The sequence below is a fragment of the Betta splendens genome, chromosome 11, assembly GCF_900634795.4.
Source record: "Betta splendens chromosome 11, fBetSpl5.4, whole genome shotgun sequence".
Classification (NCBI taxonomy): domain Eukaryota; kingdom Metazoa; phylum Chordata; class Actinopteri; order Anabantiformes; family Osphronemidae; genus Betta; species Betta splendens.
Window position 1 is genome coordinate 2980871 of NC_040891.2, and position 144179 is coordinate 3125049.

The following is a 144179-nucleotide window of genomic DNA, read 5'->3' on the forward strand; positions in this document are numbered from 1 at the left end:
CATCGATGGTCTCCATTCTGTCTGTGTTTGGAGTCCTGGTATATTTGTTGAAACACTAAGTTTTTCTTTTTTGTAATGTACAAATATCTTGAACTGCATTGAAAGTTTTTTAAACCACTGCAACAGTCACTAGGGGATGACTGATCTCTTAAATACTTATTTCAGATTTGTTCTAAGCTGCAATCCTCGTGCTTACCAGGCAGAATTAACGAAGGGTAAAGGTAAGTTTCAGTCTATTCTGACTGACCATTCACTATAGGGCCATGTCATTGACTGAGCATGATGCTTTGAAGTGACTTGTAGCAGTATTTTTTTATCTAGTGTTCCTTAATTTTAGACTTCAAATTTAGTGCACGTGAGTCTCAAATGTTAGTAGAAAAAGAAATTCACCCACAGCAGTTGATTATATTCTAATGTTTAACCTAAGACAAAATTAACTGGTATAAACATAGCTTTCAGGTTATGAGGTGCTCATTTCAAGGTCAAACTAGCTTAGTTTTAGTGTTATGCATGCTTAACGATACTTTTTTTTTTTTTCTCCAGTGATGCCACAAAATTGACATTCCAGTGAGCCAATGAGTGGTAAGGGAGTTGTTTTTTTTGTACTGTTAATGACAGCGCTGCGGTATCTGCAGCCAGTTGGTTTGTCAGCTGGTTTGTTCAAAACTCAGTGCTAGACTAACTCTACAGTTGGCATCGTTGGTCTCCATTCTGTCTGTGTTTGGAGTCCTGGTATATTTGTTGAAACACTTGGATTGCAGTTTTATAGATGAAAATTTCTTTCATTGTACAAATATATTTACCTCAACCTTCACACTAGAGGCTGTTGAAGACTTTATGTAATCTTTTAAATACTTGCTGTATGTTCCTTCAGATTTGTCTGAAGTTGCAATCCTCTTGTCAGGCGCGGTCAACAAAGGTAAGTTAACTGAAAGGCTAAGTGATGTATCCTTGAAAAACTGAGGTCTATCCCGACTGACCTTTTGATTGTAGGGCCATGTCGTTGGAAATGCCTCAGAGAGCATGTCTGTAGTTTTGCTTTACCCACATGTTTGCTATAAACATGCTGGGGGATATTGCTGCAGAACACTTAAACTTTGACGTGACGGTTTGACTTGTAGTGCATAATGCTCAGTGCTTCATTAGACAATGAAAACGTGATTTTTGCTTTTTGCAGGTATCCTAATGTGGATGTGCTGGATTAGTGTCTACATCTTTTGACATGTTGTAAGTAATTGGTAAGTGTCCCCATGTTGTGGCGCTCGAGTTTGGTCATATACCAAGGCTGTCAGGACCCGGTTACCTGGCTCGCTGTGGACTTGACCAGAAAGCAAAAATCATACCAACAGGCTTCTTTAGCAGTCTGCTAAGAAGACCTGCTGGTAACATGACCTTGCTGTTGCAAACTACTCTAAACAATAATGACATTTAGATTACAAAAGTAGAACTTAAAATTTGATGGACTGATGAATCTTGAAGTGGCTTAATATTTGCTTTCTTCTCTTACAGTGTGATGCAGACTAGGCTGGAACAAGTTTTGTTGTCCATTTGGAATAGCTTTTGGTAGAAGGGGACTTCAACTTGCACTATTTCACTGGTTTAGGTTTTACTGTTGTGTATGAACTAAATCACCGCAGCAAATTCCTAGTACTGTGAAATCTTCACTGTACATGGCACTAAACAAGTTTCTCATTTTGTCAGTTTCTTTCCTGTTTTATGAAATAAAGTAAAATAACTGACTTCATCTGCTTTGTACACAGTGCAAAAATTAGGTTTGACAGTTTTTCAGTATGAAGGCAGAAAGTACAGGGATGAATGCATGCACCGAAACTACAAACTTTAGCTGCCGAAAGTCCCAATTGGCTGGAGTCTGTTGATCCCATGTTTCTGCTTCAGCAACGCATCTCCCCCTGTAGGGGTCAGAATCTTCTAAAAGACTGCCTAGTTCCTGTGGGTGGTGATCTTGCCACAGCAGTGTTCTTACTAAAACTGTTCGACTACCAAATTTAAAACTTTCAAATCTGTCTTTAGGATAAATGATCAATTAGTCTCCACCCTTTTAAAGTAAATTAAATAATTCACATTAGGATTCTGCAACATTTATACTTTCTATTTATTTTAACTTTATTTTTCTTGGTCACTACACATGTCCTGGTTCACCAATGTGTCTGTTATGGCTTTAAAATTGTTTAATAGATCACACTTAAAGGATTTAATGGTGGAAAAAGGTAATGGTGTCTAAACGAAGTAGGTGAAAGTTCACAAAGGAACAAAGTGATCTCATCACTCCCACACTAGTTTCAAGTCCCAGCCTCTAGCACAGCACTGGCCTATACATATCATGTGATGGCAGGTTACATGACCATGTGCAACCCTTAAAAAGGAAACTATTGTGGAACAAGGAAGCAAATGTCCTGTGGTTGATACACCCATGTACACTCACTTTAAAGTGCTCTGCATTGATTTGTGAATATACAACACTAAATTTAACTTCCTGGAACACAATGCGTATATTAAAGTTGGTGACCTTATGTTTACTGGTTGCACATTCCACATTAGAGTGCATGTTCGAAATTTTGGAGGAAGAAAATCTAGGGCACAATGTGGTAAACAGGTGACACACAGCAAGCTGAAGTTCAGATTCCTTTCTTAACAAGTTGAAATCTATCCCTGACATACCATAAGTACGTTAGTCATTAAGTTTCTGGTGTGTAAAATGTTTGCCTTTTACACTGCTAACCCACGTTAACTTCCCATAAAAGGCTTGTTACTGTGCCACCTGTTTCTGCTGCTCTTGTCTCTACAGTCGGTTAAAAAAGGAGGACAGGTCTACCTTTCTAATTGTGGTCTGCTTCATTGTATCATCTATTACAGAGATAATGTTCACATTATACTATGATTTTATAGATTCAGTGCTTCTGAGGCATAATTTCACAGGGATATTCATCCTGAAAGTACTTTTTCAAGCAGACCTGAAAATTTTTCATTTGCTGCCTGCCAAAATAGATAAATAAGTCTTATGACACCAAAGGTATTCAAATAAGTCTTGAGAAGAGGCCCAGAAAACAGGACTGGCGATAACGGGGTTGGAAAAAGCAGTTGAACTATTTTGCAACAACATAAATTAAAATGATCACTTAATGATAGTTTGAGTTTAACACCTACTCCCTGATTTGGCTGTTTATTTTGTATCTCAGTTGTAGGTTTCGATAAGTGGTACTTTCCAAGAGGACAGTTTTGTTGTATAACTACAACCTTCATTGCTTTGAACCACATTCATCTAATATTTTGTAAAGAAATGTAATGTAGACATTGCCTATGAAAATTGTTATTAATTCTATGGAGCTGCATACTGTACACACGAACTGTGGACAGTGAATGTATACAATAAGATGCATATAAAGTAAATGTGTTGATGCACTTTCTTGGTCTTGGTAAAACGTTAATTAGTGTGTAATAAACTAATTCAAGTCAGGTCAAGAACCTTTATGTCAATTCTCAACCAATTTAATCCTAATAAATATTTATCATACTTACAATTTTACAAAACTTGAATTCCTATCGATGACAACATTATATAATAATAATAATAATATATAATAATTATATAATATTACAGATGGGTCACCTGAACCCGACTTGCATTTATTGTGCTATACTCTCCCTTAAACCAACCATTTTGTATTTTCTACCTATAGTAATAATATTAAAATATATTTTCGCAATAGTACAGTTTATCAAGTGTCACGTGTATTATAAGCTGTACAAATGTAGCAGTGCTTCAGATGAAACCCTTCATGAGTCAGAGATGGCCGCGCTCACATCCACACTGATCTGGTTTTGTACTGTTTACTACAATGTACATTTCTGTCTGCCTCATACTTCCTGTCTTCGCATTTGCTCAGCATGCCCCGTATTTCCCAAGCCACGCGGTGTCCACGCGTCGACTTTCAACGACGATTGGCCAGAGCTGACGCGAACAAAGGTTTTCAACCAATGAGAGCAGTGTGCACGCGCTGAGCCACGCTGTTCATTCTGGATGTGCATGGCCAGCTGACAGTCGTCATATAAAACCACCCTCCAAGTCTTTGTTTACAGGGTTTGGAAGTCAAATGGAAGTTATGGTTCTCGGTATTTAGCCAAACGGCAATCTCCAGGTTCCAGCTCAACACAGCATAGTTTATTCTTGCCTTTCTGTTGGATATCCATAACAAGCAACCATGGTGGCTATGAAGAAAGTGAAAACCTTTCAGATTGTCTTTAACGATCCCAGCAAATCTTTTTACTGCGGCGGTGAGGAGGTGTGCGGACGGATAGAGGTAGAAGTGAACGAGGTGACGCGTGTGTCTGCAGTGAAGGTTGTTGTTCGGGGATGCGCCAAGGTGGAGTACTCGAAGGGCAAGCAGCGGTGCCGACAGGAGGCCGAGTACCTGCGGCACGAAGAAGTGCTGCAGCTGGACGGTCAGCCCACAGGTACACAGATTAGCATTTTTTGCTGTTAGCCTTATTATTTTCATGAACACCGTAGCACGTGGTAAATGGGTCAGTGTTACTTAAGTAAAAGACTTCCCGCTGGTTTATTTAGCCCTCGGCTTGTTTTGACTGCTCTGAATAGTTAGATTAGGCGACTTTTGGGTGTCTGCCAGAACCTACTACGTGCTTCAACTGGTGTTCCCTACTTCTGTCTACTGTTTGTAGCAAAGTATTTAACCCTATAAGAAATTCATTTGTTTCCTCTTTTCTAGATGCTAACGGATCCGTTGTTTTGAGGCCTGGCAACAAATACGAGTACTCCTTTGGATTGGAGCTTCCTCAGCAGGGGTAAAGAGTGTTCCTAATTCCAGTACATGATAAGTAAACACGCGGTTTCTCTTTCGGTTTTAATTTATTGTGTTGTTGTGTTATTTTATGTTTTTTTTTCACTTTTGTTTTGACAGAAAGCTGGTGTCGTCCTACAAGGGGAAGTTTGGCTATGTCCAATACTATGTGAAAGCCGTTATGGAGAGGCCACAGCAGCCCAACATGGAGTGCAAGAAATTCTTTGAGGTGGAGGAGCCTCTAGATGTGAACACACCAGACCTGCTGGTGAGTTTACCAGCATAAAACAACACAAGCATTTTATATCTTTCCTCATGCTGCAAGTGTCTGAGTCTATTTGCATCTCATCAGTCTCCAACAGGTGGCATGAAGGAAAAGAAAGTCACCTGCATGTTCATTCCTGATGGCCAAGTGTCACTCAATGCAAAGATAGATCGCTGTGGCTACTGTGAGGGTGAAGACATCTGTATCAACGCAAAATTTGAGAACACCTGCTCGCGTATTGTTGTGCCCAAGGCTGCCATCATTGCCAAACATACATATCAAGCAAACGGCCGGACCAAAGTCTTCCGTCAGAAACTGTCCTCAGTGCGTGGAAACCACATCATCTCTGGCATGGGGGACGCCTGGCAGGGAAAGACGATCAGGGTGCCAAAGATCAAGCCCTCCATGCTGGGCTGCAACATTATCCGTGTGGAGTATGCCCTGATGGTGAGTGCAGCTTCAGAACTAGGGTTCTTCTATGTTTTCTTTTTGTTCTTTAAAAACGAATCCTAATTAAAGCACTCATGATTCTTCCACCAGATTTACATCCACATCCCCGGCAGTGAGAAACTGATCCTGGAACTTCCTCTGGTTATTGGGACCGCTGGCCTGGGCAGCCGTACCAACAGTGTTAGCAGCACAGAGGGCTCGGTCAGCAATGCCTCCCAGAGCTGGGTTTCCCTCAGGATGCCTTCACAACCTCCCAGCTACTGTGACATCACTCGCGACTGCAGCCTAGAGCAGCCCCTCACGCCACTCCTGGATGACTTTGATGGTGACAGCAGCCCAATCTTCATGAACGTGCCAGCCTTCACATTCCCTCCGTCACCTCCAGCATACAACGAGGTGGGTGTCTCAGCCATTTTTGTTTCTGTAATTCAACACTGCTGAGTAATGACTTTTGTTAACAGCCCAGGTTATAATAAATGTAATTTTTCAGGCTGAAGAGGAATTCAATGGCAACGCACGAATGCTACCAGTGTGCTAAAGTCCAGCAAAGATTTTAGAACTGTGGTCCAGCTCTCAGTCACAATTCATTTAAGGCACTTGAAAAGGAGCAGAAGTTCCAAACTTCACAGGACATGTTTCTGATGGAGAAAAACGAGGACTGTGGAGATGGACAGAAAGTTTGCCTATTCAATCGGCTCTCTGATGCTTGATTGCCTATGTTGATTCCCAAGTCTTTCTCTTGTGTTGCCCTTCAGGTTGTGGATGTAGAGGTCAAGCCACAAATTCAGTGCTACTCTTCATTTCCGATTAAGCTATCCTTTCCAGAAGGTCTCATTGTTTGCTTCATGACTTACAATAGCCTTATTGGGGTCAAGCTTTGTGCTATTCAACACCAAGTCTGTTGGGACATCGTGATTATTTTATGGGAGGGATTTATGTCATTCCAGTCATACCCTGTTGTTTTAAGGGTTTTCACTAGAGGAACCATCCTTTTTAGTGAAGACCAGTCAGTGTGAGATGGTGTAAAGCACTGGTCAGAAATATCGGTGCCTTTTTAAAGTTACAGCATGGGGAATTGTTATCCTTTTGATGCTAATTGAATCATACAGCAACCAAATTTTATTATTTGGTGTTTGAGAACAATGTGGTTTATTCCTGGTTCCTTTTGCACTTTTTAATTGATGCAGTTTGCTCTTATTCTGCCTACATGTGTCAGTTTGGTTTGAACAGTGTGGTTTAGAGTGAGTCTTTTTCTGAAGTACAGCACTCATTTTAGACCTTCACATTTCATAATTTTTGGAGATGCCGATATACTTCATAGGCAAACATGTTTGAACCAGTAACGTGGAACACCATGTATTGTATCTGATGTGTTGTTACCCTGGACAACATTTCACCGTGACATCTCCACTCTTGTTTCACAATGTCTGTCTTTTCAGGGCTCTAGAAAATCACTGTTAGACTTTGTGAAAAAAATATTTTTAATGCATCCTTGATACTTCTAACAAGTATTTTTGTATGAAACCCCATGGGTTTTTTTGTAAATAAATGTTAAAAAAATACACAGTGTGTCTACTCATTGGTCCAGACTTTCTTTAGAAACAGTCTGTGCAGCACTACATAGGCCTGTGTAAAAATGTTTTCTAGTAAAGTAGGTAATTTGCTAATGAGCATAATCAGTACACATTTGGATTAAACTTATTAGTCAAAGCTGGGTCGCAGAGCGTTACCTAACTTGCAGAAATAGGAAATGCTAAACATTTAAAATTATATATTGCTGGTTTCTGTCTGAACACCATTCAGGACATAACATGTTAGGAATACACAAAAATATGCAGAGCGTAGGGAAGGAATCCATCTGGCCTGTGAGACATATTGGTTTGTGCAGTAAAGCTTTGCTAGACTGTGCTGACCAGTGTTGGCACTGCATATCAGCTGACTTCTCCATTTTCCTCCCACAGATGAGGTTAACTGGTGATTCAGTAGCATCAGCATTAATGAGATTTGCTGCTAGGCTTTGCGATAAGTCTCCATGTGTCACAGATTCTTGTAATTTCTAGTAAACAGCTGCTCCATTTATAATTTTTTACAGTATTCAGTGGTATATTTTTACAAGAAAAAACTGTCAGAAGGGGCCCTTAACATGATGCTAGTTTGCTTTAGTGGGGGAAATCAACATATGGTTATGTGTCAGTGTCCGCTGAATTGTGACTACATGGATGCAACATCTTCCTGAGACGAGGCACTAAAATCTTCCCTCTGTACTTCTGTATATTGCAGTACCACCACATTGGCTGCAGCCTGTGTTTACACTCAGGGCATGAAGGCAGAGTGTGGCACCATCTTCTAGGGCAACGGTAGTCCACTGTCTTGCTGGTTTTCCAACTCTGCTGATCACTTTGATCAGGTGTGTCAGTTGGCTTTTCCAGCTGTAAAACTACTTGATCAGTAATTATTAGTAGCTAGGAGGACAGAGTGGGATTCCCCTGCTCCAGGGGAAGGCACCAAACTGTTAAAACTTCTTCTAAGTCTGCTAAGTCACCTTCGATATTCTTGTGACTTTTACAAAATACAGGATGCCTGTGTGTCCCAATATATTGAGCTTCTCTGTTTTCCTATTTTCCCTCAACGCCCTTGTTGTTCTTTTCTCTGTCTCATCCCAAGCAGTCGAGGCAGATACATCAAGCAGCAGACAAGGCTTGCATCCTAAAAAACGTTTATTTTGATAAAAATAAATTCCAAGGAGCGTCTGTAAGTTTCACCACAGCCAGGGGGTGTTTGATATCACAAGCTGAGGTCGAAAGCCTGTATTGTAGAGGAAAAGACTTTCAAACAATGTTTCACAAGAATATCAAATTGAGGGTTGCATCATGGTCAGTATCCAGTATCCTTCCTGCCTTCAGCTATTGACTGAAAGCGTGAGCATGCCCAGACTGAGCAATGGCTATCAACTGGCAACTAAATCAACAGGGCAAAACCCAGCACCACCAGACACATAGGTGCTCCACCTGCTCCTGGACACGTAGTTCTCCACCCACCACCCCACAGAGTGTAAAGTAAACGAGGGATTATGGAATATCCTGGCTCCAAAACATGTTTCACCTCAAGGACAGGAGGACCTCCACCTGACCTTGAAATCCCTGCTCCTGAATGAACCATTAAAAACGTGTTAATTGTTTACCTAAAATGTATATTTATTTATTTGTGTTTATTTATACTTTGTTGTTTTGCATCATTTATTTATTTGTTTTCAGCTGCTGGTTATACTTATCCCCCCCCCAGTCAAGGGGAGTATGTATTATTCATATAAAACAAAACAAAAATTAACCATTACTGGGAAACAGGAGTATCTTGTGATAGGGAGAAGTAATAAGTAATTCAGGAACTGGCAGTGATGGCGTCTGCAACAGGGAGCTGATCTGCCTTGAAATATGTGCGGTCAAATGTTATTTTAGTGGCTGCAGATTTGAACTCGCACTTTAAAACTAAAGCAAAGGACACACATCAAAACCAGAACATGTGATCTCCACAGAAAGAACCACCACCAACAATAAGAATTTATTATTCTGCTGTATTTATTATCTGCTCTAAATGTTGCAGGTGTGGACACCACATTGTTGACCTTTTGAACAGCTGACCACTCACTGTTACCATGCAGTTTGCACTGATAACAGGGTTTGTGTACAACATTATCTGAAGCTCTAAATGTTGTCCTGATTCACAGTCCAGGTTTGTTGTGACTGAAAACTTAGTTGCTCTCACTGACAGAGAAAAATATTGCGACTAGAAGCATTCAGTTCTACTCTTAGCCCCTTCTTTAGCATGATTAGATAAAACCACACAAACATTAGAAGGATGCAATAGCTTTTTAAGGGACAATTTAAATGCATAATCCTTTTATTAAACCATGTGCTTCAGGTCAGATGCCCTTGATCAGATGATGTTTCCCCTGGCGATATCGTCTGAACTCAAGATGACATCATCTGAGCAGAAAGTTGTTTAAGCACAGGGAAGACAGAGAAAGACAGTCCCTTAAACAGTCCCTAAGGAAGCGCATAAACACATGGAGCTGAGTGTCTTTGCTGACTGAAGCCAATCATCATGTCCCGTCCCTCTGAGCTGTTTGGATTATTGTACAGATACATGAGCAGGTATGTAAACAGTCAGTGCAAAATTGAAGGAGAGGCTGCTTGTCTCACCCCCGAGGGAGCTGCTGACAAGACACAACTAGTAGTTTATTACTCTACTGTAAAATAGAGGGAGGTGTTTCACTTTTAGTACCCTACTATTGTAACAGTATAATTTCAAAGCTATGTTACAGATACAAATACAAACATTGATGAACCATCTGGTGGTTGAACTCAAATATAAAATGAGTCAATTATCAATATTTTATCTCTTTAAAACATTTTTCTCTCTGGTTTTTAGTTTCAACGTTTGCTTTCATTGCTAATTTTAAGATTTAGTGTTGTTAACCAGTTAAACCCCATTTTTATGTCTAAACTGGAGACTCCTCTTTTGGAGCATGCACTTGTTAGGTCATCTTGCGCAAACTATAACTACTTCTGCTTCTACGTCTGTACTTTCATTTTGAAAGGCCCATGTACTTGTACTTCAGAACAACCATTGTGTATTTCTACTACTTTACACAATATTTGTATCTCCAGTGAGACAAAAGGCCCGAGAGCTTGAGATGTTTTAGTATCATATTGTCACATATGCACAACAGAAAAGCTCTTAAGCCACAAGAATGGACGCTGCTGCAGCCTCATTTACACAATGTTATTGAACATACTTTACTTCAGGAAAGCTGTGAATGTTGTATGCTTCTGGGGCACTCCGCTCTCACATATTTCACACATGAGCCCGTGAACCTTCCAGTTACAACTATGCTGCAGTCTTTGACAAATAGCATCGCGCGTGCAAGTTGTTTCAGGTGTGTTGTATTGCACAACCACTGTGTCCTTGAGGCAGACCTGTGGGTAAACATTCAGAGAACTTCATGTTTCACACGTTTCACACGTCAGTATTCTGCTCTGAGTACCTCCCACCCACTGTCACATGATCTTATTTTCCTATTGGGCAGCGTGATAGAGTTGCAACTGTCTGTATTTCTGTTGGCCTGTAACAACTTCCTGGAGACCAACCAGGTGCAATGAGTGCAGCTTGTTTACCGTGTTAATTCTGATTTCATCTACAGGCTGAAAGGGTGGATGCATAATAGGAGCTCTTCTTAACTCAAATGTGGTATAAACAATTAACAACTTCAACAACTCCACAGACAGTAAAATGACAAATGACAACGACATTAAATGAATACACGCACTCTACAATATCCAGAAATAGGAACTTGGGTGTGAATAAAATACAGTGTTTTAAACCAAAACAAAGAGACACAAATTAACAGGGAACCTTTAACCAGAGACTAATTTAGTCATTTTCTCTTCATGATCTCCTGTTTGTTCTCTTCCTGCTTTTTAGCTTACTTATACGTAGTTTTTTACATTGGTAAGACAAAATAAAACAATAAAAAGTAGAATATATGTTGATTGGGGACACAGAAAGCCAAAAATATGTAATAATAAATTTGTTTTACACATAATCTCCTCTTGTCCATTTAGTAGTAGTAGTAGTGGAAACCATGTGAACCACTGATTCACTGAAAAGTGTTCAACACTGACACCTAGTGCAGTGTGCAGACACCTGCATGACGTGTGGTCCGTAAGCAGGATGAGAAAGAGACTACTTGTTTCTTATCAGGTCACGGGTCACCGCAGCAAATGTTTCGCATTGTAGATTTTGCAAGTTTTTACGCCGAATGTCCTTCCTGGCTTAACCCCTCACTGAGGGGATTGAATCCACAACCTGGGTGACAGGAAGACTAACACTAACTGTGCCACAATTAGGGCCAGGATGAGAAAGAGTCTAAACTAACAAAAAGTCAGGCTCTGCAATTCTTAGTACTTAGTATGCATCCAGTTCCTTTCAGCCCCTTTCATTACAGCTTGGTTAAGAACAAACACCATATAATATACATAAATGTAGGCATCTCATTTGATCTTTTCAAAAGAATATTCTGAAAATGTTTCAGAAATTTAGCTTTGGGACCATACATATGTTGTGTCTCACACTGTAGCACAGTCTGCACAACTAAATAACATGGAGGAAACGCTAGCTGTAGAAAATGTACAGACCAACACTGGTACCTAGTTGAATGGATGTAGAGGAACAGGAGGAACCCTTCGAACCAAAGATGCTCCATTGCCGTCTGTAACACAACCTGCACCCTCAGGACAGCACCATGTGTCAAAATGGGCGATAAAGAAACACTACCAGCGTCTACCAACAGCAGATGAGAAGTGACAAGTATGAAAAGAGTATGAAGATGCCACAGCTACCGTTGCTGTCTGCAATGGCAGTAAGATTGAGCGTAGCGAGTTTGGTTGTTAATAGTAATAATTCATGGTCAACTCTAGGGAGACATAACCTTTGTTGTGTTTATACAATGTTTGTCATTAATCTATTTAGGACAGTTTGTTTCTTTGATTGTTTCTGTGCCAATTAAAGTAAATTTTTCAGTTGATGACAAGGTTAATGAAGACATTTGTGAAAGCAAATTGTTTCAACCTTTATTAAACATAGCTTGCAAGAGATAAATATTACAAAGTTATTTCCTCCAAAATTAGCTTATTTTTTCAATCAATGCATAATTGTCAATCAACTGGCAGTATTCAAACAGCATTATTTTCTTTTACTTTTTTGAAGACTTAAATATCAACTATGTGCAAAAAGTCAGGATTAATGTAAGCAAAAAAAAGGGACTTTGATTAGCCTCTGGTCAATTTCACTACGTGTTTCTGCCTCCCCCCACGTGGCTGCTTCAACATTGTCAACAATATGCAAAAAGGAGAAAGCTTTTTCCAGGTACGTTAAGAAAAATGATTCAGCCATTAAATATTTCCCTGCATCAGCAACAACCAAAGAAGGGTAAAGTAGAGGAACATACAAGTTGTTTGCTGGTGTTGGCAGAAAAAGTGATCACTGATACTGACTGGGTCAGGCAGCAGCCATGACCCAGTCAGCATGGAACAAACAAACAGACATTCCACGGTTCCACACACTGATGACACAGAGTAACCTCAAAAAGCTAGCACCAAATGCCTAAACTAAAACTTAAATTAAAATTTAAATGTAATACTATTAGTGCTTCTTTTAGTAAAAGCTTCTGCCCGGTGAGTCAGGCTGCACCACAGAGAAAAGCTAAAAGTTTCTGAAAGCTCAGCTTTGGCTGATATTTACTAAATATTTATGTATGGAACAATTTCGAAAATCTACTTTGGCTGTATGTTCAGATTTTAAGATTAGTCTTTCATTTTTATTTAGAGCACATTATAAATGAATAATTAAGAAAGAAAAAACAACAAAAATAAACATTACCAAAAGTGAATGTGCACAGCTAATGTGGAAAATGTCTGTCTGAACCAATGAGCACTTTTCTGCAAACTAACTAGCCCAAAACCAAAGCATCAGGGGAGAACGCTTCAACGAGCAGAGAAGGAAGATGGGGGGAGAAAAAAAAATTCCCAACATTTTGCACATTTGTTACACAATAATACACAATGATCACAAAACGAAATGACAAGCTTCACAATATTCATGGCTTTTTGTTTGCTTTTCTACACAATATACAACCATTTAATTTCTTTTTTCAGTACAAGGGAGGAAAAATGTTTATGTACAATAAGTCATTATTACTTCAAACCTAACAAATATTGTGTCATTTATTTCATAGTCAATACATTTACTTTTTTAAAACTGCAATAGAAAGAAAACTCAATTGAGACTTATAAGAATGACTTATGAAATTGAAACATTGACATTTGAAAATAATCTGCAGTCCGAATACAAAGGTGTGTGGATGCATCTGTAAAAGAGAGACAGGACCTTTTTAATTCTTCTTCAACTTCAACTTCAACATGAAAGAAAAATAATAGAAATATTTTAGTAAGTTAAAACAACGAGACCAGATATTATAAATGGATGACAATACAGCACTACATCCAATTCCCACAGTTCCATATGAAAGACAATGGTTTGTGTGTAAATAAAAGCATAGGTAGTTTATTCATGACCCAAATGTCTCACTTTGCTTGACTATTTGTGATCGAAGATGTGATAGGCATGTCGGGATTCCTCAAGCACACCATTTTATCCACTATGGTTTATTCACCATATGTGCTGAATCTGAATGTGACCAAGCAACTGTGTGGCTGGAAAAACACCAGCAGCAACTCATGATTAGAGTGCAGCATTGAAGAAACGGCTGACCTGGATGTGAGAAGGCAGGAGCTGCATTGGTGGGTAGGAACCTTCTAAAATGTTCTAGGAGTATCTGAATAACGAAAACAAACTAACTGTGGTTAAGTCTTTCCTCACAGCTGGAAGGACCTGGATTAGAATCAACTCTCGCTCTGTGCCTTTCTGAGTGATGTTTGTAGTTCTCCCTGTTCCTACATGGAGTTCTCCAGGCTGATCCAATACCATGTAGCCAGATGAGTTGATTGAGTCCATGGGCTTTTCCTATGAAACAAACATGGTGGCACCAGTAACTTGAGTTGGCTGGTCAACTGAGATTAGACAGTGATTGTGACACTGAAGCAACGAGCTGTTGTTGCAGGGATAAAAATACTGATATAATTGAATATCACAAAATTGTGTATATTGTGATATAATTGTAACTGCTCTTGATATGTAGCAGCCTACTATTGAACAGAGGCTAGGAACAGTTTTACTGCATTAAGTGCCACCTTGGTTGGTCTTTTAGCTTAATTTGTAAATTACATTTACATGTCACCAACACTTTTCACCCAGTTCTAAGAATACTAAGTAGCAGGTGAGACATTAACTCTCACCATTTTATTCCAGCATGTTAACATGCTGGCTTCTGAACAGTATGCCAGGTACTGGTTCTAAAATAGCCGAAAATGTTGTACATAGGATTTAAAAAGCTGAAAAGCACGTTCATAATAAAGTACTAGAACCAAAAGTATGGTTACATATGCAAGAAGTGGATTTTATCCAACACAAACCTTCCATTCATACAGAGTGCAGAGACATCAGTTTTTTGTTACAGCATTGGCATCGGTTTTGCCACACGATTTGTTGAGCCACCTGTATGTACGTTTACCTGTCTCATATCAATGACGCTCCTGTGCCATATTGTTTAACAGCACTCCGCATGATCTCTAACAGCAGATTTTGTGCATATGAGCCAGCATGCCTGCAAACTGGGGAAATAGCTCTCTAGATATGATAAACACCCGAGAGATATTAACTCAATTTACATGAGTGCTCTAACAAAATGTGGGAATGATAGTAAAGGACAAGATCCATCCTCATCCCTGCCAATAAGATTAACCACTAGGTTTGCATGCTTGCATATAGCTACAGGAAGGTGTTGAGTGATGGATTTGTGAAATCTTCAACAGAAGACCCACATTCTTAAGACTTGACCCAATGCATAAAGATATATTTCAACCATCAGCAGCTGTTACTGTGTTTTGAGCAGAGTAAATGTAAAAACATGTGAACTGTGAGTGGGCTGGCCACACAGCTCATGTTCTAACTTGGAATGCTGCAGAGACTGCTTCTACATCTAACATCGACACAGCACATGGCAGATGGACCAGTTCAATTAATCAATGTGCAAATCAGAATACAAGGTTTTTCGTATAACCAGAGATGAGCATGCAGGGAAGTCAAATGGACCGTCAACTAGGAGTTTGTCCTTTGTGGAGAAGACTGCATGTCGGTCAGGGAGCCATAAATTCAAAAATAAGTTTCGGGAACAAGCTTCATTTTCTGGCTCAGCAATGCTGCTGAGATCTAATTATACAACACGAGCACAGTGAAAGTGCTATTGTCTTCAAACACAGTGGACATCTGTGACAGAAAAAAAAAACCTACAAATGTGGATGCATTAGGAACGTTGTAACTGAACGCTGTAGCAAAAGATAACTGCCTCTGCAGTCATCCTGACTACATAAAAGTGCAGGACATCTCCACAGAAGAGACAAGACTCTGTCTAAAATCTGATCCAGGACCCAGTCAGTCAGAATTGCTTTGAACAGGAGGATGACTTTTTAGGAAGTGATTTTTAGTCACTCAGGCTCAGTGAGACATACTATTGCCAGAAGCAGCTCATATACAAACTGTCATCAGTACACTGGGTATCAGGAACGTAATAACTGACACTAGTGCAATGTTTACAGAGCTCAACACTTGTGAAGCAACTTTGGATGTAACTATTCAAACACAGTTTGTTGACATGTCCCTTGAACTGTGATTGCCTGTCAGCCAGGATCCAGATCTCAGCCACTCCCATTTGTAACATCCTTTATCTCCTTTGAAACAAACAAAAACCTTTTTCCAATTGGAAACATGCAAAGTGCTCATCTGGTATGAGGCAACCAGTGTGCAAACCATGCACACAATGATTGATCCATGTCTCTCCCATAAAAGATATAATCCACATCCTTTTTTTCTTCTGAAGCTAGGCATTTATACATAATCCATACAGATATTTCAATAGTTTCTGTTTTAAGCTATGTTGACTATTATCGTCTCCAGGGGCTAACACCTCTCAGGCATGCCACCATTTTTATTAGGAGACGCCGCAAGAAAAGAAAGAAAAAAAAAGAAGAAAAAGGAGGCAGGGTATGAGGGATCAATCAGAAAACGACCTAAAAAACACAAACAGAAAAGGAACCCATATAGAACCCAGATCTGTACGTACATAATCTGTGGTTTAAACATATAAAATGTGGTCAGAGTACTTTCCATTTTTTCAAAGAATACATGATGCAAAGAGAAGCTCCTGGGTCAAAGGATTTAGGGTTCAGTCTGTGCATACTGGATAGTCAAAGGTACTGAGAGGGGCATGGAAGGGTCAGTGGCAGGTAGTGAGATGTGATGTATGCAGAAGGGAAAAAAACAACCTGCTGCTCTCTGAGCAAACACCATCACCCCGTCAACACTAGATGCCCTTGTAACTGATCTGACCTTCAGCCCGTCAGCTCCCTCCTCATTGAAGTCTATGTGGATCGCTGATCCTTTTGGGGTGCAGCGACGATGTCCTTGTATCTGCCACTCAGCATACATTTACAAGTACCGCATACATCCATCTGATAGCTATTCATGTCTGTGCTGGAAGGGACTGGCATCCGAAATGAGGAAACTGATGATGACCTTTAGGGTGAAAAACGGTAGGGGCCGAAGGAAAAGCTGAAGTGATCACGTCGCAATCTCATTTGTGCGCGTTTACCTGTTGTCAGTAACTTCCACTTCATCAGCTCTGATGATGTGCCATACCGAGCGGTAAGACTGCTTCTTTCAACCAGAACACACGTGTGGGCGCTCTGCTCTCCAATTCCACATCTCTCTTCACAGGCTCCTGTTTTAGAATGAGCTCTTTGTCCTCTTTTTAAGAGCAAGTGGAGAAATCTCTCATTGTTTAGTTCTCTTCTCAGTATTTTCCACCATGTTGCTTCAAGTTAGCGAACTAACACTTTTTACAAAGCTTTAAAGTTGTTAACTTTATGTTGCATAGCAACCAGAATGCACCCTGTTGATCTTCTGTTACTAGCAATAGTCATGTCTAAGCTTTATACTTGATTGGGAAAAAAAAAAAACCTATGATTGTGGCCCAGAGTGACCCTAGACTGATTCAAGAAAAAAGTATAATGAAAATAATAACTGAAGCAAAAATGGTAGTTGCAGGTATAATAATAGTGTTGCCAACAGCGATAATAATGGGAATTATAATTGTTAAACAACGCTAACAAGGAAGTTTACTATAATAAAGAACATTTGAAATGCACCGACAGTTTAGTGTCTTTGTTCGACTAGGTGGGTTTTCATGGATAGGCACACGGACAGGCACTGCATGCAATGCAGGGTGGGTTGGGGTTTGTTTGTTGATCTGCGAGTGCTTCAGAATGGGGACGTAACGTGGGGAAGGATGTGGGTGGCATCAAAAGGTTGGGATGGCTGATCAGGGCTCATTTCTGTCCAGTAATGGACTGCGATATGGATCGAGGCGGGATCATGTCCAACAGGTATTCTCTCTGTCGGTCTGCTAAGCTGGAGCTCTTATGGGCTCCAACTGCTGCTGGATTCAGATAGGCAACATTTAACCCTGTGAGGATGAGACAGACAATGAGGAAACCCAATATTACACATATGAAATCTTCAGTATTCAGTATTGGACTGATCTTTAACATCTGTAGCACACAGCAGTTATGATACCTGCGATATTGTAGATCTGACGATGGCTGTCATGCTGCAGTCTATTGCTGCTACTACTGCCTCCTCCGCTGCCACAATGCTTAGCACCAGTCATTCCCATGAGGCTGCTAGCCACTGACAGCTGGGAGGCCTGGGCAAAGTTGGACAGTACACCTCGTGCTGAGTTGGAGAGCCCTCGCTGCAGAGAGGCCTGAGGCTGAGGAGCCTGAGGAGTACAGTACACAAATCAAGTATGTGAAGATTAATTTTTTTCCCGTACCTGATGTGTTTGCTGCTGACACAAAGACAGATCTCTGGTACTGTTAATTGTTTTTCCAGTACCAGGCAAGAAACAGTTTTCTGAGTCTGATTCTAAAAACGCTTGTGCAGTGTGGACGATCAGATGGAGTTGCACTCATACCTGGCGGAGAGCATGATGTCGAATCATGGTGTCAGTCTTGGAGGCATTGGGGCCAGTTGGGGCTGAGCTGGGAGACAAGGCTGCCTGCTGCTGCAGCCTCTGTTCGATCTCCTGACATGGAAACACACAGAAACACACATTAAGACATCTATTGAATAACTGACCAAAAATCTATGTAATTAAATCAATCACTGCACTATGTAGACAACCAACCAGACCATGACAGGAAATGCCTGCAGTGCTCCTTGTTTTTATATTAGGTCAGAAATGATTCAGAACATTTTTCTCTAAACAATAAAAAGTTTTACAACATGATGATGCTGTTTAATCTGTTATGTAACTCTATATATTGATGTGAACCTAAGTTGGTGCAGAGATCAGTAATGCTGACCTGTTCCTGCTGCAGGGCCTTCACAAAGGCGTTCTTCAGCCTGTTGGTGTGCTCTGCCTTCAGAGCCTTCTTCTGATTGGACGTCATGCACTGCTCACAGAGGATTCGGCCGCTCTTCTCCTGCTTCCAATGAGGGGTGAAGTCGGTTCTGCACTGAGCGCAGAAAAATGGCTCCGTGCGGGCCAACGTCCCTCTGAGTTTACCTACAGAGAAGAGAACTTTATAGTGAAGGGATCTTTACATACTTATAAATGGAGAAGTCTTCACATTCTTCTTCTTCATTTCACTTTTTCCCTGCCTCTGTGTTAGCAGCTTACCCTGACTATCGAGCACACTCTGCACCACCTCCTCCAAGCCCACCATGTAGATGAACTCGCTGTTGGCAGCGGAGGGCAGGAAGTGAAGAAGTGGTGCAGGGGGTTTGGGTGGAGGAATCTCCAACAGGGTTTTCTCCAACTGCTTCCTCAGGGCCAGTTTAGCTGCTGCCTGGCTGCTGGCCTGGTCGGTGATGGAGCCCACGCCTCCGCTGGTTGAGTTGGACATGTTGGATGGGCTGATGGCTGATGCCCCACCCAGGCCGCCCCCTACTCCTCCAGCTACTGCTGCAGCAGCCTGCATGTGGGCCAGGTTCATGTACATGGCACTGGAGCCTGAACGTTGGGAAGCTGCCACCTGCTGACTGGCCTGTGGTGAAAAAAGCATTATGGAATGCTAAGAGAAAAGCCTTCTAGTTCTTTTACTAGAGTTTTACTAAATGTAGTGCTGTGCTGTGGGAAAGAAGGGGAAGGAAGCAGGGCTTTGTGTCCACACCTGCTGGTAGTTGACGGCATTCGCCATGCTGCTGGAGCTGGAACGAGGCATCCCAGGCTTAGAGGACACCCTCTGGCCCTGCAGCTGGGCAGGGTTGGGCGCTATCACTCGTTGGGACATCAGCATGGGCGGCAGGTTTGCATTAGCTGCTGACCTGATGACTGTGTGACCCTGAAGTGAGGACACAAGAGATGTTTCAAACTTACATTACTTAATTTAGACAATAATAATAATAATAATAATAATAATAATAATAATAATAATAATAATAATAATAATAATAATAATAAAGTTTATCAAAACAATATTACAAACTTAAATTTATAGCTATACATTTAGCTACAAATATAGTCTTATAGGTCCATATAAGACTGACGTATCATAACATTCCTTCCTATATTTTAATTGCTAGTCATTAAGAGCCACTTAAAAAAACGGAATCACATACAGACAACAGTTCCACATCAAACAAAACACTGAACACTCATTTTATCATCTTAGTTTTTTGTCTGTAAACATACTAGCAGGCTGGACTAAATATTAGAAACTAATGAAATAAAGTATTTGAAGACTAACAGAGAAATAATTAGACTTGTCAGATGAGCGTTGGCACATTTTTACACATTATGGTCAGCAGAGGGCAGCACGTGCTTGGTGCTGGCGCGCGCACGCACACACGCACGCACACGCACGCACACGCACACAGCCATCTATAAAACCAGAGATCTGGTGAATATTTAATACCATCTCAACTTGTAATGGAGGATCGGGCCTACGTCATGAAGAACAAAGCCTTCCAGCAGGAGGCTGTCTCATTATCAGAGGAGGACATTCTCCACCAACAGAGCAGACATGCAAAATCACACATGGGTCTAAGCAAAATCTCTATAAAACACACATTTTAAGATTTACACTTGACACATCCAAGACAAGTAATTGTCAAACTTAATTAAAATACAAGCATCTTAAAATTTTAAACAAAGACAAATGATTTTGCCTAATTTAAAAATTACATCTGAAAGGCATTTGTTTGGAACCTCAGAGGCAACAATAATGATTGCGGTATTATTTCCCACTATGGAATAATGTAGGTCAAGCTCCAAAAACAATAGTCTCCAACATCTCCACAATCCGATGTGAATGCTTCTCAGATACCCCTGAGCCCACTACCCCTTAGAGGTCAGTAGGCCAGATGAGCTTCATCTGACTAGCCACAAAACAAGCTAGACCAGTCTAAACTAGATAAGAATATATCCTAAACTGTGTCATCCACAGTACTGATTCCTAACAAGTATAGGTAGAAAACACAAACCTGTGCAGTGCGGAGGTTCTGGGGCTCTGGATTGTGCAGGCCAGGTCGTACAGGTAGCTTTCCAAGGCCAGGAGAGCTGTGGATGGGAGGAGGTTGCACAGAGGATGCAGCATTCTGGACAACAGGCACCTGCACAAAGTCAGTGACACAGTGTAAACAGCGAAACAGAAATAATGATGCAAACATGCCAAATGTGTTGCACTGGGCTTAAACTTAACATACTAACACCAATCTGAAATTTGATTTGTATTCATTTAGAAAGATTTTCAACCTTGCTACCTTTTATGACTAACGTTAGGAAACGAGTATATTAAAAGAACACAGGTACTAATTAGAATGTTAGAGACCAACAACACTCCAAAAACTGCCAAAAGGCAGACCCCCTGTTCCTGGTTGTTCTTCATTGATGTGGCTCATCTGACAGACTGATATTAACACACAGCCCACCCTCATCTTATCTGCTGCTGATACTGTCCGTGTTACAGTCTGTACATATGTGACTAAATAACCATGACCAGGATCCTGGTCAATGTGATATTAAATCTACACAGAAAACTGAAACGTTGCGTGACTCGTTTAAGCACTTGAAATAGTGGATATACTTTAGCCATAGCGTTTACCAATGCATACATGCATGTGTAGACCACTGTGGTCTACACATATTCAGACACTTACACTACTGTGGTTGTGAATTATAGCGATGCTCGAATGAAGCCATAATTGCGTACAGATATCACATTGATATACATATGTACATTTGTGGCCAAAAGTTTTGAGAATGACATAAAGTTTGCTGCTAAACTGCTTCTAGATCTTTGTTTCAGTTGTTTCTGTGATGTACTGAAATATAACATTATGGAGTATATGCAAATCGCTGTTATAAAAACTTAAGCAGCAATTATTCTAATTTCCAATTCCAATAGTCAAAACCTTTGGTCAAGACTGTACATTTCAAGGCCTTTATCTGATTATTGATATTAGGCCAGGATTTGTTTATTCTTTCTCTATCTTCCTCCCACAGTCCAAAGTCAAGTTAACCTTTGACTTTAAATTGCCTGTAGGTGTGAGTCGGAGTGGTTGTCCATGTATGGTCCAAGCGGTGCAGACGATGGACAACAGAAGGATTTGTTTATTAAATTCTACACTAATAATCTAAATGAGCAAACTGACCAGTAACTGCTACTCTCAGGTAAAGTTTAGTAGGGAAGGAAATTTTTGACTAAATTCATTTCTGGTTGTGGCTCTGTGTTTTAGGTGCTCAAACCTTCTGCACAACGTTCTCCTTCTGCATCTGACTCTGTCTGAGCTTTTTGAGCAGCACCAGGCGAGCCTCCTCCAGACGCAGCTCCTCTCTCAGCGCTTTGATCATCTGCTGTCTCTCTTCTCCCGTCTTACCCTGGGGATTAAAAAAATAAATACAATTTAGGATAACTTATTACACACGTTTGAGTCTGTTTTTACATAAAATAAAGATGTTCTAGTGACTAACAGCTGTTAAGTGATGTGACATAACACACCGTGTTAAAAATAAATTAATAAACACACCGTGTTGAGTCGAAGTGACTGCTGGTGTTAAGAGTACCTTGAACATGTCCAGGTTGGCTTGGTGCAAGCGCTCCTCGGGACGAGGTGTTGTCCTGGGACTGGATGCCTCATTGTCTGACAAAATGATGACATCTGGAGACGGAGTTCGTCTGTTGTGCTCCGTTTCACTTTATGGGGGAGAAAAGAAAGGAAGTTCTCTTGTAAGAACAGGCATCCAACTTCACACACTTCGACCTTATAAACGCCTGATCCAGGCATGACGTGTTGCTATTAGATTCAAGACACTGTAGTGCCACGGGATGTGAGGACCCCTGCAGCTTATAGAAACCAGTAGCGGAGCTCTCAAGGCATCTTGAAATTATTTTTAAACAAACACAGATGTTTAGCCTCAACTGGAGATTCAGTAAATTAGGGTCCCATAGATACAAAGATCTCATGAAAAACTGCTTTTATTCATTCAATAGAGTAAACTGCTCTTCAGTAAAGAGAATGAATTTATAATAAAACATCTAACATATTATTGTAGAGGAAAGAAGCCAGAATACCATAATCTCTAGATTCATATCCTAATAATGATTAATAATAATGATTAGCGTAAACATTCAAGCTAATATTTGGGTGTGTGTACACATACCTTGTCATAAGCAAAAGATCAGGATCTCACTCTCATGCATGCAACAAAGTCTCTGATAGAACAATGTCAGCTGCTAATGTGATCATGCAGCACATGAGCACACTTGGAATAGATGGGACTAATACAACTGAGGCTCATGTGAATCCTGGTCACAGTTTTAATATTATTTTCTATTATAACAAGTCAAAATGTAATCTTTGAAAAGGCACTACAGACGTGAGCACATTACACTGGTTTGATCTTAGAACTAACCCTTGGCTCAACAAGAAGTCTGGTCTTTTTTCTCATTTGGTGGACCCAAGAGTGGCTATAATGCTTTGATGTTATGGTCAAAGATTTGAGGGCCAAACATTTAGATGATTTAAAGTAACCAGCATAAAAATTAAAGAGTTTTCTTCCAACCCACAGACAAACATATCCATCCACCTTGAGACCATGTTAAGAGTCATAATGATTGTGAAAGGTTTATCCCATTTTGTGTGTGGAGACTCAATATGGTGGATTCAATTGGATGTGGTGTGAATAATGTTTTATTTCACTTAAATTAGACACCCAGTAAGTTTCTACTTATTTTAGGCTTTCGACCTAAAATCCCAATCAAGTTTAAGGACCGGAGCTTTTTGTTAAATGATTAGTTACTTACAGATACTTCCGTATTGACTGAGTTTTCATGCCATCTCAAAACTACCACCTCTATTAAAGGGTTTGGAGAAGGCAGTAGCTGCTCAGTTACTTGATGTTCTTCAGTAAATATAATGTAAAATGTTATTTAAGACATTTCAGTCTAGATTTGCAAATGACACAGTACTAACACTGCCTCCCTTACAGTAACAAATCACCTTTTAATTGCAGCTGATGGTCAGTCCTTGTACTTCTGGGACTGAACTCAGCCTCTGTTAATCACTACATTCTGCTGGACAGGTTGGAACACTGGATAAGAATCTCAGGTACTGCTGAAACAGTAGTATGTTATACCAGTATGATAAAGACATATTTGGGTTAATGAATATCCCAGGGATATCTTCCAAAGTTTGGTTCAAAGAAATGTAACTTATTAATTACACATATCTGCACATTCATCTTATGACACAAAATTTCCCTTTGATATCATGTTGTTAGAATGTTAGTTAATCTCAGAAATTTTGTCTCTTAAGTCACATTAACAGCAGCTGAAAGGTTAATTCTTATCTGTATTTAAAGGCTGTACTTTCTCTTTTCATCCTCACCATCTTCTCCCTGCGCTCATATCCACCGGCTCATCCAGCATGTTCTCCTTTCCATTCTTACTGGGTCCAACATGGCTGACATGACTTCCTAGCCTCAAACTTCCATTTAACTTCTCCTCAAAAGCAGCGCTCATTAGGCTCTGGTGGTGTAGAGTGCTGACTCCAGGGCCCTTTCCATCTCCCAGAGGCCCTGCAACTTCCAGTGCTGCCAGGTCAGCTAGATCCTTGCGTTTAAGAAGTGCCAGCATCTTGAGGCGTTCCATAGCCTCGTGGCCCTCCATTTTGAGGCGCTTGGCTAGCGCCTCTTCTCGCTCGCTGGTTGACTCCAGGCCTCGCTTTAGCAGGTTGAGTCTCAGCGCCTCCTCAGACATCCGCTCCATCCTGGAAATAGGAAGATACATACAGATCAGGAAAGATAACAAAGAGCCAGCAGAACTCAAAAAAAAAACTTCAGAAAATGTACTTTTCCTTTCTTGAAGAGGAAGAAGAAGAAGAAGAAGAAAAGTACAGGACAGATAACATAACTTGTATTGCAACAGCAGGGTCAAAGAACAACCAAATGAACACATTAGCTATGAAAAGTATAACTACGGGTTGCTTTTGTATTCAATTTAAATGCCTGGTGTTCAATTTGTGTAGCACAATTAAACCTTTCTAATAATTTGGATCTCAGTCTGGGGTGGCTGGTGCCTTTTTAGCCCACCCAAATTCTGCCAATACTTTGTTCTTAGTTAGCCATTTGTCTTGGCATAACTTGTTTTTCGGCTGTGACGATTTTGTATTAGTTATGGAATCATCCATCAATTAAAAAAACTAATCTTAACTACGTTTCACTGAAAGGATCACAGAAGTGCTGATGCAGTCAGCTGTAAGTGGGCAAAAAGCAAGGCATACTCTGGGCATGTGACCAGTCCATCACAAGGGTAAAGCATAGAAAGACATCTATCTGGAACAATGGACCAAGCCTAAAAGCTTAGAAGAGAGAAGGAATACTCCATACACTTATGGAGACTACAGTTATTACTAGTATAATAACATGTATCAATGTGTTTGTAGACTGTGTTTGTGAAAACTTTGACAAAAACAATTTGACAGTAGTAGGAACGGTAGTTCCTATGAAGTTATCCAAAAGTGGCTAATCAGAATACGGTGGAGAGAAAGGGAGCTATGTTTTTTTCCTAAGACCTGAGGAGTTGTTACATAAAGAATTGTTGAAGTTTTTGTCAGCAAAGTCCAAAAATAAAAGTCTTAAATTAAACATAATATGCCACTGTAACTGAGAATTGGTGCAGTGAAACACCAGAATGCAACCAGGGATAAATAAATCATAGAATCTGAGCAGCTGATGGTAAGCTCATTCAAATGGAAGTAGGTTAAACATAGCAGGCTAAGAATAGCCTGGATCTCTGTACTTGATGGTGACACATTTGAAAAATGTTTGTGTGTCTGTCTTTTTTAAGGATGACAACAGGCCAAGTCTGATGAGCGCATTAGTTCAATCGCATGATTGGCTTCAGAATGGGACTGATAGAACAGGGAACCAATATAATGGATGCAACAAAGCACAAGCTGGATGACGACAACTCATAAGTACCTGCTGCACACCTGTTCAAAAGTTTGTGCTTAGTGTTAACCTCGCAGCACAGCTCTGTCCAACATTAAGAGGAGAAAGTGAACCAGTACTCATGAAGTTTCTTCCAGGTGTTCTTGTTTCCACCCACTGTCTTGCAGTTAGTTTTATTTGTGACTAAATTGCTCATGGTACTTAGGCTTTGCTGCTGCTGTCAGGCGTATATCTAATTACTATCATTGATTACTTTCTTGCTTGGTAGTGGCTAATTTAAGAGTTGCAACAGATGTAACACTCAGGCAGCTTTCTGAAATGTCCTGCTAATGTTGACTTATCTGGTCTTGCTTCTCTCTCTCTTTCCCTCTGTTTGTTCTAAGTCTCCTTTAGCGATAGTGACATTTGCAATATTAAGTGTAAGATATTTGCAGCTATGGAGGTATAGTTGGCTGTATTGGAATCCCTGCTCTGCATCATAAAATTAGGTGTTCAGGCCCCTTAACTGGTGCCAAGCCACCTAGCACAAGTTGTAGTTGTCCCTCAGCAGGTTCCAAGCACAATTAGTAACAAATGCCCAGAGTTCATCACCAACCGCTTCAGAGTTTCTCCACTTAGTGACACACCCACTGACAAACCTTCTCTGGTCATTGGTGACTCCATAAGCATAAGTTAGAGACTCCATTGATCATAGTGTATTCCTGGGGCCAGCAATATAAAATTCTGTCTGAAAATAACCACAAGTCTAGTGATTCCTGGTAATGCCTATCGCAAGTCAGTCTTTTAGAAAGTTGCTTTAGAGGTTAACAAAAACTTCATTGGACTTTTTAGTGTTCTCTTAAGCCCTTCCCCAATCTGACCAATGATGACATGTTTAGTCACATGTAGTCAAATTCACTGCTGGTTGTCTACTATAAAATTAGTAAATTTAGTTGAAAATTAGATCTCTCTCTCTCTCTCTCTTAATAAATTACCAATGGATAGATTTATTTAGTCTTATACCACCAAGTCGCATCACTTAGAACCACAGGTTGAGGTGAAGAAATAGCAGCAATTTACACATACCTATGTATCAGTTACTCTCAGATGTAAACACTGTTATAATCCTTTTCACACAAATGTTGACAACCATTTCAACACTGCTTTGTAGACAGCGTATGAATGAACCCACTCATACCCTCGATGTTGGGGTTGAAATTGAGCGTTTAAAAGAAGAACAGCCATCTTAAGACAACTCATGAATAGGTAACTTGAAAAGACCATTCATAATACAATTGAAAAAATGGAACTTCTGATAGAATTACATAGTTTTGTCTTGAACAGCAGAAAATTAAACCAACCGATCTTCTCATAGCCTCAGACAACAGCCTAGTTCCTATACTTGTCTTCTTAGTGCTGCATTCAACACCATTGATCAGAACATCCTTATACAGAAATAGGAACATGGCATCTGGATTGAAAGCTACACCACTGGAATTGTTTGAATGTTATTAATGAACAATTTCCAGTGTGTTGTTATTAATGACATAAAACATAGCGTTGGAGTTCTGTTTCTGTGCTCACAACAATACATTTTAGCCTATATAAATATATATGTCTCTTTTTTTAATATTATTAGAAAACAAACTTTCATTGCCATGAAGATGACAGTAAATTTATCTGTGAAAGCATAAAAAACTAATCAATTAGGTAAACTCTGAAAAAAATAAATCTTGGATGCCTCTTTAACTTCTGGTAAATAGAGATCACAATTAAAAAATAAATAAATAATACTAAAATAATTATATATATATATTTTTTTATTATTTATGTTTTTTTTTTGTTTTTTTTGGACCTGTGAGGACCCTTGGCATCATCTTTGACCAATTTACCTACTTAACCTTCAATTTATTAATATAAATGTCTAGGCTCTCTGCTGGGAAAAAACTGCAACTTCCTACTCATAGGTTGTTCCAATTGTACTTTAAAAGATTTCCAAGTTACTTAAAAATACTGCATGCAGATTTCGGACTGGAAATATGAAGAAAGATCATATTTCGGCTCCCCTTAAAATCTAGGATAGAAATAAAAATTCTGCTCCTTATATACAAAGCCTTCTATATACAATATAAAAAGTCTTATTGTGGTTTATGGAATTTATAAATACTTCACTGTTCTATTGGTACCATGGGATTCAGAGCTGAATGTTGTGTGCAGTTACTTGCCCAAACAAACTGCCTGTGTTCTGTTGCTGCCTGTTTTCTTTTTTGTCAACTGTTCTTTTCTCTCTACTCCATCTCCTCATACCAACCAGTTGACACCTTGAGCATCGTAACTTTTAAATTAAAATGTATTGATCGACTTTTGAGGTTTGTAACAAGGCTCTATACAACTAACAATAAATAAAATTGAATCTTGTCTTTTGTATTATTTATGTATATTACTTCCCAAATTAATTTATCCATCAATTAAAAAAAATGAATCTTAACATTTCTTGCCCTTTTTTGCCATTTTCCGTCAGCCTAACGCCTCTCATTCCCTTGTCTGATGTTCTGTACTGTATCTTTGTCTGATAGAAGTAACTGGAACTAGTGGTGTCATAACAGATGGCACATCATGCGTGGTCTGGCAGCATGCAAATAGGTGCTTTCATTTCTAGCACTGCAATACTGGCAACACCTGGGCCGATAATGAACTTGGCAAAAATTGTCCTGTACAATGGCTTGTCAGTGACTTAATTATGACAGAGCAGAGACAGAGGATTAATTGACTGGTTATCTCTTCAACAGCTTCCTATTAGCATTGTTTCTGCTGGTGGTGTTTTATCGTTTTCCCTCATCTAGTGTATCGTGCTGCTCTAATCTCGTCATTCTGCCCTTCTCCAACGTCTCTGTTCCTCCTTTCATCTAAAGCACCTCTTTAACACAGGGAGGCATCTTAATGACTGTACAATACAGCCCTCCCCACCACTTCTTCTCTAATTAATTTGTGACGCAGTGGCAGAGCTCACTCGTCGCCTCCATTTGCTGAGAAAAAACACAAGAAGCTACCGCAACCCTTTTCTCTGCCAAGCCTCCACCTTTAATGAGCCACAGAGGAGAGAATGGTACGGGTTGGCCAATCACAACAGGCCGTGTGCTTGCGCGTCAGTAACTGGCACCCCACACCCTCCACCTCCCCCTGGTCACCATTGCAGACTGCCTTTACATAATGTAATGACTGTTTCAGTCAGCTGCTTCACAAGTCACACACTCCAACCCCCTCCTCCCATAATCCATCCTACTGCCACTCACCCTGCCCACCTCACCTCATCCCTCTCCTCTACCTTGGGTATTCTGCCAGGTCAATGCAATAACGTTAAAAAACAAACAAACATGGTGGACAGAGAAAAGCTGAAAAATTGTCCGAGGAAGACAAATGTCTCTACAACTAAGAAACTTCATTTCAGACAGATACCCATCATCATCATCATCATCAATACATTGCTTCTGATGGTAACAAAGCGTACAGCATACAGATGATGTCCAGAGATTCCCGTAAAGCATAGCGTTTCAACACAAGGCAGGAATTTGTAACCCACCTCTCCTGCTCCAGCTGTACTGTACCACAAAGGAAAACCTTCCTGCTCCTCTTCTACCCTCCCCCAATGCCCCCTTCTCTTCCACTGTAAAAATAAATACATGCTTACTTTAAGGGGCCCCTAAATGCAGCCTGAGCTAAGAGCTTCGTTTGTTCATAATATACCGGCCACTCCGTAGCAGAAATAAAGTCTGTAGGTATTTGTGCGCTAGTGCGTATGTATGCGTTTGTGTGCGTGGGTAATTAAGGACTGACAAAGCCAAGATACACAGAGAAATGAAGGAATTTTTTTTCTCATCTGCTACGGTCACATAAGTCTTTGTGCGTGTGTGTGTATAGAGCTAGAAAAGAGGCAAAGATGGCAGCTCTCTCCTGACATAATGCCAACTCTTAATTCTCTCCTCCCATCCCCCATCACACAGAAACACCATGCTCTTTATGCACAGAGCTGTCGATCAGATCACTGCTGTTCAAATGTCTTTCTTATAGTATTTCTCTATTAAACTGCCTGATTTCTAGAAACGTGTTTTGTGCATGAAGATAATGCTAAATTAAAATTAGACATGTGTCCACACCCAGTATCAGAGCTCTGCATAGTTTGTCTATCATTGGCAGAGAGGAACTAACAGGAAAAGTTTGGACTTTGGCTTTGTTAAAGAACAATAATGTAACAGTAATTGGGGGAGCGGAGTGTGTGTGGTGAGATCTTTTGTTTAGACAAAAAAATGAAGAGCAGAGAGAATCGTCCAGTCCTGGTCTGTTTTGCTCGGTTGTGTGTGGCTCAACAGCAATGCCAAATTGGCCCATTGCCAGGTGATTGAGTGTAATGGTAATAAGGCTATTTGCAACTGCACTGTGGAATCTGCTGCTCATTTCATGCATGAGCTACATCAAGACAATTTATTTGGCTGATGCAATCCCACTCCTCCCTGTAAAGCCTTCTGTCTCCCAGTCACCTCCACACATTCTCCTCTTGAACTCACACACACACGCACGCGCACACGCACATTTCAACTTGATTCATCACTGAATATCCAGCTTGTCGTCAAGGTGCAGGCTACATCCACATAAGAGAGGTGGCCCAAATCTATTATTTTTGGACTCAGAACACAGAAACAAAATATGATTTGATTCAGTGAAGTTAGAAAAAGCCACATCACATTTTCCCCCTTTTCAGATGTGGGATGATCACAACTTTAGGGCAGATTCACAACTAATCAGGGGGGCTTTGCACCAGACTGTGGTCTAGCAAATATAAACATTGAATATTACAATAATTATAGGGCATAATGGAGAAATTATGAAGTTTGACATTTGCTGATAATTTATGAAAAGATACAATACCGGCAAAAGTCAAGGCCCCTTCCCTCAATATATTAAATTCTGTGTCAGTACTCATCAGTAATGACTGGAGTAGGATCCCATTTTCACCCACATCACTTGGACATGCATGCCACGTGTCTTCATGCATGCAATTTTATTATAGCTTGCTCTTTGTCCCATCACATAATTGATTGTAAAATGCTAAACAGCTCAAGACTTGCTTAATAAAAACAGCAACAACTTGAATAAATGTATACATTTTTGTGCCAAATCTTACATTTATTTAAATTTTATATTTATATACACAGCCTGTGTAGGTATAATGTACACACCCGCGCTGTATGGCCTATATACAAACTGGTGCCTATAAGAAACGAAAGATGTACAGCAAATACCAAAACCACACTTTTGTCCAGCTAATGTTAAACAATCATTGACTACACTGAACTTCGACATAACTGTAAAAACCGACAACTAAGACATGAGAAGGGTGATACTGAGGTGAGCCTGGTTTGAGTGTAAATGGGGGACGTTTAGTCTGGACTAAGATCACTTCTGGATTACTTCACTTATTCAGTGCGCTCACTTCCTGTTAGCTTGTCGCATTCGTTAACATGTTTAGTCTTGTGTTGTACATAGCGTCCCTTCCCATTGAAACCAACAGGGCAACTGTCACTTTATATACCTGAAAGCATCGACCCTCACTGTCAGCAAAGAAGAGTTTGCAAGGATACAGGTGCTGCCACAATGTAACCTCGGAGTTGGCTTACAGGGACCAAGCATGGGAATTCAAAACCACTTATGAATTCAGTATAGGTCAGGTCATCATAAACTTGTAGCACAGCCTAATTCTTCAATGCTCCACCTTAGCTGTGACCTTGCATGTACTACTTCATACAGTAGTGCTTGAACACACCATTAGACTGGAATGTGAAATAATGCTGAGCAATATTCAATAGCGAGCATCTTCAATTTTATGTCAGAAAACTCCCTATTTTCCTTAAACAACATAAAATAATCCATACTGGTGTCTTTTGGAGGAAAAATTTATCAAACAATTTATTTGTTTCTTAGTTAGTTCAGACTAATCCTTACAAATTGAGGACCAGCATACAACCAGTAAAATTAAGAACTCACTCATACTGGTACGCACCAATTGCAATTCACATTTATGTAGTAAACTTCATATGTCATCAACATTTTCACACCGTAAGAGCTACCGTGTGGTGGAAACTCAGTCTACGATCATACCATCAGTCATCAGCTACCAGAGGCAGCAACCATCTGGTTTCTTTAGCCAGTGCTATGAAACTGTCACTGTGCCAACAGGAGGCGGTGGCTCAGCCCGATGGACCAACTGACACACTGGAGCAGCTTTTTGCTTTTTAGTGCACACGCACGCACGCACGCAGGCACGCACGCACGCACGCACGCAGGCACGCACGCAGGCACGCACGCAGGCACGCACGCACGCACGCACAAAATGAAAAGGATGTTGTTGACAGGACTGCTGAGAATATGAACACCATTTGCATATGGCTACTTTCTGACACTAATGAGGCCAATCAGAAGGGAGTCCATAGCAACAGAGTTGCAATTGGTTGTGTGGAGCAGCTCAGGAGTTAATGGTTGTGGGATGCAGACTCAGAGCCAATAGCAACTGAGAAGAGGATGCTGATGGTGTTTTGTTGTTGGTTGCAGCAATCAGTGTGTTGACTCCGTGCAAGAGTCCCTTCCAGCAGGAGCACAGTGTGATAATCACACACCTCCCCCTTGCTGTCTGTGAATACACAGCACTAAGGTAAAACACACACGCACACACCTTCCACCTAGTCCTCAGACAACGCTGCTCTTTATTAAACTAGACAACAGCTCATTGTGGGCGTTGCTATGACAACCAGTCGTCTATTTTTAAGCCGCGCCACTAATCAATTCCTGTTCTGCTGTCGCCTGAGGGGTGGGGGTGGGCATGCGCGTGTGAGGATGCTGTAGAGTACTGATGAGAGGGGAGGGGTGGCAGGGGGCGGGGGGGTTATGGGATGAGGAGGGGTACAGTTTGAGACAAAGAGCAGAGCAAGGGAAGTGAAAGTAAAAAACAATGTAGAAGATTCATCGCGCACGCACACTAAACAGTTTTTCGTCTGCGTACAGCGTGAACAGAAGAGTGGATTGTGTTACAATGGTAGGTGCATAGATAAAAAAGATACACAAAAAATACAAAATCCTTGCACCGGTTTTTACCATGTTGTTTTGGTGGACAATGACCTAAGGGGTGTTCCACAAAATCAAGATAAAGGATTAAGATGGAATTTTCCACATATCTTGGTTTGGATTAATTCTTGATTTGGTTACACAAAAGCAGTTTAATCTGCTGTGATTAAACACTTATCCCGGATTAATTTACCCCAGACTCAATTCATTTTCATTCACTCTGTATTCTAGAAACTAAGTTGCTATGGAGATTTAGTCTCTGAAGTTATCCTGGTTCAAAGCAGGTAAACATCAGCAAAAGTTAGTTCTAGTGACTTATCATGTAGTTTATCTGCCTGTTTATTTTTTCTTTCTCCTGTCAGTAGCCTTAAATTGGACAGCATAGTAGATGAAGAGAAGTTAATACGAAGATAAGCAATCAGGTGCGAAAAAGTTTCCAGAATAAGCCAGGCCCTTTGGCACACCCCCATGCCAGGTATTTGCTACAAGCCGTAATTACAATACAATATATCAGACATAAACATTTGTTAAAAGGATAGGTTGCGCTTAGAATCTCAGTGAATTCCAGGAACTGTGATAATTCTACTTGACATTGGACCGCTGCCAGGTTCTTGGTCTTGGTTTGTTCTTACAGGGGGACACATTAAAAAGATAGATACATTGATATAAAGTGATCCAATGATCATATTATAGATTTGGTAGAATAAATAACTTGCAGTATAGAAAACAACAAACATACTGTGGATTTAAAAGAAAATGGATATAAGGTAGACTGTGGGAGCCAATAAACTTGTAAAAGGCATTTATAGCAGAGGCAACAACTGTTTAGTGCAAATGTTCAGTAACTGTGCATTTTTAATATAACAATTTCTCTAAAACACTTCTTATTATCCATTTCTGGTTTACTCACGCATTCAATAGATTTTGCTATTGTGTGCCAATTTTGTGTGGTTGTGGTCACTTCTTGAATTTAAGGAAAGGAAATATTGGTGGATGTGTGCATAAATTATTATGCACTTCTTGAATTTAAGGAAAGGAAATATTGGTGGATGTGTGCATAAATTATTATGTATTTTGTGTGTGAGACTATGATGGCAAAGATTAATGGTGTATGTCGAATTGCATAGTTTTAGGTCTTCTTTGTCTTAAACTGATTTTAATTTTTAAAAAGTTATGTCACCTGATCTTTTTAGGCGTAAACAGAAAAAGTGTTTGGTTCTGGATGGTTAGATGTCAGAGAGGTTGATTATGTGGTATCATAAAATCATAATTTTCAGTAGAATGACCTGGTTGAGGTTCTTAGTAGGACCAACAAAGTATTACTTTAGTTTCTAAACTGGGATTTGAAATTCAGATGGCGTTCATCTATTTACTTGCTGCAAAATCTGACTCAAACAAGAGCCAGGAATGAAAGTTGATGGCATTGGTTTAATTTCATTTTATCAATCTCCACACCATCAATACACAAAGGAAATATACTGTATGTTTATACCAAACCACAGCTTGCATTATCAATAAATACATTTTAAAATACAGCAGAATAACAAACAAAATAAATCTGTGCAATTTCATCCTTATTCAACAGCAACAGGCAATAATTCAACCACAAATCAAAAAATTGACAATGATATTCCATGTGTTAAACAGATATATTTAAGTGTTCTCTTTCCCTCTCCCTATTGAAAAAACTGAACCTGTGTTTATTTTGTTTCTTCTTGATTATTAGTCTAATCTTCATTGTAACATAACAGAGGTGCATGGGCCACATTTGTCTTGTGTGACTTACAAAAAGAATAAAAAGACCGGGGCATAATTTTCTTCTTCTCGTTTTTTTTTAATGTATTTATTTTTGCCTAGGGAACAGAGTGCAGACAAAATGCACTGAGCCAGTCTGAGCCGGTTTGAAACCTCAGGGTATGGAATTATCTCTTAATATGTAGCCGTTAGTGGTCAAGACATCACACAGTAAGAGAGTAAGAGCGAGAGTGAGAGAGAAACAGGGTGGGAGGTGAGGAGGAGAAGGAACAGCTCTGGTGTTTTCAGAGCAGAACGAGGAAAATCTCTTCCCTTAGGAGCTGGCACTTGGACAAGAAAAGACGGAGAGCAGAACTTCAGACCACAGGGTGGGGCATTCACTGTTTCACAAGCCTAGCAAAAGAAAAATAAGAGGGAAAAAAAGCTGCAGGAACATGAGACATTTAGTCAAAGCAAGGTAGACATCTTAAAATGAGGCTGAATGTGGCAGCCAGCAGGAGTATCAACACTAACAAATATGCCACACACATTTGAGACAACTTAAAGACATGCATATGCATGCATACACACAATGGTAAACACTTGGACAGTTCTGACAGTGATATTAGTTATTAAAGCTAATCCCTGACAGGCATCATCACTGAATTATACAGGACCAGAGCATGGCTCACATGCTTCTCACATTATTTTGCATTCTGGGTATTTTAAAAGGCTAAAGCATTGTTGGATGCTGCTGTTGGGATATACATTATGTGAAGCAGATGTTAGAGAGATTACATTTAAGGACACACTGGTTCATATGACACTTACTACTTCAATTATACACAAACACAGTCTTAATAAAGGAATTTGAATTCACTTCATTCCCTTCTATATTTAATTTGTCAGATCAGTGTAAAACGAGGATTTTGCAGGGAGCTATGGGAGCATTTATGGAATTGAAAGCACTATGTTATGCTTCATTTGTCTGTGTTTGAAAAAGTTAGTAGCAGTTAATAACAAGTAGTTAGTATACTCAATACTGAATTCAGTTCAGAGTGACCTGATAGGTGGTAATGCAGGGTGATAAGCAGTTGTGACTAGCCATTTGATACAACTGTGAAAGCCACAGAAGTTAAATATCCAGTGTTAAACATGAAGGCCAGAATCAGAAAAAGAGGCAGGAATGATGTTTCTGCAGTTTCGTACAGTCAGTTTAATTGTGTGTCCTGTACCAATAATCACATGTAAAAGCATGCCCCCGTTTCTTGGGTCACTTTGAAGATGAAAAAAAAAAAAAAAAAAATAAAAAAAATATATAAAAATATATATATAATATATATATATATATATATATATATATATATATATATATATATATATATATATATATATATACATAAGATATTGCAAAGTTTGGTTAAGCATACAAAAGCCTGATGTTCAAATGTTCTGTAATTTGACCAGGGCATTAGAAACCTCATTTCAAAAGGTAGGCCATGTACACAAATAACAGAGTTTTAAAATTTTTATACAAAAGCACATTGCACAAAAGCAAAAAAGCTTATTACATGCAGTGATGCTATGTTTTTTCTTTCTAAAGAAAGCAATGTTTTACTGTGAATTCCTTTACCTCAGACAGTTTCCATTTCAACAAGCAACATTTTTTCAGTCTGCAAAACTCCAAAACTCTGCAGGTCACAGAAAAAAACAAAAGCATCCAAAACAGAAATTGACCTGAGAACCCTCCAATCAGCCATCTATTTTCAGCCACTTATCTGAGGTCAGGTCATGGGGCCAGCACTCTAAGCAAAGAACTCCTGGCTTCTCTCTACCTGAATACTTACTCTAGATCTGAGGGGGGGCTCCAAAGGTGTTTCCAGGCCAGTGAGAGAGCTCCTCATCCTATCCCTAAGAGTGAACCCCACTGCTATGTTAGGTAAACTGGTTGCATTTGTGATCCTATCTTTTGGGACTTGACCCTACATAGTAAAAGCACAAAACTGGCTCTCTCTTGGGAGAGAGCAGAACCTCTAGTAACATGATTTACCATAATGTCCGTATTACAGTTGGGAAAAACAGAGAGATTTGAAATTTTTATATCAGAAGCTTTCTGTTAATCTGTCCTCAAATGTCTTAAATTATCGGTCTACTTCATTACCTTAATATGTTGGTGCTGTATGCACACAGGTGTGTATACCATTTAGTTACAGTACATTTTTCCACCATCCCCTGAAATCCTGTTAAGAAATAATGATAAAATGATAAAACAAGATCAAATTTGCCACCTCACCAGTCAGTGAATCTCTACAGGCAACCAAAATATTTGATGGAAAACAAAGGTCAATGTTTGATTAAGAATCAGTACTGATTACTGTACTGCAATGGTTTTGATATTGTCCTTCACAAGTGGTTATGTATACTGTATTTGTGCAATACAAAGATAACTGATTGACAAAAAGACATCTTACAATAGAATGCTGTTCATAACAACTGTGACTTTAACAGTTACCTAAAAAAACGTTTTTTAACTTAAGGTATTATTTTTATTTAAAACTACACATATAGTATCCCACGTTGAGATAAACCAACTGAGGATTATCATTTAGCCACTTGTAGTACAAGTTCTACTTCCAGCTGAACTACAGGTACAAGATACAAATAGAATCATGTACATGTCATATCATCTAGTGGACATATGCAGTCACTAAACACTAGGCTAATAAGTTACGATATATGTTGTAAAGGAGAACAGTGAAGCAAAGTACATGCACACTAATTTTGAAGTGTTTTGAAGTTTTACTCAACAATCAGCTATAGTCTCTTTGCTAACAATTAGGGTGAGAAGATAAGAAAGTGTTAAATCTCACATACAAGTTTGAAACAGCAGCTGCGGTGAGCATTTATTTAAAAGTCGTGTACACTAGTTTCGCTCGTCTTTTGCTTTTTTGAGAGTTCCTAATTGTGGAACGGTGGCAGAACATTTAGCTACCAAGGTCTAACTGATCTGCCACAATTGCTCTTCATGTGACTAACTTTGTCTCTTTCTCCGGTAGTTGTGCTTCTGTCTCTCACTCTGTCCTCATCTACAGGTCAAACCCAGAGCTGAGAGTCTCCTGTGCTCAGTTACTGCTCCAACCATGTTCCTTCCTCTCTTCTCTATAACTATACCCCAACCAGACGAAGCAGATGGTTGCCCACATTGCGGCTAGTTCTGCTGGCGGTACACATATACAGTATATTTAAATTAAAATGTATTGATTGGCTTTTCAATTTAAAAAAAGGTGAGATTAAGGTTTTTGGTTGTGTATGATCATAACCCCTATCTTTTAACGCATCTTGAGTTGACTTTTGATCTGAAGGGGTGCCATATAATGAAAAAGCGAAATCAAGTACAATGTCAATATTCCAACACACAAAAATCAGCCAGGTTGAATGAAATAAGCCTATAACTGATGCCAGAGGAGCTCTACACGTTACGAAGTGAGGATCTAAACTAGACTAGTAGAACTAGTGTAGTTTTTATGACTCAACTATTAGACATTATCACCTGGAAGACTGAGAATCAACAGTTACAATAGTTTAAGTGATGATTGAAACATATTGCAAACACATGATCGATCAAAAGACCAATCCCATACTGTTTTACAATGTTGCTTACCGTGACTGTGCAGAAACTTTTGCATGCTCACAAAATAGTTTCTCTTACACACAAGAAGCAAAAAAAAAACTTTGCATATACTGTAATAAATAATAAAACCATATTATTTTCAACAAAAAGATATAGAAGGAGAACGGTTTCTTAGGGACACCACAGTAGAGGAGGAAAGAACCAGCTTTAGAACATGACCCTGAATTCTCAGTGTTCCAAACAATTTATTGTGTCAAAGGCACCTGCAAGATCCAAATGCACCATCAGAATGAAATCCCCAGTATCCCTGTGCAACAAAATATTAAAATATTTACTGTATGTAGACAAGACATAATATGGGTCAAATTAGGTCCAAGGGGGTCAAAAACACAATTTAAAAGCTTTGTTTGTACACAGTGATTTATGTCCATATCCTGGAAAGACCCAGGTTTAAATCTAATCTTATCTAAGACAGCTGAGCATACAGGGACATCAGTTGGGCCATGTGAGATGGCAGTTGAACATAATTCAGTCAATAAAGTAATGGAGAAAATATTCTCATGTTTCTATGTACGCTATAGGGTGGCAAGGGGTGGATGTGCATGGGTTAATAACAGAGTTGATGGTACTAAACAACACACAGGGTTTATGATGCTTACTGGAAACTATTTTGGAGAAACAATTAAATTTTATCAGTTGTTACTGTTGTCTGAGCCCATATATATTAAAAGAGAAACCAGAGGTTTATTCCATTATCCTTCATCTTAGTACTGTAACATTTTTGTCTAAAGTGTTCAAGATGAGTCATTTAGGCAAGGCCTCATTTCAGACCCAACACATTTATACTGAATCATGCAACAGAATGCAAAATGTCCTCACACATGAAAGTTAGGATCCATGTAGAAGTGTGATTGTGAAATAAGACCTGAGTTCTTAAAGAAGTTGCAAAATTGTTTTACTGTCAAAGTAATTTTATGTTTGTAACCAGGAATGACGTACAGTAGAGTGATACTAAGTAAAACAGGCAACTATTTAGAAAAGCGACATTCACATACACTGCCCGTCCAAGAAAAACAGTCACCACCTGGATTGAAGATCTGCTGTTGCTGCAGTTGGTTTTGTCTAGGTTGAGCGACAGAATGTGCTAAAAGAATGAGGTCAGCTGACAATCTGGATATCCTAAATGACCAGGTTTTTTCTTCCCTGATGACACGGGCATATTCCAAGATGACAATACCAAGATTCATAGAGCTCAAATTGTGAAAGTGTGGTTCAGGGAGCATGAGACATCCTTTTTACACATGGATTGGCCACCACAGAGTGCAGACCTTGACCCCATTGAGAGGCTTTTGGATGTGCTGGAGAAGGCTTTGCGCAGCAGTTAGACTCTACTACCATCAATGAAAGATCTTGATGAAAAATTAGTGCAGTGGATGTAAACAAATCTTGTGACATCGCAGAAGCTTATCGAAACAATGCCACATGAATGCATGCTGTAGTCAAAGCTAAAGACGGTCCTACAAAATATTAGTGTGTGACCTTCTTTTTTTTGGTGGTGGCTTTTTTTTTTGGCTAGGCAGTCTATTTCTATACACTTTATTCCCAGCTGAACTTGCTTTTTCCTTTTTGACAAATATCATTTAGCAACAATAAAGAATTTTGTGGTTGAATTTATAATTTACAATATAAAATAGTTACAAAATTGTTATATCACCTTAGATTAAACAGAAAAAACAGTCTATTAGCGAGTCAACTGGGTTAGCGATAGTGTTCACTGCCACTAAACTCCTTATTATTCCACATTATTAGCTGGTGGTGGTTGTTGTTACAGATCAGGGTACACATTTTTTCAATGTTTATATTTATGCTCTTTCAAATAGTTTCTAACTTTTAACATCAATTCCATCACAGTATGTGTAGATGTATAAATGCTGACTGAAGCTTTGTCAACTCAGCAACGGTACACAATTATTTTACTCATCACAACAAAAGCATTAAAGTAATAACTGTTGTTATAGAATGTATCAAAAATAAGACGAAGAAAACTTAATATAGATGATATGGCATCACATGTGGCTCGAGCAACAGATTAAGATGACATATTTTGGCAAAAAACAAGACTAATATCAAATACCATTATAAATGAACAGGTGTCCTAAACAAATATATTTTCATAAAAAATATAGTACAAAATGTGTTTTCAGTAAGGAATATATCTCATTACAGATTTATTGCATGAAAAAACATCTATATATGTATATATCTACACTGATATCTGCCGCAATCCATTACCGGTCTACGTCAAGGTTTCGTGCCCAGCCAAATGGGAAAGCGATGCTTTAATGAAGTCCCAAACCATGTTAGAAGTGGGATGAAAATGGAATGGGCGGTCTCAAAAGCAGCAGCCAGCCAAGATATGTCCATGGAATGAATTAAAGCAATGGGACCTCTTCTTTCAACCAGGACCAACTAGATAACATCTTAAATACACTGTAAGTGACATTTGTGAGTTTTCTGTAGGTCCTGTATAACACTGCCATGACAGTGTTCTGTTTTAGGCCTCTGGGCCTGTCATGATACAATAAGACGCAGGACTACCATTGAAAATACTACAGCTCATTCACACCCAAAGGCAGGGACTCATTCATACATAGCGCCACTATCACTATGTGAGTAGAGGGTTGTGTGTATCAAGGTCTGGCAACTTTTTACAAAGTGAGCACTTGAGAAAAGTGAGAAAGGTGGAGGTTTCATAGCAAGAAGTGGCAAAGCCACTGCCCGCCAAAAGTTTTATTGCCCAGTCTTTACTCATTTAAGAGTTTTAAACTGTTCCAGTTCTCTGGACTGTCTTGTAAGCTTAGTAATTGACTATTGTAACAGTACTATGATTTAAATATACGCCTTCTGACTTCACATCTTATAATTCCTCGCCCACTGAAATGAGCTGAACCAGACACTACAATCAGAGTTAGTGATAATGGTCATACATGAATCAATCTACATGCGACCCATGTAACGCTAAATCCGGAGGTGCAGTGCAGCAGCATTCACGAAATGAGTTCCTGTGTACTGCAGAATAATAGGCAGCACACATTAAATATTGATTCCCGTTTCGTCTCTAACGTCATCTAGACGTCTGCCTCCGTTAATCTGCCGCTAAGGAAACAATCAACGGCTTGGCCTGAATAAACGCCGTGCCCTTACTGTAACGTGTTGGTTATACTGTCAGGCGCAAGGCAGCCATTTAGGTGCATATGGAGTCAGTTGAGACTCTACGTAAATGGCTGATGCATTTCTTGTTTTCTTCCTAATTGCCCAGAGCCATCAGCAGCTCCGGCCTCCCCTTAGCGCGTTTCGATCCGCCACTTCTCTCAGCTTTGACTCCAATAAACCCGTTAAAACGTCTCATCCCATCCACTGCTCTTTAAACGAGCGTTAACAAGAATTTGGGGGAGCCTGGTTCTTTCTCCAGTCTGAGTTAACCCCTAGAGACTCTGAATCGCACAATGAAACGGATTGGATGCAGTCCGCACGACGTTTCCCCCACACTGTAATTCCAGCATCTCCGTTAATCGTTCGATTATTACCGATATACAAAGCGCTCGGTTGGATATAAATCTTACATATTCATATATGTATATATATATATTTGACTACGACTCCTTTAACGTTCGTACTTAGATGCGACGGCTACTGGTCGCCAACATGTCAGTCCGCATCAATAAACAGCAAAGCAAAACTGCTCTATTGTCTATCAACACATCCACCGGCACCAAACGGCACAACAACTAGCCGTGCTACCGCTACACGAATCCCGACATTGCCATTTCAACACATCTACCGCCGGAGCCAGGCCTCGCACACATCCTCGGACTCACCTGTGTCTCCTTTCGCCTCAGTGTGTACCGTCTCCGGCTTCACGGTCCGGTCCTGACGCGCTGCAGCCGATTCACCACCAGTCCCCGGCACCGGTAGGCAGCACTAAACTGCTGATTGGGCTGAGGCAGACGCTCACCATCTCTGTGCAGCCAGGCAGGCAGCTTATTGGTCAAGCACTCACTCTGCGAATCCCAGACGGCCAACTGACTGGCTGTTCGTTTTTTTCAGTAGGCCCAAACAGACAGCTGATTCGCCCTCTAGGTCTAATTTCTGATGATACTGAAATGTCTGATTGGGTGCTAGTTTCCGCGGCGGAGACAGAGAGAAAATTGATTGGATGGTGCTAGTGTTGTCGTCTACGTCTGGATGGAGAGCCATGTTGACTAACGGTGCTAAAGAAACAATGTGTTGGTTTACATTACCAAATAACTGGTTATTAGAAGCGATCTACCTGCATTATTCAACCTAAACTCGGCGCTATATTTCTTTAATGGAACATGTGGTCAAGAATCGCTACATTTTTACCGGAAATAACATGCCACTGGCATGCTAGGTGTTAAACGTGGTTCCATAAATGACAAAGACCCAAACATAGCTGTGACAGCCGTGCGGGTGGGTCGTAGTAAGAAGCAGCGTTACTCCTGTCAAACCGGCGCAGCCCAAAGCAGCCCTCACCAGGCTCCAGTCTGCTGTCTGTTCGCTGTCTATCACAATATTGTGACAAAGCCAAGTCTTCACCTTGCAGCGTCAAGATCTTCAAATGTCCCTTCACACATAGAGACAGCAGAACAATGTGATAACTCATCATCTTAAATGCATCTGTAATTAGAAACGCCTTAACCCCCATTTTATCAGCAGAGGTTTCCTGAGACGTCGATACTGTGTACGTGGCTTTAAATGTATCACGTCAACGTGGGTATTATTGGCATGTGACAGGCAGTATAAGCTTTTGCCAGAGATAACTGGACTGTTAGACATTAAATTTTTGCACAGGGTCCACTCATGTAAGCTGGTGCAATTGCTGACCTACTTTGCATATTACAATTTTAAATAATTTATAGACAACCTAATTTAGAATATTCTGACTCCATTGACAAACTCGTGTGTGCGTCTATGTTTACTGTGGGAGCGAATTCAATTTCTCCAGTTAAGGTTTCCCCACTATGCAGTAAATCCACCGTAAGACCAACAGTTAAGCTGTCAATTGCGCAGCTGTACACGCTTCAAAAGCACCGGCTACTAGCTGGAGACAATGAATGAAGTTAGATGTTGCTGGTAGCAGCTGTTCGCGTTGAGTGCAATAGAAACTGCGCCCTCTAGTTGCTGCACATTTATCAACCTGACTTACCTCGCTTTAAAAAGGTCTGTGGAGCATCTCGCCCTAAATCATTATTTTAATACAATTTCTGTGCACTGTAATATTGTAATACTCTAATTACTTGACTGAGTAGACACTGCACGTCTTTGGACTGTGGGAGGAAGCCGGAGAACCCGGAGAGAACCCACGCAAACACGGGGAGAACGTGCAAACTCTACACAGAAAGGCACCAGGGGCCTCGGTGCTACCCACCGCACCACCGTGCGACGTGCTGAGTGAATGTCTCAGGCAGTGGAGAACAGAGGATGAGATGCTGGAAGAGGGACCATGATGGGAGTACAAGCCCTTACATAGGATTTACACTGTACCACCGGAACATAACTGAAGTGGCTGAGCTCAACAGATCCTACCAATGGCTTGAAAGGGCCGGGCTGAAGTACAGCACAGAGGCACTCATCCTGGCTGAGCAGGCACTGAGCACCAGAGCCGTAGAAGCCCCGATCTACCACACCAGACAAGACCCAAGGTGTAGACTGTGCAAAGAGGCCCCTGAGACAATCCAGCACATAACTGCAGGGTGTAAGATGCTGGCAGGGAAAGCATACATGGAACACCATAACCAAGTGGCTGGCATACTATACAGGAACATCTGCGCGGAGTATGGACTGGAAACCCCACAAAGAGCAGAGGAAAGCCGTAGTGTCGCATATGGCAATACCAAGCGATGGCAACATCAGGAAAAAGGACATGAGAAACACATGAGAAATTAGAGAAATACCAAGGGCTCAGAAAAGAACTGGAGAAGGCTTGGAAGGTGAAGGCCACAGTGGTGCCTGTGGTGAGTAGAGCACTGGGGGCAGTGACCCCCAAACTGGAGGAGTGGCTACAACAGATTCCTGGAAAAACATCCGACATCTCAGTCCAGAAAAGTGCAGTCCTAGGAACAGCAAGGATACTGCGCAGAATGTCTCATCTCCACTGTTTAATTGTCAAGAGAAGTCAGAATCCACAAGTCATTGTAAGAGGAATTTATAGTTTATACTACACAGCTCTAATGCTGATTTTATAATACAGAATTGATATTTACTTGAAAAAATGTGACTCATAAAACCACATTTTTTCTATTCAGTATTTTGATTTAGATGCACTAAAATTTAAGGTAAATTTTGCTAAAATTTACTTTAGAGATATATGTTTGTATTTTCTGTCAGAATCTTAATATTTTTTGCACTTGATTTGGTGAAAAGCATATAAAGAGACATGACAGGTCCCTATAAATTCACAAAGAGGGAATTTAAGGATTGTCTTTTTGCACCAACCTCTGCAGTGGGGAAGAGAAACATAGAAATCTCACAGCACATGATGAGTTCTGGCAGCAAGACCCACATCACTTAATTAGTGCACTACAAAGTTATTCAGTTTGCTGTTTTATTAACTAAATGCTAATGTGACACTGAAGTGACACGTGTCAGTGATAAATAAATGAAATACTGTACATATTCAGAGTTTTTACCCTTATTGGAAGCCTCATTCATGTTAAGTAGGCATCAAATATTATAAATTGTAAAATCATAATTACAATACAGTGATTGCTTCATGTGATAACATATTGTTATCTTCTAGCGACATTGGTTGAGCACTAAAGCATCAAACTTTACTTTCATCATTTCTTGATTGCTTAATTTCCAATTGTACTTGACTGATAGTATTTGAACTCCTTCACTTGCCAGTGCATAAACCAACATACCTACACATTTTGTAATGCCTTTTCTGTAAATACTGTTGTTTCTGTGACTTTAGTGAGGGGCTGAAACAGGAAGTGTTGTTTTTATGGATGAAAACGTATTTTAAAAATTATATTTTTTATATTATATTTTTTGTATAGGTTTTGTTACACTAGTAATGTTAAAAACAGAAAACCTATACTTCTAATAAATGATATCTGTATGGTATAAATGTGGTAATAGAATAGAATAGAGTAGAATAGAATAGAAAACCTTTATTTGTCCCGCGACGGGGAAATTGCCATTTTGCGACAGCACGAAAAAAACAAATATAGAGAAGATAATGAAAACACAATTGTTGAAAGAAAGATAGAAACAGCGCGCAATCTCCACAGGTTATCTATAATCAGCATTATGTTAAGTTGTTGATTATCTCTGATCATTTCACTACATATTTTTTCCATTCAACTTTGCAAGTTTATCTCCTGCTTGTGGCATAAATGGCTAAAATGATATTACGAAAATCCGTTTTCATTTTAAATAAAAATAATTAAATAAAAATGGCAGATGTCAGCGTTTTTAGATCTCTGCAGGCGGATCCAGTCTATACCATGCGTCTATATATAGCTTTCGGTAAAACGATGGGGGCTTTATCATTATTATTCTTAGAGTGTATTGTGTGGTCGTTGTATACATTAGTAATGTAAGAAATAGAGGGCATGGGATGCTTTACTGAGAATTTAAATTATACTTAATATTCTCCTTTTTCGCACCAGAAACACCCTGCGCTGTCTCTCAGATCGTATTGTGACAGACGGCACGCAGTAACAGTAACAAGATTCAGTGAGAGCAAGAAGGTAAAGATTGGCAGTGCAAAGACGATGAAAACTGGATTTGACTATAAAGTCTACCAACCCATCGCAGAGGTGATGTTCTCCTCAAATCTGCACAACAACCTCAGAGCTACACTGGAAATGTTTTTTCTTGTCACAGAGGTGACTACCTACCCCTGCGACACCTCTCACGTCACCCGCCTTAATTTAACCAATCGTCAGTGATCTTCTTCGTAGAAGAGTGCGTGTGTGCAAGCGAGCGACACGCGGCAGATGGATGTAATAAAACCCCTCAGTGATCGGTTAATTGGTTAATTTGAGATAGTAAAAAGTGCATTTGGAACACAGAGGAAAGTGATGCTTCAGCACGCTGGATAGCTCCCCTTTGGAACAGGATTACTTTATCGTTTCTCTGCATCTGCCCACCAGTAGACCAAGGTAGGATTATTGTGTGTGCTCTAAATGCTGAAGTCCAGTGACATGACGGTGAAGACACGAGGGCGCGTCTCCCCTCATTGTCGAAATAACACAGTATGATGTACAATGTGTGGAACTGCACATGTGGAAATAGTGAAAAGAGAGCTGAGTCAGACGTTCACTGTAAAGAGAACAGACGACATCTTTATTTGCGATAAAATTACCCTTATCAGGGTCCCTATATCTGTGAACGAGCTTAAAGGAGCTAGTCGTATTTTTGCGTGAGGTCTTTAATGCAAAAACGCGCGTATAGGTGCAGTTTAGCGCCAGCGGGGGCGCTGAGGTTTCGCCTGTGGCATTATGTACAATCACCTCACACAGGTTTCCGATTGCTGCAGAAAATAACATACTGTACAGTAGTCGTCTACAGGACCTGGAAGTGATCAGGCATTAAAGAACATTGGAGGTAAAGTAGAGAGAGATGAATACTGAGGTCACTCCCTAAGGCCACAGGCGGGTTATGATGAAGTCCCTGTTCCTCCAATAATGGACTCTGGACACACTAAGAAGGCTTCCAAGTCATGTATATCTGTCTCATTTTGCCGTTTTATGTCGCAGTGCGATCGTTTTGCCTCCTTTTTGCCCATATTTATTTTGGTCTTTAAATGTATTTGTCTTTTGTTTTTATTCTAATTTCCCGTTTTAATTCCGTTTTTTAATGTATATGTTTTCTCTTAAGTTTTATTTTTCATATTTTTTTTCTTCTTTGTGGTTTTTGGGGTAATTTCAAATCCATTCTTTATCTCTTTGTGATTATTTTGAACATCTTAAAATATAATATATATTAATCTTAATATAAAATATAAATATTAATGTTGCATTAATGTGTGTAACATGAAAGTATACAAAAGAGGGTAAATGTGTCTTGGTTAAGACTGAAATTGAATGTGGTTTAATTCTAGTTCAACATTGTGCATTCTTCTGGCATCATTTCTGTGACACAATGCATAAAAATCATCTTCAAAGGACACATAGCTTTGTTTTTATTATAACTACCAGTTGTTAAAACGTTTCAAATGAAGCTCAGCATTATCAACGTTGGATTCTTATATTTTTTCTACTTTGATTGTAGATGAGAAGCTATGTTTCTTACTGCTTTAATATTTTTTTGTTTTTAAACAAAAGTAAAACATACAAGCTAATATTTAAAACAGAAAAACCTTTAACTCCCTTAGCTCAGGAGACTGCATGCCCATCCTTGATTCTAGCAACCAAAGGAAGGGTAAATTAAAACTGAACTTAAAATCTTGAAAACACAAACAAATTCAAATTGTTTTAGCTTTGGATGACGATCCATCGAAATGACAATGAATTCATTTTGATTGTTGTTGACTATACTGTATGTCAACCCTGTGTTTAAGCTTAAGCTTTGGGTAGGAAAGTATCCTACAGTATGTTTTATTAGTAGCAGAAGTAAACAAAACAATTCGTACAGCACTGTAACTGTTTTTATCACTCATGATAGACAGTTGTTGTTACTCTGGAACCAGTTTCCTTTATAACCTCTAAATGAATCACTTTCTATGAATCGCCACTTGGCAAATTGCCATTCAAGGACTTCGGGGAAGTCTTGGATTGGCTGATGTTTTTACAAAATAACGTAAGCTTCATCTGCAAACAGATTAAACATACACAACCTGCCTACTGTAGTTACATCTGATTTACCTACTTAATGTCATAACAGTGACATATCCATTTGCACTCAACAGTATTAGAAAGATAATGTTTGTTTCTGTGTTTCACAGGATGAGTGGAAACCTGTCTGTTTGGGTGTCTACATCTGCTAAACCTTTACACAGTACGTACGTTTTCTACACACACAACGTGTCTGCTTCAGGATCGCCTCCACCCTGGGAGGCTCCATCGTTCACTGTGGCTGCCCGATGCAGGGTTGCAGCCACCCTGGTGCTATTCGTCTTTGCTGCCATTAGTAACCTGTCTGTCCTAATCAGCGTTTGCTGGGGGCGTGGCTATCGCCTAGCAGCTCACTTGCGCCCACTTATCGCCAGCTTGGCATCCGCTGATCTAATGATGACCTTTGTGGTGATGCCACTGGATGCCATCTGGAACATTACAGTGCAGTGGTATGCTGGCAGTTTCATGTGTAAGCTGTTGTGTTTTCTCAAGCTCTTTGCCATGCACGCAGCCGTGTTCATATTAGTGGTGGTGAGTCTGGACCGCTACCGGGCCATCCTGCAACCTCTGGATTCTCTTGATGCTGGCCTCAGGAACAAACGCATGGTGCTAGCGGCCTGGATACTGAGTCTGCTACTGGCTGCACCACAGGTAGCGTAAGATCTAGGTTTTCACTGGGCCCTGAGGTTCACCCTATGGTCTTCAGCACCTTTTAGTTTGGCAAGTGTACCATGTTTTTGGCTCACTTCTATTTCTCTTGATTCTACAGTGCTCAGTTTACCCTCATTGCCGTTTAAATCTTACAACAATTAATTGTCCTAATGTTATTCTGTAATTTCAATTTTCAATGAAAATAGTACATAGTATATAAAGTACATAGTACATAAGATGAAGCTGAAGATCCTCCTACATTGTGTGTGTTTTAATGCAGTTTGTTTGATATGCACAAATCAGAAATTTGTCCCATAAAAACAAACTGTGTATTTTTGTGGCTGCATGAAATTCATTGTGCCTTCATTGTTCACTCTCTCCATTCTCAGCTATTCATCTTTCGGGCCATCAAAGCTGATGGAGCGGACTTCACTCAATGTGTTACTCATGGAAGTTTCCCACATCGCTGGCAGGAGACAGCATACAACATGTTTCAATTTGTGACACTGTATGTCTTCCCCCTGCTTGTTATGATTTTCTGCTACACGCGCATCCTCACCAAGATCAATGGGCAGATGCAAAAGAGCAAAGGTGTGTGATCTTGAACAGACAGAAGATAATTTTTTAACCTTTTCCATCCTTTTTATTTAGCAATGATAATTGATGTGTTGAAAACACAGTTCTACCAGTACAAATAAGAAAAAAAGTTTAATGTTGTCACCGAGAGGTTCAGGATTAGCATCATAAATTTGTCAAAGACTATTGTAGTAATTTATTTATACAATGTCTGTTTATTTGTGTGTAATTGGACTTGTGTTTTCAGATGTTTCAGATTTTGCCAAGGGAGACACTATGTGGTCACTATTATTGGCTGGTTGCCACTCAGTGATCATGCAATCTTAGCTGGTTTCCTTCTTCATCTTTATTCTTAGGGTTAGAATCATCGTTTCATAGCTGCAAGTTAATGGATTGACTGTTTGTTGTGCTACACTGATGACGGTGTATCACACTTAAGGATAGACTTGATCCCACAGTGGGGCGATTCAATTGTTAAAAACAGCTACAAAATAGTGAGGTAGAAAAGTGTTAGAATAGAAACTGCAAAATGTTTGTGTAATAATAAAAACATTTAAACAAATTACAATTTTTACAATACTTCAAAATACCTACTTATGGCATAGTGATTTGTCAGACTTATAAGTGTTTTATTTTTGTTTTATTTCATGTTACAACATGTGTAATATCAGTACAGTACTGTAATACATGGACATTGAGAGGTCCAACAACATACAAGTGACATAGCAGCGTGTCTTCAAAGACCAAACCAGCTGTTCACTCAACAGATGAAGTAATGTGTATTTAATCAGATTCCTCTCCCTCAGTGTGGGCCAACTCTCACTAAATGCTGCCTTCAGGTGAAGAGCAGGTTGATCACACAAAAACAAACACAAAATGGTGTTATGTCTAGGCCGTAACCTAGTTTCAGTTCCAGTTAAACTACAACTCAGCAGGTGGATTTTATAGAGAGAAGGCTGCATGCAACCTTCCCTCCCTGGTCAGTTATCTGTTGTTGTTTATTTTACCCATAAGAAATATTAAAACAGATTTGATAGTGAAATAATAAATACATGTAAAATACAGTTCTAAGAAAAATGATGTTGCTTGCTTCACCAAAGTCCTTAAAATGCTTAAAGTGCAGAAATAATGGCGACTGAATGCAGCTAATATAGAGGCTGTCAGGGAATCAGCAAGGAAAAGGACCCAAATGCACAGCACTGTGTTTGGTGTGATTTAATGTAATCTTTGGCCAGACAGACAAAGGTCAGTACACAGGTTAGCAAGATCAAGGCAACACTACAGACAGGGAACAGGCAATGGCAGTTAGTCTCCAAGCAAGGTTAAAGCACATACATGTAGGCAGAATCCAAATCAGTACCAACAGGGAGCAGGCAAGACAAGGTCAAAAACACAATCCAAAACTGGTACACAACTGGACTTGACATCAACAGATGTGTCAGTGAAGTGGTCAGACAATCTGGCAAGGAGTGTGGTGGATGCTGGGGCTTAAATACCAAGGCTGATTACTGATGAGCTGCAGGTGGTGAATCACATGACTGAACCAAAAAACGCAAGACACTACACAGACAGGAACTGGTCAAAGTAAAACAGGAGAAACTAGGGCAGACCGAGATTAAACAGGAAGTTGTCAAAATAAAACCAGAAAAGAACATGAATACAGAACATGACACTGAAACCACGACAGAGGCTATTATGCCCCATCAGCCAGGCTGATTCAGAAAGTCTAGGCATGTCCTCCCTATATCTAATCCTGTTTTGAGGGAACAGGTCGACACTACAAGCAGAACTACGGCAACTCTTTGGGATGTAGGACAGCTCCTGTTCCCGTTCTTCTGTATGTGTGGCAGGAGGATTAAATCAGGAAGCTGATCTCTCAACGCATATCATAAGTTTTAGGTTGTCAAGAAAAACAAACAACAAACTGTATTATTGAGTATACTGTACTGTATTGCATTAGTCTAAGTGCATGTAATAAAGTCACCATGGCTATATACTGAATTATACTTTCCTGCTCATGCTGTGCTCCTGCAGATGGTGAGCACTGCTTGAGGCGCAGTGGAACAGACATCATACCCAAAGCCCGGATGAAGACCCTAAAGATGACCATTGTGATTGTTAGCTCCTTTGTCATTTGCTGGACGCCTTACTACCTCCTGGGGATTTGGTACTGGTTCCAACCATCCATTATCAAGCACACACCAGAGTATGTGCACCATATACTCTTTGTCTTTGGCAATCTGAACACGTGCTGTGATCCAGTTATCTATGGCTTCTACACAGCATCTTTCCGGGCTGATGTTGCTGATGTGGTCGTGTGCTGTCGTGGTCGCCAAACCCACAATGCCTTACGCTACTCTGTCGACCATCCCTCTGGTCACAGTCCTGGAGCTTCTGGGGAGATGGAGTCTGATCTGAGTTCAAACCAGCATAACCACAAAAACTGCTAATGTATGTGTGTTTTCTGTCAGGTCATCTGAACTTAGATAAAAAAGTTCTCTATCCTAAATGACTATATATACCTTGCATGTAGGTCCACAATCTCTCATATGATCCATGGAAGAAGACGTGTTACAATTCAGCTCTATAGCATCAATCAGGTGGTATCACTTCAAATAAATACACCTGTATAGGAAGATTCATGAAAGCAATCGCTATGGCACCATCGTAGTTTGGTCTACTTGATGAACAAAAACAACCCAGTTTGGTTTAGACACAAAAACTTCAAAATAATCATAGAGTTTTTATAGGGATACAGGGCCTCCATTATCATGATGATCTCATGATGTCAAGAAAAAAAAACACGATGCCACACATAAATATGTTACTGTTGGTTGGCTGCAAAGAAATTGCAATCAGTCAACAGTAACATATAGATAAACCTCTACATGGATCACGTGACATGCATAGGCCCAGTAGCATTTTTCCTACAGTATGCACTGCATTTTTTGCAAGGTGAGCAGCTATAAGGGATGAAAGCATTAGTTAGAAAGCAGCGTAGTGGTTAGCACTGCTGCCTCACCAGCTCCTGCATGGGTTTGCTCTGGGTCCTCCCACAGTCCAAGACATGCAGTTAAGTTGATTGGAGATTGAGAATTTCCCCTAAGTGAGACAGTGTGTGGACCTGGACTGACAGCAGGTACAGGATGTGCCCTAGCTATTGCATGAATTACATTCCCTGCAACTGATAGACACCGATAGACAATCAGTAGACATGTTTACCAACAGTAAGAAGTTGTGAGACGTTTCAGTAATCCATCTCACCGAACTGTGTCAATCTTCACCAGCATTAAGAGATATGCCTCTGATACGCATGCTCACATGCAATGCTCTAGTGTACGTTGTTTTACATGTAGAGAGATGAGGAACATTCTATGATCTGCGCACAAAAATTCACAATATAAATGTCTGTTGTATTTCTCTTGAGCTTAATGTATAGGGTTTTAGACAATGCTTGGTGCAGTACTCACCTTACCTGGGTGACCATGTAGTAGGAACAGAGTTAGAGCTGTTGCCCACTACTCATAGGATCAGTAGTTTGATTCCTGGCTCCATTGTGTTAACGTAACCCCTGTGTGTGAATGTGTTAGCTTGTGTGACCTAATGGGTGAATGTGGCGATGTGTCAAAGCGCTTTGAAATTAAAAGCACTATAAAGTGTTTTGAATTTAAGTGTCTGCATTAAGGCTACTTCTAACAGAAGGGCACAAATGCTGACTATAAAATTAGTACTGTATGTGCCTGCATGATTCTGAGAAATTCCATAAACAGTACAGTACCTATATACAAATATCTATTATACTGTAAATATCTAGAGAGTTAGAGAGTACTAACTCAGTAGTACCACTAGTACAGTAGTACCAATGTTTTCCCAATATTAAGATTGTCTATGTGCAAGGATGCATTATATAAAGTGTCAATCAGTGTCATGTATACTTAATAAAAGTGTACTGAATATAATAATCCTTAGCAGTTGTAAAGCTTTTACATGACTTTTTGTGTCTCATTGGTAAATGGCAGCTGTAACTATATGAATGAAGAATTAAATAAATAGGCAAACATGTAAAATGTCTTTATTTGGCTTCAGGCATTTGAGGCAAATGTGAGACAACTTGAGTTCGAACACATCTGATAGGGCAGACTGCTGTCACACAGAGATCAAGCTGTTTGATACAGTTAGTGTTAAAGAATTAAAAATTGCTGTTTTCTTAGCCCAGTATAATTAAATATTAATATAATCTGTTTAGATAATATATATTTAATGTATATGTAGTTGACCAAGTGGGTAAGAAGAGTGGCTTAAAAACCTTAGTGTTATGACAACACAACACAAATACACAGTACATTTCAGTTTTTATCAATTGTAAGTGCAGTTTTTGCTGTATATGTACCTTCATTACTTCAAGAGCTACTGTCAAGTCCTGTCATGGTAAATAAATAATGACATCAATGAATCAGATTACATAAACCCCCCAAAACACTACTAGTACACTTCTGTATACTAGCAGGTATACAAGTTATATAAAATAAAATGTGCCAGCTTGATCTCTGACTCCAGCTGCAGCCTTTCTCTAGTCACTTCTCCAAGCACCTTTATTTTGTCCTAAGACCAAGGCCAGGACCTCAGTCACGAGTTAAAGCTTTATGTTTGCAGTTGTGTTTGGAAAAGCACTTGTCATCATTAAAGCAATTGTTATTTGTTGCTACTAGCAGCCAGTTTCTATTAAACTACTTTTTTTCTCTGGTTGCTGGCACTTCAGGGCACAAGTTTGACTTCAAAACAATGTCCAGTCATACTTTTCCAGGTCAGGAAAACTCACTGCTTGAAGACCAACAAAGTAACAAGCTCTCATATTCTTACAAATGTCAAAAAATGGAAAACATTTGAAATCATCATAATTAAATTTCTCAGCTCTAATAACAATACTTTCAAAAAAAAGCAGACACTCATTTTGGCAACTTTTCCTGTGCACAGCAGGAAGAACAAAAGACTCCAAGTGAAAAGAAACACCGAAGCCGCGACTGCTTTCTATTTTAAAAGACTAGTTTAAAGCACTACACACATGTCACTACATAAACACGTCAATGTTTTAGGTCTTTCATTATAGTTACACTTTTTGGTATTGCATTGGTTCAACAGCTTTTAGTTGTGTAAAAACAAAAAGAGGAGAAAAGCTTTAGTCTAAGTGTAAAACAGTGGCACAAGAGGGTAAGCAGAACGTTAAGGAGCATGAAAGCTTCAAGAAACATTCAGTATATGAGTACTTGTAATTGCAACCAGTCAATTATTTCCAGTCAAAGATATATTGGACATGTTACTAGATATAAGACATCTTGATGGCTCATACAACATTTACCAGCTCTCTTTCATTTAGTTTCATATAATTTGCAGACTATGAACAATGTATGTTTTTATACTGTGTGTAACAATATGAACACATTGTTTTTCCATATGCTTTACAACAATTAGCACATAGTACTGTTGATTTTTGCAGGTTAATTCTAGCATGTTGCCACTACATACTGTACTTGGAGCATGGCCTTCACTCCTAAGGGCATTAATTTTGTTGTTAAAGGCAACATTTGGTATGATGTTTCATTAGATGGTTAAGAGAGCACTAGTGTTGTATGAGATATTACCACTATGGTTACCATTGAAATCTAGCTTATGTGTTTACTGACAGTTTGGTAGGGAGGTGCTCTGAATCTAAAATTCTGACTTGTTCCGAAAGCTTTTGCCCTCAAGGTCCTCCTATACTGTTAGCCATTCACACACATGAACAAACAATGTTTCTGTGCTTTGATTATGGTGGAATAAAAAAGGTAAACTATACAAATGTTAAAATGTAGAGGTATTTGGTTATGTAATTTCTTAAGACAGCTAAATATTTGGCGAAAGTTGTTCTACATTATAAAAGAAAGCAAGTACTCCTTATAGTATTGACATAAAAAAGTTTTCCAAAATATCTGATATCTTCATTTGGTTTCTCTTTAAAAGCTAAATGCTAGGATCAACAAAATAATACTGAAGGGGTGCACCTGAAAGGACTTCCAAACTAAAACAACATGAAAGATATTATTTAAAAAACATAATCAAATCATGAGCTAAATTCTTTTTGGTTTGGGTTCAGTTAAAGCACTTTACAGTCAGGCGACCCCTTTCAAACAGCTCTATTCAAATTAAAATTTTAAAAGAAAGAAAACCATCACACTTTTTATATCTTTGGGTATCACTCCGCTTGGTTTTCATAGAAGAACTTTTTTGGATAGGCTGACATTCCAGCAGGCATCACTCTTTTGCCACCATCTCGTGTCGTTGAGGTCCCAGGGTGACCTATTTGGTATTTGGAGAGTTAACTTGGCAGCACAATATCAGTTGTCTTTTGGTTTTTGTTCAGTATGCCATCTACTTTGTGCAGGTAAAACAAGAATGAATTAATTCAGACTTGTTTCCTCGGATAGGTGTCATAGGAAAAACTGAAAAGCGCCCAACGCACTCTTCAGTCCAGTTTTTCAACTGACTATGTCCTCTGCACAAGTGAGTCTTTGGAAGTCGACACTGGACATTTGAAAGTCACAGATACTGTAGTCATAAAAAGGAGCCACACATCTCTGATCTTGATATATTTCTAGGACTGCGAACAGAGGGTTGTTGAGGCTCATGTCATTCCCTCAGAAGCAGTAGTAGCAGGGCTTAAACCTTGTGGTGGTGGAATTCAGGTGTTGCCACAGCTTTGTTCTCCATGGTAGTCATCCTTGGGAGCACTCTATGGACTCATCTGGTTGACAGCCTGCATGGTACAGCACACTGGCACTGGTATTGGATGTTCCTTTGGACTGAGGTAGAACCTCAGTTACATTTCTCAGACATTTGTCTAAGAGGTAGATTTCTTTGGACGTGCACAGCTATAGGGTGTATAAGAGCTGAATATGAACGCTTGGTTTCTGTGGTTCTTCTAAATGGCTTGTACAATCATATATAAAAGATCTGTAAGGCGTAAAAAGGCTGCTATAATTCTTCCCTTACTTATTGCAGAGAAACTGAAGGCAAGTTCTGCCACAGCAGATTAAGTGGCATGTCATAGTCAGGAGACAATATTTGGTTTCATTTGGGGCCTTTAGTGCACATTCCCACACATCATTTTACCAGGGAAGATCTGAAAAATACAACATTTTGGTTACAGCCCAGACCCCCACTGGAAAATGAGCACGTGTGGTGTACACAAAAAGACAAAATGACATGGTTTAATCTGGAGTGGCACATTTTGTTGAAGGCTCTTTCTACATGCATATGGTAGGTACACATGCTATAAAGGCAATACACTTTGATTTGAGGTAGGTATGAAGGTGTGGGACTTCAATATGCATGGCCTAATAAAGGCCACAAGAGATGGTCATTAATAGGGGCTTGGGTTTTTAGCATGCAATGGGGGGAAAGGCAATGGAATGGATGGGCTGACCAGTGTTAGCTGTCCATGCTAGGCAAACCTGATGAGTGCTGCTCAATGACCACCTGGCACTGTCCTGGGCAGACAACCTGGTAGAGGACAAAGACAAGTAATCAGTTTTCATTCAGGGATGGAATGTGACTGTACTTGACCCTGACTACCACTATACTTTTATGCTATATAAATTAGACTCAAATTGAACTGTAAATTTTATTCCAAAAAACTGTTTAGTTGTGACAATGGGGAGATCAACGGTACAAGGAGCCTGTGCAGAGGGTCCTACTGTACAGGGCTACAGGCTGAGCTCCAGAAAAGTCTTGCATCAATACATTGTTTTCTTTACTTTATCATTAGATTAACACTTCACAACTGTCTAGCAAAGCCCTATGATGAAGATGCAAGAGTAAATATAAGATGACGTGATTGTGGATGAGTTCATTTTCCACCAGCCCATCTATTATGGACTTGGCGTGTAAAATACAACATGAATACCTGAGGCACTGAATCCCCCATTACACGATTCGTGCCATCTTTCAGGTTGCTAGTATGTCCTGTGTTGTTCCTCGGTACAGACCAGCTGTCCTGGGTCCCTTTACTGCAAAACAGACTGCAAACAAGTTCCACATACTGTATGAGAACAGGTTCTGCCCAACTCTGCATTATCATTACTGAATAAGTTGATGCAAGTATGTGTTACAGCAAATATAACACATACTGCCTGTTATGGATAATATACAATATGCTACAGTATGTACCTGCGTCGATATCCAAACATGAGGAAGAGCACACAGAAGATGATGCAGGCAGTACCAATGTGGATGCCAATGACTATGCTGCCCAGGGAGGCCTCTCCATCCTTGCACTGACATGGAGCATTGTCTCCTGAAAGAAAAGAAATGCAACTCTAGTAAAAGACAAGGAAACATAAAAGCAGACGTTGCTCAGTCTGGTGACAGTTGGTGGTATGTAGGTTTGACGGTAGCTCTTGGTTTGCTTAAATGATATTAGACTAAGGCTGATTATGGTTTAATTGTACGCATTTGAATTAAGAATTAACCACCTGTACTTTGCTCGACCACACCTTCCTCTGCCAGTGACACCAGTTTCTTAGAGCAGTCGCTTTCCCCATTTCCATTGTAGGCCACCAGCTTGACTTCATACACTCCTCCGTGTTCTGAAACAGGGAGCCCCGTACAGAATAAAGGTTAGCAGGCAGCATACAGGTGAATCTTTTTTTCACTGATGGATAAAGGAAGGAACAACCTCCTACATGCTGGTGCAACTATTTCAGACACCATAAATAAGCAAAGACAAAGACATACTGTAAAAGATGAAAACCAGTGTGTGTGAAGTCTCTCTCATTTATTCAAACTTACCCAGATTAGAAATAGTGTGGGCATTTGTGTGAGAGGACAGCTGGATGGGCCCCTGGAATTCACCATGAGGGACCCTGCGATACGACAGCCTGAAGCCCTCTGCCTTGCCTGCTTTACTAGGGAGCTCCCACAAGACCTGCATGGAGCTGGAGTTCATCACCTTGGTGAAGTAGGTGGGAGCAGCTGGCACTGAGTGGAGAGCAGAGGACAGATTTGAGTTCCCCTCTTAAAGAAATGACAAGCCATTAAACATTTAATGTGCAAGTTAATTGCAGAAACACTACAGGAGCATACACGTACACATACATATTTCATTTGTTGCTGTACTTTTCTTTCCTGTGCTTATGCTGTTGTGAGACAGAATTTCCCCACTGTGGGACTATTAAAGGCTTTCCTACATTATTCGTATTATTCTTACACAGGCATGTACTGTACATACTATAACTAATTTATTTTAATACTTAATTTAAATTATATATAATCTTCAAATTAAGTTCAAATCTCTGTGTGTGCTTTGTATTGTCTCCCAGTTGATGTGATCTCTTCTATCATCTCATAATCTGGAAAGTCAAACCAGCTGATGCATTATACAGGTTTGAAAGAAAGAAAGAATAAATAAATCTTTGATGAAATTGTTATTGAACTTTTTATAGTTATTTATAGATTCAAGTTTATATTTATTATGAAAAAAAGCATACAACTACTACAAATCCTAGCAACACATCCTGAATGAATTCAGTTGTGATAACTACTGTATAGGCATATACACTGTACTATGTTTTCATCCAGTGAGCTCTGTTTGCTACAGTATATAGTCCATGTACTGTATTTGACTCTGATACAATTTAGGAAATGAATGACATTGTTTGCTGGGAAATTACATGTTAATTATCAATTATCAGAATGGAACCTCCTGGCTGAGTCAGTGCGTCATGTTCTTACCGCCTCCTTGTGTTGTGGCCACTATAGTGCGTGACTGTTGGCTGGCCCCCAGTGGAGAGTAGGCCTTCAGGTACAAAGAGTAAGTGGTGGCTGGTTCCAGGTTGGTCACATCATGCTGGAAGGCACCTTTACTAATGGCTTCCTGCAGCTCCAGTCTGTCAGGCTCTGAATCACACATAGTTATTTAGATGTAGTCGTAGGTATTATCTCTAGAAAAAAAAACATTTCACTTCACTGTCCGAACACTCACCTCCTATTTTGCGGATGTGCAGGACATAACCAATGATGTTGTCAGTGATCTCGACAGGTGGCTGGCTCCATGTGATCTGCACAGTGCTGGTGGATAGAGCATTGGCTGCGAGGCCCTCAGGTGCTGCGGGCAGATCTTTGGGATGGGCCACAGCCAGGCGAGCACTGGCCTGGTTGGTGCCGGCGCTGTTCTCTGCGATGCACTGGTAGATGGCTTCATCATCTGAACTGATGCGGGTCAGAGCCAGAGTGCTGCACAAACAAGTGGAACAAGCATTGATTCACTCCTACCACAGACCACAATGTGGTGGGAATATTAAGAGGTAAAGTGCCAGTACTGTTTACAACTGAACTTGCATGTCACATCGTAGCATTACCTTCCAGCCTTATTTAAGGCTGACAAGGCTTTATTTTCAGGTGGACTCATTTGAAAAACAGTCATTTCTTTTTCTATTAGGTTTTATTTTTTCATAAGCTTTTAAATTTAAGGCTTTACTTTTCTTTTTCACACGACTGCTTTACTTTTCTATTTGCAAACAAACAGGCCACTGTCAGTCACGCATCAGTTTTTTTTAACCAAACGTGTATGCAGTTCTGACACAATTGACTCCCAGTTATTTGTTGTTTATTTGTCAAATAAATATTGAGTTTTCTCGATTTACAGTAGATTAGGTGTTTCACCAGTCACATACCTGTTGTTGTTGGTCAGCTTGATGTTTTGTCCAGGTGTCAGGACCTTGCCATTCTTTAGCCATATCAGGTGAGGCTCAGGAACGCCCTGGGCCACGCAGGTGAACACAGCACTGCCCCCTGCTGGTTTGGACACAGACTGTGGCCACTGCAGGAACTCGGGAGGTGCTAAGAAACAGCAAGGAAGACACGTGCAGAAACCGAATGAGTTATTATATAAGTATAAGTATTTTTAAAGGTCCAATAAATGTATGCACCTCTATCCAAACGATTATGAATCTAAAATGTATACTTTATGCCGTACATACTCTATGTTCCTGATGTACAATTTTATTGTCTTAGAAAACATAGAGTTGCTGACCATAAATTCAAGTTTTATTGTCAAAATTCTGTACAGATAACAATTTATTTGAAAACCTGAAGTAACAGTATTCAGTTAAAAAATAAACCCGGCAATGCAAATGCACAGTTCACTTCTCCTTCTGACACACGGTTCAATAACAGAGGCACAACCTGTACTGTATGTGTACACACATGGGCTCCTTAAGCAGTAAAGCATGTCCCTGTCTTAGCCCACGCTCAGAATCTCATTGATCTTTTGACCTTGAAAATCACTTTGACCCAACACCCCCAAACCAGCCACCTAGAGAGCCAAGGGGGAAGTGTCACCAAATAACCATTTCAATAAGGACACATTCATCACTGCAGCCTGAGATCTGTTTGGACACCATCAGGGACAATTTTAATATACTTTACACTTGAGACCTCCTGTGCATAAAACTGTCTTTTAAAATATAGGTTTTAAAAATATTATGCATTCATATTTTTTAAACATTAATGGAGTAAATATTTCTAACCAGTCATGATATCATGATGACTCATCCTATAGGAAAAGTGTACATGAAGCAGATTAAATTTGTTCCAGCATTGTTGGGTGCGAGCTGTTGGTTTGACTGCCCTAGATGCTTATTTCTCAAGGGACATAGTTGAGCTGCCCCCCCCCCCCCTCATCTGTTCTGCTGTTCTTCAACTGGGTGGAAAGTGTCAGGCGTTCCCAGCTGATCGATCCATACTCTGTATCGATCAGTGATTTTGTTGACCTTGAGTTTCACCTCATATGTCTTATTAGGTTTAGTTTCTTTAGCCTGCCGACTATGCAGGGTTACTGCTCACTTGTGCTCGCAGTACATACTCCTCAATTCTTCTGAGTAAACATTTAGTTGGGATGAATGCAGCATGATGCATCATTAGGACAACATGCACAATGTCACTGAAATATAAAATACAACTGCTGGACCCTGATATTAAATTTTGTACTTCAGTCCAGAAAGATTTGTGTGCAGGTGTGTGTCATGTCACATATAATACATGATCTTTTTATTCTGTGAAATCTGCATCATAATATTGTGCAGCTTATCACATGTGTGAACAAAACTGAGAATGGATGGAGCAATGGGCCTGTTTAAGGCCATTCACATAAATGGCTGACCATCTTTTGTGTTTTGTTCCACATGGTGACACCATGCCATTTATCTTCCAGGCCCAATTAACCATGAGACCACACTCCAACTGCTCAGACATATGCCCCTGGATCCTCCTGCCAAGGTCAGGGGTTAGAGGTTGCAGGTCATTCTTCACTCCCCATTTTCTTCCCCTTGCACAGTGCAGCCATTCTACACCCATTGTTTCCCTGTGTCCTTTTGTCCTGTGACCATGACTAAACGCTAAGTTCACATGTCTGCAAAGCTTCCCAGTAGCATTGGTGAAATGCAAAGATATTGAATGCAGCTACTGTAGTTCAATGAAACAGAAAAAAGAACAAATTTAAAACCCCCATTTAATTCTGAATCTAAAACACATTTAAAAAGGGGTTTTGAAATGCTATTCATAAATTATTTTAAAGCCTGTGCTTTATACCCCTCCTATATCTTTCAGATCCTTCTTTATAACCTAGAGGCATGAAATATGTGCTTGTGAATGAGTAGAGGAGTGTCTGGTTTTAGCTGAAGGTCTCAAAACATTTAAATATTAAAAGCTGTCACCTCACAAATGCAATATATATGAGCTAATTTTGAGAGACGTTGAATTATAATGTAATAACATATTACACATAATATGCAGTTTGGGACAAAAAAATCACCCAGTGTGAGTAAAGAAATGAAGCGCCTCACAACAAAATAATGACATTTAAATTACACTGTGACCAAAGCCTAAAGCTCTTTGTTCTCTTTCAATTTGAAAATACACCAAACTGATCAATAGCTTAATGAATATATTAGAGATGAACGCTATTCTCCTCTTCTACACCACAGGCCCTGCTGGGGGGATTGTGACAGGAGAAGGTATTGATTAATCAGGTCAAAGAATCGGATACAACATGAACAGAGGATTGAGTGATGACGGCAAAGCGGAATTATATGAATATAGATTTATGTCGGTGAGAGAACATGAAAGATAAAAAAAATAGCGTTAGATATAATATTCTAGTTTACGTTATTTAATAAATGTACAGAAATTCTTTTCCATTTGTACTTTGTATTCCCACAATTTCATTACAGCACCTCAGTTCAAAACCTACAGCTGGGATAGGCTCAGATACACTTACTGTAGAGTGCATTTATGTCCTGAAATGTTTATCTCCTTCTGAAATGCAGTATGTGTCTTATACCTACAGTATACACTGACTTGCTCCTATTCAACACACACCGTAACTGAGCTGGCCTCGGGTCTGCCATTTTAAATGCAGCTAATGAGAATGAGAGATATATAAATGACTTGGACACATGGACATCTGCAGAGTAATGAATGAGCCAGACCCTCATCCCACACCCCAATAGTGTCAGGCCACACCATTCAGCTGGCTCAAACTCGGAGTCTATACCCTCTACTACACACCCTGGGGCAGAGGTGAGACAAAAGGGTTGAGCTTTAGTATTGACCCTCTTTTTCACCACATATACACCCACCCTATGTGTATCCATGTAATAAAAGAAGAAATGTATTAGCTCTCTCTTGCTGTTTGCTGTGTGCCGTCTGTCTTAGCAGAAAATAATGTCATTCTCATATTCCTGCACTCACATGTTATATAATATAAGTCTCTGATAGATGTCACTTTTTGTGACCAGGTCATTTCTAGCCTATTCTAGCACATACAAACTGCTACTCTACATACAGTATACCTCACTCATAACAGAAGCATTAAAATCCTCTAGCTATCTTCACACTTGTTTATCCTCACTACTGACAGTAATGAGGATGAAGTACAGCTAGGCTACTGTATCTAACTGATATGTGTGCCACAGTCACATATAGCCCATGTTTTAGGTTAATACTGTGTCATTTGTGATGTTTTGTGACTTTGCAAAAAAATGACATGTAACTTTTAATAAAATAAAGAGTATCTAGCACAATTATATCCGTGACTGCATGCATGAAGATGGTTTAAGCCATAATACATGATTCACACTGGCAACTAAAGTCTTAGTAAATACAGTACTAGTCAGCTGATACTGAAGCTTGGTGGATTAATAGATAATAACAGACGACTAAATAGTTTGTTTAACAACACAGCAGCAGTTCCAAGCTGCCTTACCTTGTACCACTAGTCGTCCAAGGGCTGTACGTCTCATTCTGGTGCCAGGCCTGTTGGCAGCACACACATACACACCAGAGTGCTGCAGGGAAACATCTGAAATCATCAGATTTCCTGTTCCAAGAACCTGGATACCCTCCACTCCAATGGAGCGTCCATCTGATCACACACAGACACAGCAAAGATGGGTTGTGAAGTAAAATTACAGTAGAAATAAACGACTACTACTGCTACTGTCTTATAAATGTTTATGGTGTTTCTGTACCCAGCCTGCTCCAGGAAACAATGGGCTTTGGGTTTCCTGTGGCAATGCATTCCAGGATGGCTGTCTGATGAACAGTAATCGTCAGGTTTTGGGGTCCAGACAGGATGACTGGCTCCTTGTAGGTTCGGGGTGCTCCACCTATGACAATTATTAAAAATGTTTTGGTCTTTAGGTTAGGACTAAGTTGTTGGGCAGACTGATTTTGGAGAACAGCTCAAACATTATTGTCCACATACCGGTGATGTTGAGCACGGCCTCATGGCTGTAGCGAGTGTTAGCTGGGTTGGTAGCCACACATCTGTAAATGCCAGCATCCGCTCGCCTGACACCTGTCACCTGCAGAATACCCATTGGTAGAAGAGTGTATCTGGGCAGAGACAGAGGAGACAAAGATGCATTTTAATTACATTCAGTGGGCAGAAGATATTGACCCTTGTGTACTAAAACTCTGAACATACTGCACTTTTAAAGCAGTGAGTTTCTAAATAAAGTTCAATTTAATACATCTCACTGTGAAAGAGTAGCAGCAGTGTCACCTGTAGCTTATGCGTGTACTGTACCTGTTATCTGTGGTGTTCAGTGCTGTTCTGTCTCTCTCCCATGTAATGTTGGCCTCAGGGATTCCATTGATCTGACACTGAAAACGAGCGACGCTGCCCTCATCCACAGACATAGACATTGGGTGGGTGTGGAACTTTGGAAGAGCTGAGGAGCAAACCACAAAAACAACAGCTCAAGATGTTGATACTGTGTTGAAATACATGGAAAAGAAATAAAGACGAGTTACTGTACTTAGCTACAGTATGTGGAAGTCTAAACTTTGTACTGTACAAATTGTGGCTGTGGAACTTTAACTATAAATTGTACTGCATATATTTTGGGGATAATTTTTTATTTAATCCCAGCTTCAAGGTGTGTTTTTTATGTTTGTTTCTTTGTTTATAATTATATTATATGTAAAAACTCCATTTGAGAGTTTGATGGAGAATACTCTAGGTTCGTTCATAAGCCATGATTTAGAACAAGGAACTTCCTCCTTTTAGCAGTTATGTCCAACTTAAATTAATAGAATATATTTGGAAATATATTTTAGCAGCTACTTGGATTATAAATGCAGCCAAGCTGTTCCCCAAAATAGAAAGAACAGATCAATTTCTGATCCATGCCTCATTTATCAATCTGTGCTATTTGCTTTGCTTACTGTGTGAATCTAAGAGGCTCAGTCAACTGCATGATTAAATGAGCAGCATTTAATGAAAACATAAACCAATATTACATTGGGAAATCTTTGCTGTATTAATTCCCTTTTGTTTTATTTGGCTTCCATGCTTCTGGGATTTGGCTTGGAGATTTTGCTTTGAGTTCATTTTCACCCGAAGAAGCCATTGACTTTGGTAACTATGCAAGGTGCTTTAATAAGTAAGCTTCTCCTTGTCAATCTATTAGTTAGATCCAATAAAACATGGAGTGTGTGTGTGTGTGTGTGTGTGTGTGTGTGTGTGTGTGTGTGTGTGTGTGTGTGTGTGTGTGTGTGTGTGTGTGTGTGTGTGTGTGTGTGTGTGTGTGTCAGACACTTACATGCCAGCTGGACTCTGGCTTTGCGGCTGACCAGCATGCCATATCGATTTTGGGCAGCGCATTCGTACTCGCCCGTATCTGCGTCGCTGCCCTCTCTGCGTTTCTGAAAGCTCTGGATATGCAATGTTCCATTTGCCAACACCTGAACCCGTGGGCTGGCAGGTAAAGATGCCCCATTCTTTCGCCATGTCACCATGATGGGCTCCTCGCCCTGAACCTGACAGTCGAGCATTAATGGACGATCCCTCACTGCGATCACATCACTGGGCTCCAACAGAAACGCCAGCTCCGAGGCCAGGCTGCAACCTGCAGGCAGAAGGATGAGACACACACACGAGACTGAGAAAAGCCATATGGTAACTCAACTGCTTTCAGAGATGCTGTTTTGGTCAAAGTTGTGGAAAATGCCTGCATTTGGAATCTAATGTACCATAGAAACACTTCCTTACACTCTATGGAAATACAGAACTGGACTTGTAGGAAAGCAGCTTTACTGCTGACATTGTTTGTGTGTAGACACAAACAAAGAATGAAGAAATGAAAGGAAATTCAATCCATTTTCCTACTCACATTAACAAACCTCCCTTGATTCCAGACACAACAGGACATGAAGGCAACCATGTTGGAAACCAACCATGGCAAAACAAATTATTATTGATGACTAAAAGTGAGCCACAATGGAAGCTGAATGCCAGAGAGCCGTCTAGGCAAGAAGGGCAGCAACAATAGCTAAACTTGGGAGGAGAACACTGGGGAGGGTTGCTAGGGTCAAGTTTACAGACCCTCCATTGAAGCACGAACCATTTGCAACAATAGTGTTGTGACTATGCTTATTTGCACCCAACCCCCAGTAACCTCTGTAAAAACCTCTGTCAGCCACCCTGCACCCAAGGGCACCATCTGCCCCTTCTTATGCAGCCCTTCCACTCCTCCCAGCTCTTCTCATCCTTTCACATCCACCTCGGAGGTGACTTTCCCATGCTACGAAATGTCTGTCCGTCACACACGTCCCCTCTTCTCCATGACCTTGGTGACACTTCCAGGCCCCATTTTTCTCTAGTCTTTTTGATGTTAATGTCCTCATATGCAAATAGACTTGGACACTTGAATTTGCCACGTTTTTTTCACAGCTGTGAAGCGGTCACACTTGAACCTGCACAACGCCTTATCATCTGTGTCACCATGGAGTTCTGCATCTGTTCAACCAAATGCATCCACTTTTCTATGAGCTGAACAACAGACAGGGGTGTCCAGCCACCACTAAGCACTACATCCCCATACATAATGCCTTGCAACTGAACTTGGCTTTGAATTAGCTTTAGTAATTGGGCTATCTAGTAGTTGTGTTTCTGGTTAAGCAAGTTTTCACACTGAAGTTCACCTTTAATTTTCTAAGTTTGGCAATAACAGCACTTATCTTCGTTTTGGCTAAGATAGGCAGCTCTGAGTCAATGTCATGGACTGAAGCATGGCATAAATGCATACACACACAGTGTAGTCATATTTTTGGACAAATATACTTATTTTACCGTACAGTATATGTGTTGACATTCATGCTACAAACTGCTTTGAGATCTATATCTTGCCACATGAACTCTGGGAATGGCCTAACTGATCACATCACATTAAGAACATCTGCCATTTTTCTAATAACATGTCTCCCACCCAGCAGATGCAGCCAGCACACAGGGTTGTGGGTCTGTCTACTGGTCAGCTGTGTGATAGAGCCCTGCAATCCCCATGAGCCCTCGGGCCTGCTAATGAAATTCAGTGCTCCCAAGGTGGGGGGTGTTACTTTGCATTCTGCAAACACGGATATTGAGCAGACGTTGATGTAAACTGTAAGGTTGTAAAGCCAGTGTTGAGGCAGGAGATAACAGAGCAGAAGCTGGTGACATACTGTACACAAGGTTATGTCATAGTAAGACTTGGCTCCTAAAGACTATTTCAGAGTAACAGGGGATTTCTGCTTGATAATGAACCTAATGTCAAGCTTGACCACAAACTGCAAGATGACGTCTACAGACCAGTGGTTCAAAGAGAGCATATCATCATATGCTTAAATAGTATCTCAGATATTAGGTTAAATTATGGTAAGAGATAATATATGTGATGATGTAAGGTAATAATTAACTATACATATATCCTTTAAGGCTAGCAGTGGGGGAATGAGATGTAACTGAATACATTTAAAATTACACAAATATGTGAGACGCAACCTATTTTGTAATTATAGCAACCTCTCAAAATTAGATTAATGATCTGAAATCCAGTTTAACCGATAGATTTTACTGTTCTCTGGTGTGAAACAGACAAATTATGCAGTTTTCCTACATGGTGGTACTTAAAGTAAATAGTCAGAATACTTCATTCACCACTATATAAGGAAAATAAATCAATCAAGCAAATTGATACACTCAACTGTATTACAGCATATTGTATTTGTAGTGTTCGGTATTAACAGATTACATATAGATAGATATATCGTTTGGTCACAACTATACACAAGTATATTCTAAAAGTGAGCAGCACTGCTCCAATGTTTGAAAAGGACATTACAGTATATGTTTTTCAAAAAACTCTACTGTAGCCATAGTTTGTGACAACTTCATTAGTGACACCAATAACCTGCAATGCTGCAATTATTGTTATAAATATGACTATTATTATTACATTTATAAATCTTAAGAAACTACTTTATTGTCAGAGAACACTTGTTTTAGGTAAGTGTTTTTTTTAATGTCAGACACTTTTTAAAAGTCCTGTTACTCCTTTAAAACATTAGTCACGTTGTGCTATTGTGAGATAGTAATAATCATTGCTGATGCTGGGCCTCTATGCTGTACTGTATGTATAAACAGCCTTTTGCAGTTTTTTGGTCAATATTAGAAATAATCCTGTATTTTTGATGATGAACAATAATTTCTTCATCAAAGTGATTTTGTGAGAGATCCCAGATCTTAGCATTGGTGTAATAGAAGAAAAAGTTATGGAATTGGATTGTTTTCTTTAAAGGGAAAAGAAGTATAATGACATTTTTGTAATAAAAGAGGGTTGTCCAGAACCCCCACCCCAGCACCTTGTGCCCATAACCCTGAACCCCTTAGGGGTCAGGGGAGAGTCAGAGGTGAGGGGGGTGGATGTGTAGATGAGGGTGGAGGGGCAGCTTGTGTCCAGTCTAAGCTTCTATCCCAGACCTTCACTGCTATTGTTTAACAGGACTGCTGATCCTGAACTTTACAGATTTATGTCTACCCCCCCCCCCCAAAAAAAAAAATTTGCAGAGTTAGAAAAGGGGGTCTGGAGCAACATTTCTATATGTGAAAGGCAGTTTGGGGCTGTGTAAATATGACTGGCAATGACATTGAAACATATTTCTGATGAATTATTTTAGTATAATTTGCTTAAAGTCATTAGGTTGTTGTTTTGAATTTACTGACTACAGTAAATCTAGCACCACACAACTACAGCAAATATTTTGCTGTAAATAAATGCTCATTGAAATGTTAACAAATCAGGGCACATCAGATGTGCAATATTATAGGTTCATTTTCTTTACTCTCATTTTCCTTCTGTATCTATTTTACAAGAAGAGTCAGCATAAAGTTAATATAGCTGATAGCCTGGAGGCACAAACCCTTAAAATTACCTCAGGGCTTCCTCCTTTGCCCTAATGGAAGTAAAGCACTCCTTGCTCAGACATGGCTACTTCTCAGTGTGTCATATTTAATGTGTCTGTGATTAAACTAAGTAAAGCACATCGAGGATGGAGTTATTAGTTACAGTTTCTCATTTTGCATCCAAACAAATTATAATAGGCATACAAAAACAGTTTTGCCTTGTCTTGTAGAGTGTTTTTGACCACAAAAGAATTATAAAAGAACTAGAAGTTCCTTATCTAAGTGAAATTGTACTTTCTTCATTAATTATTGTGTTACACTGAGTAAGTAGATGATTTAATTAAAGAAATGAGTCATGGGCCAGAGCTCATTTGCTCTATACAGTATAAAATAAGTATGTATGTATGTAATATGGAGATGGAGAGTTTATTTGGTAGTTAAAACGGCCATTAGCTTTTCATATATCAGCACCCAGATCAGTTATTTCTGACAGTGTGTTGTCTTATACAGACTTTAAAATGCCTGATCCAGAACAGGGTCCCCACTAGTCACGTAGATCAATAAGCAATAATAGATAATGCGAATAGAGGCCGTTTTGTTTACTCTGCACATTTAACCAGTGAGGTTTTAGTTCATACAATTGGTGCAACAATGTGTGTTAGTGAAATACAAGTAAAAAGCCTGTTAGGACAGTCATTGGGAAAACATAAGATTTGGTGAGAAGAAAGTACAATGTATAAGAATCATCCTGGCTTCGGAGGAACACAGTCCTGTGTCATAAAGGTATTAAGTTCAGTTTAGGAAAAGCATATCTTTAAACTAAAAATACAAAACACCAGCAAACAAACTATAAAGTTGTCCTTTGACCAGCGAGATGCAGCTTTGATTTAATATAAAAATAATACTTTCATGAAAGTTCACAAAGTAATGTGTGGCCATTAGAATTAGATTCTTCTACACCAGGCTCATAATTGTTCTTTTACATGGTTTAAATCACGTTAGGATTAGCCTGAACTTTCCACAGATTGAGATGTTAGCCTTTTTGCTGTCACACTGCAGGAAACACCATTCACCACAGGCTTTTTGTGTTCCTGTCTGTCTGGTCAGAGGCTGCCTCTGTTGGCCTCCTCCATCATGGAACCTGAGCGAGTAGCCCTGATGAGTGGGTGGTTGTTGGGGACACGGTCATGGGCAGCTGTTGGAGGGATTACCTTATACCCACATATCTTTAATAAGGTCTCAATCCAAGCGCAGACGGAAGCTAGTGTTATGGAGATGAGGGTGTGAGGGTCAGGTCACCGAAGGCTGAGGGCTTGGGGAGGAGACCTATTGTGTCCATGGTATCCCCCAACACGGACTGCTACGTTGACAACCCAGAGCCCTACCCCCTCCTGAAGGTCAGAGGTTACTGACTCTAACCCCTTACTGTGGTCTGTGTGAAGCTGAGCCCAGAGCCCCTACACGGTCTGCACAGTTCCCCCTACTCATGAAAATCTGTTCACTTTTCTCTACTGCTGCAAACATCTTATAACCATGCCTGAAAAAAATGGACACATGACCAAAACAACAATTCAAATGTTCAAATAACATTAATAAATTATTAATTTTTGAAATCTAAAGTTTGCTTAAGTGGGATTAGTTTGGCTTTCTATGTACGTTTATGTGAAGTCCCTCAAGATGATTTGTTGTTGTAAATTGGTGCTATATTGTATAAATAAAGCTGAATTGAGTTTCCTTCAATAAGGCCACAAATATAGTTGAAAGCATCTTCTGGGATTGGTGCGACAGTATAGGAGCCTTGATGCTCTGCTCTATAATTACTATATATATAACCCTAATTAAATACTTGTTGGTAAAACCTGGATTAAATAATCTGTTACAATGATGGTGAGACACAGGTTTGGTTTTATGTGGAACAACTGAATCTTCAGCAAGGAACTAGTTATGCTGATGATTGTGAATTTCAGAAATGGATGATTAACAACTGATTCAAGTACCAGCTTTCTAGGAGTAGAATTCAACGCGTCCACAGAGCAAACCAGTACAGGAACATCCTCAAATTTCTGGATTTCTGACCCTCAACTTTTCAGAAGCTGAAGCTGCGCGACTGAATTCAAAAGACACAGTGTACTTACTCAGACAGAAGACAGCTGACAGGCAGGTGAGAAATATTCTTGGTTTCATTTTGGTTTCCTAAACTCTGGCCTCCTCAATGTTAAAGCTTGTTAACCTCAGATCACTCAAAAAAGATAAAAAAGTAATCCAAATGGAATTGTGTTTATCCTCTTGGTATATTTCTTCTTTGGTTAGAAAACTAATCTTTGTGTTCCTTTTAATTAAAGCATTGCTATTTTTTAGATTTCCTGGTCCAGAGTTTGGCCCGAGGAAGGCTGCTGGTCATGTCCAAAGCTACTCTGAGAATAAAGCAAGGAAGACACAACAGCTTGGCCAGAGCCCATTAGTTATTCAGCTCCATTGTTGTCAGTGAATGGACACTGATATAGTGGCTTTTACCGGCCACTGGCAGGTTGGTTTCCTGTGAGCCAATTGCAGACCCGAGGTGAGGAGGGGTAGTGGCTCAGCCTGTGAGTTGTGATTGATATTCAATTAAGCACAAAGCTGTTGGCCGGCCAGGCTGTGCTCCACCCCTCCTCAACGTCTGCTGGGCCAGCTGGGGTCTAAACTGGACACACAGTTCCCAGGGACACTGACCCAGAGCAGCTATGCAGGTTGGTGATAGCAGGTGTTATAAGACCAGCATAGTGTGTAGAACACCTGAGTTCACTGTCCAGCAGATTCATATAGTTTTAAAAAAGTGTGAAAAGTGCCCAAATGACCTGTGAAGGCTGCCTCTGTTAATCAAGTCAGCTGGACATAAACAAAGGCCAATGGCAGTTTAGTGGAACAAACTGCCTCATTAACTTCAGATTATTTAATAAAAACAACAACGAACTACAGTGATGACAGAGTGAATTTTCCTTCTCATCATTGACACTGTTGATTAGAACAGAACTGTAGTTTGATGAGAAATAATGCATCCTATGGTGTTCCAGTGATTATTATGTTCAGTTCATGGTGAGACCGTGCAAAGTCCATGACGTCACTGCATTACATAAATGCTGTTATAGCATCCTCCTGCTGTTATGCCAAGGATGATTCTATAATGTTACAATTTATACATATGTATAGATGTAGTATTCTAAACTTTTTAATTTGATTTATTGTGGCTTTTTTGACATGTTCCATCAAAAACAACCTCTACTGTCTTTTTTTCACAAGTGACATTGTTCATGCATCAACATCTGTCTCACCCTTTTGATAAATAATATTATGTTACAGCTTTTCTAACCTTGTAGTGGGACACACAACACCAAAACAGGCTTCCTAATCTCAGCTGTGTTACGATTGCTCACACGGACTGACTGGACCCCAAATGCAGAGAGACAATAGTCGTTTGTTTTTTCCAAAAACAAAAGGGTTTATTACAAAAATCGCTCCAACAAAAGACACTTGCAAAAGGCAAGGGAGGCAAAAAACAGAAACCACTGCTGCTAAGGCAAAAACACAAAAATAGACAAATGCTCTAAAAAGGCAGGACTATCAAGCAGACTTAAGTTTTCAAATGGCTGAACAGGCTCTATTACTGTAACTTTTCGCTTTGACCAACAATCAATCGTACACGATTCATGCGTCACAGTCCACTGTGACTCACCAGCAACCAGAGCCAGTGAAACCCTAGCTTAAATACACAGCTTGGTGATCAGACAACCAGCTGCAGGTGTGCCTAATTGCACCTGCGTAGAAACTGGAGGTGGCTCCGTCTAGCAGCCCTGGCAGCAATTCAACAAAATACAAACCACTGATCTCAGTATGAATCAGTGCTTTATTGATCATCATTGGAGCCTGTTGCTATTTGTTATCTTTGTAGTTTATGTCAAATTTACCTTTTATGCAAAGAATTGGATACAGATGAAGAAATGCTTTGATTTATTGAATCCATGAAATTCATTTTTCAAACTATGTCGCAGAAAACTGAAATATTATAAATATTACAGAAAATACATGTAAACTAAAATACAGTCAAACCTATTGGAGGATGAGACACAGCCACTGTTGATACTCAGTCTCTGCTTTAAACCTCCTCCATCCATGTCATTTTTATGGTTTTCCTTTATAGTCACAAAGCTAAAGAAGTTTAGACGGTTTGAATGACGTGTTACCTGTTTTGCAAAAGGGAGGAGATAGAAAATGTGTCAATGAGAAGGGGTTTACACATTTGCTAAATGTGTCTGATCCACTGCTGTAATATGATAATGAAAATGTTCTGTCAAAGTTAAACGCTGTTTCCGTTACAGTACCGTCATTACTGTGTCCTGTGAAAGAACTTACATTTTATTCAACATATTTAAGTGCCCATAGGGTTGAAGCCAATATAAGCCTTAAGGTAAATGTCCAACATGTTACATGTTTAGGGTGCAGAGTTGTCTTTTAATGTTTTGTTTCAGATTACCTTTAACAAATACAGAGCCATTGTGTCATATGTGAATATAAACAACACATGTACAGTACACTGGAAGCTTCTGGTGATAGCAGTGAGTGCTCATGCATAATTATCCTAAGCAACACCCTACACAGTAAATCCTTCTGTAAAGTAGCAAAACCTCCTGATTACTTTTCCACATAAGCATCAGAGCCACGGGTCCGTCCTAAGCAGACTCACAGAGACGTCTTTAGGTTGGATCTTAGATATTTAATAAAAAAGGTAGATGTTACACTCATAGTCAAACATAGGCAGTAGCACAAGCGGTCGACAATAGCAGAGGCTCCCGGCTCTTTGTTCCCAGTAACACCACACCACTGCGCACAGGTATGAAGGGGCCCGTTTCAAGAAGGAAGTTTAATAAACTCTGAGTTTAAACCTGAGCTGTGAGTTGACTTACACTGAGTTTGAAAACCTGGGGTTTTCGGTTTCAGAACAGCTGAGAAGAGTTGGTTTAATCAACTCCGAGTTGATTGACTCAGAGTTAGGCACGTGCACCGCGACTATAAAAAGCCCTGATCAATGGAGTAAAGACATTTATTTCACCATGGCAACAGCACAACAAAAGAGGTCCATAAATTGATATGATACCTGAAGCATATAGCAACTATGAGTCTATATTCCATAGAAAAAGCAACACGGCTGCAGCGGTGAAAGAGAGAGAATTAGCTTGGGAGAAAATAAAAAAAAAGAGGGTGACAAATGGAAGACCGCTTTAAACACCCCCAACAGACATATGTATATATATTATATATAGTGTATACAATATACACAATATACATATACAATATTTAGTAATGCCCTTCGGACTAACCAATGCTTCTGCTGTGTTCCAGGCCCTGGTCAACGATGTTCTTGGTTCTATGATTAACAAATTTGTGTTATATCTGTGTATATCTAGACGACATCTTTTCACACTCAAAACTGCTCGAGCATCGACTCTTCGTCAAGGCCAAGAAATGTGAGTTTCACGCTTCCACTGTTTATTTTCTAGGCTTTGTAATCACCCAGGGACAAGTACTCATGGATCTGACGAAGACTCATGTGGTGGAGAACTGGCCTGTCCCTCAGTAACGAGACGTCCAACAGTTTGCCAACTTTTATTGGAGGTTTATCTGTAGATTCAGTTCCATCACTTCACCCCTTCATGCTCTCACCTCTTCCAGGAGCAGGTTTCAGTAGTCAGCCGAAGCTGATGCCATCTTCCGCCTACTCAAGGCCAAGAGGAATTACAATATCGGGGACCCACAGCTGTTGGCTGTTAACCAAGTTTACCCACATACAAATGTTATTGTTGCTACTAAAACTGCACTTTGTCTGTAAACAAAAACCTTTTTAACTGTATTACTATTCAACATCTTTCCTTATTATTTGTCTATTAGATCATGTTCACTCTTGTGTTATCCTCTTACAACTTTTCTCAGTCGCTTTAGTACAATTCTCAGATTATATCGAAATTCTCAAAACTATTTGGTCAATTTTCACATCATGATGTCACTTGCCAAATGCTTTGGTACATCCATGCAAATGTTTATATAATGCCCTGCTCTTTGCTACATTATCAATTGTGTGGTGAAAATGTCCCATAAAACAACCAGATGAGAGAGTTGTCTTTGTGTGAGAGAGTTGTGTGATTTATTATAAATATAAAGGTAAATAAAAATAACGGGGAAAGCAAATCAAAAGCATGCACATCAACAAACCAAAAACCAATTGGGGAAATCAGTGCATACAGTACACGACAAAGGAGTGATGCAAAGAGCCCAAAATCCTCAAGTTGCTTCTGCCTTTTAACCCCTCTGTCCAACTACAGTGGAATGTCTGTGTAGCCCTATCAGACTGCATGCACCATCTCATCCCTGTCACCGTGTGTGAAGATGTTTACATTCTCACACCTGCAGATGAAGGAACGCTAAGTCTCAACAGACAGAGAGACACAACTCCCCAGCCTTGGGTTTGAGAACTAGAGTCCAGAGTCCATCAGGCAGAGAAAACCATTGAAAAATGTAGGTGAAATGTCAAATACATAAAACAGATGTAAAACAAAACATAAGATATTAATTGCAGAACATAAGGCATAAATCTAAAGAAACAATAACACCTATTACATTCCCCCCTTTTGATTACACATTAAACACTAAAAGAATAACAACTGTCAAACATCGCATTTTATAATAATAACAGCCCTTGCAAATGAAACTATGAGTGTATTAATTCAAGATTCAAAATGCACCTTCAAATAAAATGCAAGTAACATAGAGATAAAAGGTTTGGAGCTGTTTTTGCTGTGGCCTTCATGCCATCATGTGTAACATTATTGAAATGCTATTGATTGTGATAAAGACAATTAATGTATGTTAGCCATAAGTTTCCGGTGGGGTTGTTTCATATAATTTTGAGGTAGTTTTCATGTTTTCAGATCTTCAATTGTACATTTGAGTCTAGAGTGAGTAACCAGAATGATGATGCACATTGCTGCTTGTGTTGTCTTATAACCTCTATCATCTGTAGATGAAGGATATAAACTAATTGTAGCAGTGAATAAATTGATTGTGAGCATATTAAACACCAAATTAATTTTAGGATATTAAAACTCAGTGTTGTGACATTTTCTCCTTCAAAAGGCAGTGTGTAAAATTACATAGAATCATATAATTAAGGTAATTATCAGAGTAACATACAGTAAAATGAAGTTTAACACGACAGGGTTACAATTGATGTCTCGTAACAATCTGCTTCGTCCTGTTGAACAGTAGAATTAGATTGTTTCCAACCTGTTTGTTGACACGTTGACTGTTCGTTTGGGTCCTTCAGGCTGTGATCAGCTCATCACAGACACTTGGGATTTGTTATCACCACCAGGTTTCATTCCCAATGTCGCCTGAGTCACTGTCACTTCTGTGATGTGAAGAGTCTACATGTCGCTCTGCGTCGGCGGTTTTCTCAGTACGTATGTAGATGTATGGTCTGACAGTGTAATTCACCGGCGCATCTTCAGGCAGCACTTGGCTCGCACCTTTAACGGTCAACGCAGCCTAGCCTCAGTGCATGTGTGAGCACAGCAAGGGTCGCCCTTCTCACATCTCCAGAAACATTAACAGCTCAGTTCTAAAACTGGCAGACCTTGTTTATAAACAGAGTTCGGCACATTACACCATCCATTTATGTTCATATATGCACAGCTGTATCCATCTGATTAAGTTGGAAGACACAGAACAGGTTGAAACAGACTGTCACCAGGTCAGACCACAGGGGTCAATAGAAGAAGTATGGCCCGAATGTGTCTGTCAGAGTGGAGAATAAGTTCTGACTTTCTGCTGTGGATGCGACAAAGGTTATTCTACAGTCATGCATGTATTGTACAATCTTCAGAGTAATAATCTAAAGATTCTGGGTTGAGGCACAGTAGATCATTTGGGGATGACCTTCTATAACTTCTATAAGTGGTCCAGTGCACATACAGTAACTTTGGTCGCAAGGTCAAATATTGTAGTGGCCGTTTACCACATCCATAATCTTAAAGGCCACTTAGTTTGCAATGTGTTAAGTTTTTATTTGTTGTCCAAATACTTATTCACCTTGTTTGGCTCACCCGAGAAGCAGATCCAAAGACAGTCCTTAAGGTTGAAAGGAAAATTTATTGTCCATGATACAGCTCAGTCCAATATCGATACCAATAAATATTGCTATCCAATACACCATTCGATTCTGCTACCAGTTGTTACATGTTTCAGGTTTTATATCCAATTTCCGTACGGTCATAAACTTATATCGAAACACATCCATTTATGTGTTTATATGCACAGCTGTATCCATTTGAAGACACAGATGTTCAGGTGTGTGAACAGGTTTAAACAGACTGACACCAGGTCAGACCACATGGGTCAATAGAAAAAGTACGGCCTCCTTGTGTGTAACCTGCACCCGAAAAGACTCCCGCAGCAGGCTGCACAAATGAGGCCTCTATGATGCCTAAATGAAAGTAAGAAAACGAAGGTAAATTCTGTACTAATCTATGTACCCAATATGATTGATTTCACTGAGGTCAATCTGCTTGGCTATTAACTGTAGAGAATCCCTCTATGAATATAGTAGATATTCTATACTGTATGTATGTTATGGGGGAAACAGACTTTATTGCTACAGTATGGGTTTAATTATTTTTCTTCTCGAAGCAGTGATATTTCTTTTCAAAGAGTGAAGGATCAAATTGATAATTTGCTTGATGTCTTCCAAGGCTTGGAGGATTTAATGAGACACATTCAGAACTTATCAGATGCTTCCCAGGTCATGAGGGAAGCAAAGTCTGGGGAACTCAAACTCTTTACGTTTAGTTTGTAAAGAAATATTTTGCTGTTGTTTTCCCATTAAAACTGATGCTTTGTGTTGCATATAAATTAACAACTAAAACAATTAGTAACAAAAGTTATTAGACATGAGTTAAAGCATATTGACCTCAGTGAGATCAGTCACATTGTGTTAAACCATCAAAATAATCACCAGTTACACCACACAGGTTAGTACAGTATTTACCTTTTTTTTTTTTCTTAGTTTCACTTAGGCTTTACAGACGGCTCCATGTTTGTAGTAGGCTGCAGGAGTATTGTTGGGTGCAAAGTGTGCACTGAGCTGTGGCAAAATGGGTCAACGCTGTTAATGAAATGGATGGAGGAGCCTGTGTACACGGGTTTTGGGGTTGTGATAATGATACTGATAATTATTTATTTATTGTGTGATTGCTCCTGTTTATGCAATTTGTAGGTTAGTGTTTTATTGTCATTGTCAGGGCGGCATAGATGACGGACCCACATGCACAGCACAATACGAGGTTTCTGGTGTTAAAGAGTGTCGCTTATTCCAATATGCAGAGTCAAATCCAGGCAGGGTCATACACAGGAGGTCAAGCAGGTTCAATGGGATCAGGCAGAGACGTGGTCAGGAACAGGCATAGGTCAGATACGAGGGATGAGTACAATACCATACGTCAGGCGTTGAATCGTGGTCGGGCAGGCAATGGTCAGCAACAGGCAGTAACAACAATCAAGGCAGACAAGGATCAGGCAGGCTCAGAGTCGGAGGTCAGAACAAGAAACACGATGCACATCAAGGCTAAACTAGGAACGCTGGAAAGTGGTGATCTCACGCAACAATCTGGCAACTGGAGTCTGTGAGGGGTGAATGCTATATACCGGTGTTGATTAGTAAACTGCTAACAGGTGTGCTGAGTGATCCGGGGACTGAACAGAGAAACAGGAAGTATACAAAATAAAACAGGAAGTCCTTCCAGTGTGAAGGGCGGGTGACAAGCCCGGGCGTGACAGTCATACAGTAACATTATCTGTTTTTCTTTTAATAAATGTTTTTGTATTTAGAAAAAAAACATAAGGACCGTTGTTTGAAGCTGTGTATTTTATGACTAACAATGCTGGATAGCTAACACACTCATAGGACCACCATCTGCCTGTCTCCCAGTGCTCTACCCCACTAAGGTGTTGTTTTACTTGGACCATGCCTCCACCAGACCACAGCAGCCACAGGACAACATTCCTATGAATTTACAGTATGTGCAGACATGCAGACATTGTAGAACACATTAATAGAATAACATTAGGCGCATCCACAGAGAGTCAGAAATTATTCTGTACTCTGACAAACATACTGTACGTCTGGGCCCCACTTCTTCTATTGACCCCTGTGGTCTGACCTGGTGACAGTCTGGGAGGCTCTGTGTGGTCGGCTTGGGTTGCAACACCTGCCCTCCTGAAACTGAAGGTGTGTTGGGCTCCCTGGCTGCTAGGATTCTTTCCTCTGCTCGTTGGCTGGGTGTAGTGGCAGAGCTCCTCACATCACGCTGGCTTTCACAAGTGGCATTGTTCATGTGCCAACGTCTGCCTCACCCTTTGGGTGAACAATGTTAAGCTACAGCTTTACTAACCTTGTAGAGGGGCACTCAACACCTGAGCTGATAAACAGGCTTTCTAAACTTAGCGATGAGTATTACTGGTACTTATCACTATCAATATCAATAATGTGTGATTATGGTACTGATGTGGCTATTAAGCATTATGCATTAAAAAGCATTAAGCATTATTATAGCATTATTATATAATTATTTGCAATTTTTATATAATCATTTGTATGATTTATAATAATGCATATGTATATTATATATGTATTAGTGTGTGTACATACCTTAACACTAATATTAGCATTAATATTCATTTCACAGGTAAACCACAGTACAGCTGTTGTTTAGTTATGAATGTGTCAGCCTAAAGTACATCCCTACTTATTTATTTTGTGCCTAGTGTTTACGTAATCGATTTGTTTGGTTTCAGCGGCTGGTTGTGTATATGTAAAATATTAAATAAACCATTAATCAAGAAGAGTATATACGCATATTTCTTCTATACTCTTGTAAAGCAAAACTGTCCATCCTGGACATATGACTCAGCCTAATACATGCTGCTTGTTGAACTGCCCGACAGGACACAAAAAAAGTATTGACTCATTATAGGTAAGCATTGGATATCATCATGTTATGAATTTAGGAAAGTAATATTAAAGCAATTAACATTGTTAGTGGCATCATTAGCTTTCAAAATGAAAGGACTCAAGTCATCAGGCTTTGCAGCTTTTAGCCTGACTTCATTTCTAATTTAATTTGTTTGATTTACTGGAGTCTTTAGTCTTAGCCTGGATATCTAACAAGCAGTATCTCCCAGATAAAGCACTTGATCTCCTGCCTGCATTTCAGTTCTTCCCTTTGTTTTAATTTTCTAGCCACACAACTTCCTGGTTCCTCCTGGAACCATTAATCTGCTCCTTTTCCTCCAGCCACCAGACAAGACAGTCAAGATCTTCCTCACCACGTCTGCGTGCTGTGCAATTGGGTCCTCCGCCGTGTGTTCCTGACACTTACCTTGTACCTTTCCAAGATCCCTGTTGTTTAAGACTCTTTAGTATCTCATATTAACGAAATGTCATCCTGTGTGCGTTTTCACTTTGCCTAAACACTATTCTAGAAACACTGCCAAGATTCATAAATTTTAGCAGTAGCAATGCTAAAACAAAAACAAAATGGACAAAACGTTCTGTTGTAGCCTCTCCCCATTAGCTCCCTGTAAAATCTACAACAGCAGAAAGAACAGATAATATTTTATGTTGTAGAGAAGTAAACGTCTGTTTTGTTCCCTAGTATATAGAGTTAGAGGAGTTTTTAGAGATTTACTGTAGTTTAAACCCTTTCAAGTTAATAAAAACCTTGTACCTCTTAAAAGTGTACAGTAGGTCTTCAGTACAGTCTGCCTAAAAATAACATAAAATAACAAGAACATCTGAATATGTATATTTCTACGTTGGGCATGTTGTACTAACGTCAGCCACTAGAGGACAGTACTGTATAGTTGTAGGGTGATCTGATGCCATTACTTCTGGAGCATTTTGGAGCCTTGTCACAGGGCTGAGTGGGATAAACCTTCATAAAAACATAACCTTAAATTGTATAGTCAAGACATTTTAAAATAAAAACAGTAAATATTCCAATATTACTACTGTTTTGACAAAAATATTCTAACTGTTTGTGATCTTCGTTAGTTCTTAATATGTTTTAATTCTCAGTTCATAGATTGGTTTAAACACTCGTTCTTTTTCTTAGTTCATGAATGTAGAAGATTGTTGCATAGTTGCAGAAATTTAGAATGGTCTACTGGAAATACTCCATTCCATCTACTACCATTGATGTGTTGCTTTAAGGACAGAAAGAATAAAATAATTAAAGACTGTCTTTATTTAATAATGAATAAAATATCTTGAAACAGGCTAAATTTACCGTATTAGATGTAATTTGAACTCCAGCCACTAGAAGAAGGTACAACATAAGCGTTTTTTGTTTATGAATGTCACATCTGTATTTATTTTGATGAAGAGGGAAACAAAACTATTATCAATTATAATGATGTAAAAAAAATATGATAATTTTATCTTGTGAGTGGGAAGCACTGTCAGAAGCCTGGCTTATGGTGCATTAGAGCCTCCTAATGAAAAATTATAACAGGACCTATAACAAAATTATTATGTCAAGTGGAAGTGTGTAAGTGTATTCACTGTAATAGTTTGATAGGTGTGTGTGTTCTTATTAATAATGACATAATACATAATAACGGCATTGACTTTGGTGGAGTTCGGTAGAGTATTTGATGCAGTTGTCCCCATCTCTAAATACAGTATTGAAACTCCTGTAGGAGGAATGCCTGAATTAAAAGCATTTTAGGTTGTTGTTCAATTTCAATTCAATTCAATTTTATTTACTGTATATAGCGCCAAATCACAACAAGGTTATCTCAAGGCACCTTACAACGTAATGCTTAAGACACAACAAAACCCTACAGATCCCACATGCAGCAATCCTTTAATTTGACAGCAACAGTGGAGAGGAAAAACTCCCTCTCTAACGAAGAAGAAACCTCCAGCAATACCAGGCTGGATGGGGTAAGGGGATAGAGAGAGAGAAAAGCACAGCAACAACAGCAAGCAACAACAGAGCACAGGGAGAATGGTTGGACCAGGGACTGGACAAAGGCAGGATGGTTGGACAGGGTACTCGACACAGTCTATGTCTATTGCAGCTTAACTAAGAGATGGTTCCTGTGACTAACAATCATTGCCAGTGACCTGAACCATCTCTAACTACTGTATAAGCTTTATCAAAAAGGTTTTAAACCTGATCTTAAAGGTGGCGAGTGTGTCAGCTTCTCTTTTTTTTTTTTTTTTTTTTTTAATTTGTTCTGTCCAGCAGTTTAGCAAGCAGCATATATTACGCTGAATGCCATATTGTGATGGACAGCTTTGCTTTAACAAGAAGAGTATATATAGAATATATACTGATTTATGGTTTATTTAATGGTTTATTTAGCTAATCCAAAATGTGTGTGATGTTGCTGTGTTGGTGGACAGGTTAGGTTTCTGCTTTAGGGTGTGTATGCGGGAGGGGGGGGGGGGTAAGGGGTGCAACCAGCTGCTGAAACCAAGCAAATCTGTTAAGTAAACAATCGGAGCAAAAAAAAAAGAAGCAGGGATGTACCTTAGGCTAACAAATTCATAACTAAACAACTTTTGTACTGTGGTTTACCTTGGAGATTAATACTAATACCAATAATAGTGCTAAGGTATGTGCACATACTCATACAAACATATACATATAATATACATACATATGTGCATTATTATACATATCCCATACTACTTAATAAAAGTCATGACATACAACACCACACATTCCATATTCACACATTATTGATATTGGTAGTGATAAGTATCAATAATACTTACAGTTGGATTTGGAAAGTGTCCCACTACAAGGTTAGTAAGGCTGTAGCTTAATATTATTCACCCAAAGGGTGAGGCAGACGTTGGTGCATGAACAATGCCACTTGTGGAAGCCAGGGTGATGTGAGGGGCCCACTACGCCCATCCAGCATACAGAGGAAGGAATCCTAGCAGCCAGGGAGCCCACACACCTTCAGTTCCAGGAGGGCAGGTGTTGCGACCCAAGCCGCCCACACAGAGCCCCCCAGGCAGAGCTGCAGCAGCCACAGAGACAGCACCCGTGACCAGAGTGGGCCACCAGGGGTCAACGCTGTCCGCCCCATGAGAACCAGGGGCAAACACTCCCCCCGTCGAGAGGGTCGGCCTGAAAGAGTAAAGCCCGAGGACCCACGGTCCGTAGGGAGCCCACCAGAAGATGCCCCCGCGCCCAGAGTGGGGCCCGCCCCCAGTCCACCACCCCCACACGAGCGGAGCGGGGCCTACCCCATCGGCCCGACCTCATCCCCTGGCGCCACAGCGGCCTGCAGCACAAGGCCAGCAATTGGTGGGGGTCAGCAGAAAAGAGACCACCCAGGCAGACGATCATCGTACCCCGGGCGGAAAACCGGACCCCCCACACTTCAACCGCACCACACGTATACCAACTCACACAAACACAGATGCACACACCCACCCACATGTGCAACACACATCATCACATCAACACACACACACACACACACACCATAGACTCTCTCACAACAAACTAGTCAATCATACGTGAACCAATGCACTCTCAGATACATTCTCGCACCCACACCATTCGCTTGATCACATTCGTGGGGAGGGGAGGTCTCCGGCCTGCCGTCCATGTGGCCCCAGGCAGGGACCGTAGCTCCTCCCAAGCCCCGCCCAACCCCCCCAACCCGGGGGAGGCAGAGGGCAGCAGAAAAGGTACCTCAGAACCCTGCAACCCAGCTTGAACGTGAGTGTGTGGAACTAAAGTGCACTGAAGGTGGGTGACACCTCCAGGAGCACAACCGCTGGCTACGGTGTGTCCCCCGGACAGTGCCCCCCCTCAACCTAAATGTCTTTTTGCAGTTAAAACTGGGTGGTGATCTCTCCACCAGGGCCAGTGGGCGAGGCCACAACTGGCCTCAGCCCCAGGCCCCAGTGAAGGAGCCCACCCCCGGCCCTAAATGTATGTGTATGTGGCTAAGTATGAGGAACTTTGGGAGATAGCCAATTCTCTGAGGGGTCCAGCAGACAGAGCCATCAATGGGAAGGCTCCGTCTACTGGCCCCCCCAGATTCCTAGACAAGTGTGTATGACTAATGCAATTAAAACTGCAGAGCTTCCCACTTGGAAGGGACGGAACCCCTTCCCAGTAGCCCCAGTCCCTCCATCAGCAGGACGCCCCTTGCAGACCTGAATGAATGAATGAATGCGGAGAAATGTAGTTGGGAAGCAGAGCACCAGGGTCCGCAGAGCCAGGTTCCCGACTGGCTCTGCTACCCCCCCCCACAACCCCCAGCCAGGAAGGGACAGCTGAGACCCAGGGACCGCAGTACTACTGCCCACATGCCACACGCAGCACAGCCAGAGCCATCTTCACCCTTCTTTCACACTTCCCCATTCTCTCGCTCAAGTATGCGTGTCAGCTTCTCAAACCTGAAGAGGGAGCTGGTTCCACAGGAGAGGAGCTTGGTACAGTACAGTAGCTACTAGCTTTGCCTCCCGTTCTACATTTAATGACTCTAGGAACCACAAGTAGCCCAGCGCTCTGAGAACGAAGTGTTCTGCTGGGAGCATAAGGAACTATGAGGTCTTTAAGATAAGAAGGTTCTTTATCATTAAGTACTTTGTAAGTTAATAGGATAATTTTAAATTCTATCCTACATTTTACAGGCAGGCAGTGCAGAGAAGCTAATGTAGGAGATATGTGATCTCTCTTTCTAAGTCCTGTCAGAACTCTGGCTGCAGCATTTTTAGCTGTAGGCTCTTTAAGGAACTGTTTGGACATCCATGAGTAAGGAGTTACAGTAGTCCAGTCTAGAGGTAACCAATGCATGGATCAGTTTCTTTGCATCACTCTGAGAGAGGATGCTTCTGATTTTAGCTATATTTCTGAGGTGAAAATAGGCAGTTCTGGAGATTTTTTTCAATGTATGATGTAAAAGAGAGATCCTGGTCAAATATGACACTAAGGTTTCTTACAGTAGAATCTGAAGCTAATGTAATGCCATCCAGGATGGCTATCTGACTCAATAATGTCTCTCTCTGATTTTTAGGCCCAACGATAAGAATTTCAGTTTTATCTGAATTTAGTTGAAGGGGGTTTTGGGACATCCAGGATTTAACGTCTTTTAAAAAACCCTGCATTTTGACTAGTTGATCTGTTTCATTTGGTTCCAAGGACATATATAGCTAAGTATCATCTGCATCACAATGACAATTTATAGAGTGCTTCCTACTGTAATAATCCCACATAGAGGAGACACGTATAGGCTGAACAGAATTGGACCAAGCACAGAACCCTGTGGTACTTGTGCATGTGGAGAATTTCTCATTAACATGAACAAACTGGAATCTGTTCAACAAATAGGATTTAAACCATCCCAGTGCTGTTCCTTTAATTCTGATTCTGTGTTCTAGTCTCTGTAATAGAATGTTATGATCAATTGTATCAAATGCAGCACTAAAATCTACTAGGACAAGGACAGAGACCAGACCATTGTCTGTCATTGTCATTAGTGACTCTAACCAAAGCTGTTTCTGTGCTATTATATTGTTTTCTAAAATCTGACTGTAAATCTTAGAAATAAAGGGCAAATTTGAAATGGGCCTATAGTTGGCTAGTTCTTCAGGGTCCAGAGTGGGTTTTTTCAATAAAGGTTTGACTACAGCCACCTTAAAAGCATGTGGTACATAGAATAGATGTAAAAATTGGTTGATCTGTCTAGGTAAGACAGAGGACTTGGTCAATTTAAAGCTGCTTGAATCTGGCAACAGCGTTGTCAGATACACATCTGCTATAGTAAGATTTCTTTCCAGCTGCTGTACGGTTAATTATGGTAAATTCAAAAGTTAATAAGAAATGGTCAGATAACAGAGGGTTTTGGGTAAGAGCTATTAAATTATCAATTTCAACCCCATATGTCAGGACAACATCAAGGGGATGGTTAAAATGATGAGTGGGTTCATTTACCTGCTGAGTAAAACCAATAGTGTCTATAAAGGAGTTAAGAGCAGTGCTCAGACAGTTGCTGTCAGCATCTACATGGACGTTAAAGTCTCCCACTACAATGACTTTATCTGTGCTAAGAACTAAGTCAGATAAGAATTCAGAGAATTCAGTTAAGAACTCTGAATATGGAGCAGGAGGACGGTAAACAATACAAAACACAACTGGCTTCTGAGTTTTAGAGTCTGGGTGAGAAAGGCTCAGAGTGAGGCTCTCAAATGAGTTATAATTATGTTAAGGTTTAGGAGTAATTAAAATTGTAAGTCTGAGTTATAAATTGCTGCTACTCCTCCACCTCTACCTGTACTTCTAGGAACATGATAGTTGATGTGACTTGTATAGTTTAGGTGGTCGGGGAGCAGACACAGCGATAACTAAGACTAAGAGGGGGTGACAGCTGTAGAGAAGATGCAGAGAGGTGTGTAAGACTGCAACTCTGCGTCCTGGGCTCCACTCAGGAGTTGTCACAGATTTGTCTTGTTGTTAACAGTGTCCATCCTGGCGTCTTGGATAAGATACTACTGTGTTTAATAACAGAGAATCCAGGATTGGAAAGAATGACATACCCAGTTATTACTTATCTACTGGACCTTTTAGTTGGCCACAGAATAGTTAATGACTGTGAAGGCAAAGATTTTTATTTGGTTTGTTTCTATGCATAACATGTTATTGTGTGTCAGAACTGTGCTTAGTATAAAATTCGGATTATAGTCATGTTCATTTCATCACATCAAAGAAGATGTAAATAAAATGAAATTCACCTTTGTTTATATACTGTAGGTCCAAGTCACAAAAAAAACATGACTCACATCATCTACTGTTTATTCCTCTGTCATAGCCCATCTCAGCTGTGAATCAGGCAAGAATTAGGGTTTACTCTGGACAGGTTGCTAGTCCATTGCAGGACCACATATAGACATAGATTGCTCACTCTCACACCTACAGTATAGACAAATTTGAACTGTCAAATCAACCTAATTGTAATCTTTGGACTGTGGGATGACACTATTGTATTCACCACGCCCATAGACACAAGGACACCTGGGTGACCCTGAAATCTGTAATCTGGAATGCCCAATAATTATGAATAATATGGGATTCTGGAAGAATGATCAGATACCAGTGGGGTCATTTTGATTCTCACTGAAACTCTACCAATAAATTTGGTGGAGTGTTGAGATAGTTGTCAGCATCTACACAAAGGTTAAAGTCATCCACTATAATGACTTTATCTGTGCTAGAACTACAGTAAGTCAGAAAGAAATTGAATTAGGAACATTGAGTACGGAACAGGAGGATAACAGACTACAACAAACTTGTTTTGGAGTTTTCCAATCGGGTGAGAAATTGTCACAATCAAATCAGTGATAACTGTTCAATAAGTCAGAGTTAAAGATGCTGCTACCCCTTCACCCTGACCTGTGTTTCATTTCATTTGATTCATTTGAACTAACATATTCATTATAATTTGCATAGATTAGGTGGTCACTAGCTATGAGTCTGTGTCCTGGGCTTCACTCCAAACAGCTGTGAAGTTCACCTAGGCTGGGTAGCCCTCCATGGTGACAAGCCGGGATTGCAGTTCAGTCAACCTCACCTCCAAATCTGGAAATACCTTACACTTCACTACAAAAGTCATTATCACTGAAGGAGGCAGGTAAGCTATGTTCTCACTCTCATCACTGAATACTCCAGTTAAAGCACTCAGCTGAGCCTGGATCAGTGAGATGATTATGATCGCTTTGAATAATGATCATTTAGACACACATTGAACATTAGTATTTATTTCATATACATACAGAAAATGTTTGGCACTTTTTTAAATTGCATTTACGATGTACATTAATGTTTCTGACAATTATTATACAGTTCTAAACTAAAACCCCCAAGAGAATTTTAATAGTTCATTCAGCAGTAAACTCTGTCTTCACAAAATGATTCTTCTCTTATTTAGTTCTATGTCTTGTGTGACTCAGATGTCGTCACCGCTCGTGTTTGGGGATTATATCATCTCTGTCCACCACTGCCATACCAGGTTTATTCAAACCTTTAGAGAAGACATCTGTATAAAACTCTGCAACCACGGGGCAGTGATCTGATGCTACACCACCCCACGACCAGTTGTCTGGTATCCATGGATTAGTCAAGCCCTGCCGCACTATTTTGCAGTGGCCTGCCATGAGAGAAGACAAAGAGACAGGACGTCAACAGGGATGTGAGACTGCATGAATAGCAGTTATCAGTATCGGTTATCAAGGCAACAGACAAAGACAATGTTTGTAACTCTTTAAACACTGTTAACCACAAGGAAGAAACCAGGCAACCTACTGTGAAGAGAACAGTCAATATGCCCCCAGCTTTGACATGTTGAAGTCTGTTCAGTCTAATAGTTTATGTACAGTATATTCAGAAATAACAGTTTGAATAAAAAGATCTACATCTTAACTGTACAATAGACAGCTATTCAAAACCTCCAACTTAAAACTTTATCTTATCAATTTTGTCATGAGAACTTAATAAACCTGTCAGGATTGACAGCTAAATAAAACTAAAGAACTAAAGACTCAAATCTTTTCTTGAAGGCGAATATGACCAGAGAAGTTCCTGAATAATTTGAGACTGAAAAACAAACTTCAACTTAAGCTATCAAACATGTCTGACTTGAACATACTAGTATTTTGTGTAGTATTATTTATCATTAAGTATTGAGTTTTTGAAAAACATCCTTTTTTTCTAGTTTGTCATGAACAACACTCTGCACTCTACCATTTGGATTATTTAAAGTTGTAACAGTTTGGATTTGTTTGAACTGACTGACCTTATGAACCTGTTTTAACATTATGTAATCTTCTGTCCAGTATGTAGTGTATGCTCACCAGAGAAAGTCTTCTTTAGGGAGCGGCTGACCCAGATGTTGTCCAGACAGTGAGTGCCCTGTGGGGAGCGGGTGGTGATGTTTGTGAACTCATTGGATAGTACCAGTGCACAAAGTTTCTCCTTCCTTAGCATGTCCCACTCTGAGCTCTGAGGAGAGGTGCCAAAATCTCCTAACACCACCAGGTCCTTCTCAACTGTAAATTATAAGAACAGGAGGAATTATCATGATTTCTGGTCTAGTATGATTTATCTTGTTTTTAACCTGATGGACTGACCTTTTAGCATTTCTTGGATGCTATGGGAGAGGTGCTGACACTTGGCATCACCTGTAATGTGGTTATTGCCATTGGATGGTACTGGTGAGGCTGTGGCTGGTATGTGGATGTTCACCAATGTCAGCTTGTATGAACCAACCTAATAAAAACAAGTGATTCTGGTCACAATTCTTGCAGCAAGTGAGAAACTAAAGAAGATTGAGATGCATTGCAAATCCAGGTCATGTCTTATGTCACTTCACTGGTCGACCCTCAAGTCAAACCTTGTAGGAAGAACAACAACATATAACATATTCCCCAACATTAGGGCCTTAAAGTAATTAGACAAACTATGATGATATTTTCCAGCTTTGTTAGATTTAATATATAATTGTATCTGTATACATATGTTTTTGCTGTGATGGGAACTGCTATATATAAATATAATTGAAATAATTATTATAATAATTAATGTTATAAATAAACATTACTTACAAAAAAGTTAGCCAGGTAGAGGGGAGAGGAGGTGGAATTCCTGTCGACAGCAGGAGACTCGAGGAGTACAGTGTTCCTTAGGTCAATACCAGATGAGCTGTCCCACAAAAAGCCAGAGTAGCTTACTCCCTGGGAACACAGGATCTAGGTTATTGATATATAGGATTATTAAACTGGAACACTTAAGCGTTTATATGCTTAGTCAGAAGGAAGATCTATTTATGCAGTAGCACTTTATTATGCAAAGATAAAACGTAAAGCATTACATGAATTATAGAACAGAACAGAAAGAAAAGAGAATGTAATGTAAATATAACACAATAATACAAGAATGCATACTGTATGAACTTTGAGGATTATTGTGGATTTTGAAAAGTTTGCGACCAAATTAATCGGAAATATGCTGAGACAGTTTTTTCTCAAAAACACACAGTAAGTCTGAAGCTAGAATATGTATATAGGACGTAGATAGAATTAGACACTGACAAAAACCTAAACCTAACTAGCATTATCTGCACAAAAGCCTTTTTTCCACCTGTACAGTATGTGTATGTTAGAACATGCTCACACTCATTTAAGTCTCTGAAAGTTCATCTGACAATTGACAGAGGGAAAACTTAGTTGTGTATCACATGGAAACCTGAATATGAGTTGTCTGGCAACTGGTGCCTTCATTTTATGTGTGGGGTGAGAAATGTACAGTAGTGTTTAGCTGACTCAGAGATATTAGTGGCCTGTACCTTGTTTGAGAACCCAGTGGGTTTTTCAGACACAACACTTTTCCATAGTCCTCGTGGCCATTTCCACTTCCGCACGTTTGCTAGTGTCCCTTGGTTCAATTCCATGCAAAACTGCAACAGGACATAAAAACAGGAAATGCTGTGAGAACTGAACTAATGTAACCTGATTTCACGTTAGTCACACTTCAGTATTTGGAAATTAAATCTCACTTTTGGTTCTGCAAATATATGTCGGGGAACAAGTGAGTACTATGAGAACAAATACAACAACACTCACTTGGATAGATCCCAGGGAAAACTGAGACACACTAAGATGAATTTTTCACAAGTGTTTGTTAACAGAAACACTAAACGCAGCCATAAATCACACAGTGAGGACCCCAGTGTGGCCCCAGCGTACAGCCTGCATCCTGGCAGAATTCCCAGGTCTGGCAGAGGAACAGTGCCACAGTACTGTACCTACCTGTTATACATGTGCACCAGCAAGGTGCCCAGTACAAGCACAGTCTGTCCCACAGAGCTGCAGAACTGCTCTGATTACCAAAGCAGAATTGTCAAGGAAAGTTGCATTTGTCCTGTTTGAATGTCAGGATCTTAATCTGTTTATCTGCACAAAGGCTGCTTTTAAAATGCTAAAAATGACATTGAAGCTGAAGCACAAGTTCCTTAGCAACAAACACAAACTGGGTTACTTTCTGTGACTCCTGTCACATTTACAGGAAGTGCAGCTAGTTTAAGGAGATACATTTTTTACTAAACTCTTACTTACTAACTAGGATAAATATTCTTAGAAACAGATAAAGCAGGACCTCAAGTAAACACACTAGTTTGTCTCTACATTGTGTTGTTTGATTAATTGTTGTGTAATTAAAATCTTTAGGAAAAGAAATTGTGGAATACAAATTTGAGCGGTGGCTGCCCTTCGTTTAAGTAAAATCTTCAGTTCAGACACTGAAGTCCATAGTGTTGGGGGATCTTAATGTGAATAAACTGTATTAAAAAAATCATTATTTAGGTCCCACATGTTCAAACACGAGGCGTGGGTTCGATTTCTGGGGCGGCCCCGGGTGCCTTTCTGTGTGGATTTTGCATGTTCTCCTTGTGTCTCTCTGGGTTCCCCCGGCTTCGTCCCACAGTCCAAAGACATGCGATTAGAATAAATGGTCTTGCCCATAGGTGTGAGTGAATGTTTGCGTGAATGGCTGTTTGTCTCTCTGTGTGACCCTGCAAGAGACTGGCGACCTGTTCAGGGTGTACCCCACCCTTCGCCCACAGCAATCTTGGATAGGCTCCAGCCCCCCACGACCCCGAACGTGAAGAGCGGTAGAAAATGGATGGATCTCATAATACTTAATAATAGCCATGACATACAACATCGCAACTACCCTAATCACAAATTATTGATACTGATAGTAATAAGTAATGGTAGCACTTAAGCACACAAGGTATGTGCACACACTCATACATATATCATATACATATGCATTATTATAAATAATCTCATAATACTTAAAAGCCATGACATACAATATCACTAGCATAATCACACATTATTGATATTGATAATGTTAAGTACCATTAATACTTATAGCTACGTTTAGAAAGCCTGTTTAGGTGTTGAGTGTCCCACTACAAGGTTAGTAAGGCTGTATCTTAACATTGTTCACCCAACGGGGTGAGGCAGACGTTGGTGCATGAACAATGCCACTTGTGAAAACCAGGGTGATGGGAGAAGCACGGCCACTATACCCAGCCAAATGAGTGGAGGGAAGAAACCCAGTAGCCAGGGAGCCTACACACCTTCAGTTTTAGGAGGGCAGGTGTTGCGACACAAGCCGCCCACACAGAACCTACCAGGCAGAGCTGCAACAGCCACAGAGACAACACTGAAGGCCAGAATGGACCACTGTGGGTCAATGCTGTGAGAATCAGGGGCAAGCACTCCCCCCAGTAGGGGGTGAGCCTGAGAGAGTGGAGCCCGAGGACCCATGGTCCATAGGGAGCCCATCAGCCCATTTGGAAGATCCTTTGACCTCTATAGTGTGTTCTAAGAATTGTATATTTTATATATACAATTGTATATTGTATTAATTGTAATATATTAATTGTAATTAATTGTATTCATTGTAAGATAGTGTTTTTTGTCATAATCATAAGTTAGCACACATATTTGTCCAGAAAACATGGTTAGTAGTGATGTTCAGATCAGCTTCCCATTTAGAGATCGGGAGGCTCACTGTATCATTAACATTGGAAATTAGAATATAGACTTTTGATACCGTCCATTTCAGTGAGATTCCAATAAATTGTTCCATTGTTGGTGGGGGCTGCATCTGTATACTGTAGGAGTATTTTTAGTTTTATTACTGACATTATTTGCTGATACAAGAGACTAGCATTAGTGATTTCATATTGAGATACTAAATCTTCAAAGGGTGAAATTATCTGTTGAGAATACATGTTTCAGGTGAGTTATGTAGGTAGTTCCAGGCCACTGTAGACTTTTGTAGCGTTTTTGAGTTGTTTAGTGGCGTCTTGTTTCTCCATAAAAAGCTTGAGATGGACGAGTCCAAATCTTTGAACCACATCTTGCCAAGCTGAGTTATAATCATTGAGAACATTTAGTTAAGTTTAGGCAGGACCATCATTTTAATGGTGGCAATTCTTCCCCATGAGTGAAATAGGTAAGGACTCCCATCTTTTGAGGCTACCTTCTATTTCTTTTAACAATGGATTACAGTTTAGTTTGGTAAGCTCCAATAGTCTAGGGGATAATTTGATGCCTATGTAGCTAAAATTCCCTGAGTGGCGCTTTTTCTGCATCTAAGGAGACTATGACTGACTAATTTATGGGTGGTGATATAATCATATATGCATATACAGTATATAGAATTACAAACGTATGAATGAAACGCTGCTGGCTGCTCCACTCCTGCACACATTGAAGCAACCATGACGGTTTGTCACAAACACGACACAGTTAAATGTGAGATCTGACAACACAGTAACAACAGACACACGAAAACAGCTGATGGTGCCAACATAGCAAATGAAAACTGTTTATAAAACAACTGGATTTATCGTAACATCGCTCTATTTATTTATCGCTGGATTCTGTGAGAAAATACGAAGGAACGATTATAAAGAAACTGTGTGTGGGAGGCTGTTAGTGAAAACTGCCACTTTTTCAAGGGTCGTCCTCTCATCTCCTCTCTGCTGACCTACTTCTGAAACTCTAATTCCTCCGCTAAGACTCCATCTGCTAACTGGAACATCACAGGCGTGAAAAAATGTGTGTAGGTTGAACAGCAACACATCACACAGCAGTACAAACACCAAACACTGGTTTACTAATGCCGGTGCACGTTATTGCTTACTGTACATAACACTAGCACAATGATCGCTGTCTTTAAAGGAAACTGGTTCAAAACTCACTATATCCTCAAAATGCCTCCACTCCACAGAAACCACTGTCTTATTTATAGTAGTCAAAGCTCAGGAGAGAGAAAGCAAAGACAAATGGACCTTGATACATAAGACATGTGAAAGACAGTGACACACAGAGGCCTAGTGGAGGAATATTCTGTGTCTCATTTACTAAGCATCAACCCCAGACCCACTCAGAGCTCAGCTTTACCTTGTCCAGAGCCTCCCTTTCCAGCAGGTCCTGCACTGCCAGTAACTTGATGCTGAAAGCAGAGACAGGGAATAAATTTTTTTCATGCATTTACATTAGTTTTTCTCTTAGTGGAAAAACTTGACTATCCTGCTTAAAATAAGCCTGTGACTTAAACATAGACAGATTGACAGGCTCTCTCTCACATCAACAAGCTAATTATAATGTCCAGTTAACCCAACTGCACTTAGTTGCATGTACATCAACTGCTCAAAGCAGCAATGCATTCTATTGCATTGCTTTCCTAGATGTCATTTCTACTTGGTCTAATTTGTCTATAAAAAGTATATAGTGTAATTTAGAAACAGTCATTTCCAGAATGACATTGTAATGACACTAATCTAGTCATTTTACATCAGGGCCTCCAAAACTTTATGGTGATGAGTTGTGATGAAGCCCAGGCATCTGTTCATAGCAGTTATAATAGGACAGTATTTGACTCAGTGTCATGCATGTTTGCATTATTTCATAACTAATAATGAATAATACAATAATAATAAATACTACTAAGTGAGGGGTCTCCAACCCAGGTCCTCCAGAGCTACTGTCCTGCTGGTTTTCCAACTCTCCCTACCCCAGATAACACAGATCACTTGAACAGGTGTGTTTATCCAATCAGCAGCTAACTGACACACCTGATTAAGGTAAACAGCAGGGAGAGTTGGAAAACCAGAAGGACAGTAGCTCCGGAAGACCAGGGTTGGACAACCCTGCTTTAATAAAAAATGCTGACCAGAGATCTTCAGACCAAAGCATACAGCAGATATACACACACTTAATTAAAATGCATCAAATGAATAAAAGAAAGCCTGAATTACCCACACTATCTGTTTCATAGATGGTTTCTCAGAAATGCAGAGGTAAGTCAAAGTATTGTGTACTCAGCATCACAGATGGGCCTGAAATTTTAGTTACTGCTCTAGATTACTTCTGGTGCTATGACATTATTAAACTTGGTTTGGCTTCCCAATATTCACTCTTTTATTTCTCATTTCAGTATGTTATACATTAATAAGATAGAATGATTGAATTTAAAAAGACTTAAAAAGACTAGAGCCTCTAGTCTAGAAAAAGTATATTTTAAAATCGCACGGTCATTGTTTAACAAAGGCTCATCTCATTTCAAAATTAAGGGTGGGAACTAATGTGACACATTTGAACTACACATTTCCTCAGGCAAATGCAACTGAAGAAACAATGAGAAAAGTTTTTTGTGAATTTTGTTGTGCAACAAAAAGGCATCTTTGCAGCACAATAACATTTCTATACTTGTTACTTTATGAATATATTCATATCTAATATATTTTCTAAACCAACAGTCAGCACAATATTGAGACATTTCCTGGAGTTGCAAAAGATGTTGCTTGGGAACACAAATTGTATAAAAGTGAGGAAAGCAATTCTTAGTATTGCTTCAGGACTAATAGCTTTTAGAAATAGCATCTGCTTATTTAGTCCCTGCAGACTGCTAATGCTGTGGACCAGACTCTGTTCCAATTCTACTTCATTTTGTCTGCAGCCTTTGGCACTGTAAATCACCAGACCCCCTGTGTGCAATCCCTGAAATAGATTGATATGGCAAGGGCAAGCATCCAGCTCTCACCGCCGCGACTGTATGTAGGTGTTCTGCTGGGCTGTGTCCTTGGCCCTCTTCTCTTATGAATTTTTGGTGTAACTCTGCACTCTATCATGCACTCACAAAGCTCCTTTTGTGTTTTCTATTTTAGTGTTCTGTCTCATCACCCCTTACTGTTCGTCTACCCATACAGAGGCTGGGCTCATCCCAGCCAGAAGTGTAATGTCATATTAGCGTAACTTTTAGGATCCCCAAGGTGCTCTTCCACGGCAAAGGATAAGAATAAAACAATATCACTGCACAGCACCTTTGAGGAAAACATGAGCTGGATAAATGAGAAACTAAAACTAGGATTATTACGTAATGTCTTCTCAGTTATGCAGCTTTGATGCTAGCATAATGTCATTTATGAATATATGAATGCATAATGGAAATGAATTACTCTAACTTTATTAAACAGAAAATAATTTATTGTTTAAAAAATTAATACGCCGACTCTCAGTTTCAGGCTGTAGTAGGATATGTTATTTTTTTAGATTCAAGAAAATGAAAGGAAGCTAGAGGCAGTGCTTCAACCTTATCCACCTCTAACCTACTAATCCTAAATCAGCCACACAGAAGATGACATTGCATAACAGTCATTGCTATTAGAGAAGTGCTACTTCTGCTGCTGAGCACTGCATAAACTCAGAACTATGCTAGGATGATTCACATCCACTTGCTGTACATTATACAGTACATTATCATGTATAACTACATGTATGCTGCATTCCAGATAAACAAGTGATTTTTGTGTGTCCGCATCACCAAACTGATATTTCCCTGATTGCACGCTTGTGATCAGTTTGGTGACAAACATCTGCTTTGCCTGCTCCATGGTGGTGTTATTTCTGGATAGGAACATGACCTCATCTTGATCAAAGAGCACAAGTCTGTTTTCCTTTTTCGATTTCTGTCTCAAAATCTGAAAACTGGAAAATCGCTGCTAGGTCTGAAAAAGCGAGGTTAAATATTAGCTAAATTATACTATCTATGACAAAATACTAAAATTATAAATTACAGAATCACTGCTGCTGACAGTGACTGGCAATACTAACAAGAAAATACTGGTTGAAAAACAAGTTAGTAAAATACCCAAATAGCCAACTAGCGAAGAATGACACAAACTACTAAGGTGGTCATGGCCAGACAATCCAAGGTTCAAGGACCAAAGTGAATATCAACAAACTAACAAACTACTGTAGATGTCTGTAACACTCAGATGCACATTCACCAGAGATAGGGCTTCACATTTAGAAATGGTGCAGTGCTGCTTTCGATCAAACCATATGAATGTCTGAGACCAACCTACAGTGGTGACGGTGGAGGAGTCCTTATATTTGGTAAGTATGGTAAAATATGTCCAAGTGGACATAGCCAGATTAGAGTGGATGAGGATGGTATTAGGAAGTGAAGAAAAACTGTACCACTTCTACTTCACACAAAACATGTGAAATATCTGAACAGATTGATCTCAAACCGGCCCTTTCAGAGTTTCACTGATATGCTCACAACTCAACTTAGGTCCATCCATCCTGCACTTGGCTGGTTTACAGATCAAAGCCAGGAAAGCAGCTGGACCAGATGGCATCAGCTCAAGACTCTTAAAGTCCTGTGCAGGCAAACTGTGTGTACCCAAGACACCACATGCCAAAGACCTTAGCAGCTTCAGACCAGTGGCCCTAACATAACATCTGATGAAGACGCTGGAGAGACTTGTCCTGGGTCACTTCCGCTCTGCGGGTGGAACCTACAGTACCTGGTCCCGCTGCAGTTCGCCTACCGACAAGGCACATGAGTATCATCATCCTATTCCTCATCTTTCTTACCTGGAGAAAACGGGCAGCACTGTGAGGATCTTTTTTTTTTGATTCCTCCAGTGTTAGTGCAACATCATCCAGCCAGTGCTTCTGAAACACAAACTGGAGGAGGCTGGTGTGGACCTCCATCTGACGGAGTGGATTATGGACTACCTCACAAACAGGCCTCAGTTTGTGAGAGCCAGGGACTGTGTGTCTGACACTCTGACCTGCAGTGTACCTGCAGTACTGGCCCTTTTCCTCTTCACCCTCTATACTGTATGTCAGACTTCAGACACAACACTCACTCAGAACTTTGTGGACTGGTGCCAGCGAAACCACCTCCTGATCAATGCAGGGAAAACGCTGTCATCCCACCGATGCACATCCAGGGGAGGGACATTACGAGAGTTGACTCTTACAACTACCTGTGCATCTGAACAATAAACTGTACTGGACTCATAACACGGATGCACTGTACGGGAAGGGTCAGAGCAGACTCTACCTGCTGAGGAGACTGCTGTCTTTTGGAGTGAGGGGACCACTCCTGAAGATCTTCTATGACTCTGTGGTGGCATCAGCCATCCTGTACAGTGTGGTCTGCTAGAGCAGCAGCATCACAATGAGGGACAGGAAGAGACTGGACAGGATCATGAAAAAAACCCATCTCTGTCCTGGGCTGCACTCTGGTGCAGGAGGTGGGTGAGAGAAGGGTCTTGGCTAAACTCACATCCATCCTGGACCCACTGGAGGACTCACTGTCTGCTCTGGAGAACAATTTCAGTAGCAGACTGATCTACCCTCGCTGTGTGAAGGAGAGATATCGTAGATCCTTCCTATCTGCTGCGATCAGATTTTACAATTAACAATGCTAACTACCTTCCACACCAAAACCGATAAACCACCCACTGCATCAGTGGTAATACAGACATTTGCTCGGTGCAATTTCTGCGCAATATTTGTGCAAAACTGTGCAATATGTAGAATATATTTATGACTGCATACCCACTCTGATCACTGTTTAGTGTTATACTGTGCCAACTCAACCCAGTTTCACTGATCTGTTTCTGTATTTTTACTTGCTGCTGTACAGTATAGTATGTACAGTATGTACAGCACATTATACACATTACAGCACAGTATAGCACAGTATAGACTTGTGAATGACTGATACAAAGAAACAGCACAGACTCATCTAAGATTAAACATGCATATAGTGCGACTGCCGTCTGTTTGTGGATCAGCAGTATCAATATCAGATATTCTTTCAAATCTGTATTTGCTGCTCAGCCGGCCTGCCAACTAGAACCGCACACTCGCTATGTAACACTAATAGATGTTAAAATCACAGGCATAATCTTCTCTGTGACCTACTGTACCAGAGCTCAGATCGCAATTTCACATAAATGGGACTCCCATCTCAGAGACTATATCCTCTCTCTGCTGTAGATGTGATCACTCTGTGCAATGAAATAAAGTCCCTCAACACTTGTGGTGGGTTAAATATTGACCCTACTGTTTCGATTGGCAGGGGTTAAATCCCAGCTCACCCTGAGCTGACCTGACGTTCAGCCATGTCATCAGGAGCTGGTGGATAATACAGAGTAAGCAATGCAGCCGCTGGTGGTCAGAATTCGCTGCATTGTTTAGACAGAAATCTGACACAATGATGAAGAAATGGTGTCACTACAGTGTCTCTGATATCAAACAGAAATGAGCTTTGAATATCTAGACACAGTTATGACATCAAGCAGAACTTTTGGCATAGCTGTCATGTGGTTGTATAATCAGGAGAGACAACATGGAGCAGTGGGTCTGACTTTTAACATCTCTGAGTATTTTAAAGCCCTGAAGGGGCAAAGGGCTCCAGGGAGCAGTTCACCACAGAGCACCCATATGTAGAGCACCCATATGTACATTAGAGCACGCAGCCTGACACAGAACACAGAGTAAGTAAAACTGAAGGTCACTCAGTTTCACTGCTCATTCACATCACCTTGAAAACCTACTACACCACTGGTAAGAGGTCTATGATTTAAATGCGTAGTCATTATACAGAACAAACCAGCAAAACAACAAGAACCTCTGGACTGCTTTTTGATTCAGTTTATTTATCTGTGCAAGAGACTGTGATTTTAGATGTCCAACGTCTACTTTAATAAACAAGAGCTTTATTTAATCTACAATTAGTTTGACTGGACAAATTACCTTAAACTAAACCGTACATTACCTGAGACTGAGTGGATGTGTGTGTCTATGTGTGGCCCTATGTTGAACTGGTGACCTGTCCAGGCTGGACCGTGTTTAAATAGAGTTTTACTATTGGCCACAATAAGTCAATCCCTTTGATTTTCAGCTCTGCTGCAAGAGACAAACAAGCAGGAATCATTAGTGTTTAGCAGCAGAAACAGGGCTATGATGTCTGCATTGGGCCGAATGAGTCCAGGTTCAAAGGGCTTGCTCAGCACTACATTACGTAACTCAATGCGTAACTCACTGCCTCCCCGCAATAAAACGCAGGCCCAATGGCCCAATGGAAATTTCCACATGAGCACCAACCATCCTGAAATAGTCCAGCACCCCGGTCCTCATGACCTCAGCAACCGTACTGGTCTCAACCTCTCTAAATTAATAATTACTTGAATGATTTCTTTCTGGGAGGTGCAATTAACTGACATAGAGTAAATTCAGTGTGTCATAGATTAAACTACTGTGAGGATGACACTGTTGGGGATATGCGAGGAGCACAAATTATAATAATTGGATTTATAGCTCCTGATTGGAGATACCAATTATGTTTATAATTTAGATTCACAAATCTTGGTTATTAGCTTAAATATATATAACTATACGACAAATGTCTATAGTTTGGCAAGTGAAACACTTACTATTATTGATTTAATATTTATTAATTGAATTAATTACTTAGTTTACGGGGCACCACCCTGTTTCCAGGGACCAATAACCGATTTGGAATAGCCAATACAGTCTCATTTGTATTTAAGTTAGTTGAAGGGTGAACTCCGTACCATAGCCGACTCAATTCACTAGTGCTGCAAAACCATATACAAATAATCACAAACAACGACTAGTTAAATTATGAACGCTTTATTAAACAGTTAATATTAACTCTAGTGTCAACACTATCTTGAATAACTCAGCAAATCACAACTTAATTAATGGTGTGTTCGTCTAGCGTTCTGTATGTGTATGCGCGTTACCTGAGATAAGAGGGTGTGTGTGTGTGTGGTGTGTGTGTGTATATGTGTGTGAGGGTGAGAGAGAGAGAGAGAAAGAGAGAAGAGGAGGAGGAGGAGAGCGCCCCCCTTTAGGGGCGTGGTGAGGTGCACAGCTGCGCGCGTGTGCCGGTGAGCCCTTTGAATGGAGCGCGCGTGTCTGGCGCTCACAGGGAAAGAAGCGTGTAAAGGAGTGTGAAGTGGGACTAGCGTGGATAAGGCTCGTGGTCACACAAACACGTGGGGCTATATTCTGCGATATAGTCACGTGATCGCGGAAGCGTGCAGTGGTTGAAACGTGCGCTTGGCGTGGTCGCAGCAGAAACAGAGCCTACACGTAACCAATAAAGCACTTAAGCTAGCGAAATCACAGGTTACAACACTTCAATGCACCTCTTAGATTCACGTAGATCTGTAACAGCGTTACAGTCACGTGATTGCGGAAATACACAGCGGTCAGATCGTGTGTGCAGGAAAAGAAACACAACATAAAACAATTACTGATACCCTAAGAGTTCTACTCTGCTCAGACTTAAGAATGCCTCTGCCTTACTGCTCAATCCTGGTGAGAAGCTCCGGCGTTGCGTGCGTGCGTGCGTGCTTGCGCTGTTGCGGTCCGGTCCGGTCCAGGTGTGCGTCGCGTGATCGCGTCGTGATCAGCTGATGCGGCGGCGAGTGAGGCGGTTAAGATGGCGGTTTCCTGCCGTGTGGCTGGAAGTAGATGGGTGATCAGGCCCGTTCTCTGTGACGACGTCTCCGTTGGTTCAGCTGCTGGCTGCGGTGGAGGCTTCAGGCGTGCTGGTGCCGAGGGAAGCTCCAGGTGGGGCAGCGAGAGGGTCGAAGAGAGGAAGGGGAAACGGGAGATCGAAGAGAACAAGGGACGAGTCTTGGGTCACGGCGACTTTTATAACCGTGTTTTTGGTCACGCCCATCCTATTGTTTGGTCCAATCAGGATGGCTGACGTCCAAGTTTCTCCTCCGTTTGTCGCTTGTGTCAGCGGGGTTCGGCCTTCACAGCGGGGAGCCAGGTGTGGTTCCCCAGCCTGGCGCCTGGTTTTGGCGCCGAGATTTGAAATCTCTTTGTTCTCACTCACTACTATCAGGATGAGGACTTTACATGCAGGCCGCAGGATTCCCTTTGTCTGAGGAGAATGCATGTGGGTCCTTGATACTGATTCTGTCAATAACCGTTTATACACATGAGGTCCCCCAACATCCCCCCTTTTTGTTCTGAATGATGGCGTGTCAGCCGTCGCTTCGGAACAAGACGTTGAAAGGGTCCATGTGCTCTGACAGGTTCGTTAAGGTCCTCAGTGTACTTGTCATCTCCTGTGGGCATTATCAATGTTCATTGACAGTCCATGTATTCCAAACAGTCCTTGTTTGCTAGAGTTGGAGGCAAGTCTGAGCATTTTAGAGGCATGTCTGAGCAGAGGCAAGAGCATGTCTGAGCAGAGGCAATAGCATGTCTGAGCAGAGGCAAGAGCATGTCTGTCTACAATCCTAAACCATATCATTTCCTATGTATTTCTTAGGTGAAAGAAAACACAAGAAAAGAGAGGGATAGATGAGTGAAGAGAGGTGTGGTTAGAGTTTGCTGGTCAACTCGTAAGAGTTGTTCTGGCAAGTCGTTGCCAGGTTGGTGTCTTTATGAAGTGTACATGTTTGTGTCTGGTGTGGACTACAGTGTGTACATTCTCTCGTTGCATGAGATCTATAAAGACATGGACCTGCTTCTAGATTAATCTAACCACAATTGGTACCTGCCAGGGTTGTGCCGTGGAAATGTGTAGGGGGCCAGGGTTGTGGTACCTGAAAGGGATGCATAACCGTGGTGGTAGTGGACACAAGGCTTTCCTTTATAAGGCTTCAACAGAAACTCAATAAGTTGCTACTGACTCTGACCGAGGAGCTAACTTGCAGATGAGATTTCATTAGCCTACCTAGCTACCTGTACCTGAATTATCTTCTCTGATTGTCCTGGAGGGTCTCAGGAGGCTGCAAAATCATTTAGGAGAAGAATGAACTATGTGTGGCTTACACATTGTTTAGGCTCATCCAGAGATCCAGCTATTCCTACCAGGTTGCTGATAAGATTTTGGGACCTACAATGGATGCGGACTAGTTCTCTTTATACATATCACGTTGTGGCATGGACTAGTCTACCCTCGCCTTTGGGAGCTGGGACTGCTCCCCCCTTTTGGTATGTGGATGTGTTTGACGCAGGCTTGGTGCCTGGTCTAGGCCACCTATGTCTTTCATACCTAGTGTATAGGGAAATACGCCTGGTCTAATCCACTAGTGGGGAGTCAGTGTCTGGCTTCTGTTGAGAGGTCTGAAGGAGCAGCCGAACTGTTAGGCCTGTCAAGTTCTTTTAGGGCTTCCTCCACGCATCTCCGTACCAGACTTACAATGTCCACCTCTGAGTCTTCCCGTGACAGGTGAACTGGACTGTGGTCCCTGTACCTACGGTTCAAGTTCTGTCTGAACCGACCTCTTCCCCCTGTGGGTGGGAACGAGGTTGTTTTGGCCTTGAATTACAGCGTTGAAGAGGCTCATCTTCCCGGTTGACTGTGTCAACCTGCTGGCGACGTGACCTGCGGTTTTGAGTCTTCCTTTGCCCTCGTCTGCTTCTCTTAGCACGAGGCATTTCGTGGCCTTCAAGTGTTAAGTCAGACTTTTGATGGGTCTGGATACTAAAAACTCTGGCGTCCGCTACAGGTCTCCTAATGGGGCGTACACGCGTTTCCCATACCAGTTGGGCATATCTCACAACTCCCTGCATTGTGCGCCTGCCTGTCTTACAGTGCATGGCGACATCAAATTGGATGCTGTCATGGAGATTATGCAGGAATAAGGACTGGAATGTACTGTCTTCTTCTAGACCTGGTGTATTCCGTCCTTGGAAGTAGGCCTTTCTGAGGCGCTGTAATATTCTTTGGGAGGTTCATTTCTTTTGTGTAAGACATTGAACGCTTCAAAGATAGTTTGCTGCCGGGGTCAGAATATGGGGCATATTCTTCTCTTAAAGCTCGACAGAGTGAAGAGTAATTGATCCCGAATGGCAGGCTTGAGTGTTTCCATGAAGACATGGACACTCCTGGGTGTAGTCTTCCAGATTAGCTTTAGTTTCTCGCGAGCTGTTGCATGAGGGAGGTCCAATAAGCAACGATCAACTTCCTGCAAGTAGTCGTCTATGGTAGGATCATGGCTATTGGGGTCAAAGCACTCAATGTCTTGGCTAGGATTCAAGCTGGCGTAGGCGCAAACCTAAGTTTTGGGAAGGATAAGCATTATCAGAGTCACTTGAGCTTGTGTCGTCCCACTGGTCGCTGTAACGTGGGTGAACCCGACGCTGCTTCCTGCGTTTGAGACGAGGTGCTTTCTCCTCCAACAGGGGGCTTAACCTGCCACTGTCACTCTGGTTCTCGGGTGAGTTTTCCCTCCTCAGAGTGGGGGCATTCCTGTCCTCAGTGCATGAGGGGGAGTAAAACAAGTTTGCTCTGGATGCTTTCCTGTGCACTGGAGTGCTAGTGTCCCTGTACTCAGCCACTGTAGTGGTCTGAAAACCTTTGCCTTTGGCTATCTCACTGGTAACACAAGTAGCTGTACTGAGCTGGTGCTCGTAAGGAGGTGGCTGGGGGGGTCCTCTAGCCTCTGGGCTGAGAGCCACTGCGCCTCTGCTTTGGGGCATCTGCAGCTTTGCATGTGATCGGTTTGTTTGGGCTGTCAAGAGGCGGGGCTGCTCAGCCTTCCTGGGAGCTAGCCTACTCTCCCATCTACGCCTGACTTGGTCAGCTCTGGTCTCCTTGGACTGGCTGCCGTGTCTACCTGATCACTCTGGCTCTTCCTCCTGGCTTTCTCAACCTTCCTTGACTGGGCCACTAGGAGACTAGATTGTAGGGCGTCATGGTCCTGCTGGCAATCTCTCCTTATCTTCCCGGAGGCTGCTCCAGCTCTTGTTTCGTTACCCAGAGACTCTTGCTTAAGGTGGGAAACGGTCTCCTGCTCAGCTTTGTAGCCACTGCACACAAGGAAGAGCTTCTTTTCATACTCTGCAGCCTTCAAGCTGCACCTTGCGGTGGCAGCAGTAGAGCCAACCTCACCCATTACCTCTTGGGCCAGGTGAGTTTCCGTTGAGGGCTTGGCCATGTAAGATAAATACCTCTGCAACTCAGCTTCACATTCATCAATAGTATAACTATTGAGTTCTTCTAATTCTGTTACTGACACATCTAAGATCTTTGCAACAACTCCTTGAAAGTCTAAGTTTCCCTGCTTGGGGGAACGTTCAGCACCAGATCTCCAAAGATTCACGTTGCCCATTCTGGTTCTGAGGAGCAATGTGATTTACAACTACAGCTAGAGTAGTGGTGCACAGGTGACACTTGTGGCAACCTGTGGCTTACTTGAATGTTTGTTATGTGCTAGCTGTGGAGGCTTAAGTCTGGGTTTGTCTTGTTGAAAACCGAGCTTGGCTCCCGTTAACACACAATTAGTTAGCAGGGGTTGCTAACTGAAAAGATACTAAGCCTACTCACTTCGGTTTCAGTGACGGCTTGGCACAACTTATTCTCAGTCTCTGGGGTTGCTATGCTAATGGTAGCATGCTAACACGCACACCCACTAGCTGACATGTGTTAGCTCGTTGCTAAGCTAACGCTAAGCTAACAAAGCACAGCTTGGTAACACTGATGGCAGCTAACCCTGAGCTTATAGCTAAGATAGTAGCTAGGCTAACACTAGTACCACTGGTGGTTTGGCAGCCTGTGCTAAAGCTACACTTGGCCTCTTAATGCTAAGTGGAAGCTAAGCTTCTAGGCCCACTCTTCCTACTGCAGTTCTCAGTAACTAGTGTTAAAGCAAAGGGCACCTTGGTTTCTGCCACACACAGTTATGGATTCTTGCATCCACTAGTAGATTATTTGTACAGATTTACAGCACGGTGAATAATCTTTGTCGGCCTCACACGGGGCACCAATTATGTTGGGGATATGCGAGGAGCACAAATTATAATAATTGGATTTATAGCTCCTGATTGGAGATACCAATTATGTTTATAATTTAGATTCACAAATCTTGGTTATTAGCTTAAATATATATAACTATACGACAAATGTCTATAGTTTGGCAAGTGAAACACTTACTATTATTGATTTAATAATTATTAATTGAATTAATAATTACTTAGTTTACGGGGCACCACCCTGTTTCCAGGGACCAATAACCGATTTGGAATAGCCAATACAGTCTCATTTGTATTTAAGTTAGTTGAAGGGTGAACTCCGTACCATAGCCGACTCAATTCACTAGTGCTGCAAAACCATATACAAATAATCACAAACAACGACCAATTAAATTATGAACGCTTTATTAAACAGTTAATATTAACTCTAGTGTCAACACTATCTTGAATAACTCAGCAAATCACAACTTAATCTTATGGTGTGTTCGTCTAGCGTTCTGTAGGTGTATGCGCGTTACCTGAGATAAGAGGGGTGTGTGTGTGTGTGTGTGTGTGTTGTGTGTGAGGGTGAGAGAGAGAGAGAGAAAGAGAGAAGAGGAGGAGGAGAGCGCCCCCCTTTAGGGGCGTGGTGAGGTGGCACAGCTGCGCGCGTGTGCCGGTGAGCCCTTTGAATGGAGCGCGCGTGTCTGGCGCTCACAGGGAAAGAAGCGTGTAAAGGAGTGTGAAGTGGGACTAGCGTGGATAAGGCTTGTGGTCACACAAACACGTGGGGCTATATTCTGCGATATAGTCACGTGATCGCGGAAGCGTGCAGTGGTTGAAACGTGCGCTTGGCGTGGTCGCAGCAAACAGAGCACTACACAGTAACACAATAAAGCACTTAAGCTAGCGAAATCACAGGTTACAACACTTCAATGTGCACCTCTTAGATTCACGTAGATCTGTAACAGCGTTACAGTCACGTGATTGCGGAAATACACAGCGGTCAGATCGTGTGTGCAGGAAAAGAAACACAACAATAAAACAATTACTGATACCCTAAGAGTTCTACTCTGCTCAGACTTAAGAATGCCTCTGCCTTACTGCTCAATCCTGGTGAGAAGCTCCGGCGTTGCGTGCGTGCGTGCGTGCTTGCGCTGTTGCGGTCCGGTCCGGTCCAGGTGTGCGTCGCGGTGATCGCGTCGTGATCAGCTGATGCGGCGGCGAGTGAGGCGGTTAAGATGGCGGTTTCCTGCCGTGTGGCTGGAAGTAGATGGGTGATCAGGCCCGTTCTCTGTGACGACGTCTCCGTTGGTTCAGCTGCTGGCTGCGGTGGAGGCTTCAGGCGTGCTGGTGCCGAGGGAAGCTCCAGGTGGGGCAGCGAGAGGGTCGAAGAGAGGAAGGGGAAACGGGAGATCGAAGAGAACAAGGGACGAGTCTTGGGTCACGGCGACTTTTATAACCGTGTTTTTGGTCACGCCCATCCTATTGTTTGGTCCAATCAGGATGGCTGACGTCCAAGTTTCTCCTCCGTTTGTCGCTTGTGTCAGCGGGGGTTCGGCCTTCACAGCGGGGAGCCAGGTGTGGTTCCCCAGCCTGGCGCCTGGTTTTGGCGCCGAGATTTGAAATCTCTTTGTTCTCACTCACTACTATCAGGATGAGGACTTTACATGCAGGCCGCAGGATTCCCTTTGTCTGAGGAGAATGCATGTGGGTCCTTGATACTGATTCTGTCAATAACCGTTTATACACATGAGGTCCCCCAACAACACTGACTATCTCATTTTCCAGGCATAGGAGATGCTTAGCATCGGCGCTGGGCTAACACACACACACACACACACACACACACACACACACACACACACACACACACACACAGACACACACACACACACACACACACACACACACACACACACACACACACACACACACACACACACAATAACAGGATAACAGTTTAGTTTGTGAACTATGATCAACAACATGCACGTACTGTATGACCATAAAAATGTTATAAACGAGCATGACTAAGCCTGAACTAAATCTTATCCCATCACACAATCAAGAACGATGGCTGATTACTTGTTGAATTATGACATGTGCAAGTGAGTAAACATTAGGTTAAAATGGAACCAGAACAGGACTATTTGTTGTGCACACTGTGTTTCCCCTGTGGAGCCACTCCCAGACCTGGACATTTATGACTTTGTTGTGTGTACACAAGCTATTCATTTGTAAACCAAGCCAACCTGACCTGCAATAAACTGCTCACAGGAACACACAAACTGCACACGACTTACTCCAGCACTAAGAGCTAAATGATATGATACTATTGCATGATACAAAACATCAGATCACCACCTCTTACTGCAGTAACAACATACTGTAAGATCAACTACAACAAAAACGAGGTCAGCAATGGTGCAGTGGTTCGGGCCTCACTTTATGGGTTTGAGGCTGACTGGAGGCAGAGAAATTAAACAAATGCAAAACAGATAAACCAGCTGGACCAACTTGGTGCCGCTAACATCCCAGGTGGTGAAATAATATTGTCAGGCACACAAAAACTTTTGGCCTTTCTTGTTGTCCCTGTTGAGTTTAGGTGTTACTGTATATCATTAAATACATCAACATTTATTAGCTAAGTAAGTAAAGCGGGTAAGTATAATAATTTTCCTGTAGTTTGTAGTAAAGTGCATTAAAAAAGTACCATAAATTGTAAATGACCAGTAGCTGAGTAAATGCACTCAGTGGCACAAAGACCAAAATAATGAACGTTTATTGTGAAATGTTTAGTTCTTGAAGTTGCCCATTATTGCTGTGTACTGTATGTGTCTCCAAAAATACAGCTGATTTTAAACGCATGACTCAACACAACGATGTGTTTTGTGTTACTGAGTAAAAGAGAAAAGGCCTCCTACAATTTGTCAAGCAGCAAAAGTACATCCCTCCATTTAATTTGACAGCAGCACAAAGTTTAACTGCTGCAGCCACATTTTTTTTGAAGAGAAGCTCTGTCAGCTCACACTTCCCTTGATCCATATTAACCCTGTTGGTAAGAGCTAGTGACAGCTCTTTCGTGGTTTTCCAGCCCAGCCTGCAGACATGACTAATAGCTGCCTGACGTTGACGTCATCAGGCTAAGGAGGCTGTGGTAGCGGAGCACAGTTTCCTGTTTAACCTTTAGTAAGCGTGAGTTCATTGAACTCTAGAAACTCTCTGCTTGCGCCTGGAGGGACGCCAGGAATTGTGTATACTCAGACGGGATCTTGTGATTGCTCACACAGCACAGCCCAAGCAGTGTACAAACACACCGTATCTCTCCACAAAGTCATCCTCCCTGTCAAGGATCCCTTCTATTATCATTGGGGCTATCACCAACAGCCGGGGAACAGAACGTGTAAAGCACAACTGAGGTGCTCGAAGTTTATTGGAAGATAGAGGCCTATAGGTACTTTGAAAATGTTAAGCACCATGTTCCATCATGGCAGAACTCACTACATGCTAGATGCTGCTGCATCCAGTAATCAGTGTAATTCGTGAAGAGGATAATAAAAGATATGAGAAAAAGAGAAAAGGTCCTAAACCAGTCAACCAAGTCAAACCAAACCATACAGTACCAAAAGCAAATAAATGAGCCCACTCGCTGTCTTATAGTGTACATACCCTCGGTCGAGTCTGGACATACAGTATGGGGTAGAAAGTGATCATTTATAAGTCTTCCCCAAAACCCTCTGTTATCTGATCATTATTTACTATATTTTGAACAGACCATAACAGACCTTACAGCAGAAGTAAAGAAAACTACTGCTATGAAATTTCATCGACTAAAGTGATCACAATCTTTTAAACCATCCCTATGTACAGAGGAGAGCAGTCTCCTTTTTTTTACTCATGAACATGTAGATTTTTTTGTTACTGATGCTGCAGCTTAACTGCTCCTCCACTGAAGAAGGAGGCAGTGAATAAGAGGAGGTTAGCTCCATGGCATAGCTCAGATCCACAGCCCAAAGCAGAACAACTGAAAACTATGAATTTGATGAATCCTGCCTAGTCAGTCAGCATGGAAAAACACTTTGATATGTTATAAATAAAAAGCACTTTGACTTTAGGAACTATTTTTCAAATACTATTAATCAGTCTTCCACCAACTGCTTTTCCCCCATAAACACAAAGTATGGAGTTAACATTAATAAATAAATCTTAATAATGGAATCGTAATAATTAAATCTGATTTGACATTTTACTGGGTCCCAAACTGTTCAGCCTCACGTCTCCTCTAGTCAAACATTTTAAATTTAATTTTTTACGCAGATGACACTTATGATATAACATTTGTTGTAAACTGATGCTATATAAATAAAACTGGATTGAACGGACAGTATATCAAACCTTTAGGGTGGAAATTTACCAAGAGCAGGTGCTTCCTCAAAACCGTCGACTGTAAACAAAACACTGTTTGCTTAACTGTTCCCTTACCTGTTACCTGTTAACTTTTAGTCTCATCTTGTTATTATTTTTGTGTTAAAATAAGGGTGTTGGATTGCCAGGCATTGCCCATTGAGTGTGTACAAATCCAAATACAGGTGATGTCATCAGGTAATCAAACTGTGAAGATCAAGACAACAAGAACAAGGAAGTCTAGCGTTGATGATTTGATAAAAAGGAATGCTTTCACGGGTGGCACGGTGTGGAGCACTATCAATTCACAATGAGAGGGTTCAATTCCTGGCCGGACCGGGTGCTTTTCTGTGTGGAGTTTGCATGGTCTCCCCATGTTCGCATGCGTTCCCTCCGGGTTCTCCGGCTCCCTCCCACAGTCCAAAAAACATGCATTAGGTTGATTTGTCATTGTGTGTGTGAATGGCTGTTTGTCTATGTGTTGCCCTGCGATGGACTGGCGACCTTGCCCATAGCCAGCCCTGCGACCCCATGTAAAGGATTAAGCAGTAGAAGATGGTTTGACCCCGCCCCCAAACCGTCCTCCACCCTGCACCTTCAACTGTAATTTTATCTCAAAAGCAGATTTGTCCAATTCTGGACAGACAGTCGCTGGTCTACGGCTATTTGCACAAAAAAACAACCGTCTTTCCATTTAGATCTGTGGTTTTGGTACAGTACAGTTACTTTTCACTGCACATTTTTCACCAGTATTCACACTTTGCTCCGTTGTCGCTGAGCTTTCACTCTGTCATCCTTCAGTCAAATCAGACAAGATGACTTACAAATTAACTCTTTATCTAATGGAATCATTCTATTAAATCGGCCTAAGACAAATCTCCTTCACATCCCCTGTGCGTGAAAAGCCACTTCACAGACTGCAGCTAAAGCCTCTCTGGCCACTAGTATCTACTGTACAGTATATTACCTAAATATATACTAAGTACCTACAAAAGAATGTGTATTGTAGGCAGGTTCTGACCCCTGAGCCCACCCCCACTCGCTCCCCCACCCTTCCATGTAGGTCAGGGCTCACCGCCGAAACCCTGTACAGCTCCAGTGTCTTCCACTCGCAAACACCCAGTGTAGCCAGGTCTGGTCACACTGTGCCTGGGTAGAAAGGACCTTGATGGAGCTTAACTGCGGTAGTCAATCAATTACACATAGAATCCTATTTAGATAATCCCATTATTCATCAGCACTGAAACACGGCAGTCACACAGTCAGTCTGCTACGGATCGCTGGGCTCTGTCTGCTCTTTACTGGCTTTCTTTGAAGTGCAACATTTAGTCTGTACTGTAGCTTGCACTGACTTTTATTGGGTCTACAAACAAGCCCAATACTTGAATGAGGATATTTCGTTTCTTCTTTTAGTTTTGTATGTTTACTTTAGATGTTTAATGCATTTAAATTAGATTAGCTTTAACACTGACTTTTTAACCCAAACCAACTATAAATCCTGGTGTAAAATCCAGGGAAGCAACTGACTAAGACATTACAGCATTGGTCCAGTGTCTGGTCAGATGTATGCAACAACGTTTCAGTTCAAATTTCTACATCCATGTCTAAAGGTCAGTGCTACTTAAGTTCAAACACAGTACAGCATGTGATAGTTGCAACTGCTTATTTAAATGTTATTGTACTCAATAAATAAATAAAAATAAAATAAATAAAATAATACATTATCTGATAAATATGTAGCATGCAAAATGACAATTTTGGATTTAATCATATACCATTACATTATTATGCACCTCTTGGCCTGGTCTCACATGTTCACCTACTGTAAAAGCCCTTCATCATTCATCGGTGAGTTCAGGTGAGGTGATGCTTTTACTCACTCATTCTCCAGCAGGGTCATGCACACCACTTCTTTGACCCCAGGGTTGTTCGCCTTGTCACATGAACAGCCGTCCAGGCTCCAGGTGGCCAGGCGCACCACGGACTTCCCGTCCCGCAGACCGGGTGGGGGCTCTACGTTCGGTCTTACAGAAATCATTTGGGTCGGTCCCCCAGGTGGGAGATCCAGGTCGTCGCTCCCGATGCTAAGTGATGTCGGACTGGGATGAGACTTGGTGCTGTTGGCCAAACCTCTGTTGGTGCTTGGAGACGGCGCCCGGGACCGCTCCACGAACACCTGGAAGCGGATCTTATCCAACAAGGAGCTGTTGATGTGGTTCACTCTCACCAGGTCCTCGATGCCTTTGAACGGGCCGTGCTCCTCGCGGTAGATCACGACGTTCTTGGCTATCTTCTCTGTGATGCCGCGGATGCTCATGAGTTGCGCAGCAGTGGCGGTGTTAATGTTGATCCCTGTGCAGGACTGGTGTTCCAGGTCTTTGCGCAGGGACGACGGTGAGTGCTGGGACGAACTGGTTCTACTGGACACGCATATTTCCAGTTTGATCGCCTCCAGTTTGGTGGCGCCGATCCCGCTCACCAAAGCCAAGTCCTCCACCTTTTTAAACCCACCGATACAGTCTCGGTACTCAACGATATTCTGTGCAACACTACGGTTGACTCCCGGTAAAGTCATGAGTTCCTCCTCGGTGGCTGTGTTGATGTTTAGCCGCTCCTGGTTCACCAGGATGTGTCCGAAGTTACACGCAGCGCTGAACTTGCGCTTTCCGCAGCTGAAGTCCGTAGGGTCTTTGGGGATGGAGCGGTGGCAGCCCAGGTTCCCACCCATGGTCCACGCAGGTCAACGGGGTTCGGAGTGCTAGAGTGAATGGACGCAGACAGGGATTAGGCTGAAATGAAACACCGGCAGAGAAGTGAGAGTCGCACAGATCTCAGATACAGTGTCGCTCAACCGAGGCTGCTGTTACACGCACAACATCGCAGTCGTGCTCAGACCTACATGCTGCTGCAGGTAAAGCCCAACGTAACTCACAGTTATGCGAAGAGCTGACGCGCGTCTGTGGAGAGAAGAGCCGGAGACCACCGCTCCGATGTGTGACCGGCCACAGGTCGGCCTCCACATACACACACTCATTGACCCAGACGCCAGCAATCATACCAATGCGAAACCAGTAGTCCCCAGCACGTCGTGTCAAACACGATAACGCCGACCAACACAGGAAATAATACGACTAGCCTTCAGAATAAAATAATATCATCTAATTTAAGACAGAGGAGAATGCAAAAGGCTTTCTGATTTCGGCAGGCAGACAACAGGCAATGTCATATCAACACAGTTATCTATATATAATGACTGATTAGCAATATATAATGTATTGATTGATTAAATCATCGGTTTTATTTTGAAAGCAGTCTCTCGTGTGACTCTCACTTCCTTCATCAGCTGCACCGAAGGCGTGGCTTGAAGCATGGTAACCAAATGTTATGCTGTACCGTATGTCACTGGTAAAGAGGAGGTAATAACAGATTATGTAAGTAAATATTTATTAAGGCTACGTATAAATATAAATTTGAATAGTAGTTAATGTTTGGTGGCTCAATAATGGCGGGTTGATGTAGCAACAGAAGCATGTGAAGAGTAAATCCAGTAATAAGCTTCACTTACCCACGCTTCAATGGGAACGTTAAAAGGCTGCCATTGGTAGAGAGTAAGCTGAAATTGGTGTCATTTATTTTGAGATAATTGTTTTAAGGAAATGTAAAAAAGGTAAAATATTTTCATCTTTGTGAATACTGGCGTAGACATAACATTAAGAGTCTCACCGTGGCCTCATGCCTGGGATTTTGTGGGTTTTCTTTATACAGTATTTGTCTGAGGTCTTAGAGCTTACTTAATTTGTAAAGTGCCTTCAGATGACAATTGTTATGAATCTGCATTAGATAAATATAACTGAATTAAGTTTAATGGGCAAAATGTAATTGCTACCATAGCTCTGATTAAAAATTAGTTGCAGAATTAAGCTAGCTATGGCACAACCTTTCTGGCTGTGAAAGATTACATAAGCATTATATTTTTACTTTCTCCATCTTATGTCATGATACTGAAAATGCCTCTTTAACAAATCTGATTATTTCTTTTTAACATTCACTGATCATAAATGAATAAATTATTATAATTTCTTGTAATTTTTTAAATCACTTCTGATTGCTCTCACAGAGAAGGAGAAATAAAAATGTATACACAAGTATTGTCTGAACAGACAGGTTTCTCATATATAATCTTTTTGTCCCACAGGATCACAGGGCCCAGCAGGGATTTCCGACATTCTGTAAGGACTGACTATTACGGCTAGTCAGCCTTATTGAAGTTGTCCCAGTAGTTTTATGTACATACTGTATAAGGGGCTCCAGTACAAGTCAGTAAAATCTCTATAAATTTAAGATTATATAATTTAACAAAAATAGATTCATTTCATGTTTTAAAAAATTTGATTTAATTATTATTCGGTTGTATAAAGTGAAAATTTTATATATTTGTATATTTTGCTCTTGTTTGTCTTGTCTTGACATGTTTTGGATAATCTTGAGCCAAACAAAATTCAGATTATAAGTAAAAGAGTCTAAGATAGCTACCGTATGATATGTTGACATCTCCCTCTTTGAGTGCTATAAAAATAACCTGAATTGAATTGGATTAAGCCTCAGTGCAGAGTCACAGACTTTCCAACATAGCTGAAGACATTTGTTCTATTTTTAAAATCTAATTAATATCACTGTTTGGGCTATAATAAAGCTTTAAAAATAGTTTTCATAGTCGCATTTAGTGATTTGTATGTGTAAAAGCCTTTTAAAGCCTTATCCTTTTGCTGGAGTCAGGAGTTAATCCTGAAATACAGCACCTTTTAAGAAACTAGGTCAAAGTCAGACCTAGTCAGACTATATGAAGGTACTGACTTGTTTGTTATATATCCACAGTTGGTCGCTGCCTGTTTGGCCTTCAGTAGAGTTATGCTGTGTCATTGTGCCGTTGTGTGGGCTGACATGTTTGGCTTTAGCATTTGCCTCAGGAATTAGTTGCTCTTATTTTGGATTGTTGGAAAACCTAATCTGAGCCAAAAACACACTTGTAAATGTGTATATTGTATATCGTGTATATTCAATTAGATTTTGTAAGGTGCATTTGAGTAGACATCTACAGTTTATTAAATAAATATATAAATGTCTTTTAGAAATTATTACATTTCAGGAGCCAAAACTATTGAGCAATCACAAGGGGCCAAGCTCTCTCTACAAACCTTTACCTCATGGTTGTTTAGAAAACTCAGCAGACCCAAAAATAGTTTTTGAGTCTTCTCAGTGAGCTCAGGGGCCTCATTTTAAAGATCTCCCTGAAGAACCCCAATAGATCTTGACTTACGGTTGAGACCTATGGAATCCACTCACTGGCCTTAAGGGAATTCATGAGATAGCTCTAACTATTTTGCATCATATAGAATCCACTAAGACGTCACAGTCCCTTAAATGAGATACACTAATGAGAAGTAAGCAAATATTAGCACACAGGCTCTCAGACAGAGGTGCACGGTGTTCCTGATAAATCCTCTAATCTCACAGAATGACAGTATGGAGAGGTCAACATGAAGGTATCTTCAGTAGGTAAAAGGCTAATATAATACAAGCTCAGCAAACGTTGGGGTTAGAGTACGTTAACACCACAGACATACATCCTGTGATCAAGGCAAACAGCTGGCTAAAAGTCTGAAGTTCAGAGTCTGAAGGCTGATTAAAGGTAAAGACAGCTGTCACCAGTAGGCAACTTACAGCAGGCGTGTACTGCTACCTGCTGGGGACAAACGTCATTACAGCCACAGTTCAAATGTCCCATGACATGTTTCTGCTCTCTTTTGTTTCTCTTGTGTTGTTTTATTATAAATTTTCCATTTGACATACAATTATTCCTCTAGTGCTGTATCTCAATTTTAGGCATACTACATATTTACATTGATTATTTTATAAAATTTTTGATCATACATGATTTTGTCAAACTTCGTAAACAGAAAGTAGGCAAGTTTAGTAGGTGACAGGCTATGATATCTTGTGATAAATGCTTCACCAGGCTTTTGTTCTTCTCCCAATCACAATTTTATTATGTGAATTTATACAATAAAAACAAGAAATTACAAAACACAGACACATTACACAAACAGTGCCATGTGATTGAATCCATCTTATGTAAAGTGAGCTGACAGCTACTTGTCTGAGCAATATCTGTCTGAGCAATATCTGTGCTCATGTCCTCCATCAGACTCAGACTTCCCACATCCAGCCCCTGGAAGATCTGTCCGGTAGAAACCTATTTTATGTCGAATGTGTAAATGAAGTTCAAAGAAACTGACGAAGAACAGATTTTAGGAGCAGTTTCTATATTACTTTGGTGTCATCTGTTTCTTGTTGCACTCAAAGTGAGCAAAGTCAGGAATACATGTTTGCTTTCCTAGAGTAAGGCTACAATATAACAGGGTCCATACAAAAGCAAAACAAATCTAAAAAAAGTCAGAAAAATATTGGAAAATGAGAAGCATAACAAATTGGGAGGAAATTATATATATAGTTATACTATTGATGAATAGATGTCCTTACACTCCAGGCTGGCAGGTTGGCAAAAAATGATGGTCCTCCGGGAAAAATTAAAATATCTTCTTCTTTTTGTTCTTTTCCAGGGTCCTGGAAAAACAGAGAGTTGCAATGAGACAATTAGTACAAATAATAGAATAATAATATAATTATTAAAATATATACAATAATGGGCATTTTCATATATTCTTGTGTGCGAACATCTTGATTTATAAGAAACCAGAACTGCCCTGACAAGGACTGAACACCCAAGCTTTGGGTTGAATATAGATTTCAACATAGTCAGGTGTGACTTGTAGTGAGTAGGGTTATTCCTGCATGATACCCTGCAAGATGGCAAAATACAGAATATTTTGGTAAGTAAGAAAGACTCGGACTGTTGTTGTGTATCGTTTGTGTTCCTCCAAACACAGTATGTAGGGTTTATTACCTAACTAGATGTTCTGGATTTAAGGAATCTATACCAAGATCAGTCTATGGATGTATCAAAGCCATGAGCGTTGTGTGTAGTATTTACCGAGAGTCTAGCTTCTGCTGTTCCAGAATCTTCTGCTGGGTTTCCCAGTTGGCCTTTTCTTCCTCGAACTGGTGACGTTTCTCCTCTAATTCTTTGTGCTGGGCCTCCAGGTTCTTTTTCATTTGCTCGTGGCGCCTTTGCAGCTGTGGTGACATATACAAATATATGCACATGTCAGCTGAGACTGTTAGCAAATACATATTCATATTCGATCTTGAATAAAAAAAGCACTGTATGTTTACCTCAGCCTCTGAGTCTCTGAGCTTCTGTAGCTTCTCTTTGACCTTCATCTCAAACACTTGTTCCATTTCTTGTTCCATCTTCTTCATCTTTGCCACATGGTCACGTCGCTCCTCCTCCATCTGGGCTAGAGGACTCCTGGGGGCACAAACCATGTTCATACATACAGCATATGGTGGTAGGAATGTGTGTCTTTACTGCTTTACAGTGACTTTGTTATGCAGAAAAAAAATCTGCAGAGTAGAGAAAGAAAGAGGTCAGCGAAGAAGAAAAGAGCTGCTTGCTTGACTTCCCTGGAAGACCACTGTACCTGAAGGCTTTCAGTAAGGGTTGTAGCTGGTCGCCAACAGTGAGTCAAAATATCACAAAATAAATACAGATTGATAATCCAGTAAACCAGAGTTGATAAATAATTGTATTAAACTAACCCATTTTCACCATGACCTCCCCAACATTGATTGATAAGAAATGTCTAGAGACACAGAAAAGCAAGTAGCCACGGTGATGTTCAGAAGCTCCAGAGAATAAGACTGATTATATAAGCAATTGTGAGGCGCAGCGCTACTGTACATTAAATGCAACATACGTTTTTCACAGAAAGCCCAGCAATAAAAATGAAAATGACCAGAGAGAAAAGTAAAAGCATTCTTTAAGAGGTTATGAAGAAGTTAATTAACACTTACATGCCGTCATCCGTCTCAGTTCTAAAAACAAGCAGATGCACAGACACTTAGCATGCTACTGCTGTGTAAAACATGCAGTAGCTAGTGTGAAAAGTAGCTGGTGATTACTGGTGGCTGCAGCTGAATTAGGAGTCAGATGGTGCCACAGTTAATGCTGTCAGATTAAACACAACTGATAATGGTGGCCAGTTAGTGGTGGGGGTTAGTTGTGGTTTGTTTGGGTCAGGAATGGGTTTAAAGATCTTCTTTAGTGACAGCTTGCCAATTTTAATCCTAAATTTAGCGGCTGCAGACGTTGGCCTTTGAACTTCAGATTCTTGGTGGTTGCACAATCAGTGAGGTGCTCAGAAAGCCACTGGGAAGCTATGTATCTAAGTCAACAATATTACAGCAGTGTGGTAAATTTACAGAGGACTCACTTTGTAAGCTGCCCCTTGTTCTTATTGTTGTCCACACCATTGTATGTAACTGCAGCCAGTTTCTTGCTGCGGTAGTTTTCATAGTGAGAATTATTTGTCACATCCTTCAGGTCCCGCATGTGAGTCCTAGAAAAAGAAAAAGTGGTGTTGTAGTAATTAAGCAGTAATTGTTATTACAACTTTTTAAAATGAACAAGTGAAGACATATGTCATAACTCAGATTGAGGATACATAATGTGTGATAACTGATAGCTGAGATGGAAAATGATGATGATTATGGACAAACTAAGACAGCAAGGTGACTTGGATGTAGCTGCACCAACAAAACAATGTGAGCTTATGGGAATGTTTCTAGGTTTGTGAAACATCTTTGCCACAGATGCACTTATCTATATTATTTCATAACATTTTTAGGTTTCATCATATTCATTCCACTAATTAGAAAACTAAGTAACTAGAAAGTTATAACTAAGTTATATAGCTAATACCAATTTGTATTTGATGTTAAAACCAACCAGTGAAAAGAATAAAGGATTTTTGCATACAATCCACCTCCTATTGATCCTATTCCACAGATAAATACTATTGATTTAAGAAGTAACAGTAGTCAATTTCTCACCTAATAAGCATATTGCGGAGGATGGTAAAGTCACAGTGTTCTCCATTTTCCACTGTAAGACACAAACAAAGCAAAGTTTACTCCAGATGAACTAAGCGTTCCTCATAGTGGACTTTAAAACACATAATAAGAATAAATGTGTCCAGTGATGCAGCTGAAAATTCAATTAGATAATATAAACCTATTAATATAACATTTAGAAAAACAACCACAATAATGAACTACTAAGCAGTATCCATGGTACCAGTCCCATCTGACATAACATAAATGCCAAACATAAAGATTATCTACTTGGCTGTAAATAGTGATGGATTTATGCTGTAATAATAATAATAATAATTTCCATAGAAAATGAGTTTCTAATACAAATAAGTTTATTTGACAGCTTGTTCATAGCTTGTCTGATCACCTTCCTTTCCACGATGATATGTACAGTACCTAATTTAAAAGGTTAATTTTGTAAAGGACACAAGCTAAAACATGTTTGTTTGCAATAAAGAAGTGAAGATGTAAAAAAATAAGAAATAATGCATACTCACCCTGTTTATAAATCTGGCCATACATATAGCATAAAACATACAGGACAGTATACCGTAGACAGGATAATAAGTAAAACTGCATACAGTGTGTACTAATATGAAAATTTATTTTCAACAAAACCACTGAGTAAAAAAAGAAAACATCTTGTTTGTGGTCTTATGTAGTATTTCCTCCCTTTCTTAACCCAGTTACATTTTTTCTTTTACTGTAACTACTCAGAGCCTGAAGCGCGACTTAACTGTACGCGGCTCAACTTGAGGTCAGGCTCTTCATGGCTGCAGAATCATTCTAGATAGAGTTCTAGAATCCATCAGCAGGTGGCATCACATGTTGCTTTCACTAATTCTATTACAATAAAACCTCAGGATGGCTGCAGTGGGATCACTTGCATAGTTTCATTCTTCACCGCCTCCAGTTCATTTGTTACTATAAATACCAGAGCTTTTATACTGTGGCAGAGTCCTCATCGCTTTAAGCAGAGTATGCTGTCCTGCGTCTCAGCAGAATGTGACAGCAGCTTCCTGTGTCTGGGCGAACGTGACTCTCACGTCTTGTTTTCTCAGCTTTTTCAAATCCTTCTGTATGTAAAAACAATTTTTTGATTACTGGCATAGGTACGGCCGTGCCTCAAGAGGTAGAGCTGTCGTCCACCAATCGTAGAATTGGTGGTTCAATTTCTAGCTGCCCCGAGTCATGTGTCCTTGGACAAAACACTTGCACCTAGTGTCAGCATTTGCTGCATAGCAATCACAGGTGTGACATTTTCTGAGTGCGTGAATGTGTTAAGGTAGAAAAGCGGTACAGTATACGTGCAGGACCATTTACCATGATTTGAACATGAACATTTGTTTTCAGTCACTGTTGTATGTTGCCTGGTAGGTCAGTGGGTAGGGCATCAGCCAGGGAAACCAGAGGTGTATCCTTGTGCAAGATACTTCACACTAGCTCCCCAGGCGCCATTCCATGGCAGCCCATTAAGGGGATGCAGAGAACCAAGACGGCTGGTAGCTCATTTGGTAGAGCATTGGCTTGGGAGTGCAAAAGCTTCCAGGTTCACGCACCAGCAGGTGTGTCCTTGAGTAAGACACTTTGCACTAGCTCCCCGACTGCTGCTCATGTGGCAGCTCACTGGGTCGAAATGCAGAGAACAAATTTCCCCACTGTGGGAGTAATAAGGGAATTTCCTTTCCTTGTATGTATTTATGTAACATGTTATTAAATTTTTTTTTGTGTCTGTGGTGTAAATTAGGGAAGAGAAAATAAGCACAGAGAGCAAGCTTGGCAAACATTCCTACTGGTCCAAAAATATTTGGTGTATGTGATTGTGTATGAGATTCCTCACAGCTCATCGATTTCCAAATTCACATCTGACAACCTTTGGCCTCTCACCTTCAGCCACACCCCAGGGGTACTGCCTCCCACGCACTCGTTTTCCATTGACCTCGATGATGGTGTTACTACCAACTACAGCCAAGGGTAAATGATCCTGCAGAGAAGAGGGAGGGGACACATATGTTGCATAGTTCACAGAAAGCTAAAAATACATGGGTTCACAAATTAAAATGCATAGCATTAGCATTAAAAAACAAAGACATTTTACTAAAGTAAACATACCTTTATTTTTCTGACCAGCTTCATTTCCTCCACCTCATTTGTCTCGGGGAACTCATAGATTTTAATTTTGTGCTCCAGAATTTCTTTCATGATCTGCACACAAAGAAAAACAGGTAGGGGCAATTTTAAACTGAAAATCAAGACAGAGTTTTCTGCATGTGGAATAAGGTCCATAACCACTAATAGTCACCCTTGACACTTAATCTTCAATACGAACAAATAATGTGACGAGTGAACACATTACAAAATCACAAGATTTATCCAACCACAATTATCTACTTAATATTACCTGTTTCTTGAACTGTTGACACTCCTCAGGAGTCATTGTGTCTGCTTTGGCAACAAGGGGGATGATGTTTACTTTTTCATGTAAACGTCTCATAAACTCAACATCAAGGGGCTTCAGCCTGTAGGACAAGTGTTGCAATGAGCTCACAGATGTCGCATTAGTATTTTGATTAAAATCAGATAAATACACAAACATTTTTATAAACAAAAATGTAATGCTTTTTGCAAAGATGAAAGCTGAATGCTCAAAGACAAAAATAAACAGGACAGAACTCCAGCTACAATAAATTGTCTCCTTATGCATTGGACAATTGTGCCAACGCCTGCTTGTGTGCTATGTGTGTCAGCAACCAGAGCCAAGGAATAGATACGGAGAATGAGGCCTCCAGGTCAGATAGCTAAGCACAGATTACACCAATGCCTTGTAGACAGGCTTTGTGCTTCCTAATTTCTCTCCTATTCAAAATGAGGCAGCAAAAAAGCAATGCAGCAGCATTACCACTGACATCAACAGCCGAGTCACTTCAGAAAATACTCACCAACATCAATCATCCCTGCATACCTTACACTTTTTGTCATTTTTAAAACATAAAAAGGTGAACCGTTTCAGAAGTAGTAAGTTGAGTTTGTGCACTGGGGGTTTCTGAACACATGTACTGTGCTTGTGAAACAGCCTTCAAATTTAAACTAGACCTTAACTATTGATGATAATATATCACCCAAGTCTCGAACAGTATTGAACTAAGAGGCTGGTCGTTCATAATTAGCAGAACATGGCTGATGAAGCTCTGCAGGGCAATTATTCTTCATTTTAACAAAAGTTTTGTTTCCAAAAGGTTTTGATAACTGAAGCTCTATAATCAATAGTCTTACAGTACTTACCCATGTCCAGATGGTGCAATGAAATACAGGCAGCAGTGCACTCTGTTGTCTGGCATCTGACGTCTGTTGACACGCGACTCTGCGTTGAGATAATCCTCAAACTTACTGTCGATATAATCAGTAACTGGCTGCCAGCTGAGAACCACAAACTCACATCAGTGCCAGGTACAGTATTACAGTGATAGTGTATACAGTACATTAACCAGTGACGGATTGCTCTGCTTACCAGTTGCTGTTGTCAACAGCATCACCAAAGCCAGGTGTGTCAACAATAGTGAGCAGAAGATGCACTCCTCCTTCTTTAATCAGAACCTTTGATTGTTCCACCTGAACCAAAAAACAAAAACTTAAACTTAAGTTAAAAAAAAAAAAAAAATCAAGTGTGTGTGGAAAGGAGAATGCGTCACCTTAGAAACAAACATACAAGCTGGTCATGCATAAGACTGGACATTGACATTTAAAAACTTTTAACCTCAATACTCCTTAAAGGTTTACTTGGACTGCTGACTTTAACGCTAACTGCCCATCACCTGGTGTCTGTACATAGTGAAGCAAGTCAGTTGTTTTATGAAGTCTTATAGGATACAAGATTACCCAAGGTCACCAGTGTTTCGTTTTTATTATTACAGTGACTCAATCAGATGTTTTGGTAACATCTGTTGATTACAATAGCTGTTCAATTTAGATAAAAAAGTGTCTAAATAATAGTTTTTTTTTTTATTAGTGGACAACATCACAAATGCAGATGCACTAAAATTACACTAAACAGAATTTAACATGAACACAGAACACAAAGATGAGATTTACCATGTATTTAATATAGATATACTACGAACAATTATAATTGATAGTTTTGGGGAGTTTGATTACATCATAGGCAACATGGGTGTATGCTGAACTATGTACAAACCAAATGTGGCGCAAATGTATATGTTAGGCAGTATGTTATTTATCTTTAAAAGTGAAATAAATAATAAATGTTCTTAATCATGCTGACACTACAATAAGATAAGAGAAGACATACTTTAGATACATCAAACTAATGGTCAAATCTCTGTGAGCCCTGACTACAAAGCATCACAATGGCTACAACATTTTTTTCTGAATAGGATTTGCTTCATCATGTTAAGAAAAGAAGATGTAGAGATGTCAAGTTGTTATTTTAGCACGATGTTTATCATAGTTCATTATGCATACAGTAAGTACAGTATTTAATTTTCAAGTCTTTGTATTATACTGTGCTAATAGTAGCCATACATTAATCTATAAATTAAACCTATTAAGCCATAAATAATTTACTATGAATACTATATAAATAATTTATTTACAAAGTAATCAGTACTGTAATACTATACAAAAGCTTGTATAATGCTATTAATGCTATTCATTTTGCAATGAAATAAAATGGTACATGTACTTTAGGTTAAAAAAAAAAAAAGATAATTCAAACATGCTAGGTACGTGTTGATTAAATGCAGTAACTTGGAAGTGAATGGAAAAATATTGCATATTACATGAAATATGCAGGCCTCAACAGGCTGATAGATAAAAACATATCACATTCATTTAATCAACAAATGGGTAGGAGAGACGGAGTCAAAGGCTGCACAATACAAGAAAGCTTAACATGTTAAATTAGGAATCCTGCACAGTCTCGTTCTTCGGGACAATAGCGTTTAAGCAATACAATCCTATTATGTTGTCATTGTCTGACTTATTACAGGACTATGAGCCTATTTGATTGCAACACGGTGTAAATGCATAGTGGAAAAACAAAACATAAATATTACAGGCTGAGACAACTACTATTAGTAGAAGTCTAAATTAAAGAACAGTGTCCAGTCAACACGATGTACAGTAATAAACTATTCTTACTAAGCAATATATTCTGTAGAATATTACTCCACTAGATTAAACAGTCCTGTATTGCACTCCCTGTTGGCAGTTTGTTTAAGTTGTAATCTGTTTCTAATTGAAACTATAACATTATGTTTAATGATGAGCTGATTGACAGGAAATAGATTAATCTGTCAGTAAAATAAAATAATGATGAAAGTATGAGCTTATACTACTATGTAACAGTGCAAAGTCACATCTAAAAGCAGCAATGATCAGTTCAAAGACATGCAATCAGGTTGACTGGAGATTCTAGATTTTCCCATAGCTGTGTTTACAGGAGTTTGGCGGCAGTGACTATCTCTGCATATGGTCGTGTGATGGACTAGTGTGATAGACTAGTGACCTGTTCAAGGCAAAGTGATGAGAAGACTCTAAGCCTTGTGTGAAGAATGTGAAGATCCAGCCATCCATGAGACTTTCATGTCATCTTTATTCTCGTATTATTTTAATTTTACATTCCGGAGCTGCATTTATCACTTTCAGGATATAAAAAGCAAAGCATGTCTATACAATAGCAGGACAGAACTGGACCCAGTACACATGGCACCTTTGTGGGCTAATCTCTCAGTCTGTGTGCTCCTATGCTCTTCCAACTCACTGAGCCTAATTTAGCTGGTACACCAGAGACATCTGCCTTGACCCATAACCTATAACAGCCACTCTTTTCTGCAGTCAGCTTCTACTTATTCTCTTGTAAAAAAAAAAAAAACATTCTGTAACAGCATTTTTTTGTGTTTCATCACATTTTTTGCATGACTAAAAAAAATAAACAGCCACAATCATTTGCAATATAATTAGTTTGTGGTGTTTAGACAGGGAGAGGAAAAGATGAGCTTTCTGTTCTCCATATTCAACAACTTTGTTGTTGCAACGATAAACATCAAGTCTAATGGACAGGTTAAAGACATTTAAGGCAACAGAGGGATGAGGGCAGACTGTGTTACTAGGGATTACATGAGATTTAGAGCGAAATAACAGATCATGGTAGAAGAGCCTCAACATGCACTGTCTCTTACACTACCTCTAAATCTAAGAGTTGTAATAGTGTACCACAGACAGCTGACAGAAAAGACTAAAATGTTTTATTTATTCATTCTGAACTATTCCCAACTAAAATTAAAACTATAGCAGTGTTGGGGCTGGTGCAATCAAAGACTAGAAGGCTGAGGCACAACCGAAGGTTAATGCCTCAAGTGTATCTTTATACAAATCAGTTTTTCATACAGTTTCATCTGCAATTCTGATTAAGTGTGTAGGTTTTTTAAATTATACTTTAGTTTGCTTGTGAACATTAAATCTTCAAACCTCTTAAAGTGGAGAATTCCCATATCATGGTTCTGAACAATACTTCATACACATGAATCCAACTAGCATTCACGCCTGTTATTATTTGCTCATTAGAAAGTCATGCTTGGAATGGACTGAACTCCTTGGAATGGGGATGGGCAATAGGGCACAGAGCAAGTTTTAATTTAAAAAAGAAAGGAAGAGAAAAAAATGAAATTGGGGCAGGAAAGTCATTATAATGTTGCTGTAGTCCTTAAGTGCTTTCATTTGTCCAGATTCACAAAATAAAAAATGTTGTTAACACAGAAACAGTTGACTGCACCTTGTTTAAACAGTCACATGTATGTATGGACTGTTTTTATTAACTTTTTACATTTTATTTTATTCAGTGCCTTAGTCAATGTTGTTATTTGGCGCTATATAAATAAAGCTTTGATTTGATACGTCACATCTTCTGTTGGTAGACACAGTTCTAACATATTTGATTCACTACATAAAAGGCTTTGTTGTCTTCTTTGTTGTAAATAGTGACTACAGAATATCTTTGTAGTACTGCCATTTTGAATTAAGCTACAAAACATGTCAGCTCTTTAGCAGTTTTAACAACGGATCTCATTCTTTGGAAAATAAACTTTCGTTTAAACGTCTCTTTGTCAAAGCAGATGAACCAGTTTCACCGTCATGACACTAGTTAAGAGAAGGAGGAGGAGGAGCACAAATTATTTCTACAACAGCCAAATAAGAAAAAAATGAGTGTACTTCTCCACAATAAATAAATTTAAAAGATTACCTGCACAGTTTTTTTAATTCTATGTGAAGGCCCTGGATAATCAGCAGAGTACAGGTCTGTCAGAAAGAGCGAGTTGATCAGTGTTGATTTTCCAAGTCCAGATTCCCCTGAAGGAGAAAGACAAAACCAGTAAGAAGTTGAGGATGGACCCGAGAGATTCATTTGTCACCATGGTGATATGGTTTTGTAAGCCTCTTTTTCATGCCAAACATATCCAGACATTTGGTGTTTGACATTCTTCACATGTTTCAGATTCTAAACTCTTTTTCCCCCCAATACAGGATACAGGAAAGAGTAAACTTACTTTTTCAGCAAGAGGCTAACATGAAATAAAGTAGGAGACAGACCGTGTGGGAGTTCTGTTCTACAAATGCTTTTCCTGTCTGCATTTCAGGAATCTAATCAGAGACTAATGAGAAAAAAGACAAGGGGTGAACTATTTTAACTTATCATAGTCATAATTATGATAAATTGTCATTCTAAGCGTAAAGGTTCTGAAATGCCCTGAAGTCCTAGATATCTTTCTGTTTTTTTTGTGCTATTTAAGATATGGATTGGTGGTGGATTGGAAGTGTATGCCTTATTACTATACTGTAAAATAGTAATAAAGTCATAATAAACCAGTTGAAAGCAGAAATATTGCCATATAAAGCTGAAGATCTGAATTTGTGCTTTTATTTTAAAAGGATGTGTGTGGTTAATTTCTAAAGTGTAAAACAGTGTGAATGACTAGTCACAGATGACTAGTATGATAATATAGCTGAAAGTTGCTGATATATTAAATATATAACTCAATTTATCTAAAGGTAATCAATGTAGTTATACTAAGAACTAAATGCATAAACATGCCTTATTATACTATAAAATATTCTAATTAACTATTTGTAATTACTCAGTTGAAACTTTACTAAAACTACCTGATGAGTTGAATATATAGCTGATCGGATCTGCAAAGAAAAGGGTGCAGAGCTGAATGTGCACAAATGAAACAAAAGCAGTTTGAATTCTGTGTTTGTTTTGCACATGACTACAGTCCTGTAAATCCTTCTTCTGAATTTTGTTAAAAGACTAGTATAAGAGTTCTAGTCAGGTTTCATACCTGAATCTACTGAGTCATGCTCTTTTCCCACTCAGTCACAAATTTCGAATGAAAATGAAAATTTCTAATCTATAATATAGCTGAACATTGGTAATACATTAAGCATATATCTCCACATTGATAATATGCACAATTTTGTGCATATTATCAATGCAATCTACTAGTAGGCATGTACAAAATGCATTTTTACGTTTCAAAGGGATATATAGATTTGGATGCCATCTGCATATAATATAATAATATAATATCAATTATGCGCAAACATGGAACAAAATCCCATGTTTGCGCATAATTGATCCAAAGGGTGGCATGTACAATGAGAAAAGAAGAGGCCCAAGGATGAACCCCTGAGGTACTCGACAAGTGAGAGGTACAGAGTTTCCAACATTAATTTAGAAACTCCTGTTGGCTAAGTATGATTTTAACCACTCTAAGGCCAGACCCCAAATACCCACCTGATTTTCTGACTAAGAGAGGAGACCGTCATGGTTCACTGCGTCAAAGGCTGCAGTCAGTCCAACAAGTGACCAGAATCATTTGCAACAAGAATGTCATTAAAAACCCTCAACATTGCCGACTCAGTACTTTGAATGCTCTTGAACCCTGATTGAAAGACCTTTAAATTGTCATGTTTAAGAAATTATTTTAGCTGGGTATAGACAGTTTTCTCCAAGCTTCCTTTTCTCTCCAAAACTTTAGAGATTGGACAAAAGTTTGATAGCTCAGTGGGATCTAGACCAGGTTTCTTAATTGGTGGTTATGCTATAGCATGCTTAAAACTCAAAAGGTACAGTACTATGTGCCATGCTGCCATTTATGAAGTCAAGTACATAAGGTCCCAGAGTATGAAAGACCTCTTTTAAAAGACGTGGAGGAATTGGATCACTAGGAGAGCCTGTTGGTTTTATATGACCAATACTTTCTTCTAAAAAAAAGAGAAGGTCACAGGTTTATACTGTACTGTTCAAATACAGCTGAGCGTGTGACAGGTCAAGACAGGTCACACAATGGTACGCTGATACAGGCTCGGATGGTTTTAACCAAGAGGCTTTTAGAGGAAAAGGAGGGAAAATTTGACTTGCGAGAGTAGTTTAATTTTTTGACAGAACTACCAAGACACTGACAGATGAAGGTAAAAAAAAAATAATGACAAAAATATTTTGACAAAGCTTTTTTACTGGTTTAGTCTGATTGTATGAAAGCACAGACCTGTTTACAAAACTACTGGGTTTCTTCTCATCTCTGTCAGCATCGCATCATTCAACATTCTGTTAACCAGGTCCAAACACAATGAGTTCCAGCTGCAGTGGCCAACCTCAATGTCAACTCTTGCCTCCATGTAAAATCACTGCTAAATATTGACTTTTACAAGTAAATGGCTCTGGCCCACTTTTACTCATTTACTGACAATAGCTGTCCCTCACTATACCAAACACCAAGGCTGTACTCACACTGTTTAGCTTAATTATTTCAGAAAATCTAATTGCATTCAATTCAGTACAAAAGGCCTCATTATACGAATGAAAGAACAGGAAGTTAATGTGATGTAATAATTTAGAGGTACAGACATCGACTGAAAGTAATCAAAGCTGGATCATAAGCAAGTAGTGGAGAATTAAACCATATAGGATGATGAACTTCACAAAAGAAACATTTTCATATAGTCCACACAAAAGGCTATGGTAAGAGAGAGTGAGCCTCATGGGGGAAAAAAAAACCAACAGTGCTCGACAGAAGTCAAAACATAAATACGTACAATACAAATACAAATCCTACCACAGACAATACTTTGCATATATCAATATTAGGGCTGCATCTAAAGATTATTAGATCTAGATCTATTATTAGATTATTTTTATCAATTATTTTATTGCTATATTTTCCCCTGATTCCCCTCAATTTACATAGCAAATTACATACTAGACGCATTCATTTATTTCAAAGAAATGTATTTTTATTTCCCTTAAACACATGCTGACATATGCAATGCAGGGCATTAACCCCCCCCCCCCCCAAAAAAAACAGGCCAGTTTTAACTGGTAACTGGTTATCAACATAAAGCATCTCCAAACTGACAAACAATATAGCATGTAACAGTTTGTTTAAGTTAGGAATAAACAAAACAAATCCAAAATCCCTTCCACTTTGATAAAGAAAACAGATTGAGAAACATTTGTTCTCAGCATTTCTACTCATCTGTACAATTGTGTCATAGACTGACAAAGAGCAATGATGGAGAATGAAACAAAACAATTACTCACCCACAACCATAAGAGTGAACTCGAACCCTCTCTTCACTGATTTTCTGTAAACTTGGTTAGGGAGGTTTGCAAAGCCAACATAGCCCTCCAAGTTCTTCTGTTGCTACAGTATAAACCAAAAGTAAACATGGTTAACACATTTGTCTAATGGCAAGAAAACTTACACAGATGTACCATTGTAGTTTTAGAAATGGTAAAGTTGTTTAGTATGTCAGTCTGTGTTGCTTCAACTACCCAACCAAATTGGAAGTTGTTCAACAATTGTGGTAGGACATCTATACAACATACTCATACAAATTATTCATTCATAAAAATTTACTGCGCAAATTAGTTTGTTAGTTAGTGTGCAAAAAATTTCTAAATGTTAGATGTTCTTTATGTGTATATATAAATTACTTAGTCAAAGATATGTCAACATTATTCTGTATTAAGAAACAAATAGTATCATTGTATCAACATTTACTTAGCGGCTTCACACTTTTGTGATGTTGTGGTGTTTGTACACAGCCAAAGATACTACATTTCCGATTATGCAAATAATAATAATTAATAATTTAATATCACAAACATACTGTATTTTAAAATCTTCATTTTGGTTATGCAGCTGCTGAAGAATAGGGTCTATGAGATATAGCAGTTTAAATGATCCAGACGCAGACATAATGTAATAGATGTTGGTATTAATAACTAGGGGCCAAAAGCTTAACATCTTTATATTAAAAGGCCAAAGCAATCTGTGCACATTTATTGAACAGTGAACATTGTTGTTTCCAGTGGATAATGAGAATTAGTTTACTTACAGCTGGTTTGTTAGGATGACAAAAAGGAGAGTGAAGTATACCGGTGCAGGCAGCAGGAACAAAACCAGAGACAAGAGAAACAAATTAGTTAAATAATACTTAGTACCAATTGGTAAACTAATAAATAATCTGACTAATATACATTGCAAAATGTTAATCTGGCTTTTACTGTATAAACAGTGGAAACGTGGTATTCCTAAAAAGACTGGAAAATCTTTCTGTCAAGGTGCAGATTAGGTTTGATTTATTTTTGCTTCTATATGAAACATACAATACAGTGTTGAAATATTATAGCAGCATTAGTGGTTTCTGCCATTTAAATTTACAGTACATTACAATTCTTTTCTTCATTGGTGTGTTGAGAAAATGTTAAACAATCTATTAGTTATAAACATTTTACTTCCAAATATTTCACGTTCCGTTGAAAGGAGAAAAAAGGCCTATGTATCAAGTCATGTTTTCTTGTTTTTCAGTAAGACTATGTGTGAAATTAATTATTCAGTCAATGTAATCTAATTTTCCTGTTTGAATAAAGTGATTGAGATTTAAGACATTTACTCAATATCTCACCTAACAAATCAAGTTTCCAATTTAAGGACTGATCAGGAGGTACACCACAGTGGTACAACTGTCCAGCATCTTAGTTATTCTAGTTATTACCTGTCTATTTATAGGAGCCTTCCATTAATCTAAGCACTTCACTTGTTCACTGTATCCCCACATACATTTTGGACAGGAAACCAGGCCTACTAGGTTTTGACTGAGTCAGACTGAAACAATATGCAAAGGCATATTGTGCAGTGGTGCATATCATGCACAGAGACACCAATGACGACACATTTGAGTAAAACTGTTGATGTTTGTTGCACCATTTACCCTGATGTAGTGTCATATCCAAGTAATTGCTAATAATATTGATGCTTTGTGGGTGCCACGACCTCTCAAAGTATAACCATGCGCGCACCCATACAACTTTAACAGCTGAATTTGTTAGATGAAGCATGTGCAAGTGAAGTCAGCCATGTTGTCTTTGTAGAAGAGGTTAAGCCTTGGTCTACACGATCATGCATTACTAAACATAAAAACTGAGCAAAAGATGTTCTATTGCTTCAAACCTAAGACAGTACCACTGCAATATGAAATCAGTGCGGGAAAACAGTGAGACAGTAACAGACAGAAATGCACGGTGCACTTTGCTGTTTGTCAAACTACCGGAAGCAATGTGGTGAGCCTCCAGGAAGCTGGGGTTACAAGGAGGTCCAACCAGAGTACGAATTTAATAGCAGTGAAGAGACCAACACTTTCTGACGAACCCCTTCCCACGACCTTAGAAGAACTCAGACATTTCATGTACCCTCCCATGCTGTTATTCTTTCAGGCTTCTCTGTTGAAACAACTTGGCTCCTTCCACTGTGCATCTGAACACGTCCCAAATTAGAAATGTTTTTCCTCACATGGGAATAGATTGAAATGGAATGTTTACAGTAAATTTCTTTTAAAAGACAACCTTTATCTTGTGTGTGTGTGTGTGTGCACAATAATTTAATAATCTACAAACATGGAAGAACATTTTGGCTATTTAGATTTATGAGAGGGTGGTTAGCATACTTGCCAACAGCAAGACGGTCATCAAGGTGCCTTTTCTGTGTTCCGTGCATTAAACATGCATTCTGTACATGTGCAATGCAGTTGTGACAAAAATCCTTTTTTGCAACCCCACATGTTATAGTGCTATGGATTCCATGCTAGTATGATGATTGAATACCACAAATGTGAGCATAAAGGTACAGCAAGTGGCTGTATTTGTGTTTAACTATTAACAGGAGCTTCACACAAAATTCTAATTTGAGCTTTTTTCTTTTGACAGGATAAAGTTTAAACAAAACACAGTATGAGATACAGTAAACACTACAGCGTAAATAGACAATAAGTACTACATGCAATTTACACATGAACATGAACATGAACATGCAATGTCATGTAGGCAGTAGAATAAAGTGAAACTAAAGACTTCATCTTTACTGACTCTGTCTAAAAGAGATTAAACACTTGCTTTAATACTTTGTGCCTGTTATTGAAACTGTAGTTAAAAAATATGAACTATTGCACATAGGTCCTGTGATTGCACACTTATCAGTAATCACAACCTAAACCAACTCATATAGGTCATCACAAACTGCTCTGCATATGACTGCTCTGTCATCTGACACTGTCTGAGTGACTGACCTACCTCTCTGTGCTATGTCATTCCCACTATCATCAGCCACACAAAATATGCCACATGGCTCTGGCTGCAAGATAACGCACATTTTATTTCCAGGATAGCCTTGCATGCCAAATTACTCATTTGGTAGGAGCTACTCTGGTATGAGGGCGTACTGAGCTTAGTTCGGATGAGAGAGCCTGTAACACCAGGCATATGACACCAAAACAACAGTCTGTCAACCAGCCACAAATCTGTCAGCAAACACAAACTGATCTACAGAGACATATTTCTGTGACTGGCGTTGGCAAGATGACCTAATAATTACACTGAAACCTAACTGACAAGTTAGCTGCTTTCAGTGCTGCAGACTTGACCTGTTTGACTGCTTGGGATGGTAACGCTAACTAACCCGTGCAGCGATTTGTTGCTCACACTAGTTCAGTCATATTGTCGTTTAAGCCATAATACCAACCTAATTTAGTAGTTTGATTATTCCTCGACGTCTTTAAAGCATCTCCAGATTTCTACATTCAGTTCAACTAACTGATAAGCGCGAAATACGAAGTAAAAATAATAAACAGTATAATGGGCGCTAAGGAAGGCACAGAATAAGATTACTGGTAAGTCTTAAGTTAAAATACACGCTGAGGCTACACCAAGAAGTACCGGAAGACTACAAGCGTTTCCGATGTCTATAAACCAAATGTTAGTTCCACTGCCCCCGAGAATTACAACGCGTTAAACTATCACATTCGTACATGTAGTCTGGCGTGACATACCTCAACAGCAGTGGTCTGCGCGGCTAAGCTAACGCTCAACTTTAAGTGGCCATTCCCGAGCAGGGTGTTACTTTATTGCCACGTTTTGCTAACATGCAAACGGTTCGCCAAGCAAATTCTTCTAAAAGTTAGCGATAAACTCCAACTTCGACCACGCGAAAGGAGCGATTCAAAATGCCAACGAAACGTACCCATTATGCTGCCGCTCCCGTCTGCTTCACCGACCAGCGTTTCTCTGCCTGACATTACCTCTCACAAGCCCAACACTCAACTACGTCGTCGTAGTAGTAGTAGTGGCGCTACTTAACTTTACTGGAATAATGGATGTACTCGCAGAGGCAGCCGCCGCTCACCTAACGGCCACTCGTTGTAACTACAACGACAAAAAAGCAGCACCCAAAACCACGAGCCGCAACCAGCAAAAGTCTCTGGAAGAGCTCGAAAAACTTTCTGCTCATGCGCCATACGGAACTATTTTAGTTCTATTTCAAGCGACTGGCGCCATGTTGAAACTCAATATCCACTTGAAAAAAACATTCAGAAATCCAAGTGGGCATAAAATAACCAACACTGCCATCTACCGGCTATTGTCATTAGTTACAACTCATTTAAGATAGGATAAATCTTTACTAATCCCATAAAGAAGAAATTCTTTTTTTTGCAGTAGCAAGATAAAAACAAAATAGACAAAAACACAGCACAGAAAGAACGAAAACAACAGTACTGACTGTGCAAAAATGTAGGTAAATTTGAGAAAACTTTTAAGTATTAAGTAATTTTAAGTATGAAAAGAGCGCTTGTACAAGATATTGCATGTCATAAAGTTACTTAAACAGTACAATAAAGGAGCACACTGTGTAGTTACATCACTGTGTCTGTATCACTGTAGTGCTGTGTTGTTTGAGTCTGATGGCTGTGGGGAGGAATGACCTGTGGTATCGCTCCTTCCTGCACTGGTGTAACAGTCTGGTGCTGAGGTAGCTGCTCAGAGCCTCTACGGTGTGGTGCTGGGGGTGGGAGGGTTTAGTCATGATGGATGTTAGTTTGACCAACATTCTTCTGTTCGCCACCTCCTCGATGGACTCCAGTGTGCAGCCCAGGACAGAGCTGGCTTTCTGAACCAGCTTGTTGAGTCTCTTCCTGTCTCTGCCTTTACTGCCCCCCGTCCAGCACACAACTCCATACAGGACTACTGAGGCTACCACAGTGTCATAGAAAGTCCTTAGCAGCTGTCTGTCCACACCAAAGGACCTCAGTCTCCTCAGCAGGTGGCCCTTCTTGTACAGAGCGAGTTGTCTGTGTTGTAAGACCAGTCCAGTTTATTGTTTAGGTGAACTCCGAGGCAGCGGCGCCCCCAGAAAATTTGAAATTTTTGAAAAAGGGCGGCATACCAAACTGAGTTTCTAATTATTAGATTGAGTTCAACTGATGGCTTTCGATGCATGCTGCTTGACTCTTTTCCATTAAAACAAACATCAAACACGTTTACCTAAATTTTGAGAAATGCAAACATCTTTTAAACACATTTAAAAAACGTCGCCAGTAGGATTTCTCATTCACTCTAAAATCATTTAGTCATGCAGACATAATCCATTTAGAGCTTTCTGTGATTACTTTTTACAGCTAAAAATGGTCTGAAACAGGTGCAGCAGACTTTCTCTTTATTGTCTGTAAAGTGAAACATGGTCAGTGTACTTTCTTACAGATTACAAAAAATGTGTTTTTCATTTTATTTATTATACCCTAATGCTTAGTGTCAGCTGCTACTTCTACTTGTTTTACTGTCAAACCCCGTCCGGGACATTATCGCCCCCACAGGCGCAGGTTGGTTTTGCTGCTCAAGGGCACAAGAGTGTATATTTATGTATATTTTTTCTTCTCATAATTAGTAATTAGATATTTTAATTGAATAAGAGGTCTATTTATTCTTTTGGGTTTTGCTTGGTATTTATCTCTTGATTGAACATGCCTGTACGGTCTGTATGTACAGAATATAAGCAGTGGGGCGGTCAGCAATTTTTCAGGTGGGGCCATTGCCACCCCTGGCAGGCGCCACTGGCTGTTGACTGGAAGTCAAGCACTAACTCCTTTGTTTTACCAGTGTTTACTACTAAAACACACCGTTTAAAACCCTTAAACCCGAACGCTTTCCTGGCCGCATCCACAGACAAGTTCACTGGAAATATGGTGGGGGGCAATTCCATGACCTAAACACACAGGAAGTACAGTTAACATAAATGATTTATTAAAAACACAACATAAACTCACTGCTACCACAGGTGAAATAACACAGGCAGGTAAAGATTTAAACAAACACACTGCAAGGCAGGACTAAAGCTCTAACAAAAGCTAAAAAACTAAACTAAAAACTAAACACATACATACAGCACAAACATAATTGAAAAACCTAACGCTCCATTTAATATGGGTGATACTAACGCTAAACAGGCAACACGCAAGACAATGACAGGACTCTGGTTGACCAAGGTAATAAACACAAAACGCTTTGTGTTAACGGGCAGAAACAAAACTAACCGCACTGATTACATACAGGCTAAATAATATCTCTAAACACAGGTGACAAACCACAGTACAGACCTCAAAGGACATAGGACGGGACATCAAAGGAAACAAAAATTCTGCCACTCCAAAACTACTCTCATTAACTACCACAATAAATTTAGTTTGACATTGGACATTCAACAGACATTCAACTAAAAGTACCTCCAGACGGTACGCGTTTTGCGTTCTGCACACAAAGACGTTGATTTAGAAAGGGATGTAGTCCAACTGCATGCTCCCACCACCACTCTTGTAAGTCACTCTGTGTTCCTCTCTCTTCTGGAAGTAAGTGTTGACTACAGCCATTTCCATCCTCTTAGCAAAGTCCAGCACTATCTGTTCCTTCTAGGTTCCTTTTCCTTTACACCAAACCTGCTGATCACCTCCTTGTCACCTCTGTTCCCCTCACTAACATGCCTATTGAAGTCTGCTCCAACCACTACCATCTCTCGTCTGGGTATCTCTATGACCTCATCAAACTCGCTCCAGAATCTCTCCATCTCTTCTAACTCACTTCCCCCTTCAGGATCACTCCTACTCCGTTTCTCTTCCTATCCACACCATGGTAAAACAGTTTGTATACTTCTCAAATACTACGTGCTTTGCTGCCCTTCCACTTGTCTCCTGCACACAGTACATCCACCTTCCTTCTCTCCATCATGTCTGCCAGCTCTCTGCCTTTCCCTGTCATTGTGCCAACGTATTCTCAGATCTAGGCCCCCGCCTTTTCTCTTCCTCTTTCTGTCCATAAACCTTGCTGCCTTGTCTCCTTCTTCGACCAACAGTAGTCAAATTTAACAGTTAACAGCATCGGTTGTCGTTGTTAACCCGGGCCTCGACCGATCCAGTATGAAACTCTTATGGACGATTCAATATTTTAATATTACAATATTACTAAAATATTATTATGACTATATCCTCATAAAAATGGCTATGCCCTGTAAAAGAAATGTAGACACACATTTTGTAGCAGGCTTTGAACCAGTGGATCATATGGTTTGGTCCCTAAGTCAACGTCTTCATGTGCCGAACAGTTTCGTTCTGTGTCCGCGTAGCGAACACGAAACGCGGATCGCTTTTTTAAACACGGACCGCTCGTCTGGAGGTACTTTCATTCGAATGTCTCTTGAATGTCCAACGTCAAACTAACTTCACCGCGGTTCTTTAACTGACTCACTGTAACATAGGCGTAGCTCCCGAGCTTACCCACGACACACCAGCAGGGACGTGAACAAAAGGTATCACTTAAATTCTCTTAAACACAGGTGCATCGAATTAACAATCAGACCTGCCAACACACAAGAAAATAAAACAAAAAAGCAGGGAGGTAGAGGAAACAACAGCGCCTCAAGCGGCGCGAAGGGGCAGTTGTCACACATAACTTCACTTAAATGACAGAAAGTAAAACGATATGTCTTCTGTGCAGGCCACACATGGAGTCTTATTGTGACAAAATGCCTGTAAAAACAGAAGGTAAAAGGAAAATGTCTATAGTGAGCAGCACAGAATTCCAAGCAACCTTACTAGGCTCTAGCCATGAAAGCAATTGGAGTATTGCAAAGTAAATAAGCACATCACATTAATTTATCCAAGCCTTTATACTGTGTGCCACCTGTGTCTCTGTGTGGTTCTAGTGTTATGATTCTATTGGAGAACTGATTCAGCTGCCCTATTACATCTCCCCACAGCTACATCTTTTCACACATTTCTAATAGCACCTTTCATAAAGGCCCTCACCTACAATACTGTATGTCTCCAGACACGATAGGTAGTTCCATTTGGAACTGAATGCCCACACGTGTGCATGTCTGGATGGATGGGGATGGAGATGTGTTTGTCTGGGTCCTACTTGGGGCACAATGAGCCTTTTCTTAAGGGCTTCTCGCAGGTCATGGGTGCACATGCTTGGTTCGTTGGGCTTGGTCCTCTCATCCTCAGGCTTGGTCGTCTTCTGGTGGCCTGACCTGGCCTTTCATGTTCTCTGTTCGTGGCTTGTGCTGTTTTCCTTAATGGCGTTTTGGTGTACAGCCTCTGTTCTCCTGCTATCATGCTTGGATTTGTCTGTAAAAATTATTATTTTATATCTAAAAACTGGTACAAACTGTATCTATACCGTGCATTACATTAAACATTAACACAGCCCACCGATTAAGAGAGGTATACTACAACCTATTAACACCTGGATAAAAACACATACTCCACTTGTCCAGCATCACAGTGTAGTACTACATGCTGCATGCAAAGCTGCTAGACAGGACACTTTTTAGTTGCTATTGAAAAGAAGCAGGGTGTGATACAATAACTAATTACACTGAGTATGTCAAACATCAGCATCATTCTGCAGAGCTACTCGCTGATCGGTTGTCAATGCCAACTGTGAGTTGTGATTTTATACAGACACAAGGTGTCAGTGTTTGTAGCATCATGTCACATCATGCAGCTTTGATTTATTTGGTGGAGTGAAGTAGTTGCATAAGAATACACTTTCCTCACGCCACAAAATCCGAGTAAAAGTAACAATGAATAGATGTGTACTGGGCGTGGAACAGGAATCGCACTAAACTGATAGGATTCATCATGCAAATGTGTTTATTTTGTCTGAGCTATTGTTGGCCAAAGGCACAGTGTTTAAACAAATAATAGCTTCTCTGTTTATCATCAAAACTGTTTGTCTCCAGTCAGCAAACGAGTGACAATCTGCCAAACTGGTGTAGCATCAGAGCTCATAGCACTCTATATAGTATAGACCCAGAAGAAAGTCAGTCAAATATACCAGAAAAGTGCAGAGGCCCGACAGAACAAACTGGCAACATGGTGCCCTTGCATCACAGCAAGACTGCAGGGTTCGATTCGAGAATCGTTGAAACAGAATGGTGAGCTTTCCTAAAACAGGGGAGGCGGGTAGTCTCTCGTATCTTCTGAAGGCTCTTCAGTGCAGATGTGTGGTTGATGCTGAAAATACTTTTGTAATGAACAATGGTTTTATGCAATTTTTGCACAAGTTGTCGTACAAATTGTCCTTTAAATTTTTCCAGGAGGTGCACTCACACAGTCTTTGCTTTCGTTTGTCACCTCTACCTGATACTTTTTCACCACAGGCATCACCTTTAAGTGTGAAAATGAAAACCTGGGACCTGGTTTATTATAGCTTTTCTCAGGTACTGAAAGGATAAGATTAACATTCAAATTGGGGGTGTGAACCAACTACAAATACGTAGAAGGAATGAGTTTTGGCGAATATCATAACTTCAGATATTAGTCTGTTGCAGTAACAGCTGCTGCGATCATCAGGTGTGTAAAGTAATGACCACTATTGGTTAGTGATGATGTTTCAGGCACATTATCATCCTTACTATAGCATATTTCGTATTATGATCATACAGTTCTCAATATTATTGTGCTTCATAACAGAAATGTGTCAATTGAAAAAACCTTTGTTATTGTTCCTACTTACATTTAGAAATCAGGAGCCCTACTTCTGTTAATTTATCAGTTTTGATAAAGCTGGCTATGATCCCCCATAGAGCAACAGCCAGAGTTCAGTACTGCAAAAGATTATTTTTATAACGCCTTCTCAGTCTCAGTCTCAGTGAGAGGAGGCTGTGAGTTGACATAAGATAATGGTGTAAGGTATTTATTTCACAAAGTGGGGACTCAACAAAGGCATTTTCATCACACACCGCTTTGCTTGTGCTTCATCCATCTGAAGAAAGAGAATGAAACACACCTTAGATTCACATTTTGAAACCTTGTTACATCATCATCATCATCATCATCATCATCATCATCATCATCATCATCATCATCATCATCATCATCTACTGTAGACTGTAAACACAAGCTTGAGTCCCAGATCATTCTAGACTCATCAATCCTACAGGGCCCCAATAACACAGCAATAGCGTAGAGTACAATAAATGGAACATTGGATTATATTCCTTTGCAGGGAGATGTGCTGTTGGTTTGTTTATTTGTTTATTTACTTAATGAGGTTTCACACTTTCCAGTTTATGAGGAGCTACAAGAAATCTGAGGAAGCTTTAACTGTTAACTGAGTGAGACAACCAAGTGAGTGTTAGCACTGATTAGGTGTGAAGGTGACTAAAAACAGATTGTCTTTATAGGCGAGGAGCATGCAGGCTTCTCGGGGTCAGCCCACATACTGTACTGCATGCGAGAACGAGTTGTAACCTTATGCACAGGGAAAAAAAACGTGGTAGTGTTAAATACAACGTCAGTAGCAGCAGAGGTAAAAACAGAAACCTTGTGGGTGTTGTTTCTAGTCTCAGCTTCTTAGACTCCACATAGATGTTTCTACAAGTTAGACTTCACCCTTAGTTTACATAATGTTCACAAAAGAGTGTGTGCATATGTATATGTGGGTCTTTAAGTCAGGAGGATGAGCAAACCATGAGACGTGTGAACAAGAAGTCACACGAGTTTCTGAATTCTTAAAATACATTCAGGCTGCCTCCTATAAAAACATGTTTATGTGAAAAACATTTGCTTAAGACGAGCGCCTACTGTACTTCCAGTATTAGTACAGTATTATCAGGAGGTTTTTATAACTCCCATCGCTGATGTCTTGCTGCTAGGGTGGAGAGAGATCCTTGTAACCATGAGAAAATAGAAGACAGTGAGAGTAGTTCTTTGACAATTCATTAATCGGTTGGTTTTACGTTTCCCCCTCCAAACAGTCCTTAATGGCATTAGTTGTTTTAAATTCTCTTCCTCACATTTTAATTTAATAGAATTTGTCAGTTTTAACACCAAATACAAATTACTTTTCCAGCATTGCTTTATCTAACAACATAAAGCAAAGACATGGCTGGGGTAGTAAAAAAATAAAAGATCAGAATTTGATTGTTTTGTTAATTTTTGCAGCAGTCACTTTTCGTACTGTAACAAACTGTGGGCAAAAGTCAATCTTCAATTTTAAATGAACAATCAAGAAATGACTGAAATAAATTTAGTTTTTGTGACTTTTCCTACTACTAACTATGTTAGTGTTCATACGTGTTACTTTTATTTTGTACATGTATGGTGTCCTTCCTTTTTCCATATGCTCTCATATCTAATCTTAATAAACTTTTCTGTTTTTGTTTTGTTATTTATTTTTGTGCGAGAGTCAGTTTTTTTTTTCTTTCCACCTTTTTGACCAGACACCTGACACAAGCTTTATTCAACAGAATAGAGCAAGTGACATCACAGGTGACTGAATTGAGCATGAGTTAGGAATTAGGTGGGGGAACAGCATGGATGACCAGGGTGGATGGCTTGTATTTTGAACTGGTAGGTAATTGTCTCTGTAAGTCAAAGTCGCTATGAACGTTATTAGATGCGTATGTGGAAGAATCTTTGGAGGTGGTCAAATAATCCTATTACTGCAAAGTTCATGCTGTAGAAACATATCTATAAGCCTGATGCCTACAAAAAAAAAGATAACCCTATGAAGAGCTACATGAGGCCAGTAACAGTAATTGACCTACAGAGGAGATACAACCTTGAAGTGATTCCCTCAGAATTATAAAAAGACTCTGCAGACTCTGACACAGACTCTGTCTGTAAGTTCAGATCAGCCAGACAATTCTTATGTGCCGTTAAGTATTACATCATGATGAATGCATCTTCTTCACCTGTACAGTATAACATTTATATCGTTCTGATTAGATTATTATTGTGGGTTATGGGTGTTTATGGTTGACTCAGGTATGTAAGCACCATCTGTGGAAACAATGCAGTCTATAGCTCAGGAGTTCCCTTCTCTCCCAGTCCTGACTTCCACAGCATTGCATATACATGTATAAACTGGAATGAGAAGTAATTGAAGTAATTACAGTATCTTGCCCTCCATTCTAAATCAGCCTCATTCTATCATTTGACAGTTGTGCCCCTCTGTGAAATCACTGGAGGCCAGCTGGTGTCACCTGCCATACTGATGGATGGAGGCTCTATGGGATTGTTGCGTGATGCTGATTATACCTGCCACCGCTGTTTAACACATCACAGCACATTAGTCAGTAGAAGACATTTTTTGTTCTCCTTGTTTCATTATAAAAGTGCATCTACTGAATTTTGAACATCATGATCTAAAAAATGAACCTGTCCATGAGAATGAGATTTTACACTGGAAATATTGAGTGCTAGCTTTGTCTAAATCACCTTGATGATATCAAAACGTCTCCTGTACTCATCTCAGTTCAGTTGTTCCTGATAGGATGAAGACCAGACTCCTTCACAGTTCTGACCGAAACACTGCTGCTGCTTAAGATCCCATCCCCTTAAGGGGACAAGACAGGAACACAGTGGCCCCCCTTCAGTCAAGTAAGCTTTCTGTCACCGCTTTCCATAGTCAGTTCAATCCAGCTCCAAGCCTATCTGTTCAAGTCAGCTGTCGGATCATGGAATCTTCAGCGATTCCTTTTGAGAATTCTTTGTTCAAGAAGCATCTGCACCAGCAGCCATGAAAAGACCAACGTATCTTCTCCCACCCTATTCTTTGCTTTATAATCACAGTGAATGCTGCAAAGCATTCACTGTGATTCTTTACTATAATCTTTATTATTATTTATTATTAGTTCTTGTAATCTTTATTATTATTAGTGGGAGAGCTAAACAGCTAACAGCTAACAACAGCTAAAAAGTGGGAGAGCTATTTAAAAAAGACTCACATAAAATACTTTCAGCTACAAACATTCTATCAAAATGTTCAGCTTTTTAAGAAGAGGGAAGCTATTACTTTTCCCATTAAAATGAATGGAAAACCATTTTGAAATCCTCTTGAACTTTGTCTTGCTTTAACTACTTCAACATACTTTAGGCTACAGACACAATTTAAACTACAAAACAATCTTCAACTATTCAACTATTAATGTATTGTTTAGCTTATAAATATCTTTAACACTTTCTGACTTATAGCAGTTTAAATACAACCTGTTTTTTTCTGAATTCTCAGCTTTTCCAGTAGTGTGTATTGCGTGAGCTAGAGTGCGAGATGTCACAGGTAGAGTGTGAGGAAACTATTTTTTAAGACAGAACTTTTCTCTTTCTCGTCATTACAGCCACAGTTTTCACTCTATGAACATATTTCTTTCAATCCAATTACTTATTAGCATGTTTTCTGCCTTTGACCAGATAGTTACTGACAATGTTTTAAGTTTACCAGTTAAGCACACACATCCCTTCCTTTCAGAATGAAAGCATAAGTCAAAATCATTAGCTTTTTTAGAAAAAGTTTCATCTACTTCAGCTTGTTCCTCATCTACCAGTCATATCCTGTGGCTCAATGGTATAAGTCCTTGACTCGGGAGTAAGAGATCTAGTTTTGATTCCCATTGGAGGCATGTTTATGCATTCAGTTCTTAATATAGCTACATTGATTTCCTTCAAGGATTTGGGTTCCAGAGCCCAGGCTGTGTGTGGAGGTGAGCCCGACCATTTCTAGCCGGTACCGCTTGACCTCCTGCACAAGCTCAGGCTCCTTTCCCCCCAGTGACGTGACATTCCATGTCCCAATAACCAGATTGGTTATCCAGGGATTGGGGCGCCCAGGCTCCCGCCTTCGACTGCTGCCCAATCCACTCTGCACCGGCCCCCTACGGTTCCTCCTGCGGATGGTGGGTTCACTTGAGGTACTGGAGAGGAGAATTCGGCCGATAGTCGAACCTCAGATACAGGAGGAACAATGTGGTTTTCGGCCTGGTCGTGGAACGCTGGACCAGCTTTATACCCTCAGCAGGGTGCTTGAGGGTTTGTGGGAGTTTGCCCAACCAGTCTACATGTGCTTTGGGGATCTGGAGAAGGCATTCGACCGCGTCCCTCGTGACACCTTGTGGGGGGTGCTCCGGGAGTATGGAGTCCAGGGCCCTTTGCTAAGGGCTGTTCAGTCTCTGTACAACCGGAGCAGGAGCTTGGTTCGCATTGCCAGCAATAAGTCAGACCTGTTCCCGGTGCATGTTGGACTTCGGCAGGGCTGCCCTTTGTCACAGGTTCTGTTC

At 40.2% G+C, this 144179-nt stretch overlaps 6 protein-coding genes, 1 long non-coding RNA gene and 2 other non-coding genes across 15 annotated transcripts in view; 5 read left to right on the top strand and 4 right to left on the bottom strand.

Annotated features, from left to right (window-relative positions):
• LOC114866319 (small nucleolar RNA SNORA8) overlaps nt 1-58 on the top strand; it is a 133-nt gene extending 75 nt beyond the window's left edge. The window contains exon 1 of the small nucleolar RNA XR_003787679.1: nt 1-58. This exon is cut by the window's left edge and continues 75 nt beyond it. This is a non-coding gene — a small nucleolar RNA (small nucleolar RNA SNORA8).
• Nucleotides 59-958: 900 nt separating this feature from the next.
• Nucleotides 959-1092, top strand: LOC114866326 (small nucleolar RNA SNORA18). The gene has a single exon (XR_003787685.1). It is a non-coding gene; the product is annotated as a small nucleolar RNA SNORA18 (small nucleolar RNA).
• A 2972-nt stretch (nt 1093-4064) lies between these two features.
• Nucleotides 4065-7094, top strand: txnipa (thioredoxin interacting protein a). Its single transcript, XM_029166745.3, has 6 exons — nt 4065-4473; nt 4746-4821; nt 4938-5085; nt 5170-5529; nt 5623-5928; nt 6023-7094. Exons 1-6 carry the CDS (start codon nt 4221-4223, stop codon nt 6068-6070), a joined length of 1191 nt encoding a protein of 396 aa, XP_029022578.1. The 5' UTR covers nt 4065-4220; the 3' UTR covers nt 6071-7094.
• A 5055-nt stretch (nt 7095-12149) lies between these two features.
• On the bottom strand, nt 12150-42220 carry gatad2b (GATA zinc finger domain containing 2B). The gene is made up of 11 exons (XM_029166181.3): nt 42056-42220; nt 24157-24537; nt 22334-22463; nt 22016-22147; nt 20752-20880; nt 19440-19610; nt 18947-19313; nt 18630-18832; nt 18239-18349; nt 17839-18043; nt 12150-17728 (listed from the first exon to the last, which is right to left on the bottom strand). Exons 2-11 carry the CDS (start codon nt 24534-24536, stop codon nt 17592-17594), a joined length of 1965 nt encoding a protein of 654 aa, XP_029022014.1. The 5' UTR covers nt 24537; nt 42056-42220; the 3' UTR covers nt 12150-17591.
• A 3675-nt stretch (nt 42221-45895) lies between these two features.
• gnrhr1 (gonadotropin releasing hormone receptor 1) lies at nt 45896-53234 on the top strand. Of its 4 annotated transcripts, none has more exons than XM_041072842.2 (5): nt 46031-46369; nt 48154-48694; nt 49084-49285; nt 51305-51476; nt 51554-51718. In XM_041072842.2, the coding sequence occupies exons 2-5, from the start codon at nt 48155-48157 to the stop codon at nt 51567-51569; spliced, it is 930 nt and encodes a 309-aa protein (XP_040928776.1). In that variant the 5' UTR covers nt 46031-46369; nt 48154; the 3' UTR covers nt 51570-51718. The 4 variants fall into 4 exon arrangements, with proteins under 4 accessions (XP_055368835.1, XP_040928776.1, XP_029022015.1 ...); XM_029166183.3 differs by having other exon boundaries at nt 46032-46369; nt 48154-48206; nt 48555-48694; nt 51305-53234; XM_055512860.1 differs by lacking the exon at nt 46031-46369 and adding an exon at nt 45896-46024 and having other exon boundaries at nt 51305-53234.
• Nucleotides 53235-53477: 243 nt separating this feature from the next.
• On the bottom strand, nt 53478-71585 carry si:ch211-57n23.4 (immunoglobulin superfamily DCC subclass member 3). The gene is made up of 14 exons (XM_041072841.2): nt 71165-71585; nt 65410-65715; nt 64392-64536; nt 64068-64198; nt 63832-63969; nt 63567-63725; nt 59977-60142; nt 59286-59536; nt 59036-59200; nt 58094-58282; nt 57778-57891; nt 57473-57599; nt 57210-57324; nt 53478-56806 (listed from the first exon to the last, which is right to left on the bottom strand). Exons 1-14 carry the CDS (start codon nt 71211-71213, stop codon nt 56735-56737), a joined length of 2127 nt encoding a protein of 708 aa, XP_040928775.1. The 5' UTR covers nt 71214-71585; the 3' UTR covers nt 53478-56734.
• Nucleotides 71586-87887: 16302 nt separating this feature from the next.
• Nucleotides 87888-113247, bottom strand: eepd1 (endonuclease/exonuclease/phosphatase family domain containing 1). Of its 3 annotated transcripts, none has more exons than XM_029166455.3 (8): nt 113096-113247; nt 112044-112921; nt 94123-94174; nt 90486-90596; nt 89746-89889; nt 89272-89410; nt 88996-89190; nt 87888-88292 (listed from the first exon to the last, which is right to left on the bottom strand). In XM_029166455.3, exons 2-8 carry the CDS (start codon nt 112889-112891, stop codon nt 88102-88104), a joined length of 1680 nt encoding a protein of 559 aa, XP_029022288.1. In that variant the 5' UTR covers nt 112892-112921; nt 113096-113247; the 3' UTR covers nt 87888-88101. The 3 variants fall into 3 exon arrangements, with proteins under 3 accessions (XP_029022288.1, XP_029022290.1, XP_029022289.1); XM_029166457.3 differs by having other exon boundaries at nt 89746-89874; nt 113096-113246; XM_029166456.3 differs by having other exon boundaries at nt 112044-112952; nt 113096-113234.
• Nucleotides 113248-113279: 32 nt separating this feature from the next.
• Nucleotides 113280-116605, top strand: LOC121202578 (uncharacterized). The gene is made up of 2 exons (XR_005898313.2): nt 113280-113594; nt 114359-116605. It is a non-coding gene; the product is annotated as an uncharacterized LOC121202578 (long non-coding RNA).
• Nucleotides 116182-135796, bottom strand: LOC114865375 (septin-7-like). 2 transcript variants are annotated; one of them, XM_041072797.2, is made up of 14 exons: nt 135740-135796; nt 129836-129938; nt 126476-126582; nt 122726-122826; nt 122500-122634; nt 121619-121736; nt 121330-121422; nt 121105-121201; nt 119176-119227; nt 118557-118682; nt 118138-118158; nt 117457-117592; nt 117215-117357; nt 116182-116787 (listed from the first exon to the last, which is right to left on the bottom strand). In XM_041072797.2, the coding sequence occupies exons 1-14, from the start codon at nt 135779-135781 to the stop codon at nt 116751-116753; spliced, it is 1311 nt and encodes a 436-aa protein (XP_040928731.1). In that variant the 5' UTR covers nt 135782-135796; the 3' UTR covers nt 116182-116750. The 2 variants fall into 2 exon arrangements, with proteins under 2 accessions (XP_040928731.1, XP_055369072.1); XM_055513097.1 differs by lacking the exon at nt 118138-118158.
• Nucleotides 135797-144179: the final 8383 nt, after the last annotated feature.

Coding starts and splice junctions, on each gene's coding strand:
- txnipa (XM_029166745.3), top strand. CDS start 4,221: ATGGTGGCTATGAAGAAAGTGAAAACCTTTCAGATTGTCTTTAACGAT. Junction 4,822..4,937: donor TTGGAGCTTCCTCAGCAGGG/GTAAAGAGTGTT, acceptor TTGTTTTGACAG/AAAGCTGGTGTCGTCCTACA. Junction 5,086..5,169: donor TGAACACACCAGACCTGCTG/GTGAGTTTACCA, acceptor GCATCTCATCAG/TCTCCAACAGGTGGCATGAA.
- gatad2b (XM_029166181.3), bottom strand. CDS start 24,536: ATGGAGCGGATGTCTGAGGAGGCGCTGAGACTCAACCTGCTAAAGCGA. Junction 22,148..22,333: donor CCAACCTGGACATGTTCAAG/GTACTCTTAACA, acceptor TTTAATCCCCAG/GGTAAGACGGGAGAAGAGAG. Junction 18,833..18,946: donor GAGTGTGCTCGATAGTCAGG/GTAAGCTGCTAA, acceptor TCTTCTCTGTAG/GTAAACTCAGAGGGACGTTG.
- gnrhr1 (XM_055512860.1), top strand. CDS start 48,155: ATGAGTGGAAACCTGTCTGTTTGGGTGTCTACATCTGCTAAACCTTTA. Junction 48,695..49,083: donor TGCTACTGGCTGCACCACAG/GTAGCGTAAGAT, acceptor CTCCATTCTCAG/CTATTCATCTTTCGGGCCAT. Junction 49,286..51,304: donor GCAGATGCAAAAGAGCAAAG/GTGTGTGATCTT, acceptor GTGCTCCTGCAG/ATGGTGAGCACTGCTTGAGG.
- si:ch211-57n23.4 (XM_041072841.2), bottom strand. CDS start 71,213: ATGAAACCAAGAATATTTCTCACCTGCCTGTCAGCTGTCTTCTGTCTG. Junction 63,726..63,831: donor TGTTTCCTGGAGCAGGCTGG/GTACAGAAACAC, acceptor GTGTGTGATCAG/ATGGACGCTCCATTGGAGTG. Junction 56,807..57,209: donor TGGGGGATTCAGTGCCTCAG/GTATTCATGTTG, acceptor GTCCTCTACCAG/GTTGTCTGCCCAGGACAGTG.
- eepd1 (XM_029166455.3), bottom strand. CDS start 112,891: ATGGGTGGGAACCTGGGCTGCCACCGCTCCATCCCCAAAGACCCTACG. Junction 94,175..112,043: donor ATGACCCTGCTGGAGAATGA/GTGAGTAAAAGC, acceptor CTCTGCTTTCAG/CATCAAGTTACTGGCAGTGC. Junction 89,191..89,271: donor CATCCAAGAAATGCTAAAAG/GTCAGTCCATCA, acceptor TATAATTTACAG/TTGAGAAGGACCTGGTGGTG.
- LOC114865375 (XM_041072797.2), bottom strand. CDS start 135,781: ATGCGGCCAGGAAAGCGTTCGGGTTTAAGGGTTTTAAACGGT. Junction 119,228..121,104: donor CCCCTGGGGTGTGGCTGAAG/GTGAGAGGCCAA, acceptor TGTGTCTTACAG/TGGAAAATGGAGAACACTGT. Junction 118,159..118,556: donor AACAAGGGGCAGCTTACAAA/GTGAGTCCTCTG, acceptor GCTTGTTTTTAG/AACTGAGACGGATGACGGCA.